The 128,359-nt window shown below is 44.9% G+C and overlaps 4 protein-coding genes and 1 long non-coding RNA gene across 5 annotated transcripts; 2 read left to right on the top strand and 3 right to left on the bottom strand.

The window, feature by feature from the left end:
- Positions 1 to 4,648: 4,648 nt before the first annotated feature.
- Positions 4,649 to 25,871, bottom strand: BNIP5 (BCL2 interacting protein 5). Its single transcript, XM_059937489.1, has 12 exons — positions 25,803 to 25,871; positions 17,432 to 18,060; positions 15,934 to 16,053; positions 13,928 to 13,992; positions 13,453 to 13,693; positions 12,298 to 12,429; positions 11,056 to 11,114; positions 10,489 to 10,729; positions 9,506 to 9,637; positions 8,547 to 8,611; positions 6,891 to 7,133; positions 4,649 to 4,797 (listed from the first exon to the last, which is right to left on the bottom strand). The coding sequence occupies exons 2-12, from the start codon at positions 18,054 to 18,056 to the stop codon at positions 4,762 to 4,764; spliced, it is 1,959 nt and encodes a 652-aa protein (XP_059793472.1). The 5' UTR covers positions 18,057 to 18,060; positions 25,803 to 25,871; the 3' UTR covers positions 4,649 to 4,761.
- A 4,227-nt stretch (positions 25,872 to 30,098) lies between these two features.
- LOC132374013 (large ribosomal subunit protein uL6-like) lies at positions 30,099 to 30,720 on the top strand. The gene has a single exon (XM_059937488.1). It carries the CDS (start codon positions 30,105 to 30,107, stop codon positions 30,678 to 30,680), a length of 576 nt encoding a protein of 191 aa, XP_059793471.1. The 5' UTR covers positions 30,099 to 30,104; the 3' UTR covers positions 30,681 to 30,720.
- Positions 30,721 to 62,326: 31,606 nt separating this feature from the next.
- ETV7 (ETS variant transcription factor 7) lies at positions 62,327 to 69,239 on the bottom strand. Its single transcript, XM_059940570.1, is given in 6 exon segments — positions 62,327 to 62,444; positions 62,562 to 62,662; positions 65,255 to 65,397; positions 67,203 to 67,408; positions 68,779 to 69,001; positions 69,182 to 69,239. Coding segments are annotated over 6 exon segments (849 nt in total).
- Positions 69,240 to 70,058: 819 nt separating this feature from the next.
- LOC132374012 (uncharacterized) lies at positions 70,059 to 113,916 on the top strand. The gene is made up of 3 exons (XR_009505574.1): positions 70,059 to 70,234; positions 75,323 to 75,456; positions 113,642 to 113,916. It is a non-coding gene; the product is annotated as an uncharacterized LOC132374012 (long non-coding RNA).
- On the bottom strand, positions 106,808 to 127,665 carry PXT1 (peroxisomal testis enriched protein 1). The gene is made up of 3 exons (XM_059937486.1): positions 127,497 to 127,665; positions 113,670 to 113,800; positions 106,808 to 106,912 (listed from the first exon to the last, which is right to left on the bottom strand). The coding sequence occupies exons 1-3, from the start codon at positions 127,663 to 127,665 to the stop codon at positions 106,808 to 106,810; spliced, it is 405 nt and encodes a 134-aa protein (XP_059793469.1).
- Positions 127,666 to 128,359: the final 694 nt, after the last annotated feature.

Raw genomic sequence — 128,359 nt, 5'->3', positions numbered from 1 at the left:
TAGAATAAAAGCTCAGGGTAAATCTTCCATACGTTAATGTGCGTGCGTGCATGCATGTGTGTGTGTGTGTGTGTGTGTGTGTATGTTTTAAATTAGAAGTTCAAATCCATACTCTGGTGTGGGTTGTATTAGTCAGTTATTGCTGCTATGATAATGCTGTATAACAAATGACCCTCTTCCCCCAAGATCTCAGTGGATTACAAAACAAACATTTATTTTTTTTCTCTTTCATAGGGCTGTGAGTTGGCTGGGATAGCTCTGCTTAGGCTACAGGTTGGGGTCAAGTCTGCTCCCTGTCCCTTTTATTCCAGGACCAGCAGTAATGCCAGATATGCCCTTCTCCTGGAGCATGGCTAGATATATATATATCAGCCTAGCTTTCCTCTGCTAGTCTTATCTCTTCTCAGTGGTCATCGGACTCAGGTTGTGTAACTGACCTCAAAGTAGAGAGACAGATTGAGAAGTTGAGAGACTGCCTACAGGCTGCAAATGGAAAAGGAGGAGGTCCACCTTGCTGATTGCTACCCACATCCTTCTAATTCCTGCCAAGTCTGTCAGACTCCCCAGATTTCCACCATTAAAGAGCCCCTCCTTTGAGTTACTATGGAATCTCCCCTTATTCAAAGGTGAATTTAATAATGGCTAAAACTTATAGAGTAGTTATTATGTTCCAAGCACTGTGGCACAGAGAGGTTAAGTAACATGCCCAAAGCCACACAGTTGGTAGATGGCAGAGCCAGGATCTGAATCCAGATCGTCTGTCACCAGAATCTTGATGTTGACCAAGTAGTACAGCCTCCTGGGGTAGAAGGAGCACTGGAGTGAGAATCAGAAGTCACAGAGTCTAGTCTAGTTCCTCCATTTGGGCAGGAGAGGCCTGGAGGTGCACTTGGAAACATGGCAGGGGGTAGGTCAGGCTGGCTTGTGTGCCATGCTAACGAGGTTGAACTTCACCTGTGTTACTAAGGAGTCATCATAGGATTTAAACAACAGAATGACAGTCCGATTTGAAAATTATCCAAGAATATGCAAGTCCACATCCCAACATTTCTCCAAGATGAGCTCTGCAGGTGTCTTCCTGCAATTTCCCAGAGAGGGCAAGTGACTTGCCCAGGGTCACACAGCAGGTGGAGGAGGGCTTGGAAATCAGGACTTCCAATTCCCCCTTTTTGTCTCATTTCCCCTCACATGTGCTTAACCTCAACTTCTCGCATCCAGGTCTGCTCCCTGCCCGCTCGACTTCTCTCTGCTCTCCACTTCCGAGACAGTTTGGGTCACCTACAGACCTCATTCCAGCCGGATCAAGGAATACAGCTGCCCTGAGGTGTGGAACGCCCCAGGGTATCCCTGGAGACCAGACGCTGCCTGTTCTGTCCCAGGATACTGTGGTGACCTCTGAGCCCTGTTGCCCCAGCTTCCTTTCTGCCCCCACCTGCTTCTTCCTGGTCACGGTCAGGGCCAACACTAGCCCATATAATGCCTTGTACACTAAGAAAACAGCACCCCTTCTTTGAGAACTTGACTGCCAGCTGCTTGAATGTTGTCATAATACACTGATTTCATTGGAACAATTGACTGCCAACTGCTAGAAAGCTGTATGAATGACATATAAGTGTGTCTGTGAAGTGCCTAACCTTTTGTATTGGCAGTGTATCCTTGGGCAGTGTGCAGTCTGCACAACTGTCCTCCGCACTCTGGAGGGCACTCCACTTCTTCCCTCTTCCTGCAAAACCAAATACCAACCAGACTTTTGCAAGTCGAATAATATTTCAAACACTCTTTTATCAACTCCTGCTCTGCAAATGGAATCCTCCTTTTGCAAAAGACCCTTGTATAATAAAGTGAACCCTCGAACTGGCTTTTGGTATAAATTGAGTTTTCCAATTTCCACGTATTAGCCTGGCTACTTGCTCAGGATGCCCAAGGCATATAAATCTATGAGGAGTGTTCTCAGTGGAAATAAGGGGAGGGAAGTCCTTGATTCGGGACTTAGAAATGATGAATTTGTGTCCTTTTTCTAGGAAACTGTGAGCCGAGAGAGAAAACTTGAGCTGGAACGGGAGAGAACCTGACGGCCGCAAGGCCAAGGCTTCTCCCCGCTGCTCTCAGACGCCCTCCTCTCACCGCAGGCCTTTCGGGGACCTGCGTGCCACCCACTACCGAGCCTGTTGGTGTAGAGGGTCCTGCTTCCCCCAGGCAAGAGCCTTCTTGTCTAAACATCCTCCCAGCTTCCCTGCAGTCCTTCCCCTACTCTGCTCTGGACAGACAGATGGACGTCAGCGCAGACGGGCACTGAAGAGCGAGCAGCACAGCTTCCTCCCAGCTGGCCGGGCTCCGGGCCTTCCTCCCAACCTAGCCTGAGTTCACTTCTTCAAGATGCTAGTCCCCCAGCATCTCATCCACAGGGCAGAACTGTTGGGGGTCAGGCAGAGCTGAGCCATGGACGCTCTTTCCTGTTTCCTGTGGTGTCAAGAGACCACATCTTCTTCTGTTGCTTGTTTTTTGTTCACACAGCACACAAAAGGCTTGACTTGGAACCAGTGGGCTCCACCTCAGCCACTCATGGAAGTCCCCAGGTGGGGCTCACCTGGCATGCAGCCTTTACAAGCTCCCGAGGGATTGTGTGGTGCAGCTGGGTGGAGTGGGCAGCCCTGGCCTTCACGGAGTCCTCCCATGGTTGTAGAGGAAACGGGAAGCTTTATGTCCCCTTCCCTCCCCTTTCCCAGCCCAAATGAGGGCAGACTATGTCGGCTCTTCACACCCAAGTGAAAATGGTCCACAAGAAAGACATCTTTAACCTCAATTTTTCCAGCCTGTCCAGAAAAGAAAAAAACAAAAACAAAAACAAAAAACTCACCGCTTCCCAGAGTGTGGATAACCTCTAGCTCCAGCCGGACCCAGTAAGGAAGCCTGGGCTGCCCACAGGCCTCAGATGCATTTGCTTAACAAATCCTAGAATGCAAACCCCGGGGGACTGGGTGGAAGACAGCCCTGAGCTGTGGCCCTTGAGAAGGACACATGCAAATTTAACCCATGGTGGGTGGGAGGCTATGGCACAGAGGCCTGGGTGGAAGCTACATTTAACAGGACCATGTCAGGGAACAAGAGTCCACACAAGCCCCCTTCAGATGGTTCTACCTGGAGGAACCTAAGTGTACCTCTGAGAAGCCTGAGAAGAATCAAATCTCAGGTGTTCTTGTACCCTCTGCCTTCTCCCATTCTGCGGCCCAGACCAGTCAAGGGAAGCACCCGTGAGTTACGTGGAACAGCCCTGCTGGCTGCAGTCCTCTTCCCCTGGAAGGTCTTGCTGTTTGCAGGTGACTATGTGCCCAGAGGCTCTGAGACATGTGAGCCAGGGGAGGGAGGATTTCAATCTTGTACAACTCAGGAACACTTATTCCCCGGTGTGCAAGGGAGGATTGAATATCATGTTAACTATTGTTTTAACTCAAAGCCTGTATTTAGGCCCCAGATGCTCTGAGGTAATTAGAGAATTGTTCTTGCATTAGTTCCAGGGTTGCCAGAAAAAATACAGGATACCCTGTTAAATTTGAATTTTAGATAAACAGCGAATAGTTACCTAGTGTAAGTGTGCCCCCAGCACTGCAATTATTTGTTGTATATCTGAAATTCAAATTTAACTGGGCCACCCATATTTTTCTTTGCTGAATTTGGCAACCCTAATAGTTCCTTTCTCCTTTTTATGCCTTAAAAACAACAACAATAACAACAGCAACAACACTAATGGGTTGTTTTTTGATGTGCCAGTCACTGTGCTTTGAAATCAGGAGGTGTCCCTGAGGCCAGAACACTTCCTGGTCTTCCAAACAAGCATATGTGAATGACACCTACAGTGCAGCCAACTGAATAAATTTTGTGTTAAACATAGATGCACATCTCTTACATGCATGTGGACGTTCTGGTGAGAGATTAAACAAAAATTTATTTTTAAAACTAAGACATTTAAAACCAACATCTGAAAAAAGTATCAACAGGCCTTCTACATGATGTAGGCATATTTTCAGCCCTGATGGATCAAGAAAACACATGATAAAAAAAATAAGGGCACATAAGTTGGCACTACACACTAGGATTGGCCCCAGAATGCAAAGGCCTTGATTCCCGGTCCAGTGCTCTGGACCAATGCCTGTTGAGGTAGCGCCCCCATTTCCTCCCTAGCTCCCAGTTTAGAGATAGAACCACGGGTTGCACAATTCCAGTTGAGGACCAAGGCCTCCCAGAGAATGCCTGGCAAAATTGCCTAGATCTCAGGAGATCCCCCCATTCATTCATTTGGTCAGTACTTAAAGATTGCCTCCAGCTCTGTGGGGTGGGTATATTTAGCCACAGAGTGAAAGCATTTACTAATTCTCTTTAGAGAGACTTCAGCAAAATAGAGCCAGAAGAGATCTGATGGGTCACTAATCCAGCCCAGAGTCCAAGGTCTGGAGAGGAGAGGGGACATGGGACATGGACAGGGTCTTGCAGCAAGTTTGGGGCAGGGGAGCAGGTGGAGTCCTGGTCTCCTAACTCCCAGTCCAGTGTTATTTCCCCCCATGGCCTCTGCCTCCAGCTTTGCGGAAGAACATTTCTGCATTCTCCACTGAGATAAGCTCACAACGGTGCAAGGATGCAGAATGGCTGCCCACTCTTGTCTTCAGTCATGTCTGTGAAGCACTGGATTGGGACATCTTCAGGGTTTCCTGGCTAAAGCCGCCGATGTTTGGATAATTCAGGGAACTTGAGTGCAAAGCACAGCTTTCAGTCTGGACTCTGGCTCTGAGGATTTGTGTCATTCTGGGAGGAGAAAAAGAACACAGGTCTTAGCCATAGCCCAATTATGTATGGGTCCCACCCTGATAACAACTGACTTCTCATTAACCCACTAGCTCCCACCTCTGGGTCTTTGCTCACACAGTACCTCCTGCCTGCAGTGTCCTCCTGGTCCTTTCTCCCCATCTATAGGCTCTCCATCCTCAAAGGTCAAAATCAATGCCTGCTACTTCCTGGAAGGCTCCCGGAACCAACTTGCTTTATTGATCTCAGTTAATGCTAATTTGGCATTTGATTGATATTTAATTTTGTCATCAGTAAACATTCTATCCTTTTCCACTAGCAGAACCTTCCAGAGGTTCTCATAGCATCTTGCACAGTTAGGCTCATAGGAAGCTCTGAATGTCTATTGGTTGAATAAATAAATGAATGAATGGCTAGTAAAACCAGAAGATGGAGTTAGGGCTACTGAGGATGTCAGAATTGATGTTTCTATAATATCTTTCACAAAGAACTCAGATCACTCCATCAGCTATTACCTAACCCACCTTAGAGGACAAATTATCCCTATTCTCCACGAGAAGACAGTGAGTCTGAGAAAAGAGAGGTCTAAGGTCACGTGGAGTTTCCACTAGGAAAACCATTCGAATGATGAGGTACAAGTATCATGAAATAAGACCAGCTTTCTTGAGCGCCTTATCACATGGCTTCTAAAGGTAATTCCAGGAGGAGAAGACAAAGGCTTTGAGTGATGGTGACATCATTGCAATAAAGGTCTGGTTTCCCAGGGGACAATTTGGATATAGAAGTTCTGGTCCTATGTGTCCAACACCAATAGGACATTTCATTCCTTTAAAATCACAACTTCACTCAGTAGTTTCTGCACTATAGATCTGGTCAAATGTTTGTAAGCAGGTCATCTTAAGAGAATTTGAAAAGAGTGGGGAGATCTCTATCAGAGTCCAACAGAAAATTCAGATTAAAAAAAGAAATCAGTGTTAAGTTTTATCTCTACAGGGACCATCCTACAGCCTCAGGGAAGGGGGGATTATTAGGAAAAGCATGAAACCAGTCAAAAGAGTGAGTGATGGGGAATTCCCTGGCGGTCCAGTGGTTAGGACTCCAAGCTTCCACTGCAGGGGGCATAGGTTTGATCCCTGGTCGGGGAACTAAGATCCCACTATGCCAAAAAAAAAAAAAAAAAAAAAGGCTGAGTGATGGCAGGGGAGAGGCTATTCTTTTTTTTTTTTTTAAACATCTTTATTGGAGTATAATTGCTTTACAATGTTGTGTTCATTTCTGCTGTATAGCAAAGTGAATCAGCTATATGTATACATACATCCCCATATCCCCTCCCTCTTGCGTCTCCCTCCCACCCTCCCTATCCCACCCTTCTAGGTGGTCACAAAGCACCGAGCTCCCTGTGCTATGCAGCTGCTTCCCACTAGCTATCTATTTTACATTTGGTAGTGTAGATATGTCCATGACACTCTCTCACTTGTCCCAGCTTACCCTCCCCCCTCCCCGTGTCCTCAAGTCCATTCTCTACATCTGCGTCTTTACACCTGTCCTGCACTACTGGGCATATACCCTGAGAAAACCATAATTCAGAAAGAGGCTATTCTTAATTAATCAATCAAGGCAAGGTCAGTGAAGAACGGACGCCAGGAAGCCTTCCAGAACCAAACAGCCCCAGGGATTCTTCTCACCTACCTTATTTGGTATGTAATCTTACTTTACTTTGTTCTCTAAATTTTATGACAGTCTCAATTGGAAAGCCAAGCAACACAACCCATGAAATAATAAGAGGGCGAGCTAAGATAGTAGCTGGTCCAATATCCCATACTGATATCAAGAAGTATGAAAATGCACATCCAGTTGGAGACCAGAGTCAAATAAAGAAGATGCTAATTAGCTAATTAGCAGGTAAAGGGGGTGGGAGTTGGAAAAGAAAGAGGCTGCTGTGGTGTAGAATTGTCTCAGAAGGCCTTGGCAAGGTGGCGGCATTTGAGCTGGACCCCAGAAGTCCTGAAGTAAGCAGGGGAGGGGAGAGGACAGTAAGCAGACCCTTGTGATTGTGAGTCTGTCGCCCCTCATGCCATATTGCCCTTTCTCACCTGCTGGTCCTCCCTGTATGGGAACTGGCTAAAACTGGGTCGCCTGTAGTGTAGGCCCGTGAGGCTGTGGACGGCTTGGTAATTGCTGCCAGCACATTTGTTAGCCAAGCCAAAGACAAACGGGGAGGTTCTCTTGGGTTCGGTGGAGTTGGCCTCCTGGGTGCTCAGGGTGGCTACCAGCTTTCTGAGGGAAGAGTCTGAGAGCTTGTAAAAAAACTTCTTAAAGCTGGGGTTTTGCCTGATCTGGAAGCAGAAATGAAGGCAGGCCATCAGTGTTGCCAGCAGGGAGCCCCCTCCCCCCAGCATCTCCCTCCCCCAACTCCACGCAGCCAGGCTGGGTGCCTCATTGTCCCTGGGACAAGCATCCCTTGTTAAATTCATCCACCATCCCCAGCCTCTCAGAATCTGTTCTGCAAGGTACAGCTCCAAGCAGCAGAACAAAGTGGGGGAAAAAAAAAAAAAATGCAGGTCTTTGGATTCAGATAACAGATGCTTAAATAGCATTTACTAGCTGTGTGACCTCTCATGTGTAAAAGGGGGGTTAATAATATGTGCCTCCCCAACACTGTCGTTGGGGGGAGGAGATTAAGTGAGATAGTTTAATGTTTTGTGCAAAGTGGATGTTGGATGAATTTTAGTTCCCACCCTAAGTTAGTTCCTCCTCCTCTTAATACCTAAATGTCTTAGGTTGAGTTCCCCACAGAGGCAGACCCAGAGACCAGGACTCGGATGCAGCTCACTTATGTGGTAAGTGATCCTGGCAAACACAGATGGGGGAATGGAGACCTGGGGCAAGAATGGGAAGGCACCCCACTCAGGCTGGCAGCTGAGCCTGATCCCCTTGGGGCACTTTGGGAACCCTCGAAGAACACACACCCCAGAGTTTTCCCTCCAAGGTATAAGGGAGCTGGGGTATGTGTACACCAGTTCGCATCAGCCAGTGGTTGAGGGCTGCTCCTGGGGAGGTTGCACCTGCTCATTCTGGCCTAACCTACGGGTGGTAAATGGCTCTGGGGGCCAGTCCCCAGGCAAAGGGATGCAGGTACTGGCAGTTGGGAGCTGGGCCAGCTGCTCTGTGGTGGTAAGGAGAGGCACTAACAAGGTCAGCTACACTGATTACTCATCTCTGACTTGTGCTCACACCTAACTCCTCTTCATATGTGATCTGCGTTTGTCTCTCCAAGTAGTCTGTGAGGTTTTCAAAGGCAGGGAACCTTATGTTACACTCTACCTAGCAAGGGAAGGAACTCTAACAAAAGTCTGAAAGAATTGGAGACCTTATAATTACTGAAGTGCGTGCCAAAACAGAGTGAAAGGCAGATAGCAGAGGACGAGATCAGAGGGACTCAGGGAAGGATGCTTCCTGGGAGGTGGCTCATGAGCTGAACTTCAAGGAGGATTTGGACTGGGGGAGGTCCTGGCTGGCAGGCAGAGCCACATAGGTTTATATTATTTTTAAGTTAACATTGATCTCATCTACTATGTGTGTGGCATTTTCTATATATGCACTAACCTTGGCAAGTAGGTATTTATCCCCCATTTTGCAAAAGAGAAAACAGAGGCTCATAGAGGTTAAGGGGCCTACCACGGTCACCCAGATGCAAAGATGGGGACTGAACTTGGGTTCAGTCCTTGTGGAGACTGAGCAGTCCTCACCTGCTCCCCCAACTGGCCATCTGCTTCTTGGAGAAGGGCCACCAGCTTCTGGATGATCAGCTCCTCTAAGGAAAATAAAGAAGGATTGAGGGATTATTGACATGTTCTGTAATAACCCATCCATCGATCGCAGAAGTATTTTGTCTCTAAAACACAGTACACAGATTAGACATGAAGGGCAAAGAAAAATCTTCCCCTAAACTAGGGCTGGAGCATGCGAGCTTTGTTTTGGTTAGCTGTATAGAAATAGAAGGCAATTTGGCCTGCTGAGCCTCACCTGTCACCACATTCAGCTCCATTCTGACAGGTGGGGAAACTGAGACCTTATCCAGGCTACAGAGTAGTCAGGAATGGGAGTTGGGACCAGGAGCAACTAATCAGAATGCAGGGAGGGCAAATACCCTGGCTACTGATGCAACAGGAATGTACCATCAGCCTGGGCTATAAACAGCAACGTGCAGGTGGCTGCTTGCACCAAGAGTTAATTGTAAATACTCAGGACATTTGTGGACCTGTTGTTATAAACTGTCAGCAGCTTGAAATTGGCCATGGTGGGAATTTTATACCACAGAAATCTGCAAATGCTACAAATCAGGGCTTCCCCCATCCCTCCACCCTTACCCAGAGTTTGTTTGCCAGTGCACCACTGGTTATGAGACCCAGAGCAAGATAGGAATTTTATGTGAAACTTTCAGGCAAAGCAATGGCATGTGGTGGGGGTGAAATTACATCCCACAGAACGGACAGGTATTCTCTACCTGAAGAAGGTTGTCCACCTGCAACTCTGCCCCACCAGCGCCTGTTCAAAGGCCAGCCCTGTCTCCTCTCTGCCCTTCTAGAGTCTCCTGGGGTACTTGTCAGCTGCCTTCCCAGTTCGCTACTAGGATTCAGGCTGTGAAATCCATGCAAAAGGGAAGTCCCGGGGCAGCTGTCCCAGGAAAGAGCAGGGTGGCACTAACTAGATTCATTTGCTCCATCCGGCTGAGGTCCTGCTTCTGGATTGTGGCTTCTGGCCTGGGAGGGTACTTCTGAGGATCCAAATGGCCCCCCTTCTGCAGGTGAGGACTCCTGGAACTCGAGATCCTCCGGATCTGAGGGCAAAGAGGAGTTGGTGTGTGTTTGCACCTGTCTCAAATCCACCAGCACATCGCTGAACCCAGGTTCTGACAAGAAGCTGTCCAAAGGCTCGGGCTCAAGAAGGGTCCTGGTTTCCCAGGCTCCTTGGGAACCCCCAGCCCCACTGGACCTGCCTCAGAGGAGTTCACAGTGCTTTTTGCGCCTCCAGAAATCTCATTCTTTCTTCCAACCACCCCCTTTGCCTCCTCATAGTCTGGGAGGAAAACAAGCAGGCCTACCAACAGGTCCCACCAAGTGAGCCCACTTCCCCTTTAACTCTGCGAGCCTTTGCCGAGTCACTTAGCCTGTCTGAACCTCACTTTCTCCATCTGTCAAATGGGAGTAACAGGACTGACCTCACAGGGTTGTGCGTGGGGGTGTTAAATGAGATAATATGTGTGAACGTGGCAGGCAGCGGGCACTCCGTAAATGTCAGGAGAATTGTTGTACGCCAGTGGTCCTCATAGTTCGGTGTAGTGAAAAAACAGAGGCCCAGGCCATATCCTACTTCATCTAACCTGGGTGTCTATTTTTCGATGAGATTTCCAGGTGATTCTGATGCATGTATCTGAGGAACAGATGCACTGCTCTCATACCACATTTGTTTTTAGGTGTTTATGGTTGGGGGGAGGGAAGGTGTGTGTCATAGAGGTGGGTCCTGGCAGCAGCCGGCCCCTTTCTCCCCTCCACACCTCCCCACTCTGCTCAGAGCAGAGAGTGAAAGTCAAGACTGCACAGGACACCAAGCAGCTGGCCAACCCTGCCCTGGAGAAGCCTAGGGGCCAGAGGCCGCCTCTGTTACCATGGCAACCCCAGGCCTGCTCACCAGGGTTGCTGGAGATAGAGGGCCGATGGCCACCAACACACAGGGGCAGAAAGCTGGGCCTCTTTGGCGGCCGGGCGTCTGGGCTGGCAGCACCTGCAGCACCCCCTCTCTTGGGCTCCTTGAAGCCATGTTTCTTATGAGAAAAGGCTTTTCTGAAACTGGACTTTTTCTCTTGTGATTTCTTCCTGCAGGTTGGGGCCAGGTTTCCTACAGCCACTTCTGGCTCCTGGACTTGAAGTTGCTGCGGGGGAGATGAGAGAAACTGAGTCAGGGTCCCTTACTTTGAGGAGGTTACAAGTGAGCGGGGGGAAAGAGGCCATCGCCTGAAACAAACAGAGACCCACTATGGACCAGAGGGTGTGGCCGGGGGAGAAGGGTGATTGGTGCTCAGAGCTGGGGAAACAAGTACAGCCTGCAGCGGTCAGAGGAGGCTCTGGGAAGGAGAGACTGGAACCAGGCTCCGGCAAGATGTAGAATTGGGGGAGGGGCAGCGAAGTTATTGTGCCAGGTAGGGGTAGGGGTGTCCATAGTGAGGGTCAGGGTCTACATGGGGAATGTCTTCCTCACCTTGTCTCCCCCCTGCTCCTCTGCATCTTGGAGTAGGTCAATGATCTTCTGGATAAATTCTAAAAAAGAACAAAGCGGTTGCTCACACTTGAGTGTTGAGAAAAGCTTTTCTATGGTCAGTCTTCATTTCCTAAGGCCCAATGGCTCCCTGGATGATTCTCACAGGTCTCCAGGGTGGGGTGCTAATGAGCTTGCCTTTAAGGTTGTCTCAGGCCCAACCCATGGGGACCACAGATTCCTCAGAGGTAACCTGCGGGCAGAGCTGGCTTCACGGGAACATATTCACTTATTCATTCACCACTGAGGAAGGGCCTAGATGTGCCTTGTTAGGTGCAGGAAACAGCCGAGGTCCCTGCCTCCAGGAGAAGGTGTCTCAAGACCATAAGGAAAGGCCTGGTCCCCACAAGTCCCCTCACCCCGCTCTTTCCTCCTCTTCTAGGTAGAACAGGGGCCCTTCTCAATTCCCCTTCAAGGCACATTTTCTGTGAAAAGCAAACAAGGCAGAATGGGGGAGGTAGGGGAAGCAGATCTTCAGACACACAGAACTGACAGTGATTATATGATCTTAGGCTCGGCTCTGCCAATGATAAAATAATAATAATAGTGATGGCAGCTACCATGGGTTCAGCTTCTCTCCTAAGGCCCCTACCCCCTTTCCTATCCTCTTTACTTCTCCTGAGGCTATGTTCTCAAGCTGGGCTACATGACAACAACACTAATAGTCACAATAAATGGCAGCTGACATTTATTAGCTGCCCATGGGTACTGCTCTAAATGCATTATCATCATTAATTCATCTAGAGCCTCCAACAACTCTAGAGAGTAGGTACTATTACTATCTCCATTTTACAGATGAGGAAACTGAGACCAGAGATGAAGTAGCTTGTCCAAGATCACACAGCTGGAGAGGTCAGAGCCCAAATTTGAATCCAGGCCCAAAGATCGTACCATCTGTCGAGCCCTTGCCATGGGCCGATGCTTTCCTTGTATCGCCTTATGTTGGCCTCACCAAGGAGGATGTTATCACTGTTGTGGTTTTACAGCTGAGGCTCAGACAGGGTAAGAGCAGCCTGGCTCAGGGCCTGTGCTCTGGACCCCGAGCTGCCTCCCCAGCCTGCTTCACTCAGAGGCAGGTAAGGACAGGTCACTGCCTCTCTCTGGTTCAGTTTCTCTTCTGCAAGTAGAGGGGTCAGACCAGACATCTTCCAAGGGGCCTCTGAGAAAAGGAGAGGGGTTACTAACTGAATTCCGAGGCTCTGTCCAGGTGCAGGTCCTCTTCGGGTCCCCGGCTTCCTGCTGGGTTGGAAAGCTCGAAGGGACTTGGATCCCCACCGTCTGTAGACAGAGCCTCTTGGACTTCAGGTTCTTCCACACCTGAGAAGCAAGAGGAAATGGTGGGTGAGCTTCATCAGTCTGAGGGTGTTAACTAATGCACAGAAGTCAGCAGAGACTCCAAAGTGCACTCCGTGGCTAGTGCATGCAAAGGCCTTGCTGGGGTGGCGGGGAGCTGCTGGGCAGGGCCGTGGCTCTGACGTACTGAAGACCAAGCTCACTCATCCCTCTGCACTTCCATACAGCTGCCGTTCCTGGGCTTTGCTCCCCTCTCCTCCCTCCCCTGGAGACCTCATCCCTCCACCATCATGACTTGATCCATGACTTGGAGAGTAAATGCCTGATGCCCTGGCACGAATTAAACTCATCACAGCCAGGATCACCCCCTACATGAAAATATCTCCCCTTGTGGCCTGAAATCCCACTACTGGGGATCCACTCTGGTGTTAAACATTGCCTTCTCCTTTTTAAAGTATACATTCTCCTGGCTAAGATGACCTGCTGGGCCGTTCCTCCCTGACACCCAGGCTGACCCTTTCTCCCTGTAGCTCTGGCTCCATCGCTGATGGGCCATGTGACCACAAACACATTGTTTTACCTCCCTAAGCCTCAGTTCCCTCGTCTGTGAAATGAGGATAATAAGATGTAATTCATAAAATGAGGACTGATTGCATATAGATACACAGCAGGGAAGTGTCTCATTTTACAGACAAGGAGACTGAGGCACAGAGATGGAGCCCAGAACACAGGTCTCCTGCCTCCCAGGCTCCAGTTCCTTCCTGCACATGCTACCCCCTGCCAAGGTGTGGAAGCTGAGGTTGCGGAAAGGTGAGGATAGTTGGGGGAAATCCCTGAACACAATTTCCACCAGGGGCTTAGCTGGGTTGCCTAGAGAGTGAGGCTTTGTGTGTGGAGGTATCCCTTTTGCCCTCCCCACACTGCTCAGGGCAGAGGAAAAGTCAGAACTGGGATGGCAGCTCTGAAAATGGCCAATTCAAGCCTTGGGGAAGGTTCCAGTGCAGTAGGCAGCTGCAGCGTTGCTGTGGTAACTGTGAGCCTGCTCACCTAGGCTGCTGGAGCTGGAGGGCCGATGGCCACCAACACACAGGGGCAGAAAGCTGGGCCTCCTGGGCGGCCGGGACTCTGGGCTGGAAACATCTGCAGCCCGTGCTCTCTTGGGCTCCTCAGAACTGTGTTTTTTATGAGAAAAGGCTTTCTTGAGGCTAGACTTTCTCTCTTGGGATTTCTTCCTGAAGACTGGTGCTGGGTTTTGAGGAGCCACCTCTGGCTGAGGGGCTTGACGCTGCTGTGGGGGAGATGAGAGAAACTGAGTCAGGCCCCTGACCTTGAGGAGAGGGAAAACTCCTCAAGAAGCAACTGAGGAGCAAACAAGGGCTTCAGGGTGGCCCCAGGCAAGGGAGGTGACAGAGCCTGGAGCAGGGGAGCACGGGGGCCCAGAAAGACAGGTGGGGCTTGAGCAAGGAGGAGGAGGAGAAGGCAGCAGCCCCCCGGGCATCTGTGCAGGCAGTTTGATCCTCACCTCTTCTTCCCACTGGTCTCCCACTTTTTGGAGCAATTCCACTATCTTCTGGATGATGGTATCCTCTGGAAGAAAACAAATGCACCCAGTTAATCTTTCTAGATGCACAGAGAATTCTTTCTAATGACTGTCTTGGAGTTCTGAGACCAACTTGGGCCTTCACGGTCCTCTTAAAACAACTCCTCTAGCACGGAAGGTGGGGTGTGGGAGAAGCATCACATTCCAGGGGCTCGTCCTTCTGAGAGAGGGTTGGAAGATCCACAGGCGAAGGGTACTAGGCCAAAGCATGAAATTTTATGCAGGAAGTTTCAAGTCAGTCCTTCAAGCATTCAACTTGTGCCCCATGATTTCCTTTGAACATTGCAGATCTGTACATATCTACTTGGGGTTTGACAAGCTGTGTGACCTTGGGTAAGTCTCTTAATCTCTCTGGGCCTTCATCTCTTCCTCTGTGAAATGTGGATCACAATCCCCGTCCTGGTTCCCTCAGAAGGCTGTCAGGCCATCAAATGAGAGACTGTGCTTGGAAATACTTTGCAAGGCTAATGTTGATCCAACCTACAAAATTCCAGCAGGGGAAATGATGGAGACCAGGCCTAACTAAGCTGGACAGAGGCACTCCAGCAGGCATGACACAGGTAGCCTGCCCCGTTGGTGCCCCAACTACACTGCCAAGGCTTTACAGAGAAGCCCAAACAACATAAATGGTTTTCTTTGATATTCCAGTCGACCTACCCAAAGACAATGTGCCCAAAGGAGCCTCTGCTTAGTTGCCAGCTGATCAGTTTACACAAAAGAAGGTGCAAACAAGATTCCCTCTTCCCAGGCTATCTGCAGGTTTTTTCACCCCTCTCTTCTCTCTCATTTCTAAATCCTGTTAGGCTTTTGTACTTTGACTCAGTCTACCAGCCAACTCCATCTCATGTGAGAAAACAATTATCCTGCAAAATAACCAATTAAATGCCTTTTCACTATTTTTTGACAGATGCATAGCTTCTCCATTTCATATCGTTTAAAATATGCCCATTCTTGGGACTTCACTGGTGGCGCAGTGGTTAAGAATCTGCCTGCCAATGCAGGGGACACAGGTTTGAGCCCTGGTCCGGGAAGATCCCACATGCTGTGGAACAACTAATCCCGTGCGCCACAACTACTGAGCCTGTGTTCTAGAACCTGCGAGCCACAAGTACTGAGCCCACGTGCCACAACTACTGAAGCCCGTGTGCCTAGAGCCCGTGCTCTGCAACAAGAGAAGCCACCGCAATGAGAAGCCCGCAAACCGCAACAAAGAGTAGCCCCCGCTCGCCGCAACTAGAGGAAGCTCATGCACAGCAACGAAGACCCAACACAGCCAAAAATAAGTACATAAATTAATTCATTTAAAAAATAAATAAAAATAAAATATAAAATAAAATAAAATATGCCCATTCTTTGTAGGGAATTAGATTAATACAGCATTATTTCTTTTATTAGGGGCAATAATAAGACTATGGTTGCATATGAGACTGTTCTTATTTCTTGCAGATATGTGCTTAAGATTTAAGGTTGAAGCATCATTTTACTTAAAATGGTTCAGCAACAAAATTATACACACACGAAGCAAATATGGCCAACTGTTAACAACTGTGAGTATATGAGTGTGCATAGAACTACTCTTTCCATTCTTCTCTATATTTAAATATATATGTATATATATGTGTGTGTATATATGTATATATATGTATATATTCCTTCTATAAATTTAAAATAACTAAAAACAAAAAAAGTTCCATGCTCAACACACAAGGCAGGAGTATTTGCCAGCAGCCAGTCTAATTCCTGAGACTCCCTTCTGTGAAACTCTAGTGTAAATGTGACCAGAAGCACCAGAAGGGGCGAGATCAGCACACACATTTTGAGAGGTCTAAGCATCCAAGGTCTAAGCAGGCATCGGGAGCATTCCATCTCGTTTGCTAACAGCTGCCCCAGCTGCAGGCAAAGAGGGCACTGAGAAGATTCTGACTCACTGTCAAGCTTTCCGAGCTCCTCTTCGCACTGGTGACCTGTGGCTTGGGAAGAAACCTTCCGGACTCCAGCACCTCCACCTTCAAGGAACAAGAACTGGTGGAGGTCAGAAACTTTCCGTCCTGTAATAAAGGTGAAACCAAGTGAGTGGGGCAGTGTGTGGGTGTCAGTGACATTCTTCTGACTTTGTTAATCGACACAATAAAACAGCACAGAATTCACAGCAGGACAGGGACTGCTGGAGCAGCTCTAGGCTTAACCAAAAAAAAATCAGAAACCCACCAAGGTTTCCATTTGAAAAGAGGCTGCCTCTGCCCAGACATCCCTCCCCCCACCTCAAAAATATCTTGGATTTTCCTTGCATCCCTTCTCCCCATTAAAAACATGGTGAGTTTTGAGTCCTATAGGGCAAAGCTTCATCTTCCTCCAGCAGCCTGTGGAACATTCAACTCCAGGACACTAAGCGTCAGAAAAGGAAGGCACCTTGGGGAACAGCTCCTTCATTTTACAAACGAGAATCAAAGGTTCCAGAGAGGGACAGCAACTTGCTCAAGGTCACACAGCAAGTTTATTCCTGATGGAGCCAAGTCTAGAACCTGCACCCCAGCAGCCAGCTCCTTCTATTTCCCTGTCACCCACAGCCAGTCCTCACATGTAGACTAGTGTTGGAGGGTAGGGCTTCCCTCCTTGATTCCCCTCTGTCTTCCTATTTCTCCCTGGTCCATGCTCCTCAAACCAGAGTACTTAACAATAACATTTGCCACTTATGAAGCACTTCCCATGTGTCAGCTCTGGGCCATGGCCACCCCCCAAGATGGCAACTGTTATAATCTCCATTGTATCAAGGGGAAAAAAATGGAGGCTCAGAGAGGAAAGTCGCCAGCCCCAGGTCACACAGCCAGCGAGTGGTGGAACTGGGGTTTGACCTCAAGTTCTCAGCCACGGTGCTGCTCTGCCTCAGAGAAGTGGTGCTGGGCTTCCCTGGTGGCGCGGTGGTTAAGAATCCACCTGCCAATGCAGGGGGACACGGGTTCGTGCCCTGGTCCAGGAAGATCCCACATGCCGCAGAGCAACTAAACCTGTGCGCCACAACTACTGAGCCTGCGCTCTAGAGCCCACGAGCCACAACTACTGAGCCCATGTGCCACAACTACTGAAGCCTGCGCGCCTAGAGCCCGTGCTCTGCAACAAGAGAAGCCACCACAATGAGAAGCCCTCGCACCCCAATGAAGAGTAGCCCCCGCTCGCCACAACTGGAGAAAGCTCGCGTGCAGCAACAAAGACCCAATGCAGCCAAAAATAAATGATAATAAATAAAATAAATATTTTTAAAATCTTACAAAAAAAAAAAATAAGAAGTGGTGACGTTCCTGATAGTGGCCCTACCTTCCAAGTTCCCCTCTGTTGAGAGGTTTGAGCAGCCAGCTCAGAGCACCCTAGCCCTTGGGGTGGGGGATGGTGGCTGTGGGGTTACCATAGAAACAGGCATGGTCTGCTCACCCCCAGCTGCTGGGCCCAGATCAGCCTCCTCGCAGCATGAGGCACCAGCCATCTTGGTCTCCTGCCCTTTGGCCTCCTGATCTCGGGTCCCCTTGGTTTCCTCAGCACCATGTTTCTTATGACCGTGTTTCTTGCGGCTGGCCTTCTTGCTGTGGGCTTTCTTCCTGGGAGCTGGCTCGCCCGGTGTCTCGGGGGTTTCTGCGGGCTCGGGGAGGCCCTCCTTCCCCTTGGCCTTCTTGTTGGTCTTTTCCTTGGGCTCCTCGGGGCCCATCCCAAAAAAGAAGTTCATCATGGTCCTCAGCCACCCCTGCTGGGCCCGACACTGGGCCTTGTCCTTCTTGGTGTCCTGCGGAGGCCTCTGCTCACTGGGGAGAAACTCCCTGGTCTCCTCCGGGCTGCGGGCTGCAGTCGTGGTGCCCTGAGCCTCCGCAGACTGAGCTGGGCTCTTGGGACATCTGGCCCCATCGCTGGCCGCCCGGCGCGGCATCCTCCTGGAGGGGCTGGTGGGCCGGGAAATGCACCGGCGGTCGCACGACTCTGAATCCTTCTGGGGGTTCTGCAGCCTGTCCAGAGACCTGGCTCTCCTCCCTGACAGAGGCTTCCTTGGGCCCCGCGGCGGCTCCATTGCACTGCAACCAAAACAGACAACTCCCTTAGAAGAGGCTTCGGAGTCTGCCGGGTGGGCTAGCAGTGCTGACCCAAGTGCCCATCCAACCTGCCCTTAATGTGAGTGCTATCAGCTCTCGAAGCTGTTGTCTCATTTAAATTCCTCAGCATCCCTGGGAGGAAGGGCTACCCTTGTCCCATTTCCCAGAGGAGGAAACTGATCCACAGGGGGTCATGCCCCAGGTCTCACAGCTAGTCCCCCAGAGCCTCCAGGAGGAACACAGCCCTGCCAACACCTTGATTCTAGTCCATTGAGACTGATTTTGGACTTTTTTTTTTGGCTGCACCGCACAGCTTGCAGGATCTTAGTACCCTGACCGGGGATGGAACCCCGGCCCCCTGCAGTGGAAGTGCTGAGTCCTAACTACTGGATCGCCGGGGAATTCCCTGAGTTTGCACTTCTGACCTCCAGAACCGTAAGGTAATTGATTCACGTAATTCCAAAGCCACAGAGTTTGTGGTATTTTGTGACAGCAACAGTAGGAAATGAATACAGCTGGAGCCAGAGGCCACGTCCTGCCCCTTGGGACTGCGGGCAGCTCCTGCAGCTTTTCTGGCCCAGTGTCTTCATCTGAAATGTGCCTGAGACCTATCTGTCTATCACACAGGCTGTTAAGAATATTTCACAAGACAGCTCAGTAAACGGCAATTCTGTTCTTCCAATTGCTCAGGTCCAACATTTGAAGTCATCCCTAACTCCTTTCTCTCTCTTGCTCCCCACGTCTGAGCCATCAGCAGAGACTGTTGGCTCCACTTTCAAAGCACACCCGGGGCTTCCCTGGTGGCACAGTGGTTAAGAATTTGCCTGCCAATGCAGGGGGACACAGGTTAGAGCCCTGGTCCGGGAAGATCCCACATGCCGCGGAGCAACGAAGCCCGTGCGCCACAGCTACTGAGCCTGCGCTCTAGAGCCCACGAGCCACAACTACTGAAGCCCACGTACCTAGAGCCCGTGCTCCGCAACAAGAGAAGCCACTGCAATGAGAAGCCCACGCACCACAACAAAGAGCAGCCCCCGCGAACCACAACTAGAGAAAGCTCATGAGCAGCAACAAAGACCCAACGCAGCCAAAAATAGATAAGTTAATTAAATAAATTTTTAAAAAAGCACACCCGGCCCCGAACCACGTCTCCCCTCCTCCTCCACCACCATCCAGTCTAGGCCCCATCTCTGCTCACCTGGACTATTGTAGTCACCTCCTAACTGATCTCCCTGCTCTACCCTTGTCCTCCTTACAGTAACTTCTCCCCTCAGCAGCCATGGGTGCTTTTACAAATTAAGTTAGAGCCTGTCACTCTCCTGTCTCCAATGGCTCAAAGTCTAAGTCCTTACAATGGCCAGCAAGGCCCCACTGACCCGGCCCCATCACCTCTCCCGTCCCCTCTCACTCACTTACTCACTCCACTCCCCTCATGCAGCCCTGCTTGCTGTCCCTCAGGCCTGCTCCACCTTGGGTCTTCACCCTGGCTGTTCCCTCTGTCTAGACCACCTTACAGTTTGTTCCCTCACTTCCTTCAGGGCTCTGCTCAAATGTCACCTTCCCATAGGGGCCCTCCCATCACACCCCCATTAGCACACCGTCTCCCCCTTTACCTCACCCCCGATGGTAGGCAATGTCATATCTTCCCGTGTTTAGTGGTTTATTGTCTGAGCCTCTCTCCCTCCCCTTTGTCTGTTTTGCTAGGTCTTGTATCCTGAGTACCTAGAACGATGTACTTATTAAACAAAGGAATAAATGTATAACAAACATTTAGTAAAATAAACAATACCTAAGAATGTGTAGTTAACGTACAATAAATGAATTTGCACCAGTTCCATCTTAAAGCAGCCGGGGCCCTTCCGTTTTCCATCCAGAATGAAGCAGCTGCCCATGGAAAAGACAAAAGAACCACCTTCTCCTGGGCAGCTTTTTAAGTAGGCTGGGGTGTGGGCAGCTCACTTGATTTGTGTGTCTTTAATCTGAAACACCTGGGGCTTTCCAATTTTTCCAGAGTTGTTCAGAAACCCTTTGCCCGTTGGTGGAAGTTAAAAGAAAAATAAAATATGGTTTTGAATCTCAATCCTGAGCTCCCAGAGATTCCTATGGAGTTTAGATTTATGGATTGCCTACTCTAATCTGTAATTATAGCCTCATCACGCATTTACTATTATTTAGTGTGTTAAGTATTTATGTATTATGTATTCACATCGTATCTTCTGTGTTTACCAACTGATTCATTACTTTAAAATGTACTCTATTACTATGTCCAGCTTAGAGGCAAAAATAAGAACCTATAATTATGATTTCAGATGTGCAGGGATCCATGTGAATGTGAGGAAGATACATAAATAGAGGGAAGAAAAGGCACAGGGACATAACAGAGAGATTTGAAGGTGACAGTAACAGTCAAGGATGCCTTTCTTCCTTCTAACATGGGTCTCGGGAGGAAGGGTAGGGAGGATGGCTAGAGGCCAGTGGGTACCACCGGCACTGCTGAGTGTCCACACATGGACAGTCTTGGAGGAAATGAGAAAACGAAGAAGCAGGCAATTTGGAAGGCTTTATTTGTTGTTTAATGTTCCTTAAAGGAACATTTGAGTTACATGAAAACTTTTAGCAACACACATCTCTAATTTATCTGGAAATTGACTAATGTTCTTGAAAGCCTCAGAGGCTGCCTTATGGTTGTGCTTCCAAAATGTGGCGTTAAGTGGGTTAAGAAAAGAAATCACAGAAGAAAATATTTTGCTTTCTTCTCATTAAGTTCTTTCAAAAAACCTTTAATAGGCACCCACTATGTACTAGGAAGTTTGCTCTGTGCTAGGGAACAAGATGCAGGTTGTGCCCTCAAAGAGAATGTTCAGTTCTTCACATGGGTGGGAGTGGAGGTGTTAGTAGGTGGTGATGACAGTAATGCTCTATTTCCCTGATAGCTACTCTCTCTCTTTATTATTTTTTATTTCATTATTATTATTATTTTTGGCCGTGCTCTGTGAGGCATGCAGGATCTTAGTTCCCCGACTGGGGATCGAACTCACGCCCCCTGCAGTGGAAGGGTGAAGTCTTAACCACTGGACCGCCAGGGAAGTCCCTCCTCTCTCTCTTTAGTAGCACGTGGTCTTAAGAGAAGATAAGTTTAGGTCGAAGGTCCATTTGATTTTAAGATCCAAGTAAGCTGATCCAGAAATATTCACTAAGGGAATTCCCTGGTGGTCCAGTGGTTAGGGCTCCACATTTCACAGCCAAGGGCACAGGTTTGATCCCTGGTGGGGAAATAAGATCCCGCAAGCCCCACAGCTGAAAAGAAAAGAAAAGAAAAGAAAGAAAGAAAAAGAAAAGAAAGAAAGAAAGGAAGGAAGGAAGGAAGAAAAAGAAAAGAAAAAGAAAGAAATATTCACTGAATGGTGTCAGGGTTCTCTTTGCTTACTCCATATGTTCCTGTGATCAGGGCAAATTGGATGAGGTTGGCAGAGAAGCTGTTCAGTAAGAGAACCACCAAACCAGCCCCTTTTCTTCCTGTGCTAACTTGGCTCGAGGGGCCCACTGCAATGAGGGCACAGCATCCTTCCCCAGCTAATGAGAAAAGAGGTGCAGTAATTTCTTTAAAAACTGTCATTGCTATGGAAACGGTTTTCACCATTGCTGATGGTTGCAGCATCCTCCTACTGCATTCAAAGGACACGTTGCTACTTCTAATCAGAGCATCAGTACAATTCCACCTGGCAATGGTTTTCTTTTGTGATGTTTTTTCAAGAAAACTGCCTTGTTTTGGCCACCCCCTCCCTGGAACAACAGTGCCCTGAGCCCAGGGGAAGGTGAAGGAGGAGCAACTCCCAGCCCAGAGGCAGGGAGAGGCGGGATGGGTGATGTGTGACCTTGGCCATCCAAGAGTGTTTCCCCAGTGAAGAGAAACTTCAGGATCTCCCAAGGTCTCCTACCCTAATCCAGTGAACTCTTCCCATTCCTCATCCTCCCTCAAGGTGCTGCAGTGTTTGATACCTCGTCCTCTTACTTCTTCCTGCAACTCTTTCCTCTCTGGGAAGCTGTGACAGAGCTCAGACCCTCTCTCCTCCTACCCCCTGGCCGCTCCTCCTCTGTAATGTTCCAAAGATTCTGTCTTCCAACACTAAGCACAGGATTGAGAGAGTGTGGCTGACCTAGGAGGGTAAACCTACCCTCCCCCAGGGAGACACCCTGGAAGATCTTCTGTGGGGCGGATGTGTCCTCAGACTTTTAAAGTCTCTAAGCCCAAGAAGATTGTGTTTTAATATTACCCCCCCACACACACACATGCCATACATACACATGCACACAAATTCTATGTGTGCTGGAATTAAATCTTTCCAGACTTTCTGATTGTAAAACTCTGCCTATCCAGAATTCATCAAAGCAAGACTTTCTTTTCCCTTCCTCTGTTTTCTTGTTTTGTGCCCCTGCTTTGCCTGGGACTTCACCCAAGTTCTGCCTGCCTGTCAGGAAATCCCACCCTGTCTGGTCCATGCTTCCAGACAGCAACCCTGAGACAGCAGCAGACCATAGCTGCATGGAAACCCAGCTGCTCTTGTAAACTTGCTGATTGCCTTGGCAGGAAGTGGATTTCAGGGCAAAGTCCGAGTCTGCTCAGAAATACCCAAGTGATCTGCAGATCACAGGACTTCTGATAAGACATGACGTATACCGGTGACGTGTTTAAAAGTAACAACAGCAAAACAACAGAGACAGTTCACAGAGCTGACCTTAAGTTACTGTGGAGCGGAGAGTTTGCAAATTTTTCCCAAGCATGCTGCTATTTTGGGTTTATTTTCTAAATTATACCCTGACCTCATCTGTACACCATTCTCTAATTCATGCACCTGTCATGTTACTTTGTAACTTCTATGGCACCATATCCTAGAGGAATTTAGCCGCTCCCCTTCTTCCCCCCCCCCCCCCGCTGGACTTCACACAATAGATACTCAATAAACAGCTGGTTACTCCGAGGGAGAGTTCGTGTGGACCCAGAGTCACACCCACAGACACTCATTGCTGTAGACTGAATGTTTGTGTCCCTCTCAAATTCATATGTTGAAACCTAATCCCCTGCGTGATGGTAGTAGGAGGTGGAGCCTTTGGGATAATCAAGTCATTTGAGCAGAGCCCTCATGAAAGGGATTAGTGCCCATATAAAAGAGGCCCCAAAGTGCTCTCTTGCCACTTCTACCACGTGAGGACACGGAGAGACCTGGTCTTTGAACCAGGAAGCTCTCACCAGACACCGAATCTGTCGGTGCCTGAGTCTTGGACTTCCAGCCTCCAGAACTGTCAGAAATAAATTTCTGTTGTTTATAAGCCACCCAGTCTATGATAGTTTGTGATCGCAGCCCAAACGGGCTAAGACACTCATGTGACCCAGCAACAAGCTCATGTATACCGTAAACTTACAAGGACTCATAACACCCTGGAATTCCCCTTACTCCAAGTGTAAAGGAAATAATTATCTGAGTATTTATTTGCTGAATGCCCTTCCTGTCTAGATCCACGTTCCACAGAAAGGGCCCAAGCCTGCCTGGTTTCTGGTGTGTCCACACTGCCTAGGAGGCTCTCAGTGTTTGTGGAAAAAACATACACTACACAGACATGTGCAAACACAACCAGCTCACCAGCCACATGGCACCCAGCACCTCCTTCATCTTCATGATCTCAGTTCAACTTGGCCACAGCCCTGGCAACGGGCCAGGCTGGCAGTGGGGGATTAAGGCTCTGCCGATTAAGAGACTTGACCAGGGTCCCACAGCCTGGAAGGGGAGAGAGTTGGGGCTTGAATCCACTCCTCTGGATTCTAAATTCTTTCTCCCACACTGAGAGACCTCCCATAAGCACACACACACACACACACACACTTAGAGGTGAGCAAATCTGCTATTTCACACTGACAGAGATAACCCACGTCCACACACGTGCCTGCCGTGACCTGTCCGCGTGGAGTCAGACATTCACGTGTGCCCAGGTATTGAAATCTGTGTCCCAGAGGCAAAGATTGTAAACACAGGGTGGGGCTCACAGACTCTTGGCTGGAAGCCCAGTCAATGGGCTGGAGGGTCAAGGGCTGACCCTTAGCTCATGTGTACTTTTCATCGACACAGGTGAGCCCATGGACACTTAGAACCCCAAGGGTGAGTGCCTGTTCAAGCTCAAGGCCTTCCATCTGGGCTCCCGAGATGATGTGCCTCCCATCCACAGGCCACACGCTCCTGGGAGGACACCTCCAACCTCCACTGGCAGGACTCGAGTGGGGGACAAGGTGGTCAACTCTTCCCTCAACACCGGACCCATCCTGCTCCCACGCCCAGCTCCCAGGTGTTAGATGGGAACAAGTCAGGTGTTCCTTCTCCTCTGTGGGGTCCCTAGCAGGTTCCTAGAGTTGGAAAGGACCTAAGAAGTATCCAGCCCACCTCCTGTAGGGTAGGACTGCTTTGCAGACTCGCATCCCCTGTTGGAACACTTCCTGCAATGGGAACTCACTACCCTTCAAGGCAAATCATTCCACTGTCAGCCAGCAGGAATTAAGGACAGTCCTCCTTAGACTGAGCTGACTCGGCTGGCAGCAGGCCCTCGCACCCTGAGGAGAGGTCACCTCACCCCCTGAGTCCTCTCTGTTCCAGCCCATCACCCGATGACCTGGGTCTCTCAGTGGTTCCTCAAATCACATTGCTTCTGCACCTATCCCCTGCCTGGGCACCCGTTTCTGGGAACTCCCCAGCTGGTCCTTGCCCACTTCAAAATGTGAGGCCAGGCTGGGACGGAGGGCTCCAGCCACGGGCTGACCACAGCAGGGCCCAGTGGGATTTTGCACAAAGCTTCAGATCACAGAGATATCTGAGCAGCCACGTGGTGCCCCTGTGGGGGTCAGCTCTGCCTGAGCCGACCCACAGCTCAGTGTAAAGGGCTGGACTTGTACCATCTGCCCAATCCGATTGTCACCGTCAAACACACATCACCTGGTACCTGTTTTTCAAAATGTTGGGGATTTGCATCTTTTGAGGATCTTTCGAAACCCAAAAGATTGAACTCCCTAATGGTGGAACTTCAGGCCCCATGATACAGCAGTGGGGCAGACTTGCGGGGACAGTGGGGTCATCACACACAAAGCTGGAGAGCTCCAAAAACGACCGCAGCTCCCCTCCATCCAGCACTAGAGTCTGTGCTCTCCCCCCGTCTTGTCCTCTATGCAAGACCACAGACCATGCAATGTTATAATCCCCCCTCAAATCCCTGTCAGAGCAGCAGGCCACCAGAACTCTTTTCATAAGATCTCCCTGTCCTTGGGCTAGCTTCCAAGAAACTTAAAATGATAAAATCTTCATCCAGCCATAGGAAATAACAACGCCCCCATTTATGTGAAGTTTCCCTTTACTATGTACCTTCACATAAAGCCTATAACTTGACCTCTACAACCTCCATTAGGGAAATGAGCAGGAGAGGTATGTAATGCTGTCCCTGTTCTATAGATGAGGAAACTGAGGCCCAGAGAAGTGAAGTTCCCTGCTCAGGATTGCTAAGCTAGGACTTGAGTTCAGCGCTTCTGTGTCCAAGTTAGTTCAGAGCTCTTTGCATGACACCTGGTTGAGATCACATCATTGAATTCTCTCTTTCTAGAGATGAAGAGACTGAAGGCTAGCAAGCTAGAAGCAGCACTGGGACTAGATTCAGGGTCTACCCTCCTTTCAGGACCCCAAGATACCTACCTACTACTCCAGCCTTCAAAGGGGAGACTATCGTTCAACCAACCTCAGACCATGAAAGTCGCTCCTGTCCCAGGGTACTTTTGGTCCAAACCTCCCAAACGGGCGGCTCTGCATTGGGTACTCCCAGCAACGTGTAGGCACCACTCCCTGTCTGCTGGAAGTTGTATCCAATGAGGGGTAGTAGTCCCAGCTCTCCCAGGGAGAATATGCTGCCAGTTTCCAGACTGTCGCAGAAGATGCTTTGGTCAGAGCCATATATATCACATGTCCCAGGAGATGAGCTCATGGGCAGCCAATCCAGGGGCCACCTGCTACAGCCCCGTCACCCTATCCCAGGGCTGCTCTCCGTTCCTCCACAGATAGGACGCTTACCTCAGCTACCCTAGAAAAAACAATTTTGCTTGACAACTTCCTTATTACACCCGAAAAGAAACCAATGCTCAGAAAACAAACTTAGGCCTGGCTGGAGGAAGGCCAGTCCATGAAACAGAAAGAAAAACTCTTATGGGAAACACGAGTCAGGGGAAAGGAGGAGGAGGAGGTAGTTTTAGCACCTGCATACCTTCCTCGGTTCTCTCCAAAGAACTCTGAAGAGGGAATGATCTAGAGAGAAAGGTCATTGTATATAATATATATTCCTTGACCTGGAGATAAAACCCAGAAGGAAGAGTTGATGAGCATATTTTCCAAATTCTGCTATCCCTGGTAGGGTCACCACGAGTCTTCACAGAACATTCTAAGAAGTCTTAAAAGTTCACATTTTCACTTTATGCAGTGCCTGAATTTTTTTTTTTAATTTTATTTATTTATTTATTTTTGTCTGCGTTGGGTTTTTGTTGCTGTGCGCAGGCTTTCTCTAGTTGCGGCGAGCTGGGGCTACTCTTCGTTGCAGTGTGCAGGCTTCTCATTGCAGTGGCTTCACTTGTTATGAAGCATGGGCTCTAGGCAGGCGGGCTTCAGTAGTTGTGGCACACAGGCTCAGTAGTTGTGGCTCGCGGGCTCTAGAGCGCAGGCTCAGTAGTTGTGGTGCACGGACTTCGTTGCTCTGAGGCATGTGGGATCTTCCCTGACCAGGGCTCAAACCCGTGTCCCCTGCATTGGCAGGCGGATTCTTAACCACTGCGCCACCAGGGAAGCCCCTGAATTTTTTTTTAAAACAGAATTTATCCATGTTTGTAATCAGAAAAGAAAAACTAGTTTTATTCAAACAAAAGTAAAAAAAATGTCAGAAATTCTGCTTTGGTTAATTGAGCCAGGGAGGCATTGTAAAGTAAACACTGAAAGCACTGAGCTTTGGAGTCGCCCAGACTGGAGCCATCTGCCAGCTGCGTGATCTCTGGCAGGGGACACAATGCCTCTGAATTTGTTTCTCACTCGAAAACTGAGTGGCCACCTTAGAAGGTGACCGTAGGGTCAAATGTGATAATGCTCGTAAAGAAAAGAAGAAAATATACTGAGTGTCAAATACTAAGTCCTTTCTGTATATTGAGCCCCTAGTAAGTGCTTAATAAAGAGTCAATATTTTATTATTGGTAGCAGAGTTAATGCCTTATTCATTCTGTCAGCAAAGAGGTTTTGGATCCAGCTTTGTGCTGGGTACTGGCTCAGCACTGAATTTAGAGAATTTATTAGCCCAAGAATCAGCCCAGATTTCAAACAAGGGTTAAATTATATCCCATATTTTTAATTTATTTAACAAAACTATTTTCTTCCCCATGTCCTCCAGGCCCTGTGTACATCATATATACTCCTCCTTATTTGAAGGGGAGTAAGCCCCACTCGGCCCTCACGGAGTTCACAGTGTAACTGGGAAGAGAGACAAACAGGAAAAAAATCGTAAAAGCAGGTGGAAGGGAAGGGGAGTTATTGTTTCATGGGTACAAAGTATCAGTTTGAGAAGATGAAAAAGCTCAAGAGGCAGATGGTGGAGATGGTTGTACAACAATGTGAATGTACTTAATGCCACTGGGCTACAGACTTGAAAATGGTTAAGATGGTCAATTTTATGTTATGTATATTTTACAATCTTTTTCTTAAGGCAGATGGAAGCACAGGGGCAGAGAACCATGAGGGGCATTATGCATGAACCTACCTTATGACCCAGTAATTCCATCCGCAGGTAAATACAATCCCAGGTTCTCGCAGGAGGGAGAACCATCCTGGGGCCAGAATGGGCATTTGGCACCTTCCCTGATCAGGCAGAGCGGCAACCTGGCCCTGTCCTCAGTGCCCATCAGAGACCAAGCCTTAGGTGGGGATCTGTGCAGAGACACTGGCAGCTGCCCATGGCCAGGGGTGGCTACGTGATGTGTGAGGCTCAGCAAGCAAGCAAAAGGCCCCTTGTTCCAAAAGTATTAAGAATTTAAAGACAAAAATGGCAGAGCATGAAACCAATCACAGGTCCTTCTGAGTGCAGAACCTGTGCAACTGTACAGGTTGCAGGGCCATGAAGGGGACTCTGATGGGGACAGTTCCCAGCCAAGTACCATGAGGAAAGATGACAGAGGAAGGGAGAGAGGGAGATTGAGAGAATATTTTTTTGAAATTTTTATTTAAGTATAACAAACAGAAAAGTGAATGAATCCTGACTACATGGCTTGATGAATTTTCACAAAGGGAGTAAAGTGTAACCAGCACCCAGATTAAGAAGCAGAACATCACCAGCACCCTAGAAGCCCCCCTCCTGCTTCTCATAGGTCCCACTATCCTGACTTCTAACACCTTAGATTATTTTTGCCTGTTTGGGGGCTTTATGTAAGTGGGAATTAGGTGGCATGTTTACTTTTATGTCTGGCCTTTTTCACTCTCTTTCATGTTTGTGAGATGCAGCCATGCTCCTGTGTGCAGCTGTAGCTGTAAATTCTCAGACCGGTGATACCAAATGTCAGAGAGGATGTGGGGCCACCTGATCTCTCATGTACTGCTGGTGGTGGGAGTGGACCATGGTACAGCTACTTTGGAAAACTGAGTAGTAACATCTAGTAAAGCTGACCCAGCACCTCTACTCTTAGATACGTGCATAACAGAAATGCAGGCATGTGCTCCCCCAAAACAACATTTATAAGATTGCTTACATCAGCACTATTTGTAATAGCCAAAAACTCAAAAACTTGAAACTACTCAAATGCCCCAGAACAATAAGGTGAGCAAATAAATAAATGGTGGTATAGTCACAAAATGGATATTATTTCCTCCTGAGAGTCTGTATATTTGTTTGTTTAGAAAGACTATTTACCTTCTTGTGTGGCCTGGGTGTGCAACACGGGGACACAGAAGATAAACTTGCTCTTGAGCGAAAATGCAGAGGAGTGGGTAGAAGAGAGGGCTCCAGTCTCAGGAGCCATCGGTAGAGTAGCTCTAAGTGACATCTTTAAGAGAAGAAGAATTTTCACAAGAGACACTCACACCTGTCTATGTTTGGAGCCTCAATTCCCAGAAATCTGCCCGCAACATGGCAAGAGAATTTGCGTTATGGAAATGGAGCACATGTGCCTTTGGTGACTCCCAGGAGCAAAGAGCAAGAGTGTGAACACACCCTCCTTCCCAGGGCCACACCCTCTACCGGGAATCAACCAATGCAAGGTCCACCCCCCATCTGTGTTTGGACTCCAACCCTCCAAGTTTCCTGGAGGGATGTCTTCTTCCTTCTCCTCGGTGAGACATACCTGAAAGATTGTGACCTCACTCTTTCCCAAGCCAGGTAAGGATCAAGGACCAAAGTCCCCCGGCCAGAAGGTAGTCTCAGAATAGTCTTTTGGGGGTATTCCCCGGCAGTCCAGTGGTTAGGACTCAGTGCTTTCACTGCCAAGGGCCCCAGGGTTCAATCCTTGGTCAGGGAACTAAGATCCCATAAGCCGTGTGGCGTGGCCAAAAAGAAGTCTTTTGGTTCCTGTGCAAAATAACTGTATTTAGGTCTTGTGCCTAAAGCACTCAATGAATCTCAGTCTCCATTCACACTCCCCTATCTCAATGACTTTTTGTCTCCCCAGTGTCTCCCAGAATCTCCCCTCCCTCAGTTGTTTCTGGGTCCCCACTGCAAGTGGGTGACTCAGGCGACCATGACGATGGCCTGGCTTTGACATTTGAGCTGCAGCCCCAGCTCCTTAGCCCCAGTGGGCATACTAAGAAATAGTAGGAACAACAACAGCCATTTGTGAAATGTTTATCATATGTCAGGCCCTTTACATGCATTATTTATTTTTACCCCATAATAGTGTTTATAAAGTAGATAGCGTTGTTTTACAGATCTGGAAAGTGATGATCAAAATGATAAAATAGCTTTTTGCTGTATCTACTGTGAGAATGAAGACCATTCTCAGCAATCAGACTGTCGACATTCCAGAAAATGTCAACATTACTCTGAAGGGATGCACAGTTATTGTGAAGGGCCCCAGAGGTACCCTGCAGAGGGACTTCAATCACATCAATGTAGAACTCAGTCTCCTTGGAAAGAAAAAGAGGCTCCGGGTTGACAAATGGTGGGGGATTAGAAAGGAACTGGTGACTGTTTGCACTATCTGTAGCCATGTACAGAGCATGATCAAGGGTGTTACACTGGGCTTCCGTTGCAAGATGAGGTCTGTGCATGCTTACTTCCCCATCAACGTTGTTATTCAGGAGAATGCTTCTCTTGTTGAAATCCGAAATTTTTTGGGTGAAAAATATATCCGCAGGGTTTGGATGAGGCCAGGCGTTGCTTGTTCAGTATCTCAAGCCCAGAAAGATGAGTTGATTCTTGAAGGAAACAGCACTGAACTTGTGTCAAACTTGGCTGCTTTGATTCAGCAAGCCACAACAGTTGAAAACAAGGATATCAGAAAATTTTTGGATGGTATCTATGTTTCTGAAAAAGAAACAGTTCAGCAGGCTGAAGAATAAGATCTGAGTGATCCAGCTACAGAAACCGCAAGAGGCCAGACTCATTTGTGATATTTTAAAAATGAATAAAAGCTCTTTGACTTGGGAAACAAACAAACAAAACAAAACAAAATGATAAACTAAGATGCTTAAGGGACACTGCTAAATGGCCGATTAAAAAAACCTGTTAGTCAATCTCCAAAACATGTCATTAACCATGGGACCCCATTGTTCTGCACCCCAGTTTTCACAGCTGTACAATGGGAATGTCAACGAAAAAATTAACCAGTCTAAGGAAGAAATGGAAACTTTTATTCGAGCCAAATTGAGGATTATAACCCGGGAACAGCCACTCAGAAAGCTCTGGGGACTGTTCTGCCCATTAGAGGTCAAAGCACAGTTATATAAGGTTTTGAGACAGAGGGCTGTACATTAAGTGACGTATTATTGACAGGTGACACAAAGCGAGTAGTGAGTCATGGGTCACTACATGGCCACTACATGGCCCCTTACAAGATTAAGAAGGAATGTTATAGTTTAAGGAGTTGTCTTGTTGATGTTAGGAGAAAGTTGCTCCTTATGGTTGAGCAGGTATTTCTGCCAGTGGGGAGGTTTGGTTGATGCATAATGCAGACACACAATGCACAGCAGAGGGGAGAGAGGCGGCCAAAGGACAGAGAAAATTATTTATGTTTAAATTTTCCTTGACTTGCCTTAGAATGTGAAATTTTATTTCATCAGGAATAAATGATACTGACCATTCAGAATCACTGGGAAATTTCGAGGAAGCGATCCACGTGAGCACTTAGCCTGGGGCACAGAGTAGGCACTTGGGTACAGGCAGGGTTAGGTCTAGAGGAGCCCACAGTGGGGTCTCACCTGAGGGACTGGGGTCCACAACTCTCTCATGGAACTTGCTCCAAGCCTAACAGTGTGAGTGAAGCCAGCTGGAATAATTCCCTGCACTCCTCTTTCCTGTGTCCTAAGGTAGACATTGCCCCTCCTGCTATCTGGCCAGGCTCTCCCACTCCCTGTATCAAAAAAGAAAGCACTTGGTCAATAATGGCTTACACTAGGGCTTCTCATCGTGGCTCTATTGACATTTTGGATAATTATTTGTTGTGTGGACCATCCTATGCATTGTGGAATGTTTAGCACCATCCCTGGCCTTTACTCACTAGATGCCAGAAGATGCCAGAAGTAACCCCCTTGCCATAGTGAAAACCAAAAATGTCTCCAGACATTGCCAAAGGTCCCCTGGATGTCATCACCTCCAGCTGAGAACTTCTGGCTTACACAATAATAACATGCAATTATCTAATTCAACCAGGAGTCCCTGAAGGTAGGTGTAATTCCAGGTTTGGTGCAGCAGCTCGACAAAGCCAACAGGGACCAGCTTTATGCTGGTGCTCATCACCTCATGATCACAAGGTGGCTGCCACAGAACCCACTGTGCCATCATCACAATTCTATTCAAAGGCAGGCAAGAGGGGCAAAGTGGTGGTATCCTTTGTGGCTTCACCTTTAATCTGAAGAGTTTTCCCAGACACTTCTCAGCAGATCTCTCTTACGTTTTATTGGCCAAAACCGGTTATATGCCCACCCCTAGCTGCACAGGAGGCTGGGAAAATGACTAGGTGGCCAGAGAGAAGGGGGTTGGAAATGCGGTGGGCCCTCCATGATACGGCAGTATGGGCAGTCCTCGCACCTGCAGAAATTATTTTTTTGTCTGCTGTCCTCAATAAACTGTGAGCGCCTTTAGGGCGGAGCCCTCCTCAGGTTTTCCTCTGCATCCTCAGGACTTAGCCCAGTGCTCAGCACTAAAAAGGTGCTCAATCAATTCTTATTGAAAGAAAGAATGAATGAATGAATGAATGAGTGAGTGGATGAGTGAATCAATCAATCAGTGATAAGACTTTCTTCCTTCCTTGCTTATATCACTAAGAGCCCTATATAGGCAGTTATTTATTCATATGCAAACTAAACTTGGTTTAACTACAAATAAGCCTATCATGCAAATGATAATGCAAACATCTCCCTGTTCCTCCAGCAACATGGTCTGATCCCTCTGGCCATTGGACTTGCTGTTCTCTTACCCAGAACATTCTTCTTGCCATCTCCCCTCATCCATCTTCACATGGCCAGCTCCTTCTCACTCTGTAAGTCTCTGCTTGGACAGAAATGCCTATGAGAAGCTTTCCCTGAACTCCCCAGTTTGGCTCAGAGGCCTCTGCTCTATCCCCGTGGACCTCTCCTTGCTGTCCCATCCTAGCACTTGTCACCCTGGGTTGTGACTCTCTAGCAGGACAGTAAACACCCATGGGGACCAGAACAGCACGTCCTTCACTAGTAGGTTCGCCATAAACTTTTGTTGATTGAATCATTTATACCAAGGGCTGGCAAAAGTCTTATGTACAGGGACAGATGGTAAATAATTTCGGCTTTGTGGGCCATATTATCTCTGTTGCCACTATGCAACTCTGTGGCTGGAGCAAGAAGGTAGCCGTAGGTAACATGAAAACAAATAAGCCTATCTGTGTTCCAATAAAATTTTATTTATGGGCATTGAATTTGAATTTCATATTAGTTTCACGTCATGAAATATTATTTTTTTAATTTTATTTTATTTAGTTATTTATTTTTATGTAGCAGGTTCTTATTAGTTATCTATTTTATGCATATTAGTGTATACATGTCAATCCCAATCTCCCAATTCATCCCAGCACCACCACCCCCGCTTTCCCCGCTTGGTGTCCATACGTTTGTTCTCTACATCTGCGTCTCTATTTCTGCCTTGCAAACTGGTTCATCTGTACCACTTTTCTAGATTTCACATACATGCGTTAATATATGATATTTGTTTCTCTCTTTCTGACTTACTTCACTCTGTATGACAGTCTCTAGGTCCATCCACGTCTCTACAAATGACCCAATGAAATACTATTCTTAAAAAAGTTTTTTTCAACCATCTGAAAAATGTAACAACCGTTCTCAAAGACTCTCAGGCCATACAAAAACAGGTGACAAAACATAGTTTACTGACCCTGATTAATACTGAGGGTCACATGCTTTGGGTTTTCCAAATCATTCCCAGGATGCAGCAGGATCACTTAGAGCAATAAATGTAACAGTATTAATATCAAGCAGTAAATTAAACTTGAAAGTACACTAAATGACTTCGCCATCCCATACTTAGACTGTATTTAAGAAATCCAAGATGATTTAAGATTAAGGAATTGTTACTATCAAGGAACCATGTCAATAGGTTTAAACAACTGCTTGACAATTTCTATATGCAATCCTAATGGGAATTTTTAAAACTAGGCATGGAAGGGTATTTCTTTTTTTGTGATAAAAATTAATTATTTACCTTAAAAAATATCCAAAATATTATTTCGATAAATGAAAGTAACCACTGGAAAAACTGAAAACAAAAATTGAGACCAGTTGCTTCAGGGATTGGAAGTGAGGGTAGTTTTCCTGCAATGCTAGGTTTCTTCAACTGGGTTTCACGTATTACTATGATGTGTTGAATGGTAGTGAGGCTGTAGGGATACAGGAATTCCATGCTCTGCTGGGGGTGGGGGAGCATGTGGACTGGTGCAGCCATTCTGGACAACAGTCAGGCAGTATTAGTGAAAACTAGAGTCCATATTCCCCAGGGACTAGCAATTCCACTCCTAGCCATTCTCACACAGCTACTTAAGGGCACCTGAATAAGGGTGTCCACGGCAGCACTATTTGTGTTAGCAGGGAGTTGAAAGATCCTGGGAGAAGGACAGATAAAATGTAGTAGATGTACACCCTGGAGAATTATTTACATATTAGAGGCAACTGATTGGATGAACACATAGCAATGCGGAAGTATCCTAGAGATGTAGTGTTTACTGAAAAAAAGTAAGAAACAGAATGAGACGTACCAAATAACATTATGTAAATTAAAAATACAAACAGGCAAAACAACAATGCCAGGTTTGTAAGAACACATGCAAAAAGATACACATTCAACAATAAACAGGGTTCCTTAGGAAGAGAAAGACACACATGGGATAAACACATACAGGCGTCCCAAAGAGAGCGCAAAAGGGATTGCCTTCCCAGGATCCAGAGCCATTCCCAAAGATAACCAAATAAAAGAAAGACTTAGACAATTGCCCTGAGGGCTGGCCATAGACCCTAACTGCAAATGCAGTGGAATCCACATTTCTGTCTAGCCACATCTAGTCATAAATGGGGTGCAACTGACATTTCTGTCTGACCATAGTTTGGGATCCCCAACCTGACGATTGCCAAGCCAAGTTCTAAGGACACAAAATGGGACAAACAAGAAGGTAAAAGCTATCACAGGAGAGAAAGGACCAATAACCAATGGATCTGGGTTTGGAAAGGCAGGGACAATATGAAATTTTATTTTTTTCCCTCGACTGGGTACTATAGACAGAGATTCAGGAGAGCTGACTCTGGTAAGAATTCTCACCCTTCACTTGGCTTCTGCCAGTTTTTCTAGGATCCAATCTGCAGGCTCCAAAGTGAGTGGGGTTTAAAATACAGTGTAGCTCAGGTATTTACCAAAATTTGGCAAGGTTTTCCATTACTTCTAAATTTAGTTTCCCCTTGGCTATTTAAGGGAATAACTGGTAGTGAAACAGGAGGGAAGGGGGCAGGGCACAACCTTTAAAATAATGACATAGCCATAGTACATGACAAAAACTAGTGAGAACCAACTAGGTCCAAGATGGCGGAAGATTCGACTTCCAGTAGACCTTGAGCCTCATTATACGCTCATTGTAATATATTAGCATGCTAAATGGCACACCCACCAGCACCATGACAGTTCTGAGGCTAACCATAAAAGGCCAAAAGTGGGTGGTGGCCGAATTCTGGGAAATCCCCACCCCTTCTCCCAAATAATTGGAATAATCCTCCCACTCATTAGCCTATGAAATTACCAGCCCATAAAAAGTAACCATGCCATATTTTGAGGCTCTCTCTCACCTTCTGAGATGGCCCACACTCTGTCTGTGGAATGTGTTACTCTCTTAAAAACATCCACTTTTTATGTATCACTTGTCTGAATTCTCTCGCGACGAAGAAAGAACCTCAAATTCACCGGGAACAGCAGCAGTTTACCAGAATATCCCTCAGAGTCCTGTCAACTCTGGGACAGACCAATATGGGGGCCATTCTTTTGAGGGTAGATATGAGGATAACTAACTTGGTGAATTTGTGTTTGCAGTCATGCAGTCTCTTCAGAGTAGAAAGGCAATTCAGACAGAGGATTAGTATCAATAGAATGAGTACCAAGTAAAGGAGGATAGAGGGGAGCAGTAGGCGCTACATCAGTCTCATAGTCTTCTGTTATATGTACCTTTTATATCTTTAATTTTTCATTAGCCTTTTGCAATGAATCTTTCAACGAAGTCTTCAAATTTTTGGAATTTTGAAGCTTCTTGGGGGTTTCTGCATGCCAATTAAAATAGCTATCCCATTCTGTTTGTTTGATCTGGGAACCCTTGTCTTCAAGTGCACCTCTTAAATGAATGATCTTGTCTAATTGGAACATTCTTCATAATGGCCATTGTAATTCTAGGTTGTCTTCAGTAAGATTGGTCCATGCACATGTGGAGAAATCATAATTTTTTAAACAGAAAACTGGCGGGGGTCCCTAAAGAGGGGGCCACCCTTAAAGCATTTAAATGACTGGGATCCCATTTTTGGAGTTTTCCCGAGAGTGAAGAAAAAAAGTCCTAGAGAGCCGAAGGGATATGCTTAGGGTTGGAACTTGTGTTTTGTTTCACAGTGTGCCTTTCATGGGATACCTCTTTTTTCTGGCAGATGGCCTTTGCCCTATTTGCCCAACCTTTGACCAGGTGTCCTTTGTTGCACAGAATTTTCTTGTGAGTGGTAAGAGGAAAACTGGAAAACTTGCTCACCTGTGACCATTTTATCCTTACACTCTTGTGCTTGGAGGATGGTTGTCTCTCATATACAGGTGGCGAGCACTCTGGCAGCATTTAGGTGCTCAATCTGTGTTCACCAATTTTAGTTTTTGGTTTGCTCTCAGGAAAATCCACTAGTTTAAATCTAAACCAAGTGTATTCTAATTTAGAAACCAAAAGAGCACTCACCAGAAGGACAATCTGTCCTTATCCAAATCCTGAATAAAGTTGGAGAGCTTGACTAAAAGGAGGGAGGTTGAAAGCCAAGAGGAGACTCACCAAGCCAGAAGAAGAAGGTGACTCTAAGGTGCATTGAGCTTAAGGGGCTCAGTGCAGGTACCTCGCTCAGTTCTGAGAGTCACTGTCCCTCCAGGGGTCATCTCCTTTGGATCTCACTTCTGACACCATTGAATGTCAACCTAAATAAGGAGGTAAACCGAGGCAATCTCAAATTACCAGAAACTTGAGTTTATTTGGGAGTAGCAGAAGAATTGCAATTTGGGAAATGCCTGTTGTAGCAAGCTACAGTCAATTGAGTCAATTGAGGGTTTGAGAAGGACTCTATTTATGGGCAAGGAGTGCAAAGAGTGGGGAAGTCCAGCCAGAGTCCAAGCAGTAAGTTCATTGGCTTAAGGATGGGGAGAGATTCTTGGCAAATGTTCTTTGGTAAGGAGATAAGCCTCAGTCTTCTGTAAATCAGACGTTTAATGGAAATCAGTCTCGCTGTTCTTAAGTACTGTTCTTCTGAGGGCACACATGTGAGATTCTCCATTTCATATTTTCATTCATGTTAGATTGAAATCCTTTATAGATATAGATATGGATTATACAGATATAGAAAGGCAATATCGGGCTTCCCTGGTGGCGCAGTGGTTGAGAATCTGCCTGCCAATGCAGGGGACACGGGTTCGAGCCCTGGTCTGGGAAAATCCCACATGCCGCGGAGCAACTAGGCCCGTGAGCCACGGTTACTGAGCCTGTGCGTCTGGAGCCTGTGCTCCCGAGGCCGCGATAGTGAGAGGCTGGCGCACCGCGATGAAGAGTGGCCCCCACTTGCCACAACTAGAGAAAGCCCGTGCACAGAAACGAAGACCCAACACAGCCAAAAATAAATAAATTAATTAATTTAAAAATATATATATATATGGTATTTAATTTTAAAAAAAGGCAATATTGTTATCACTTGTAAAAATATAATTATACAGCCAGAGAATTGGAACCTACTGAAAACTTTAAGAATAACACAAAAGAGCCTCTGTGCAAAATGAATACACAAAAAAGTCAAATCTTTCTATTTACTGTTATTTACTGTATTTTCTATTTACTATCTACTGTATTTCTATATAACCACTTAGAAGGTATGATGGCAGAAAATATTCCAGCCACAATAAGCAATTTTAAAATATTCTAATTACCCCTAAGAAGAAATGAATGAGATCCATAAATGATATGAAAGATGTGAGAAAATACAGAAACATCCATATTCTTGAATGGAAAGCTGATGAAAAAAAAATGTCAACTCTCTGTTAATTCATAGTTCATCACATTTCCAATTAAAATTCAAAAGAATTTGACACAGTTAGAATTTAGAAATTGAGGACTTCCCTAGTGGCACAGTGGTTAAGAATCTGCCTGCCAATGCAGGGGACACGGGTCCGAGCCCTGGTCTGGGAAGATCCCACATGCGGTGGAGCAACTAAGCCCATGTGCCATAACTACTGAGCCTGCACTGTAGAGCCCGTGAGCCACAACTACTGAGCCTGCGAGCCACATCTACTGAGCCCGTGTGCCACAACTACTGAAGGCCACTCGCCTAGAGCCTGTGCTCTGCAACAACAGAAGCCACCACAGTGAGAAGCCTGTGCACACACACACCTCCTCCCCCACCAACTAGAGAAAGCCCCCACGCAGCTACGAAGACCCATCGCAGCCAAAAATAAAAATAAATAAATTTATTTTAAAAATAAATAGAAATTGACAAAATTTCCCTGGCTATATATTTCACTGGAGAATTACTAGATGAGTTTACTATAAAAATTTTGGAAAAGAAAAATAATTGAAATGAGGAAGGGACATTTTCTCTGCTGGATAGTAAATGTATTATAAACAAAAAAGTAAAACAAGGCTGCATCCACAAGAATTAATGGGCAAATCACTCAGAAAAAAAAAAAAAAAGCTCTGAAGCCACTCAAAATACCATACGAATTTATTGAGAAAGAAAGCTCACAAACCAAAAAGAAGAGGGGATTTATTACGCAGCAAATGGATGTTGGAGAAAGTGGCTGGAAATCAGAGGAGGATCAGTTTAGATCTACACTTTATGCTGTAGTATAAAACACTGTACTTTCCAGACGCATTAAACCATTACATATAACAATAACGTCACTTAAAAAAAACTTTTTTAAAAAAAGGTAGATAACTAAATTTGGATGAAGGGCTTTGTAAGAATAAAAGCAATAATGAGAGGCTCGCCCCGCGCCCGGGACTCAGCTGGCTGGGCTGTGGCGGCGGCAGCGCTGAGGCTGCGCGCGGGAAGAGGGTCCGGATGCGTCCGCGCTTGGGCCCCGCCGCCCTCACCCGAGTCTCTGGCCGCTGAGAAGGGAGCGGTTCGAGCCTCCGGATGCCCAAGCACACCCCTGACTGCTTCCGACACCGCCCTCCTTCGCTTCCCAGCCGCGGGCCTCGCTCGGCGCTAGACGATTCCGAGGGCTGCTGCTCTGTGTAGAGTATCCGTGCCGTCAGCCTCGCTCGCCGCCGGGCCCTGCAGGAGCCGCAGGAGCTCGGCGCTCGCCCTTCCTCGAGAATCTCTTGTCAGCGGGTGGGAGCGGCGTCGGCGCGAGAGGCCCCTGGGCTGAGGCGGCGGTAGCTCCGCCGGCTCCCTCACGTCCGCGGGCGGAGACCTCCGGACTCCGCTGAGGAAATTCCGGTCCCCGTTCTTGGGGGCGCAGAGCAGTGAGTGCGCGGCTCCCCAACACCGCCCCCAGTGCGGCCCTTCAGTCCGCGCCCAGCTCCACCCCCCAGCCCTTGCCCGCGATCGTCGACCCCTCCTGGCCACCGGTTCCTCTTCGCGGCTGTCGAGGGTCAGGTTTTGACCTCCCGTCCCCTACTCCGCCGGCTCCTTTCCCGCAGCCCGGCCCTCTCCCGTCCACCTGCCTCCCCGGTCCTCACCCCGCCCAGCCCCAGACTCCAGTGCAACCCTTTCTTCCCGCCGTCGCGTGGTCTCACCAACCCCAGCTGCCTTCTTGAACCCCACCCTGTTCCCTGCTCTCGTCCCAGTAGGTCAGCTCCGTGAGGCCCACCCGGGAAGCCCCACTCGAGGGACCCGGCCTCTTCCACCTTGAAAGGAGGGTGGGATGTGGCCGTTTTCCCGAGGCCTGGCCCCCAGAAGTGCAGATCTTATGGAGAGTGGGAAGTGGAGGTTCTAGAAGATTCTTGGATTGTTTTCACCTGGATGGGGAATTGGTGTGGGTTATAGAGGATGTCTATTTGGATCGGAGGCGGCTTGAGGATGGAGTGGTTGGGGAGTGAGGGAGTGGCGGGGGCAGGGGCGATTTTTGTCCCTTGGGTTGGGCTGTGGTTTATTGGAAAACCTCGTTTTCTTCTCTTGACTTCCATCACTGACAGTTCTTTTGGCAATGTTGATGCTTTTCCAGTCTCTGCCAGATGCAACGTCATTGATCGATTTACTTGGAAGTTTTCACACCTCACCTCTCCTTTTTCTCGTTTCAGCAGGAAGCAGTGTGTGATTCTCCTCACGGTGGGGCAAACAGGAGTTACTGGGGAAATGCTAATTATTGCATTTCTTCTTAAATATTTTCCAGTTATATATTTTAGATTCCTGTGAGAGAAGGCTTTAGAATAACAAACATCTTTGTTTTGTAGGATTTCCTTTGGGGTTGGGGAGTGATAGAGAAGGAATAGACTTCATCATCTAGTTATCTCAGTTAGATTTAAGTATATAATACCATCTTGGCTAAATGATTCTTCTATGGTTAATATTCCATAGTATCTGATGAGTGAAATTGTTATCTCATTTACCTGATCAGGCTTCTGCTGTGGCTGTACTTTGTATTAGATATAAGGTTCTAATTTTGCGACGGCTGTCTCTAAAATTACTTCTTGTGGTAATTCCAATTTTATGCTGTGTTATGCAAACTTCACACTCTACAATTTAGAGATTATCATCCTCCGTTGTTTTTCTCACACTTTTCCTGACTATCTTTAAAACTGAGACATTGAGAGATTAGTTCCTCCCAAGTCATCAGACATTGAGTTACCTGCTAGGTGTTTTAAGTTAGGCTATAGAAAACATTTATTTCTTTTGATTGGAAAGAAGATAACTGATATAAATTCAGAGCTTTTTTATTACTACCTTGAACTATTTATACTAATTTGTATGGCATTAAAGTAGGTTAGTAATAGTGGCAAAATTGCTTCCAGTTAGACCTGGAAATCATTTTTCTCCTTTCATACATAATCCTTTCTCCCTGTCCCCCTTACCAAGTCTCCTCTTCGCTTATTTTTCTTGAAGTCAGTATAAACTTGTTTCTTGAATTAAGCAACCTAGTAAGACCTATGAGGTTGATCCTTGCCCAGGCATTTTATGACAATTTCAGGACAGCGCCATACATAAAATGTAGCCTATTGGTCATTATTGTTAAATAGCATCTAAAGTGCTTATTGTGCACTCCAGGGATGTTATTGCCTGCTTATGTTGTGATGCAGAGTTATTTAGTTTGCATGAAAAACCCATTGATCTCTGTCCTAGGAAGATTTTAGTATGAATAGAGATCATAACTTAAGTATCTGCAGGTTTTCTTTGAATTTCTTGAGTTATATTTTAATTCACATTGCAGAGTTTTATGGCTTCTCATTTCTTAATTTCTTTAAGTCTTTACTAACTCCCCTCCCTTCCACTGTCATTCCTGAAGTCATCTTATATATATTTTTTTAAAGTATACTTGATATTTTTAGAACAGTTTAAGATTTACAGAAAAATTAAGATTATGCAGATAGCCCCACCCAGTTTCCCGTTATTAACATCTTACATTAGTATGGTACATTTGTTATAATTAATGAACCAATATTGATACATTATTAACTAAAATCTGTAGTTTATTCAGACTTCCTTAGTTTTTGTTTTTTTCTGCTTCAGCATTCCATTCAGGATACCACATTACATTTGGTTGTCCTGTCTCCTTAAGCGCCTCTTAAATTTTTTTTTTTTTTTTTAGTATCATGTTTACGTGCTTTTTAACTCTGTGGAACTGTGAGATTAATTATCTTCTGAGGCTACTATATTGCTAAGTAATACCATCCAATAGCTTTGACAATGAGAGATTGATCTCTGTTTTCACTGGCAGTGTCTGTAGTTTTCTTATACATTAGCAAAGCTCTGTAGAATCTATGTCATCTTTTTTTTTTTTTTTTAATTTTTGGCTGCTTTGGGTCTTTGTTGCTGCACGCTGGCTTTCTCTAGTTGCGGTGAGCGGGGGCTACTCTTCGTTGTGGTGCTCAGGCTTCTCATTGCGGTGGCTTCTCTTGTTGCGGAGCATGGGCTCTAGGCACGCAGGCTTCAGTAATTGTGGCACGCAGGCTCAGTAGTTGTGGCACATGGTCTTTGTTGCTCCGCGGTATGTGGAATCTTCCCAGACCAGGGCTCGAACCCGTGTCCCCTGCATTGGCAGGTGGATTCTTAACCACTGCATCACCAGGGAAGTCCCAGAATCTATGTCATCTTGATGTAACTCTTCATGAATTTTTTATTTTTAGGTTTTAGGATTCCACAATTCAGCTTTCAAAGACTAATCTGTAGCAAAGCCTTGTTTGTCTCCTTAATAGCATTTACCACACTTATAATTCTTATTTTTTGTGTGTTTGTTTTTGTCTGTTTCCCACAGCAGAATGCAAGTCCCATGATGATTAAAAACTATTATTGTTTTTGTTCATTGTATCCCCAGTGCCTAGAAGAGTGCCGGGCTTGTAGTGGGTACTCAGAAAATTTGGTGAATGAATGATGGTTGAATCTAATAGTAACCAAAGCTAGTAGTCATCTTTGCTATAGTGAAGTCTATGTTTTTTCCTTATGCAATTAATAGTTTAACAATAACATTTTATACTTACATTATTTGATTGTATACAGGGATACTCCAGATCCTCAGGGGGCAGGGAACTCAATAATTTATAGCCTTTACCACATCACTAAAAAAAAATACGACTGACCAGAATTTTATACTTTTTTTTTGAGTTAAACAAAATTGTTTTGTTAAAGTTATTGTTAAATTATTTGCTGTTAGTATAGCACCTAAAAGTATGTCAGATGATTATGCAAGACGTGTTCATGGAACAGATTTGAAGTTAGGCAGACTGCTTTATTTAGCTTTTCAAAAATTTAAGGTTCTATGCTCTATAATGAAGATGAATTGTTTTCAGTATATGAAGCCTCATATTGAATTAATGACATCAGTCTTGGTAATCTTCCTGTGAACTCTTATGGTTTCTTTATATTTCACTAGTATACATGGTTCAATAAAGGAATGTTGAAATAAAAACAAAAACCAACAATAATGAGAGGAATCACATAAGAAAAGAATGGTAGACTTTACAAGTCAAAGTTATAAACTTTTGCCCATCAAAAACACCATAAAAGGTTAAAAGACAAATAACAAAACTAGAAAAAATTATTTGCAATGAATAATACAGGCAATACTCTCCTTATTTTATAAAGGATGCAAAAATAAATACAAATTTAAAAGTAATCAATAAGCACATAATAAACATTTAACTGCATTGTCAGTGTTTAACTCCACCTCATAAACACAGTTTACTTTCATTTATATATGTTATGACACAACATTAAGTAGAAAAATCGGGATATAAAACTGCATATGCAGAGTAATCCAAATGATGTTAAAACATACACATGTGTTTTTTAGTTTTTGTTTGTTTGTTTGTTTTTTAAGCCCCATGACAGGGGGCCTCTTAATTTCTTTTTTTTTTTTGACTTGTGGGATCTTAATTCCCTGACCAGGGATTGAACCCAGGGCCATGGCAGTGAAAGCGCCGAGTCCTAACCGCTGGACCATCAGGGAATTCCCTACACGTGTGTTTTTTTAAAATGGAAATACAACCACCTAAATATTTTAGATAACTTTCCTTTGGAATTATAGATGGTTTTATTTTTTTTTATTCTTTGCCACTTTTCTATAGTAAATGTGTATTATTTACGTATCCTGTTATTGACATTTTTTTAATTTATTTTTGGCTGCGCTGGGTCTTCGTCACTGTGCACGGGCTTTCTCTAGTTGCAGCGAGCGGGGGCTACTCTTTGTTGCAGTGTGTGGGTTTCTCATTGCTGTGGCTTCTCTTGTTGCGGAGCACAGGCTCTAGGTGTGCAGGCTTCAGTAGTTGTGGCACGCGGGCTCAGTAGTTGTGGCTCACAGGTTCTAGAGCACAGGCTCAGTAGTTGTGGTGCACAGGCTTAGGTGCTCCGCGACACGTGGGATCTTCCAGGACCAGGGATCGAACGAGTGTCCCCTGCATTGGCAGGCGGATTCCTAACCACTGCACCACCAAGGAAGTCCCCTGTTACTGAAAATTAGTTAACAGTATAGTATTTCCCTGGCTGGTCCCCACCGGGCAAATTATAGAAATGGCTTGCCCCTTTAGCAAAGCGGGTTTGAAGGGAGGATTCCTGGAGTATCTCCCCCAGTGACAGCTTCCAGTTTGCTATGTCTCACAGGAAGCTTCCTTCCTGTCCACATGGGGTCTCAAACATGTCACCCTGGAGAAACTCTGGCTGTGAGCTGGGCCCTGTCTGTCACGACCTCCCTCCCAAAGAGAATGCCAAGCAGTGGCTCTGGCTTTCTGGCTACTGAACAAACCCAAATCAAATCTTCCCATTTGGGAGGGTTCGTGGGGAGGACAAGGCCTGGGAGTGACAAAAAGCAGAGGGGAAGAGAGGAGTTTCAAGAAGGCCCTGTTCCTCAGGAGCTGGCTGCCTGACCCCAGATGCCTGTCTATTTCTCCTTCCATTCAGCATCCCAGTTTCCTTTGCAAATGGGCTTCATTACACCCATCTTCCTGCCAGGTCTAGACTGAAATGATGCAGTTTAGTCCCCAGGAGCTGGGACCTCTTTTACAGATAGGAGGTTATGCAAATTATTAGGCAAAGAGAGATTTGCAACATGCCAGGAATAATTGCGGTAGCTCGAAGGGAAATGAGAGCAGCAACTGTCCTCAGTCCCAGTGGATCCCTCTCTTTAGTGGGTTGAGCAATGACCCCCAAAAGGATATGTCCAAGTCCTAACCCCTGGAATCTGTGAATGTGACCTTATGGGAAAAAGTGTTTGTGGATGTAATTAAGTTAAGGACCTCAAGATGAGAGATCCTGGATTTAGAGTGGGCCCTAAATCCAATGACAGGTGTTCTTACAAGAGAAAAGCAGAAGGCTATTTTAGATACACAGAGGGAAGATGGCCACGTAAAGATGGAGGCAGAGATTGGCGTGAAGCATCTACAAACCAACGGATGCCAAGGATTACCATTAGAATCTAGGAGAAAGGCATGGAATGGATTTTCTCTCAGAGCCTCCAGAGGGAACCAACCCTGTTGAAACCTTGATTTTGGACCTCTGGGCTCCTGTGAGATAATAAATTTGTTATTTTAAGCCCCCAAATTTGTGGCAACTTGTTACGGTAGCTACAGGGAACTAATATACACTCTTTCACAGACGGCCATTCAGCAGTCTCCAGGGTCTCCAGGTGCCAGCACCCCTACCCAGCTAAGTCTGATCCAGGTTCACGATTCAGCTGCCCATCTCCTTTGAGTCAGGAACCCACTGGGACAGTCCTCTTCCTGCTGGAGGAAGCACTTAGGGGCACTCACTTGAATTGTCTGTCCAGCAGAAGGGGTGTGTGACAGACAGATGACAGTGCCATCCTGTTACTTTCAAAGTGTTCCCTTTATGGGCTCTAAAAAATAAGCAAATAAAATGAAATAAAAGAGAAAATAATTCATCTTGAAATAAAAAATGTGAAACGAGTATTGAGGAAACTAAAGCCAAATTTGATCCCTAGAGCGTTACTCACAGCTTTTTTCGGCCCTTAGTGACTTTCATTCTTAGTTAGCGCTGACCTTCCACTTAAGTATGGGGTAGGACCAGGTTTCCACCTGCAGAGGTTGCCCACAAGGTGAGACTTGAGGGCCAGTCTCTTCTGACACTTCTGAAATTCCCTGGGGAACCTTATCAGATGGTGGGATTTCAGGCACTAGGATCCAACCCAGAAGGAACTGTGTTTCAAGGAATACGTGGACCTTCGCATTAGCAGGTGACTGTGGTCTCAATTGATAAGTAAAATCACTCTGCTTCCACCAGGGAACCAGAAAATGAGCTATCCAGGACAGACTTTGAAAGTCTTATCTTATCTAAGCAAGAGCCTTATTGACAGGCAGGCAAGCCTGTTGGGCTAACTTTGCTGAGAGCAGAGCTGTTGCACTGCTATAATAATGCATATCTGTGTATGAGACTTAAAACACCAGGGACCCCAAAACACCCTGACATGTGGGAGAGAGTCGCTGTTTTGAATATGCTCCTCTGGGATACTTTTAATAGAAAATAGCATCGTCTCATTTATTATTATCATCATCTTCTTCACAGATGGGCGCATTCAATATATACTGTTCCACAGCTTGCTTTTTTTTCCCCCTAGATGTTCTTGTGGTGGTGGTTCCACAATAAACATTGTCTTAAGGGAGTTTTTGGCCAAAGAGCAGGGAAGACCCCCTTCTCCCTTCCAAGCCCCAGATAGTTTCTTTTTTTTTTTTTTTTTTTTTTTTAATTTTTATTTATTATTTATTTATTATGTTTATTTCTGGCTGTGTTGGGTCTTCGCCTCCGTGCGAGGGCCCTCTCCAGCTGCGGCGAGTGGGGGCCACTCTTCATCGCGGTGCGCGGGCCTGTCACCATCGCGGCCCCTCCCGTTGCGGAGCAGAGGCTCCAGACGCTCAGGCTCAGCAGTTGTGGCTCACGGGCCCAGCCGCTCCGCAGCATGTGGGATCCTCCCAGACCAGGGCTCGAACCCGCGCCCCCCGCATCGGCAGGCAGACTCCTAACCACTGCGCCACCAGGGAAGCCCTAGTTTCTTTTTTTAACTCAGTGTGTGAAAGGGTTCAGAACTCCAAGAAACAGTCAATACTCAGGAGGGGTGTTCAGCAATGTCCCTGTATTTCCCACGCAAGGTGACATGAAGAAAATAGCATTTTACACACACTGGTTCCTCAGCCTTCTGCAGATAACTTTTCTCCTTGAAATTTTCAAAAGTTGGAGTGGAACTCCCAGCCCCCACTCCCAACTCAACTTAGGCAAGCAGTGGGGAGGGGAGGGGACAAGGGGGTGGGCCCGAATCAGCTTGTCCACAGCTAGGTCACTACCTCCCTCTCCAAGGTAACACCCCTCCCTCTTTTAAACCCAAGGTGGTTGACAATTAGGACATCCAAGTTCAACTTTTCCTTTTTCACTTGAGGCACTGAGAGGTAAGTAAAATTCTCATGACTTAATGGAAGACATGAAGACTAGAGAATATCCCATGCTTTTAGTTTAATTCCTTGATACAGCTTATATAAATTATCTTATATAACAAAACCTAAGCCTCGCTGTGCCCTGTTCTCTGAATCACGGTTTTACCAATTCCAAACATTCGTAGACAAGGATAGCATCAACATTTGGCAAATGACCAAGAGACCCCCAGCCCTGCACCTGGGTTCCACATGTCCATTCCACGTCACTACTTACAGATCTGCTTTTCTTTACATTAGCTGCATAGTATTTCATTGTATTTATTTATCCAAACCCCATCGCTAGCCATTTGGATCTTTCCCAAGCTTTTGTGATTGTAACCCAGTGCTTCGGAGAATCTCTCTTTAAATATATTTTTGTATTATGTGAGAACATTTCTGAAAGGTATATTCTTAGAAATAGAATGGCTGAGTTAAAAGGGAGACACGTTTAAATCTTTGGTAGACTCTACCGAATTCCCTTCCAAAACTTTGCACCTCTTCACACCTCCAGCTGTGGTTTGTGAGTGTGGCTGCTTCTTCCCACTTACACCACCACTGAGCCTGTTCATTGCTGTCAATCCGTGAGTCACTCACTGTTGTTTGAATTATTTGATTATTAGTGAAGCTAAGCATCTTCTCAGATGCTTCTTGGACTCGGAGTTTATTCTTGAGCAGCTGGTTCTTTAATTGAAAAGAAATATTCAACTTATCAAGTTATATTGTTTCCTCCAGGAAGTGCTCATTATTCTCAAGAGAATATAAGGAAGCTCTTGCTTCCCATAACGCACAGGAGTTTCTCACTTCCTGTAGAGAAAGCAATTATTCACTTCAGTGTCAGCCAAATGCAAAGCACTCAAGAGTCAGATATGAGCACTTCTCAAAGGAAAACCACTTCTCCACATTTCAAGGGCTTGTGTCACAGATAGGGCTTCAGGGGTAAATTTATAGACTCCACAGATGGGAAAAAGTCATTTCACACTGCAGATACAAATTTTACACAGATACACAAAGGACCATCAGTTGTTTACCTCAAGTAAGTATTGAGCAAAGTTAAATGTACTTTAATATATTAAATGTTAAATTTATTTAAATTTTATGAAATACTAAAATCTTGATTGTCCTGATGGATTGACCCCATTCACATTCATCCCAACCTCCTCCAAGGGTCTCTTCCTCTACCTCATAGGCTGGAAAACTGAAAAGTACATTTCCCAGATCTTTCTGTGGCTTTAGCTGCTGCTGGAACAAGCAAGATTAAGAGAAGCTGTGTACTTTTTAGCAGCAGGATTCCAGCATGTTGCTGTCTGGTGGTGGTGTTCTGGAACATTGCTGGAGGTCCTACCCGGAACCCACTTCTCCAGCCCTTCCAATGACTTTGTAAACCTCTGATTCATTTTCTGCTAAAATTAGCTGACATAGTTTCTGTTTTCCTCCAACTGAACCCTGACTGATACAGCTCACAAATACTTATCTTGAAGGAGCCATGCGAGATACAAGAAAGAAAAGTCTAGACAAATGGCCATGTGGGCATGAATCACACTTATTATGATTTTCCTAATAACACTTTAATCAGATACCTCATCCCTGTAGGAAATTTGAAAAGTACATAAAGCGTGCAAAGAATGAAATAAAAACCATCTGTTATTCCACAAGACTCAAATATTGATGAGAAGAAAACATTCAGCCCCTCTGAAATGCTGGTCCTAATCATCAGCTGCTGCTGTTTATTTGAATGCAGAATGACCAGCTCAGCCAAGGGGAACCTGGGCTGATTTTGGTGCTCACATCTAATTTGAGAATGCAGAGCAGCTCCCAGCCACTTCCCAATAATAAGGGAGAAAAGTTGTGGCAGCAGAATGTGATAATAATAACGTATCCAATTTGTCTCCTAGTTCTAACCCATGGATCTGGCAGCAGTAGTGGGAGGCTGAGTATCTGTACTCTTTCTCTCTTCAATCATCCTCCCTGGACCCACACTGACCACTCCCCATGCCTGGAGAGGGCCCTTCATATGCCTTTAGCCCAAGCTAACCTGAAGTCTGTTTGTCTACTTATTGAAACTGGGCCTCTTCTTCCCATTTTTCATCCAAGGCCAGAGTTTCCTTCCAGAGACCTCCTTCCTCTGTGTCCAAGAGAAAATAATAATAAAAATAACTATCATTTATTGAATACTCTAAGCTACCATGCAGTTAATCCTTATAAGAACCCTACAAAGTAGAGATTATTTTCATTTTACAGATGAGAGGCTCACAGTCAATTTCCTAACATTTCACAGTTCAGAAGAGGTGGAAGCAGGATTCAAACTCACAACAATCAGGATTCAAAGTCTGGGTTTTAATTTTTATGCTGTGTCCCACTCCTGTATCCCTAGGAAAGTGCCCCTGACCTGCTGCTCTCTTAGAGGAAACTGACACTCTACACAGAGGCTCTATTTGCTCATAAACTCTTTTTCTCTTTAGTAACACCTTTATTGAGCTCTAATTCAGATGCCATAAAGTTCACCATTTTAAAGTGTACAATTCAGCGGTTTTTAGTATATTCATACAGTTGTGTGTCAATTGCCACTGTCTAATTCCAGAACGTTTTCATCACTCTGAAAAGAAATCCCATACCCATTAGCTGTCACTTGCCGTTTCCTCCTCCCTCCTGCCCCTGGCAGGCACCAATCTACTGTCTATTTCTATGAATTTGCCTCTTCTGGACATTTCACATAAATGGAATCATACAATAGGTAGCCTTTTGTATTTGCCTTCTTTCACTTAGCATAATGTTTTCAAGGTCATCCATGTTATAGCATGTATCAGAACTTTATTCCTTTTATAGCCAAATAATATTCCATTGCGTGGATATGCCATGTTTGTTTATCCATTCTTCAGTTGTTTGTTTCTTTGGGTTGGGGTTTTTTTTGGGGGGAGGGGCTTTATGAATAATGCTGCTATGAACATTTGTGTGTGTGTGTATATATATATATATATATATATATATATATATATATATTCATAAATTTTCAATTCTCTTGGTTATATGCTTAGGAATGAGATTCCTGGACCATATGGTAAATCTACCTTAGCTTTTTGAGAAAATGCTAAACTGTTTTTTCATAGCAGCTGCATATCTGCCTTATATGAGGGTTCCAACTTCTCCACATCCTCTCCAACACTTGTTATTGTCCGTCTTTTTTATTACAGCCATCCTAGTATATGTGAAGTAGTATCTCATTGTGGTTTGATTACATTTTCCTTATGATTAATGATGTTGAGCATCTTTTCATGTGCTTACTGGCCATTTTTATATCTTTTTTGGAGAAACATCTATTTAAGTCTTTTACCCAATTTTTAATTGGGCTATTTGTCTTTTTTTTATTAGGTTGTAAGAATTCTTCCTTTATCCTGGATACAAGTCCCTTGTCAGATTCATGTTTTCTCCAATTTTTGTGTTGTCTTTTTAGTTTCTTGGTGGTATCCTTTAAGCACAAAAGTTTTAAATTTTAGTGAAGTCTAATTTGTCAGTTTTTTTCTTTTGTTGCTTGTGCTTTTACTGTCATATTTAAGAAACTCTTACTTAATCCAAGGTAATGAAGATTTACTCGTAATTTTCTTCTGAGTATTATGGTTTTAGCTCTTATATTTATGTCTTTGATACATTCTGAGTTAATTTTTGTATATGGTGTGAAGTAAGGGTACAGCTTCATTCTTTTGCATGTGGATATCCAGTTCTCTCAACACCATTTGTTGAAGAGACTGTTCTTTCCCCACTGAATACTTTTGGCACCCTTATTGAAAATCAGTTGCCATAGATGTATGGGTTTATTTCAGGACTCTCAATTCTTTTATTTTTTTTTTCAGGACTCTCAATTCTATTTCATTGATCTACATGTCTATCAGTATGCCAGTACCACACTGTTTTGATTACTGTAGCTTTGCAGTAGGTTTTGAAATCAGGAAATGTGGGTCCTCCAACTTTGTTTTTCTTTTCAAGATAGTTTTGGCTATCGGGGGGGGGTCACTTGCAATTCCATATGACTCTTAGTATCAGCGTCTCCAATTCTCTAAAAAAAAAGGTTGGAATTTTGATAGGGATTGTACTGGATCTATAGGTCAATTTGAGGAGTTCTGCCATCTTAACAATATTAAATCTTCCCATCCATGAACATGGGATGTTTGCCCATTTTTAAAACTTCATTTTATTTATTTATTTATTTTGGCTGCAAGAGATCTTAGTTGCGGCATGTAGGATCTTTTTTAGTTGTGGCATGTGGACTTCTTAGTTGCAGTATGCAGACTTCTTAGTTGCGGCATGCATGAAGGATCTAGTTCCCCGACCAGGGATACAACCCTGGCCCCTTGCATTTGGAGTGCAGAGTCTTAACTATTGGACACCAGGGAAGTTCCTGCCCATTTATTTTGGTCTTCCTTAATTTCTTTCAACAATGCTTTGTAGTTTTCAGAGTATATCTCTAGCACTTTGTTTAAGTTTATTCCTAAATATTTTATTCTTCTTGATACTACTGTAAATAGAATTGTTTTTAAATTTCATTTTCAGATGTTCATTGTTAGTTTATAAAAATACAGTTAACTTTTGTAGATTGATCTTGTATCCTGCAACCTTGCTGAACTCATTTAATAGTTCTAATAAATTTTTTTCCCTTAAGATTTTTATATACAATATCATGTCATCTGTGAACAGATGTAGTTTTACTTCTTCCTTTTCAATCTGGATGCCTTTTATTTTCTTGCCTAATTCCCCTGGCTAGAACCTCCTGATATTGGGGGAAAGCATCTATGATGGTAGCAGTGGGGTTTTCATAAATGGCCTTTATCAGGTTGAAGGTGTTTTCTTATAGTATTAGTTCCTTGAGTATTTTTATCATAAAAACATTTGGACTTTGTCAACTGCTTCTTTTGTCTATTGAGATGATCATGTGGGTTTTGTTTTTCATTTTACTAATATGGTGTATTACACTGATGATCATAAACTCTTGGTCCATGGGTTTGAGAGAATACTAGGACCATATTCAAATACTAGGCCTCTAATCCCTAGCAGGAGGACACTGTACACAATGGGATCAGTGATTATTACTGAGAATATTCTTGCCACCCAGTTAAATCTCTTGAGCTCCAATGCAATAATTCCCTCTGTGTCATCCCAAAGGACATCACTTTTCTGCTTGAAAACCTCTAATGATGGGGAACTTACCTCCTAAGAAAAAGAAAAGTATCAGGCTTGGGAGTGAACTTGAAAGGTTCCAAGCAATTGTTTGACTGAAAATTATACCTTCTCCTCAAAATATAGTCAGATTCTTCTTATTTGCCTAAGACAGAACCCCAGCTCAAACCATTTTAAATGAGAGATTTATTAAAAAGCTATTGAGTTTGTCAGAGAATTGAAGGGAGATCCACAGGGATTCGTACAGCTCAGAAATCCCACCAATTGGACGTGAGAGACCAACCCCTGTTGGGACCCCACATCACCTTCCTTCTTCCCTGGCGTCCCCTCATGGCAGAGGACATGGCCACCACCAGCTTGGGGATAACTTCCTTGCCAGCTCCAATTAGAAAAATCCCAGGGAAGATCTCTGATTGGCCTGTCCTGGGTAATGTGCCATCTCTGGACCAATCACTGTGGTCAGGGGAATGAGCTTCTCTCAGTGGCCCTGCCTAGGTTACAGGGCCCTCCTCAACTGCCAGGACCAGGAGACTGTGATGGAGTAGGAGAGGAGCTGCTTCCATAGGCAAAATCAATTATTAGCAGGAGGATGGCAAGAGGGGTGCTGAGCTGATACCTGTATTAACTCACTGCCAATCTCTTTTAGGGGTTAGGCATTGAAGATTCATGTTTCAAGCTTAGATATGTTACTGAGGGAAATTTGAGGGACTCCATCACCTCTATTAAAACATCATCACAGGTTAATTTATCAAAGTACTGAACCATAACACAGAGAATCCTCAAAAGGAAGAACGGGTACTAGTTTGCTAGGGCTGCCAGAACAGAGTACCACAGACTGGGTGGCTTAAACAACAGATATTTACTTTATCACGGTTCTGGAGTTTGGAAGTCCAAGATGCAGGTGCCAGCAGGGTTTATTTTTTCTGAGGCCTCTCTCCTTGGCTTGCAGACAGCTACCTTCTGTTTCCTTAAATGGTTTTTACTTTGTGTGCATACATATCCCTGGAATCCCTCTGAGTTCCTATCTCCACTTTTTATAAGACACCAGTCTGATTGAATTAGGGCCCACTGTAATGGCCTTGTTTTAATTTAATTACCTCTTTAGAGACCCTATCTCCAAACATAGTCATATTCTGAAGTATTGTAGGTTAGGGCTTCAACACAGGAATTTGGGGGAATACAATTCAATCTATAAGAGGAAGTTAGAAGATACATGGCAGGCCACGGATTATGCAGGGTTTTGTGTGTGTGTGTGTGTGTGTGTGTATGTGTGTGTGTGTGTGTGTTGTATAGTTATATATAAACTTCATGGTAACCACAAACCAAAAATCTATAATAGATACACACACAAAAAAAGAGAAAGGAATCCAAACATAACACTAAAGATAGTCATCAAATCACAAGGGAAGAGAGCAAAAGAAGAAGAAAGGAACAAAAAAGAACTACAAAAACAACCCAAACGCAATTTTTAAAATGGCAATAAGTAGGTGCCTATCAATAATTACTTTATGTAAATGGACTAAATGTTCCAATCAAAAGACATAGAGTGGGTGAATGGAAACAAAACAAGACCCATATATATGCTGCCTATAACAGACTCACTTCAGATCTAAAGACACACAGACCGAAAGGGATGGAAAAAGATATTGTTTACAGTAGCCAAGATATGGATGCAGCCTAAGTGCCCATCAATAGATGAATGGATAAAGAAGATGTGATACACACACACACACACACACACTCACACACACACACACACCCCAGAATATTACTCAGCCATAAAAAAGAATGAAATCTTGCCATTTGTGACAGCATGGATGGACCTAGAGGGTATTATGCTAAGTGAATTAAGTCAGACAGAAAAAGACAAACACTGTATGATTTCACTTATATGTGGAATCTAAAAAACAAAACAAATGAACAAATATAACTAAGCAGAAACAGAGTCATAGATACAGAGAACAAACAGGTGGTTGCCAGAGGGGAAGGGGATGGGAGGAGGAGAGAAATAGGTGAGTGAGATTAAGAGGTACAAACTTTAAGTTACAAAATAAATGAGTCATGGGTATGAAATGTACAGTGTGGGGAATATAGTCAATAATTACATAATATCTTTGTATGGTGATGGGAAGGTAACTATACTTATCTTGATCATTTTGAAAGGTATAGAAATATCAAATCACTATGTTGTGTATTAGGAGCTAACATAGTGTTGTAGGTCAATTATACTTCAAAAACAAACAAACAAAGCCATAGAAAAAGAGATCAGATTTGTGGTTACCAGAGGTGGAGTGTGTGTCGGGTGGGGGAAGGTAGTAAAAAGGTACCAACTTCCAGTTAAAAGATAAATAAGTATTAGGGATGTAATGTACATGATAAATATAATTAACACTGCTGTATGTTACATGTGAAACTTGTTGAGAGTAAATCCTGAGTCTCATCACAAGGAAGAAAAAAGTTTTTCTCTATTTCTTTAATTTTGTATCTATATGAGATTATGGATGTTTACTAAACTTATTGTGCTAATCATTTCATGGTGTATGTAAGTCAAATCATTATGCTGTACCCCTTAAACTTATACAGTGCTGTATGTCAATTATATCTCAATAAAAGTGGAAGAAAAACAAAACAAAACAAAACAAAATGTCTATCATGCTAATAAGCTGCTGAGATTTCCATTTGTATGCTACAGCTATAGCTGATACAGTAGATACCTTAATTAATACAGTAGATGCAGAATCATCAGGACTGGCTCCCTTTGAAGGGGGGTTGGATTTTGATCTGGGCATGTCTTCCTCACTATAGAGTCAGATGAATTAATTTGTAGTATCAGAAAAGAACTTCATCTTGCTCAAAATAAGATGTGGTTGAGCCACCAAATTTTTTCTGTTATTTCTTTGAGGACCTTCCGCTGTCAGCTCTAGTTCAGATCTCCTGCCTTGTCAAAGTCCCTTTTCTCTTTTTGATGCCGATCAATACCCAAGTTGGTGATTTATTCACTGTTCAGCCAGGGAAACAAAACTTTTTAAAAATTGCAAATCACTTTAGTGTTTGTGGAGGGGTAGAGTTGGCGTGGTCTATTCCAAAGCTTGGAGGGGTCTCTGAGTGAAAGCCAGATCCCAGACCCTCAAGCTCCCCTCGACATCTTCGATCTTCAGTTTCCCCATCCCTAAAACTGGGCCAGATCCTGATGCTTGGGAGGGCTGGTGGGAAGAAAAGTGCCTTTCAGGTGCTTCAGAATCTCTTGGAGATTTGCATACTGTGACCATCTGCTCCCTGAGAACCTGATATGCACCCCCCAACCCCCACCCCATGCCACAGGTTGAGAACCTAAGTGTGTCACTGGCTGGAGTGGGCAATCATCTGACTGAGGGGAAATCCCTTCCTGATCAGAATTACTGGGATTTCAAGGGCCATATTTAGAACCCTGGGGCTTTCCAGCCAGAGCACTGTGAACAATACACAGGGCTTCCTTGAGTTGGGATGTTTAGACTAACTTGGAGCGATGAGGTCTGTTCAGGAGACTTTATGATCTCATTGGTCTTATCTTGTGGCTCCCCCATGGTCAAAGGAGGGGGATAGAGAGGGATAGCTCTGGGCCATGTTGGTCTTCTCCTCCCGGCCTTCCTGTCTGCATTATGCATACCCATTAGGATTGAGTTTGGTTGCACATAACAGAAACTAACAACATTGTCTATATCAGGCGTGACTTTTATGGTGGGAACCATAGGCCAAATAAAAGGGGTCAGGCAGGGACGTCCCTGGTGGTGCAGTGGTTAAGAATCCGCCTGCCAATGCAGGCGACACGGGTTTGAGCCCTGGTCCGGGAGGATACCACATGCCTCAGAGCAACTAAGCCCGTGCGCCACAACTACTTAGCATGCGCACCTAGAGCCCATGCTCTGCAACAAGAGAAGCCACCGCAACAAGAAGCCCGTGCACCACAACGAAGAGTAGCCCCCGCTCGCCACAACTAGAGAAAGCCCATGCACAGCAATGAAGACCCAACACAGCCAAAAATAAATAAATAGCAGACTACAGGGGGAAAGTTGATGTACGTGATGATGACTTGCTTCTACTTTCACAAGCGTTTCACATCTCTGGCAGCTCAATTTAAAACTGGCCCCTTCACTTAACTCTGTCTTATTTTCCTTCATGGTGCTTATCACCACCTGACATCATATGCTGTGTTTATCACTTACTCATCTGTCTTGGTTACCACTGTATTCCCCACTTTCTAGAACAGTGCCTAGTGTATCATAGGTGCTTAATAAATATTTGTGAAGTAAATGAATACATTGTTTCATTTGAAGTTTCTCAAGAAAATGTGGTAGGCAGGGCAGAAGATGCTGTTACTCATTTAACAGCTGTAGAAACTTAGGCCGAGGAGGCTGACTGCACTAAAGCCACCAGGGAACTGAGGGAGCCTCAGTCCTTTTGATTCCTAATCAGTGGCTGAGTGTGTGGGGTGAGGGTAGATAGATTTTTGACACACTCCTGGCCTCTGCTCAGAAAGTTGGTAAACTACTCAGGGAAAAGGTGATAAGAAAAGCAGGTGAGTTATTCCCAACAAAGAGACTGGGAATCTAGGAATTTCAGAAACCATTGCCATGCTGGTTGGGAGAGGGTGGGTGACGTCACTGAACAGGTAGCTTTTTGGTACCTTCAATTCCACCCTCACTCCTGCTACTAACTCTGCCCAGGGAGATGGTGAGCTCCCCATCCCTGTATTCAAGCAGGGGCTGGATGTCTCCTTACAGAGCATGCCTGAGCTGGAGAGTTGTACTCACATCTTAGTAGGAGAGGCATGCTCTGTCACAGAACAGACATTCAGCAGAAAGTGGCCCGAACACCAACACAAGAGGCTTTGCGCCACCTGGTGAACATGGTTTTAAACTGCAGGCCCTTCCATGGAGAGAAGCCTGCAGCCTGAGTGTCCCTAGAATCCTAAGCAGTGAAACCAGAATAGAGTTTCTAAAGGTTTCATGAGGACCACAGGGTTTGTGAGAACTCAGGGGGGCGCCCTGCACCGGGCCAGGCACCAGCACGCATCAGAGAGGTCACTAGTACAGGGAGGACTTATTAACAGGACTCAGGAGTTGCTGAGGCATATCCCTGGATTTGGAGGGAACACATCCTTCCCACACTTTATTCCGGATTCCTGGGATGACAAACTGGGAAGCCACCTGAGGGCGGGGGAAGGGTGCAGGAGGAGGCTCATTTGTTCATTCCACTCATCTTTGTATTTGGGAGTGACCCTGAATTGTCTTTGCCTAGAAGTAAAAAAACAAAACAAAAAAACCTCCATGTTTTTGCTACATGGGTATCAGATGCTGAAAGATTTTGTCTGCCAAAGTGCATATTTTCATTATGTTTGTTACACTATTATTTGTTTATTATCTTACTGTATCATTTATTATCATCAAAGGCCTCTGTAACTGCCGGTAGAAGCCATGATGAGCTTCATGCATTAGCCTTACCACACGGAGTTCATTTAATGTGAACAGACGTGAAAACATCTGAGCGTCAGTGGGCCAGGGCAGCTCCATCTGAGGTGAGTGTTGGATTCGGCTCATCCCTCCTAAAACCCTGAAATGGGCCCCAGCTCCCACCTCAGACTCTGCTCTGGGCGGTGAACCGCAGGGCTCAGCTGCCCCTGCGGGAAACATGCCCCCATCCCAGGCCAGCTGCTCCTCTCACCATTTCTCCTTCCAGTTTCACTTCATTCCTGAGAAAAGAGCACAGTTTTAATCAACTGTCCATCCCAAGCCTAGATCTGGGTGTCAGAGGCCAGTCGGGCTCCTGTGACGTGGTGCACAGGGCCAGCACAGGGCCTGGGACCGCGCTTCCCAGTAAGTCTGTTGGGTGGACAATTGAAGTCTCCCTGTGGACGGGCTTCAAGCAATGTTTTATATCCTCATAGCATCAGCTGCTGCATGAAATAGGTTATGCGCAGGTGGTGCTGTTGGGAGTTTCCCCCTGCATTCCTCATGGGTCAGACACAGGACAGCCCCCTCCCTCTTCCTAAAGGCTCTCTCCTCACCCTCTCAGGGTCTCAGCCCTAATCCTGGTCTGCTTCCCTGTCTGAGTGAGCCAGGCTGACCCCAGCATGAACTTCAGGGACCCCCTCTGCCCTCCGGCAGGGATGGGCCTCTGCAGTCTGCCCTGCTCCCATTTGCCCTGCACCCCGCATTTTCCCTGACCCCTCATGATCAGAAGGCCCTCCTCCACACTGCACCTCCAGACTTCACCCCTCCAAAAGGGAAGGAGAAAAACAGAGCAGAAGCCTGCCTGATCTCCTTAGGACACTCTCCCTGCCCCCGCCCCCCAAGCAGAATTCACCAGAGCCTCTAGTTCTCCACATTCACCTCTCAGTGACCTCCCCCTGGGGACTGCAACAAAGTCACTCATCAGCTACTTCTGCTTCCCCCACTGATGTGTGAACTTCCCAAGGGCAGGGCCCAGCTCTCCTTTGTATACCACCCCCAGCCCTCCCCATAGGAGCAGTTAATTTACAAGGATTAGGGAATTTAAAAAATTAAGATCATGATTAAAATATTTTGAGGACTTCCCCAGCGGTCAGGTGATTAGGACTTCAAGCTTCCACTGCAGAGGGCAGAGGTTCGATCCCTGGTCAGGGAACTAAGGTCCCACATGCTGAGTGGTGCAGCCTAAATAAATAAATAAAATTTTTTAAAATAAAAATATTTTTTAAACATGCACATTCTGATTTCAGGACAACCCACTTTAAAACTCCCCACCCAAATCTTGGGGCTGTCCCAGGAGTGGCTTAGTTCAGAGGTCATCAAACTGAGTGGTCAAGCCAGTGTGGAGGAGGGGACCGAGGGGACCTGACACCAGCATTGCACAGGGCTCCTCCTGAGCCTGGACCACCTTCACATTCACGACCAGACCCTGGATGGCTTGGAGGCATCAAGACCTTGCTCTGTAAGTGTGTGTGTTTTCTGTGTGTCTCTATAAAACTAAGAGAACACTTGACTAGAAAATGTAGATTAACACCATAGGGAGGAATCAGAGGAAGAAGCCAAGAAATGCTATCACAACTAGGATCCTGCATGAGAAAGATGTTGGGTCACTAGCATCAGCCCAGGCCTCCTGCAGTAAGAGCCTGAGACATGGCAGGGCCACTAGGATGGGAGAAAGTGCTGGACGTTGTACACCTTAAACTCACACAACATTATACGTCAATCATGTCTCAGTAAAGCTGGGGGGAAGTGCTAGATCTGGAGCTTCCTTTCAAGAGAAAAAGACTTTGTTGGCAAGAATCCACATAAGGAGGGACTTCCCTGGTGGTCCCTTTGGTTAAGACTTTGCCTTCCAATGCAGGGGGTGCAGATTTGATCCTTGGTTGGGGAGCTAAGATCCCACGTGCCTCGTGGCCTAAAATCCAAAACACAAAACAGAAGCAGTATTGTAACAAATTCAATAAAGACTTTAAAAATGGTCCACATCAAAAAAAAATCTTAAAAAAAAAAAGAGAATCCACATAAGGAGAAGGTGGACATGATGGAGCCCATGCTCCTGGGTTAGTGCTGTAAATGGCTTGACTGGATGGAGACAGTGACTTGTATCATGAACTTCTCAATATACTCACTTTTTTTTCATAAACTCTTTATTTACTATTGACATTAATGTAATATGGCAAAAAAGGACGTGGCTGGCTACTTTTTCAAACCATGGGACTCTATTTCCTGCTTGTTAAGATGATTTGTGAGGAAGTCCATCTTGATATATGTTGTTTTCGGTGACCCACCACTTTTCAGGAATTTAATTGTGTAAAAAATGGATATAAACCCAGAGCTTCCTCTCGTGCCAGGTACACAGGAGGTGCTCAATTAATGTTCATGGAAGGAAGGGCTGAATGAATCCCTTTATTCCTGGCACCCAGGCATCCATCCCAGACCAGGGCCTAATGTTCCTGGAGAAACGGGGTGCAGCTCAGCCCAGAGCTGAGTGGAGAGTCCAGGGATCTGGGGTCTGGGGTGGTGGACTCTGCTCAAGCCCACTGCTCACTCCTGGCCCCAACGGTCCCAGCGTTGGGTGAGATTTAACACTCCCTGCACCACCCCGGCGTGAAGACATAGTCTTTGGGATATGTAGCTGTTGACAACCATTAAGACAACAGCAGGCAGATGCCAACATCATAACTGGAAGAAGTGACTTATGACTCCATCCTCTCATTTAAACATCTACGTCTTGGACCCATGAGATGCGAGACAGTTAGAAATGAGGCACCGTGAGGAGGCAGCACTCTGAGCTGGGCTGTATGTCCTTGGGCATGTCACTCCCCCTCTCTGGCCTCAGCTGCCTTGTCTGTAAGAGGAGAGGCTGGACGAGTTGATTTCGATGGTCCCTCCCAGTCCCCTTATGTAGTTCTGGGCCGGGGATGATGAGAAAAGCTATGGGGCATGGGTTCATCCTGGAGCAAAGTCAAGGAGATGGAACAGTCTCAGGAAGACTAAAGGGGCCTAGGATTTTCCTGCTAAACCTTTTGGCCGAGGCCCCTGCCTGGCCCCTTCTAGTGTGGAATTGTCCAGGGCCCAAGACGGGACTAAGCCAGGATTTTCCCTGCTTATGAGCAGTCACAGCTTTGAGTCCCAAATCAGCTTCTTGGCAACAGTGACCCAAGGCCAGATCAGGCCCAGCCAGATGGGGGTGGGCGGTGGGGGTGTTTTTCTGACCTGCTGGAGGCAAGAGGCAGAGGTGGTTTCTTCCTTCCAGAAAAGAAGATTCGAATCCAGGAAGTTCTGTTTTCAATGAACTGAAAACACTCCCTTTCCTTTCTCCCCCAGCTTCCCCAGGGTTGCAAGGGCAGAGGCTCTGACCCCATCGGGAGGTACCTGGGGGGCTGGGGAACAGCGAGGAGAAGCTGAACCAATAGCAGAGGCATTTTCATGCTTTAGAGCAGCTTTGGGTTTGCCGAGTTTTCTTAACTCCTTATAGGGCAGTCACGTCGTACTTCACAACTACTGTCTTATTCAAGTTTTCTGGGGATCCTGTGAGGTCGGGTTAGGAATAGCATCCCCATTTTGCAGATGAGAAACATGAGGCTCCAAAGACATAGAATAACTTGCCCAAGGTCCATTGGCAGATACGGGTATAGGAGCATAGGAAGCCAGGATGTGGGTGGGGTGGGCGATCTTTACTGGGTCATGATCAGAGTCACCAAGGACTGAAAACTGAGGACAAGGGAGTTGGGCCAGGTGAAATAAACTGTTTATGAAGATGCTGAGGGCAGAGAGGTAGGGCTATGGCCTCTGCTTGAGAAGTGCCCAGTACATTCAGAGGCACTAAAAGAAAACAGGTCACAGCACTGGGTTCGAGGGAAGCATCCCAGCTCTGCAAGCCTCTGCCTCCATTTCCCCATCTTTAAACCTCCGGTGGTTGGTATGTGAATTGAATGAGATAAAATATAGGTAGAACCCTTGGCACAAGGCCTGGCACATGGTAAGCACTTAACTGTCAGGCATCATCTTTGTTATCATTACTAAGGTTGACAAAGCAGTAATTCTTTTTTCCATTTCATGCACCAGCCCCCGGAGGGTGGTTTTCATGAGCATGCCCATTTTGCAGATGAGGAAAACTGAGGCTCAGTGAGGGACTTCTGCTTCCTTCTTCCATAAATTGAAGGAATTAGGCTGGATGTTCTCTCAGCGACTGGCTTCCTCTCCTACGCTGGGCAGGTACTAAGGGGCAGGGTAGGGAGAAAGTTCACTGCCTGTGCTCCCACTTAGCAACCAGGGCTGCCCTACCCAAAGAATGCCCCCACAGTGTCCTGGAGGTGAGGCCTGCCGGTGCTCAGCTGTTCCAGGTCCCCAGGCAGCTTTGAGGTCTGAGACACCAGCTCTGATCTGAGAGTGCAAAACCCAGCTGGGGTTCCCTGCTGCCCTGGGAGGAGGGAGGAGGCCCTGAACAGCTAGCTGCCTTCGTGGGAGACTCAATCTCTGCCCCGTTGGTGCCCGGTGTCTGGAGTCCACGTGTCCTTCACAGAGAGACTTCCAGCATCTCCTCCTTGAAGTCCACCCTGTCCTGCTCCTGGCTCTGCAGAAGCTCCCTGCTGCTGCCCTTGTCCTGATTGATCTTCCTGGGTGTCTTCAGAAATCTGGAATTCAGGCCCCAGCTGCAAATCAGCCCCTGCCCCAGCTGCAGAGGGCTTCCAGGCCACCCCACCCCACCCCAGTTCCACTCCCCCTGGCATCTTGGCCCCTAGGCCACTCACCTGAACAGGAGTTTCTGCCTGGGTTCCTTCTTAATGATGTTCAGATTATGGTAGGGGCACAAGGCATGCGACATCTTCTCATAGGTCACGTTCACCCGCTTCTGGAAGGAAAAGCAGCCCCACTTCACCCCTCAATCCCCACCCTGCTCCTTCCGGGCCTGGGAGGGAGCAGGTTGGACTGGACGGTTTCTTAAGCCCCTCAGCCCAGGGGTCTGTTAGGGAATATGAAAGTTCTCATGTGTTGGGAAGGAGAAAGGCAGGGGAAGGCCAGGGGGAGAAACAATGGGATGGTTCTGTCACCTAGTTGACTGAGACCCATGGGGCAGGAGTGAATTGCATGTTGCTTTTAAATGGCAAATGACACGAGTAGTAACAAATAAATATATAGTTAGTAGGAGAGACAGCATGGTGGGGTAGCATGAGGGCCTTGCCACCTAGCTGTGTGACTTTGACCAAGTCAGTTTTTCCTCTCTCTGGGGGGTGGACTGTGCAGAGTAGGGACAAAGAGGCTTGGCTTTGGTGTCAATTTAAGCCCCAGCTCCACCATTTGGCAGCTGTGTGACCTTGGATAAGTTTCTTTACCTCTCTGTACCTGTTGCCCCAGCTATAAAATGAAGATAAAAACATCAATCTCACAGATTTGTTGTGAGCATTAAATTAGCTAATCCATGAGAGCACTTAGCACAGTGCGTAACATGTGGTCTGTGCTCACTAAATGGAATTGCTGCTCTTGGGGCCTCAGTTTCCCTCCCTCCAGATAAGCACACCCAAACTTTAGTCATTTGCATCCTTCCAGCCACCAGCACTACCCAGAGGCCACAAAACAGGGTGGGGCCCAGAGCTACATGGTCTGGATTCAGTTCTCTGCTCTGCCACCTACTGGCTGCAAACACTGGGACAAGCTGATACGCCTCTCTGTGCCTCAGTTTCCCCATCTGAAAATATCTACCCCATGAGGTTGTTGTGAGGATTAAATGAGTTAATACAGGCAAAGCCCTCTGAGCAGTGCTTGGCAATCAAATGCTGTGCCATTTTAGGAGATACTATATATTGCAGATGATCATTATTGGTTTTTTGTTTGTTTTAATTTATTTAACTTATTTATTTATTTTTGACCGTGTTGGGTCTTTGTTGCTGCGCATGGGCTTTCTCTAATGGCGGCGACCGGGGGCTACTCTTCGCTGTGGTGCGTGGGGCTTCTCATTGTGGTGGCTTCTCTTGTTGCAGAGCACGGGCTCTAGGCACGAGGGCTTCAGTAGTTGCAGCATGCGGACTCAGTAGTTGTGGCTTGCGGGCTGTAGAGCACAGGCTCAGTAGTTGTGGTACATGGGCTTAGTTGCTCCACAGCAGGTGGGATCTTCCCGGACCAGGGCTCGAACCCGTGTCCCCTGCATTGGCAGGCGGATTCTCAACCACTGCGCCACCAGGGAAGCCTGATCATTATTGTTAATTGTTTTCTTTAAAGATTCTTTTTAACCTAAATGAATTTATTTATAGACTAGCACACTGGTTTTATATCACCACTGTCAATCATGAGATTGACAAAGTAGTTAAATTTTGTAATCCTAATGCTTACTAAAATAAATACTTAATTATTAGAATTTGGAGTAAACCACCTAAAATCCCCTGGCAGACACCCATTTAGGTATGGGCACTCCTCACGTTAGGAATGCTGGCCTCGGTCATCCCCAGGCCTTTCCAGCCCTGACAGCTGATGATCCTGCGGGGCCTGAGACCTGGGTTTCTGTCCCAGCTTTCTCCAGGGTACCAGCTTCCTCATCTGGCTTAACAGCAAATGATGCACAATTCATGTAAGCGTGCTTTGAAAGCCTCAAATGCTAAGCAAAGGTGGAATTAAGCAATTAGAAGGCAAGATTCTTGAGTTCCAGGGACAGTCCCCATCCTCAAGAAGTAACTGCCTGTCCCTCGGGATCTCCCAAAATAAAATGATCCCAACAACAGCCACTATGGAGAATATATGGAGGTTCCTTAAAAAACTAAAAATAGAATTACCATATGACCCAGCAATCCCACTACTGGGCATATACCCAGAGAAAACCATAATTCAAAAAGACACATGCACCCCAATGTTCATTGCAGCACAATTTACAATAGCCAGGTCATGGAAGCAACCTAAATGCCCATTGACAGAAGAATGGATAAAAAAGATGTGGTACATATATACAATGGAATATTACTCAGCCATAAAAAGGAACAAAATTGGGTCATTTATAGAAACGTGGATGAACCTAGAGACTGTCATACAGAGTGAAGTAAGTCAGAAAGGGAAAAACAAATATCGTATATTAACGCATATATGTGGAACCTAGAAAAATGGTACAGATGAACCAGTTTGCAAGGCTTCTGAGACACAGATGTAGAGAACAATCGTATGGACGCCAAGGGGGGAAAGCGAGGGTGGGGAGTGGGGGGATGAATTGGGAGATTGGGACTGACATATATACACTAATATGTATAAAACAGATAACTAATAAGAACCTGCTATATAAAAACTAAACTAATAAAATTTAAAAAAAAAAGAAAAAAAATTTTAAAAAAATGATCCCAACACTTCTGGGGCTGCTGGTGAAGCTCCCATCAGTTGAGGCCTGTCCCCTAGTGCTGAGGGGTCCACTGTGACCCCTGCCCTGTCATGTGTGTTGAGACCCTCCTGCCCACTGGCTGAGGTTCACCTTGTGGTTTCCCCAGAATCTGGCAAGCCCATTTGGATCCACAACTCAGAAGATCTTGGCATTATTGTCTTCCCACTTGATGTAGGGCTCGTACCTGGTGTCAGAGAGCAGCTGATACTTGTAATCCCACAGCAGCTGGCAGTCTGCAGTTGAGCACAGAGGGTGCAGACGGGGTGCCTTCATGGAGCTGTGAGGACAAGCATGAGAAAGGTGCTCTGGGGCTCTCGAAGCCGGGGCCCAGGCGTGCAGCGGGATGGTGAAGACGACGGTACTAACAGAAACAGCCACACGTGGGCCTCATTACTCGTCTCATTCAATCATCCTGACTCTAACAGGTGGAGACCTTTACCCCCAGGAAGGGATGAGGAAATGGGCTCAGAGTGGTATGGACATATCCCAGTCACCAGGCTCCTAAGGAGCAGGCAGAATGGGGAGCCTAACCCAGCTCTTCAGACACCAAAGCCAATGCCCTTCGCCCGGGGGCAGGTGGCAGGGGCACTGGCCAGTGGCTGGCGGCTGGAACCCTGTCTCCAGGTCCCTCTCTGCCCCTGGCCCAGTCACTCAACCTCCTGGATCTCTATTAAATGAGGATTGTAACATCCATCCTATCCAGCCAGCACCCTAGCAGGAGGTTCTGGAAAATCGAATGTGCTATCATGAAGGGCAAGTGGCAGAGGGAGCCTGGGCGCAAGCTCTTAAGTCCCACCTGGGCCACCTGGCTCCGGTATGGGCGGCAGGTTACCGGACTTCTTCTGAGCCATAGTTTCCTCGTGTTGGATTAAGTAACATAATCAACCAAAAGACCCTTAGCACAGTGCCTGGTACAGAGTAAATGCTCAAAGAATGTTAAGCATTATAATAAAATTAAATAATTGTGTTTCAGTGACTCCCAGTCACTTTCAACCCAGGAGCTAAGCTTCTGTCCCCTCTGTGGTGTCTTAGGATAAATGTAGTGGCCCCGCCATGACTAGAAAACACACTTTGGGAAGGCAGTCAGCTTATCTGTCAGTCCATCTGTTTACCTGTCTGTTAGTCAGTCCTTTAACAATGAATGTGGAGAAGTATATCACCTGATTAGAGCTCAGGCCCTAGAGCCAGACTGCCTGGATTCACACTTCAATTCTGCCACTTACTGCTGTGTGACCATAGGAAGGTCACTTAACCTCTCTGTGCCTCATTTTCCTTATCTGTAAAATGGGGCTAATAATAACACCAACCTCAGAGGGCTGTTGTGGGGTTAAATAAAAGCCTGAGAACCATGCCTGGCACATAGTAAACACTCAACTATTTAAAAATAAATAAAGTTTTTGGGCTTCCCTGGTGGTGCAGTGGATAAGAATCCACCTGCCAATGCAGGGGACACGGGTTCAATCCCTGGTCCGGGAAGATCCCACATGCCGCAGAGCAACTAAGCCCGTGAGCCACAACTACTGAGCCCGCGCTCTAAAGCCTGCAAGCCACAACTACTGAAGCCCACATGCCTAGAGCCTGTGCTCCACAACAAGAGAAGCCACTGCAATGAGAAGCCCGTGCACCACAACAAAGAGTAGCTCCCGCTCGCCACAACTAGAGAAAGCCTGCAAGCAGCAACAAAGACCCAAAGCAGCCAAAAATAAATTAATTTTAAAAAATTAATTATAAAAATAAATAAAGTTTTAAAGGGGGAGGGGGCATACTCTAGGCCAGTCTGACTGTCTGAACTATGACTGGTAAATCGTCCCTGGCCTGGACATAGGGTGGGCTTGGCGATCCCGGGCAGCACTTTCTGCCTGCTGTGACCAGACTGTGACCAGCACACAGGACAGTCACTCCACACACCACTGCCCAGCACAGACCCTCTCATTCCCCAGATCAAAATAACCCTCCTCCTTGTTACCCACCCCTCTCTGGGACTCAGCCTCAGCACACCTCCCTCCTGTGTGCCAGGGGAGAACAGCCTCCTACTCACCAATGATCCTGCCATCAGTGGGGGCCTGTGGCATCGCGGGGAAGGAGGAGACTCCCTCAGCCCTGCAGCTGAGCTCCACACAGTGAGATAAACTGAGGGACTCCTGCCTGCTGAGGGGCCAGCTGGCCAGGCCAGGGGCATCCACATGGCTCAAGGAGCTGGCAAGCCCCAGGGCTGGTGGCTGCTGCAGGAGGCCCCGATCCCCTCTGCAAGCAGAGGAGCACCATCGATTCTTTGGGCCCAGAGCCTCCCCCCACCCAGACCCCCTCAGTGACATGCCCGGGAGCCCGTGGGGCTGCACTCCTAGTGCTCTCCCCACACCCAGCCCCTGGTTAGAAGGTCAGGGAAGCACTGGAGTGTGTGGGTGAGGGCCAGACAGCCCAGGTGCTAACCCTAGCTCCCAGACAAGTAACTTAGTTTCTCAAACCTGCTCCCTCATCTGTAAAATTGTTCACAATGCCAAGAGGTGACAGAGCCAGGTCCAGAACCCAGGTGCCCTCTTCATCCACCCAATAACTATTGATGGAGAACCTTCAATGAGACAGGCATTGTTCTAAGAATGTTGGAGACACATCACTAAAGTGAAAAGAGCTTCTGCCCTCATGGAGCTTACATTCTAGTGGGGTAGGGAGGGGGAGGAAGACAGATGATTAAAATAAAAAAGGACATAGAAGTAGTATACAATATGGGGGGAAGGGATAAAGCACTACTGTACAAGGCAAATAGGGAATTCTGGGAAAGGCCTCACAGACATGATAACGTTTGAACAGACACCTGAGGAGGTAGACAAGTGAGCTAATGTGGACATGTAGAGAAGAGATTGCAAGGCAGAGGGAACAGTAAGTGCAAAGGCCCTGAGGCAGGAGTGTCTCTGGCTTGTTCAATGAGCAGGGAGGCTGGTGTGGCTGGAGAAGCATGAGCAAGAGGGAGAGCAGTGGGAGAGGACAGCTGAGGGCAGGGAGGTCGTTGTATGGACTGGGGCTTTGACGAGTGAGATGAGAGCCACTGGAAGATTTTGAGCAGAGAAGTGACGTGACCTGACTTATGAATCTCTGGCTGCTCTGTTGAGAATAGATCATAGGAGATCAAGGGCAGAAGCAAGGAGACCAGTGAGGAGGTTCTCCAGAGGAGGCAGGGGCTGGACCCTGGGCAGCACTACAGGTGTGTGAAGTGGTTGGATTCTGGGTAGATCTTGAAGGTAGAGCCAGCGGGAGTTGTTGACAGTTGGGATGAGGATGAGAGAGAAAGAAAGTAATCAAAAATGACATCCAGCGTTTTGGCCCGAGCAATTGGAAGGTTGCAGGAGTGAGTAAGGACTGGGAGTGACATGAACAGCCCTGTGTGCAGGTCCCTGGAGACCCTGAGGAGAGCAATTTCCATGGAGAGATCAGGAGGAGAAGAGAGGGATGCCACATAAACAACCCTCTGCTGGAGAGGAGAGCAGAGAAAGGGGGAGACGAGAGGCAAGGCCCCTCGGCTAGAGGACAGTCCCAGAGGGCAGGGGTGAGAGTTGGGGAGGCAGGGCAGGGGGAGATGGGGAGCTTGGCCCACACTGCTGCCTCTTTCATCATTTTGCCTGGAAGAAGCTCTGCCCTCTGATGAGGCCAATCTGGGGGAGGGTCTCAGAGGTCCAAAGAGAGCCTCCTCACCTTCCAGGCAGCAGGGGAAGGGCTGAGTGGGCACCCTCTGCCTGCAAGCCCTTCCGAAAAAGGGCCCACGTGCTACGGCTTGCCGCTGGGTCTTGATGTACTGGAGCAACTCATACAGAACGTCAGCTGCGGGTGGGGCGGGAGGGCAGGCTGCTGACCAGGTGACAGCTGGCATGTCCCGTCACAAGATTCTTGCTGATGGAGATGCTAGGCAGAGGCCGTAGGATGGAAATGGGGAGGGGAGAGGGAGGGAGCAGGACAGCTCCCCACCCCACCCCCTGCTCCCCCGGGTTTGCATCAGAGAAACCAGTGAGTGAGGCTGATCTGAACCCAGGGAGCGGAGTGGGAAGTCGTCTTTGGTGAGGATGCAAAGGGCTCGGCCGTTCATCTCAAAGTCCTGCTCCCTGGTGTGCTGCAGAGAATACTCCTGCTCAGCCAAGCGCAGCCAGCGCAGCTCGTCCTCGTTGCTCGAGAGCATGGGCTGGATGGGGTTGACGGAACCCCAAGGAGGTGCCCAGAGAGGAGGGCTTGGCTACGGGGTGCCTGTGACTCTCTGGCTCAAATCCCCTCACCTCACAGAGGAGACAGAGTTCAGCCTTCAGCATCCGACGAGGCACTTCCAGTCTGGTCGGGTGGTCCAGTGGCCAGACAGCCTCACAGGCTGTCTGCAGTCTGACTGCCCTTTGTTTCTCCACAGGCAGAACTACCTGGCTTGACTCTTGGGCTTGCAGTTTGCAAGCCGCAGGCCTGCGTGGGTGTTTGGCATCTGGAAAACGGGGCTGGTGGTCGAGAACAGTGGAGCGTGTAAAAGTGGCAGTATTTGGGTGGGCGGGCTGTGTTCATCCCTGCCCTTTCTCTTGAGTTCTCCCCCAACTTCCTTCTTCCCTTTCCATCTGAGCCTCTTCCTCCTGTCCGCACACCCCTCCCCCAAGAGAAGGGTCTCACTTATCCGACTGTTCAACAATCACTGATCTCAGCCTTTCTGCCAAAAGCTATGTTAGGCGCTGGGGTCAACGGGGAAGTTACAACTTTTGAAGTTGCAAGCTGGAGGGGCAAACAGTGACCTGGAGCCCTTTCAGAGACGAGGAGCCGGTTTACATGATTTGAAGGCTGGGCACCTGCCCTAAAGCTAGGGCGCCTGACATAGGACCGGGCACGTGACTGAGGGCCAAGCGGCCCCGCCCCCACCGTCCAGAATGGAGCCCGGGTCTCGCGGAGGTTGAACTCCCGGCTCGGCGTCTCTTCGCTCCACCGTGGCAGAGTGCCCAGAGCCCGAGGGGAGGGCGGCACGAGGCCCGGCCGCGCCCATGGCCAAACTGCCGCCGCGGGCTGGACTGACCCCGCCGGCTAAGCCCCGTCCGCCCCCCCCGGGCCGCGCGCCAGGTAAGTTGGCCCGGCCCCGGCGCCGCGTCCCCGGACCTCCCGGCGAGACCAACTTTTGAGGCACTGGGGTTCGCTTCGAGCCGCCCCTGCTCTTTAGGAAGAGCTGTGCGCAGCATCTTCGTCCAGGGGAACTTCGGTCCGTCACCTCGCCCCTGCCCTCCGCCCGGCTTGCTCGGGCCGGCTGGGGTGAGCAAGGGGCCGACTTGAGCGTCCTGACGGGACTCGGGGAGGGGGAGGCGCAGGGTCCGGGCCTGGAGTCGCAGCGCTCCTCATCCTGACTGCTGGGAATCGAGCGGGGGGCGGGGTTCGTCTGTTCTGGGTCCCGGGGCTGGACCCGCTGCGTTGGGACTCAGCCTCTCAGCCTCCTAACCTCCCCTCCCCGCCCCCCTTACAGTAGGTTCCAATAATATTTAATTGCATCTCGGGCTTAAAACTCATCCATAGTCTCGCAAGTCCCTTGATTCAGCCAAGTCCCTCCGTGCTCCTTCCTCTATTAGATAAAGTACCAGGGAGGAGGGGGCGGGGGAGGGGACTGGAGGGACCCCTGAAGCTCTGGCCTCGGCCGAAAAGGTCGGCTTCTGATGTTTTCATTTCCCTTGCTGAGCTGCTGCTTCTGGGTTAAATTCATTTTATTGCCTGTTCATTTTTTTTTAAACTTTATTTATTTTATTTTATTTTTATTTTTGGCTGCATTGGATCTTCGTTGCTGTGCACGGGTTTTCTCTAGTTGCGGGGAGCAGGGGCTACTCTTCGTTGCGGTGCACGGGCCTCTCATTGCAGTGGCCTCTCGTTGCAGAGCACGGGCTCTAGGTGCACGGGCTTCAGTAGTTGTGGCTCGCGAGCTCTAGAGCGCAGGCTCAGTAGTTGTGGCACACGGGCTTAGTTGCTCCACGGCATGTGGGATCTTCCGGGACCAGGGCTCAAACTCGTGTCCCCTGCATTGGCAGACGGATACTTAACCACTGCGCCACCACGGAAGCCCCGCCTGTTCATTTTTAAAGAAAGGCTGACAGAGTTACTCTAATAGATCAGGGGTCTGAGCTCAGAGTAGGTCAAAGGCACTCACAGGTAGGGAGGTGGATAAAAATAGGAGGGTTGGCAAGTACAGCCAGGACACCTGTGTTCATAGCATACTAATAAAGGCCAGAATCTCCTCATTTATCTCTGGTGGGAAATTCTGATGGTGTCACAGGATCAAACTCAAACCGCATCCAAAACAGGTGATTTACCCTGAGCACTGAGTGAAAGGAAGTATCTGTCCATGGTAGGAGTGGCTGGGCAGTTTTGAATGGTCGGATGAGAGGAGCTTGCCTAGAATGGAGCCAAAGATCTGCTCACGTGTTCCCGTGTGAAGATGCACATGGACATCAAACCTATACCGTTCCTATGAATGCTCAGTCTCATGTTTATTCTTCCAGACACACTCCCAGCATCATTTATTGGGAGCAGGAGCCGATGGGGTCCAGCGAGCTTCCCAGCATGAGACAAGCCCTTTCCTAGAGCTTCCAAATAGTTCTTTAAAAATCGTTACTCTGAGGTTTGTGAGTTGTATTTTCATTGTACTTCAAAGACTTCCTGTTTATCTCCAGGTCTCTGGTAGCAGCGTAGCATTTTGTTTGAACCCTTGGTTTGTCTTAAGGATACCCTGGTTTTGGAGGTTTTGATTAAAAAGTGCCTTGTACTACAGGGTTTCTTGATCTGCAGTTGGACTTCTGATTTTAAAATACCACATTCCAGTTAGTAGGAAGCAAAGATGTTATCTGTTTCTACAGAAGTTTTATGTAGTATTCTAGGAAATAGAGGCTTTGATTCTTCCCATCATCAGATGATTTGAGTCCACCTTCGTGACCAAACACTTTCACATTATACTGACTAGAAGGAATAATCACAGAGGAAAAAAGATGGGTTGGTGGTGGGATCTTTATTCTCATCTGCATTTGAATCTTTTGGAACCCAACTGAATGTATTTGTGTGGTTTGTACCATGCGTTTCTTTGTCTTCTCTTCATGAGTTCCCTCAAAGAGAACACTCTGGACCTCGAAGGCCACCTTTATTCACATAAAGGATTTTTCCATTTGGAGGTAAACATGTTGGGAGGTGAGGAGTTAATATTGTGTAGAATCAATGTCCCACATTTTCAGAAGGGCCTCAATCCAGAACAAAGAATGAGAAGAGGACTCTGATGGTACCAGCTCCACCAACTGGGAGAAAGTCTCTCTGCCAGTTGGGAAAGTCTTTGTATTTTTTAATCAGAGATATAACCAGAGGATCTGTATTTTATGCATTTTGAAGAGAAAAGAGGCTGAATTTGGCTTCTATATTTACTTTTTCCATGTTTCTCATATTAATATTTTTTTTAAAAACCAACAAAAACCCCTTTGGATCCCTGCAATAGCCCAAAGTCATACTGCCTTGGCAACAGTAGCTAGTCCACTGGAGTCTCCAAATATCAAGACAGAAAATTTTAAATGCACTTCCAGGGACTTCCCCGCCGGTCCAGTGGTTAAGACTCTGTGCTTCCACTACAGGGGGCACGGGTTCCATCCCTAGTCGGGAAACTAAGATCCCACATGCTGCATGGCTCGGCCAAAAAACAAAAACATAAAATGCACTTCCAATAAAATGTCACATTTTTAAAGACCATCCTATAGTGCATTAGAACTAACCTTCCGGGCTTCCCTCCTGGCACAGTGGTTAAGAATCCACCTGCTAAGGCAGGGGACACGGGTTCGAGCTCTGGCCTGGGAAGATCCCACATGCCGCGGAGCAGCTAAGCCCATGCACCACAACTACTGAGCCTGCTCTCTAGAGCCCGCGAGCCACAGCTCCTGAGCCCGTGTGCCACAACTACTGAAGCCTGTGCACCTAGAGCCCGTGCTTCACAACAAGAGAAGCCACAGCAATGAGAAGCCCATGCACCGCAACGAAGAGTAGCCCCTGCTCACCGAAACTAGAGAAAGCCTGCGCGCAGGAATGAAGACCCAATGCAACCAAAAATAAATTTAATTATTTAATTAATTAATTTAAAAAAAAAGAAGATCCTGTGGCTTGCCGGATCTTAGTTCTCCGACCAGGGATTGAACCGAGGCCCTTGGTGGTGAAAGCACCTAGTCTTAACCACTGGACCACCAGGGAATTCCCTAGTAACTAGTTTTTTTTTAAATTTTTTTTATTTTTTAAACATCTTTATTGAAGTATAATTGCTTTACAATGGTGTGTTAGTTTGTTAGTTTCTGCTTTATAACAAAGTGAATCAGTTATACATATACATATGTTCCCATATCTCTTCCCTCTTGCATCTCCCTCCCTCCCACCCTCCCCATCCCACCCCCCTAGGTGGTCACAAAGCACGGAGCTGATCTCCCTGTGCTATGCGGCTGCTTCCCACTAGCTATCTATTTTACATTTGGTAGTGTATATATCTCCATGACACTCTCTCACCCTGTCACATCTCACCCCTCTCCCTCCCCATAATTAACTAGTTTTTAAAGCTAATGAATTTCTTCTTTAACCCTACTTATCGCTTATCAGCAGTGTGTATAACGTGCTGCTTTCCCCCCACGCCCTCAGGCCGTGTCTCTCTCAGGGCTGATTGCAATTCCTACAAGATGCGTTCACTTTATTTTATTTTATTTTTTTAACTTTTTATTTTATATTGGGGTATAGCCAGTTAACACTGTTGTGATAATTTCAGATGCACAGCAAAGCGACTCAGCCATACATATACATGTGTCCATTCTCCCCCAAACTCCCCTCCCATCCAGGTTGCCACATAACATTGAGCAGAGTTCTGTGTGCTATACGTTAGGTCCTTGTTGGTTATCCATCTTAAATATAGCAGTGTGTACATGTCGATCCCAAACTCCCTGACTATCCCTTCCCCCCTGGTAACCATAAATTCGTTCTCTAAGTCTATGAGTCTATTTCTGTTTTGTAAATGAGTTCCTTTGTATCATTTCTTTTTAGATTCCACATATAAGGGATATCATGTGATATTTCTCTTTCTCTGTCTGACTTACTTCACTCAGTATGACAATCTCTAGGTCCATCCATGTTGCTGCAAATGGCATTATTTCATTCTTTTTAATGGCTGAGTAATATTTCATTATATGCATGTACTACATCTTCCTTTAACCATTCCTCTGTTGCATGGACATTTAGGTTGCTTCCATGTCTTGGCTATTGTAAACAGTGCTGCAGTGAACATTGGGGTGTATGTATCCTTTCGGACCATGTTTTTCTCTGGATATATGCCCAGGAGCGGGATTGCAGGGTCAGATGGTAGCTCTATTTTTAGTCTTTTAAGGCACCTCCATACTGTTCTCCATAGTGGCTGTACCAATTTACATTCCCACCAACAGTGCAAGAGGGTTCCCTTTTCTCCACACCCTCTCCAGCATTTATTGTTTGTGGAATTTTTGATGATAGCCATTTTGATTGGTGTGAGGTGATATCTCATTGTAGTTTTGATTTGCATTTCTCTAATAACTAGCGATGTTGAACATCTTTTCATGTGCCTCTTGGCCATCTATATATCTTCTTTGGAGAAATGTCTATTTAGGTTTTCTGCCCATTTTTTGATTGGGTTGTTTGTTTTGATGTTATTAAGCCTCATGAGCTGTTTGTAAATTTTGGAGACTAATCCCTTATTGGTCACATCATTTAAAAATATTTTCTCCCAATCTGTGTGTTGTCTTTTCATTTTGTTTATGGTTTCCTTTGCTGTGCAAAAGCTTTTGAGATTAATTAGGTCCCATTTGTTTATTTTTGTTTTTATTTCCATTATTCTCGGAGATGGACCGAAAAAGATATTCCTGTGATTTATGTCAGAGAGTGTTCTGCCTATGTTTTTCTCTAGGACTTTTATAGTGTCCAGTCTCACATTTAGGTCTTTAATCCATTTTGAGCGTATTTTTGTGTATGGTGTTAAAGAATGATCTAATTTCATTTTTTTACATGTAGCTGACCAGTTTCCCCAGCACCGTTTGTTGAAAAGACTGTCTTTCCACCATGGTATAGTCTTGCCTCCTTTGTTTTGTACAGATGCGTTCACTTTAAATCCACCCATTCGCCTGTCTTCTCTTCCAGGTAGCTATAGAGTCCACTGCCTGAAATGGGGACCCCAGGAACAGCTGTTCCCTGCACTACATCTACCCCTAGCAGCCCAGCGAGTACCTGAAGTCCTTGGTGGCCGTGGGGGAGATTTGCCAGGACTGTGACAGGTATGAGACTCCCCATCTCTGTGGGTTCCCGTGGCCCCTGACTGACTCTGGGCAGAAGAATGGAAATTAAGTCATTGCTGAGGCTCATGAGGGGACAGAATAAAGCCTGGCCCCAAACGTGTCATCTTCTCCACACCTAGAGAAACTGAGTTTATACCAAGCTCACACTGGGCACCAAAAAAATCCTTTCTTAACTTTCTTCTCTTATTGGCTGGCAGGACCACTGGATAGCGATTTTGGTTTCCCTTTTGTAAGGTTTCAGTATGTGCTTTGCTACGCAAAGTTTGGTGCATGGACCAGCAGTGTAAGGTTACCTAGGAACTTAGAACATCAGGCCCCACTTGAGAATTGGAATCAGCATCTCCAACGTAACACGATTCCCAGATGATTCGTGTGCACTTTGGAGTTGGAGAAGCACCAGTTTAGTGGGCACTGTTCTATCTGATCCTCACATTAACCCTTCTGTCATGGGTGTTGTTTACCAGCAGAGGAAAACCATGCAGGGAGGTAAAGTGCCCTGTCGCACAGCCAGAAGCAGGATTTAAACCCAGATCCAGCTCATTCCACAGCATAAGCTCGTAATCATGGATTTCACTGACCTTAAAAGCTATTGGTAACTTTAGCAGAGGGTGTGTGTCTGCCCATGTGCATGTGTGTTTGTATGTGTGCATATAGAAAACACGATTTTGAGATCAGATGAGATCAGATCAGTATTATATTTATTTTTACTTGGTGGAAAACATTGACCTTTCCCACCAAGAGAATTCCCTGTAAGAAATGATTTACATAAGTCACATCAAACTGGATTTATTCTGCCTTTCCAGTATTTCCAGACTGAGGTGATATTGTGCACATGTTTGATCCAGAAGGCTCTTTGAGGGAGAACTAGCGTAAATATAAATATGAGTAAATCTCAGTTGACTGCCTGGCATGATGGTAAAAGAGGGCTAGTTAGTAATGAGCAGCAACTAACTGACCTGTTAAACCAGGAAAATAAAGAAAGTGACTCTGTCCTCCGGTTTCAGAGAGATTTCATGGGATAGCCTGATTTCTGTTCTTTCTAGTCTCATAATTGGTGATAATCGTATTAAAAACTTGATACCCCAGCACCATAGGGAGTGACACAACCTAGTGATCAGAAGGTGCAGAGAAGCCAACAGGACAGGTAATAGGAAAGTTTCCATCAGTGTCCTTCCCGCTTGCTAGTCTCTGGATTCGGCTTGGTCATCGCCAGTAACTCAAATGGGTTTGAAGCCAGTCAGGGATGAATGAACAGGTCCAATCAAATCAGACAGCTCTAAACACTAGGCTCCTGCTGACATTTCCCCTCTTACACATTTGGAATAAAGGGCAATAATAACATTTTGTGTGTGTGTGTGTGTGGCCATGCCACGCAGCTTGTGGGATCTTAGTTCTCTGACCAGGGATTGAACCCGTGCCCTCAGCAGTGAAAGCGTGGAGTCCTAACCACTGGACTGCCAGGGAATTCCCAATAATAGCATTTTAAATTATCTTGTTGAAGTAATACTTATACTTGCGATATTGTCTGTGAAGACAATTGGAACCTCAGCTCTGATTTCTTCAGGCCCCAATTCGGGGAGGATTCTTAGAGAGGCTCATGTCATGGAGATTTCTGCCAAGGAGGGAAAAGATGGACAGATTGCATCCCCACTGTCAGAAACTCCTCCAAATGTCCCCAAGACACCAACACAGTAATTCTCTCCTTCTGTCTATAACACACACAATTTATTGAGGGGACAGTCCTTTCCCTGATGTATATCCCTGGCAGCTTTGTCATAAATTAACTGACCTCATATGTGTGGTTTTTTCCTGGGCTCTCTGTTCTATTTCTCTGGCCCATGTGCTTCTTTTTGTGCCATTTCTACACTGTTTGGTTACTGTAGCTTTGTAATATGGTTTCAAGTCAGTGAGTGAGTTTCCTCCAGCTGCTGTTCTCCTTTCTCAGGATCCCCTTGGCTGTTCGGGGTCCTTTGTGGTTCCATACAAATGTCAGGATTGTTTGTTCAGCCTCTGTGAAAAATTCCATTGGAATTTTGATAGGAATTGCATTGAATGTGCACACTGTTTTGGGTAGAATGGACATTTTAGCACTACTAATTCTTTCCATTCATGAGCACAGGATATCTTTCCATTTATTTGCGCCTTCAGTTTCTTCATCGAATGTCTTAAGGTTTTCAGTCTGCAGCTCTTTCATGTCTTGGGTTAAATTTATTCCTAAGTAGTTGATTCTTTTGATGTTATTGTAAATGGGATTGTTTTCCTGATTTCTCTCTCTGATGGTTCATTATTAGTGTAGAAAAACACAACTGATTTTTGTGTATTGATTTTGTATCCTGCAGCTTTACTGAATTCATTTATTGGTTCTAACAGTTTGTTGGTGATTTAATACAGAAAACTGGAATTAGAAATCCCACTGTTTCTACCACATCCAGGTCATCCACAACACCCAAGACATAGTGGCTACTAATATAATCTTCCCACAGTGTCCCTTAAAAACATGTGAAGTCCTACGTGGGTGAATTGCATCATCATTTTGGGTGAGCAGGATCTGGGTAGGGCTTGGCCTCTATAGCAAAGGTTGTTGTCTTCTCTACATTTCTATCCTTTTATTGACATGATTGTTTTGAAAAGTAATTTATTTACCAGTAATTTCAAATGTATAGAAAATTTAAAATAGCAGTACAAAGTACTCACATTTGCCACTGTACACAAAACACTTCAATGTCCCAAAATAGGGACACTATTCCAGGGAACCAGCACGAAACCTCCACATGAGGAAAATATTATGGTTTCCACATTATGATCCAATCCACAGGCCCACTTCAACTTTCACCAGCTGCCCCAACTCTAGGGAAATGTCTCTTTTCATTCTGATCCTGTTTTGTTCTTCTAAAACCATGAGTGATACTTTCCCTCATTATCACAACCTTGATGGATTGAAAGTGCACAGGATGAGTAAGATCTGGGTGACCTTTTCTGTATTGTAACGTGTATCAGTACTTCATTCATTTTTTATTGTGATTAAATGTACATAACATTTACCATTTAAACCATTTTAAGTACACAGTTCTATGGCATTAACCACACTCATATTGTTGTACAAATGTCCTCACCATCCACGTTCAGATCTTTTCCATTTTCACCAGTGAAACTCTGTAGCCGTTAAACACTATTTCCCCTCAGCAACTGCATTCTACTTTCTGCCTTTGAATTTGACTTCTCTGGATACCTAATATAAGTGGAATCATATCATTTTTGTTCTTTTGTGACAGGGTTATTTCACTTATCATAATGGATCAAGGTTAATATATGTTGTAGCACGTGTCAGAATTTCCTTAGTTTGTAAGGCTCAATTTTCAATGCTTTTTGTGTATACCACATTTAGTTTATCCATTCATCCATTGACACTTGGGTCGCTTCCACCTTTTGCTATTGTGATTAATATTGCTATGAAGATGAGTGTACCCGTATCTGTTCCAGTCCCTGCTTTCAATCTTTTGGGTATACCGTGATATGGAATTGATGGATCATATGTTAATCCTATGTTGAAGTTTTTGAGGAACTGCCATACTGTTTTCAACAGAGGCTACATTATTTCACTTGATTCCTTTTAAGGCAGAATAATATGGATCAACCTCCATGTCACTTATCCATTTACCCATTGGTGGACATTAGCATTGTTTCTACCTTTTGGCTATCGTGAACAGTACTGCTGTCAATAGATGTGTACACCTGTTTTCAATTCTTTGGGTTCTATATCTAGGGGTGGAGTTGTTGAACCATAGATAATTGTATATTCATAGAGTAGACAGAGGTTGCACCATTTTCCATTTCCACAATAAGGTTTAAAAGTTCCAGTGTCTCTGCATTGTTGCCAACATTTGTTATTTTTAATTTTCTTGATTATACCCATTTTAGCATGTGTGAAGGCATTATTATTGCATTGTGGTTTTAAGTTGCATTTCCATCATATCTTTTCAGCTGCTTGTTGACCATCTGCATGTCTTGTTTGGGGAAGGGTCTATTTAAGTCCTTTGTCCACATTTAAAATTGGGTTATTTGTCTTTGTTGATGAGTTGTAAATGTTCTTGATACACACTGGATAAAGACTCATCAGATATAAATATAATGTGAAATTATTTTCTTCTGTTCTGTGGGCTGTCATGTCACTTTCTAAATTGCATTTTTTTGATGCACAAAGGTTTTTAATTTAAGGAAATCTAATTTTTTTCTTTTGGTTGCTGGTTATGAAGGTTTATCCCTATGTTTTATTAGAGATTTTACACAGTCGTCCCTCAGTATCCATGAGGGATTGGTTCCAGGACACCCCACAGATACCAAAATCCATGGACGCTCAAATCTCTTATATAAAATGATATAGTATTTGCAAATAACCTAGGTACATCTTCCTGTATACTTCAAATCATTCCTAGATTGTGTATAAGAACTAATGCAATATAAATGCTATATAAATGTTGTAAAAACAATGTGAATGTTATGTAAATAGTTGCTGGAATGTGGTAAATTCAAGTTTTTCCTTTTGAAACTTTTTGGCATTTTTTTCTAATAGTTTTTGATCTGGCATTGGTTGAATCCATTGATGTGGAACCCGTGGATTCAAGGGGCTGAGTAAAATTTTACTTTTTACATTTAAGCCTTTTATGTATTTTGAGATGCTTTGTGTATGTGGTATGAGGTAAGGGTCCAATTTCATTCCTCTGCATGTGGTTAGCCAGTCACCTAGCACCATTTGTTGAAAACACCATTTCCCCCCATTTTAATGCTGTTGACTGTAGTCTGAAATCCGTTCATTGTAGATGAATGCGTTTATTTCTAGGATCTCCATTCAGTTGCATTCATCTGTATGTATATCTTCATGCCAGTATCACAGTGTTTTATTTAATGTTGCTGTGTGCTGTGTTGATTTTCTTTCTAAAAATTGTTTTAGCTCTTTAGGTTCTCTTGAAATTCCACATTTCAGGGTGTCATATTCTGCTCCCTTTCACATGGATGTACCCCAGTTTGCTTATGCATCATCTACTGAAGACATCCTAATTCCTGTAAGGTTTAGACATTATGAGTAAAGGTTCTGTGCGTAATAGCATCCTTGTTTTTGTTTGGATACAGTTTTCCAAAGCAGTTGTGTGAATACTGGAGGCATGATGGATGGATCTCAAGGTGTGAGACCTGTTTGGCTTTGGAAAATACTGCCAGCCTGTATCTCAAGAGGCCGTCTATGTGTTCCATCAGCAATGAGGAAGAGTTGCTGTTGTTCCCCATCCTCCAGTAATCGGTATTGTCATTTTGGGAGGAGGTTAGCAGCTCTAATAGGTGTGTGGTGCTGTCTTCTTGTTTTATTTATTTATTTATTTATTTATTTTTGGCTGTGTTGGGTTTTTGTTGCTGCGCGGGCTTTCTCTCTAGTTGCGGCGAGCAGGGACTACTCTTCGTTGCGGTTCGTGGGCTTCTCATTGCAGTAGCTTCTCTTGTTGAAGAGCACGGGCTCTAGGCACACGGGCTTCAGTAGTTGTGGCACGCGGGCTCTAGAGCGCAGGCTCAGTAGTTGTGGCTCACCGGCTTAGTTGCTCCGCAGCATGTGGGATCTTCCCGGACCAGGGCTCAAACCCATGTCCCCTGCATTGGCAGGTGGGTTCTTAACCACTGCGCCACCTGGGAAGTCCCTGTCTTGTTGTTTTAATTTGTAATTCCCTAATGATATACGACATTGATCATATTTTTGTCCACTTATTTATCATCTGTATATCTTCTTTGGTCAGGTTTCAGATCTTTACCCATCTGTAATGAAGGTGTTTGCTTTATAGTTGTACAAATTCTTTATCAGATATGCATTTTGCAAATATTTTTTCTCCCAATTTGTGGCTTGTCTTTTGGTTTTCTGAGGGTTTAAAGTTTTAAATTTTTAAAGTCCATGTTCAAAATTGTATTTCTTTTGTGGATAGGCTTTTGAGGTTTTGTGTTAAAATTCACCAAGCCCAAGGTGATGTAGATTTCCTTCTATGCTTTCATCTACAATTTTTATAGTTTTGCATTTTAAATTTGTCTATGGACAATTTTGAGTGAATGTTGGTGTAAGTTGTAAAGTTTGTGTCTACAGTCTTTTGATTGCATATGGTTTCCAATTAACTATTCTATAACTGTTTTTGGAGAAGTCATGGGGTATGTGGCTCCATTTCAGTTTGAATTTCCAAATTTAGTGGTTTCTGCAGGCTTGCCAGCTGGGAGCATGGGCTTCACGGAACTGAGAGGTTGCGGCCTGCACTTCCCAGCTGGCCAGGAGGTGGCACCAAGCCTGCCTCTCTGACCCTTGAGGTGCATACGTATTCCCTCCCTCCTGTCACAGCCCAGGGTCTGAGTGTCCCCTCCCTCCTGTCACAGCCCATTGCCTTTCGACAATGTTGAAGGTGACCTGAAAGTCCAGAAATCCCCTTACCCTCTGTGTCTGGGAAACTGCTTCCCTTAAACACCCTTCCCCGCAAAGGCTCTGCTGAGGCTCAGGATCCCCCCTTTCCTGACCAGGCCACACAGACCCAGTCCCTCCCCCGGCTCATCAGCCAGGAAATGACGCGCGCCTTCCCAGGATCAGTCAGAACAACAGCTAGTGACCCACTCATTCCCCTCCTCCCCGGCCCAAACCATAGCCACTGCCCTCCACCTTGGGCAGAAGCCCCACTCAGGGCATCTCCCCAGTCGAGGCCTCTGATCCACGTGCCATCAGACCACTTTTCATGCCAGCCCCACACCCAGGCCTTTATACTTGTGTTTACACCTCTCCATGGAGAAGCCTCCTTTACCCCAACTATCCAGATGTTTACAGACCTTGTCTCTTTTCCTCGAGCTTTTCAGTCTCAGAATTACCTGACTGTCACCACTCACAGTCCCTGCAGAGCCCAGAGATTTCTCCTTGAAGGAAAGGTTCTGGAGAAATCAGAGGGATAAATAAAGATGCCCAAGAGGGTGAAGAGTAAGTGTTTTCTGGTTAGAATTTTAAAGTCCTCCAACTAATAGATCATTTGCTTTCTAATAACATGTTGTTCCTGAATTTTGATGGGGGAAATTCTTTATCTCATAAATATGCCAAGTAGGAAGTCCATTTAAAAAAATGTTATTGAGGTAACTCTGAGGGTTTGCAAAGAATGAGGACACAACGTCCTTTGTTCAGACACTGGCTGAGAGCTTCCCGCCAGGGGCCTCAGCCCCTCGGAGGGCGGGGCGGCCACGACCCTCCTCCCACAGGTGGGCCTCCTCAAGTGCATCCTGCACACGGGCCCAGTGCCATCACAGAATCCTGGATTGGCCAATGGCAGGCAGCTGGCTAGAGATGCGGACAAGAGAAAACTGCCCAACAGCCTGGGACCACCCTGTGGCATGGCCTCAGGACCCTGGTCCAGCCCAACAGCACCTCTGTGGAGCCACACACCAGGCCAAGAGCTCTTCTGGTCTGGGATAAGGCAGGAAACCGTGAGTTGAAAGGAGAAGGAGATCGCCTCATCCACCAGAGGGCAGACAGCAGAAACAAGAAGAACTACAGTTCTGCAGCCTGGGGAAGGAAAACCACATTCACAGAAAGATAGACAAAATGAAAAGGCAGAGGACTTTGTACCAGATGAAGGAACAAGATAAAACCCCAGAAAAATAACTAAATGAAGTGGAGCTAGGCAACCTTACAGAAAAAGAATTCAGAATAACAATAGTGAAGATGATCCAGGACCTTGGAAAAAGAATGGAGGCAAAGATCGACAAGATGCAAGAAATGTTTAACAAAGTCCTAGAAGAATTAAAGAACAAACACCTAGAAGAATTAAAGAACAAACAAACAGAGATGAACAATACAATAACTGAAATGAAAAATACACTAGAAGGAATCAATAGCAGAATAACTGAGGCAGAAGAACGGATAAGTGACCTGGAAGACAGAATGGTGGAATTCACTGCCATGGAACAGAAAGAAAAACGAATGAAAAGAAATGAAAGACAGCCTAAGAGACCTCTGGGACAACATTAAACGCAACAACATTCACATTATAGGGGTCCCAGAAGGAGAAGAGAGAGAGAAAGGACCCAAGAAAATATTTGAAGAGATTATAGTCGAAAAATTCCCTAACATGGGAAAGGAAATAGCCACCCAAGTCCAGGAAGTGCAGAGAGTCCCAGGCAGGAGAAACCCAAGGAGAAACACTCCGAGACACATAGTAATCAAAGTGGCAAAAATTAAAGACAAAGAAAAATTATTGAAAGCAACAAGGGAAAATCGACAAATAACATACAAGGGAACTCCCATAACGTTAATAGCTGATTTCTCAGCAGAAACTCTGCAAGCCAGAAGGGAGTGGCATGATATATTTAAAGTGATGAAAGGGAAGAACCTACAACCAAGATTACTCTACCCAGCAAGGATCTCATTCAGATTCTACAGAGAAATCAAAAGCTTTACAGACAAGCAAAAGCTAAGAGAATTCAGCACCACCAAACCAGCTCTACAACAAATGCTAAAGGAACTTCTGTAAGTGGGAAACACAAGAGAAGAAAAGGACCTACAAAAACAAACCCATAACAATTAAGAAAATGGTAATAGGAACACACATATCAATAATTACCTTAAATGTGAATGGATTAAATGCTCCAACCAAAAGACACAGGCTTGCTGAATGGATACAAAAACAAGACCCATGTATATGCTGTCTACAAGAGACCCACTTCAGACCTAGGGACACATACAGACTGAAAGTGAGGGGATGGAAAAAGATATTCCATGCAAATGGAAATCAGAAGAAAGCTGGAGTAGCAATACTCATATCAGATAAAATAGACTTTAAAATAAAGAATGTTACAAGAGACAAGGAAGGACACTACATAATGATCAAGGGATCAATCCAAGAAGAAGATATAACAATTATAACTATATATGCACCCAACATAGGAGCACCTCAGTACATAAGGCAACTGCTAACAGCTATAAAAGAGGAAATCGACAGTAACACAATAATAGTGGGGGACTTTAACACCTCACTTACACCAATGGACAGATCATCCAGACAGAAAATTAATAAGGAAACACAAGCTTTAAATGACACAATAGACGAGATATATTTTATTGATTTAATTGATTTATAGGACATTCCATCCAAAAATAGCAGATTACACTTTCTTCTCAAGTGTGCACGGAACATTCTCCAGGATAGATCACATCTTGGGTTACAAATCAAGCCTCAGTAAATTTAAGAAGATTGAAATCATATCAAGCATCTTTTCTGACCACAATGCTATGAGATTAGAAATAAATTACAGGGAAAAAAAAGTTAAAAACACAAACACATGGAGGCTAAACTATATGTTACTAAATAACCAAGAGATCACTGAAGAAATCAAAGAGGAAATCAATAAATACCTAGAGACAAATGACAATGAAAACACAACGATTCAAAATCTGTGGGATGCAGCAAAAGCAGTTCTAAGAGGGAAATTTATAGCAATACAAGCCTACCTCAAGAAACAAGAAAAATCTCAAATAAACAATCTAACCTTACACCTAAAGGAACTAGAGAAAGAAGAACAAACAAAACCCAAAGTTAGCAGAAGGAAAGAAATCATAAAGATCAGAGCAGAAATAAATGAAATAGAAACAAAGAAAACAATAGCAAAGATCAATAAAACTGAAAGCTGGTTCTTTGAGAAGATAAACAAAATTGATAAACCTTTAGCCAGACTCATCAAAAAAAAGAGGGAGAGGACTCAAATCAATAAAATTAGAAATGAAAAAGGAGAGGTTACAACAGTCACCGCAGAAATACAAAGCATCATAAGAGACTACTAGAAGCAACTCTATGGCAATAAAATGGACAACCTGGTAGAAATGGACAAATTGTAAGAAAGGTATAACCTTCCAAGACTGAACCAGGAAGAAATAGAAAATATGAACAGACCAATCACAAGTAATGAAATTGAAACTGTGATTAACAATCTTCCAACAAACAAAAGTCCAGGACCAGACGGCGTCACAGGTGAAGTCTATCAAACATTTAGAGAAGAGCTAACACCCATCCTTCTCAAACTCTTCCAAAAAACTGCAGAGGAAGGAACCCTCCCAAACTCATTCTATGAGGCCACCATCACCCTGATACCAAAACCAGACAAAGATACTACAAAAAAAGAAAATTACAGACCAATATCACTGATGAATATAGATGCAAAAATACTCAACAAAATACTAGCAAATAGAATCCAACAACACATTAAAAGGATCATACACCATGATCAAGTGGGATTTATCCCAGGGGTGCAAGGATTCTACAATATATGCAAATCAATCAATGTGATACTCCATGTCAACAAATTGAAGAAGAAAAACCATATGATCATCTCAATAGATGCAGAAAAAGCTTCTGACAAAATTCAACACCCATTTATGATAAAAACTCACCAGAAAGTGGGCATAGAGGGAACCTACCTCAACATAATAAAGACCATATGTGACAAACCCACAGCAAATATCATTCTCAATGGTGAAAAACTGAAAGCATTTCCTCTAAGATCAGGAACAAGACAAGGATGTCCACTTTTGCCACTGTTATTCAACATGGTTTTGGAAGTCCTAGCCATGGCAATCAGAGAAGAAAAAGAAATAAAAGGAATACAAATTGGAAAAGAAGAAGTAAAACTGTCACTGTTTGCAGATGACATGATACTATACATAGAGAATCCTAAAGATGCCAACAGAAGACTTCTAGAGCTAATCAATGAATATGGTAAAGTTGCAGGATACAAAATTAATGCACAGAAATCTCTTGCATTCCCATATACTAACAATGAAAGATCAGAAAGAGAAATTAAGGAAACAATCCCATTCACCATTGCAGCAAAAAGAATAAAATACCTAGGAATAAACCTACCTAGGGAGGTAAAAGACCTGTATGCAGAAAACTATAAGACACTGATGAAAGAAATCAAAGATGACAAAAACAGATGGAGAGATATAACTTGTTCTTGGATTGGAAGAATCAATATTGTGAAAATGACTATACTACCCAAAGCAATCTACAGATTCAATGCAATCCCTATCAAATTACCAGTGGCATTTTTTAACATATTACTTTTATTGATATTAGTATAGTATTTTTTTATAAATTTATTTTTATTTATTATTTTTGGCTGTGTTGGGTCTTCGTTGCTGCACGCAGTCTTTCTCTAGTTGCAGCGAGCAGGGACTACTCTTCATTGCAGTGTGTGGGCTTCTCTTGTTGCTGAGCACAGGCTCTAGAGCGCATGGGCTTCAGTAGATGTGGCGCATGGGCTCAGTAGTTGTGGCTCGTGGGCTCTAGAACACAAGCTCAGTAGTTGTGGTGCACAGGCTTAGGTGCTCCGCGGCATGTGGGATCTTCCCAGAGCAGGGCTCGAACCCATGTCCCCTGCATTGGCCAGCAGATTCTTAACCACTGCGCCACCAGGAAAGCCCACCAGTGGCATTTTTTACAGAACTAGAACAAAAAATCTTAAAATTTGTATGGAGACACAAAAGACCCCGAATAGCCAAAGCAGTCTTGAGGGAAAAAAACGGAGCTGGAGGAATCAGACTCCCTGACTTCAGGCTATACTATAAAACTACAGTAATCAAGACAATATGGTACTGGCACAAAAACAGAAATATAGATCAGTGGAACAGGATAGAAAGTCCAGAGATAAACCCACGCACCTATGGTCAACTAATCTATGACAAAGGAGGCAAGAATATACAGTGGAGAAAAGACAGTTTCTTCAATAAGTTGCTGGGAAAACTGGACAGCTACATGTAAAAGAATGAAATTAGAACACTCCCTAACACCATACACAAAAATAAACTCAAAATAGATTAGAGACCTAAATGTAAGACCAGACTCTATAAAACTCTTAGAGGAAAACATAGGAAGAACTCTTTGACATAAATCACAGCAAGATCTTTTTTGATCCACCTCCTAGAGTAATGGAAATAAAACCAAAAATAAACACATGGGACCTAATGAAACTTAAAAGCTTTTGCAAAGCAAAGGAAACTACAAACAAGAAGAAAAGACAACCCTCAGAATGGGAGGAAATATTTGCAAACGAATCAATGGACAAAGGATTAATCTCCAAAATATATAAACAGCTTATACAGCTCAATATTAAAAAAACAAACAACCCAATCAAAAAATGGGCAGAAGACCTAAATAGACATTTCTCCAAAGAAGACATACAGATGGCCAAGAAGCACATGAAAAGCTGCTCAACATCACTAATTATTAGAGAAATGCAAATCAAAACTACAATGAGGTATCACCTCACACCAGTTAGAATGGGCATCATCAGAAAATCTACAAACAGCAAATGCTGGAGAGGGAGTGGAGAAAAGGGAACCCTCTTGCACTGTTGGTGGGAATGTAAATTGATACAGCCACTATGGAGAACAGTATGGAGGGTCCTTAAAAAACTGAAAATAGAATTACCATATGACCCAGCAATCCCACTACTGGGCATATACCCAGAGAAAACCATAATTCAAAAAGACACATGCACCCCAATGTTCATTGCAGCACTACTTACAATAGCCAGGTCATGGAAGCGACCTAAATGCCCATTGAGAGACGAATGGATAAAGAAGATGTGGTACATATATACAATGGAATATTACTCAGCCATAAAAAGGAATGAAATTGGGTCATTTGTAGAGACGTGGATGGATCTAGAGACTGTCATACACAGTGAAGTAAGTCAGAAAGAGAAAAATATCGTATATTAACGCATATATGTGGAATCTAGAAAAATGGTACAGATGAACCTGTTTGCAGGGCAGAAACAGAGACACAGATGTAGAGAATGAACGTGTGGACACCAAGGGGGGAAAGCGGTGGGGGGTGGGGGGGGATGGTGGGATTAATTTGGAGATTGGGATTGACATATAGACACTAATATGCATAAAATAGATAACTAGTAAGAACCTGCTGTATAAAAAAATAAATAAAATTCAAAAATTCAGAAGTAAATAAATAAAATAAAGAAGAGAGGTGTTTGCGGGGGTGGGGGGAGCTTTCAGCTGAAAATCGTTTCTGTTCCCACCCCTGCCACTGGCTTGGTGTTTGGCCTCTAACAAGCCTCTTCCCTCCTTGACCTAGTTTTTCTCACCTGTGGAGAAATTAGTTGGATGACAGCTTATTGAGTTTCCTCTGAGTTTGTGATGCCTCTGCGAGACCCCAGCCCCACAGGCACCTCCCTCTCACTCAGGCACCTAGTGATTTCGGGTCCTCAGCTGATGCAATTTTAATAGCTTTTCATCATTTCTTGAGGGAAAAGTGGGAAGGAGGGTGGTTTGTTGCAGAGACGGATCTCTCAGCACTTGGGAAGCCGGGACGCTCATTTCCCCTTTAGCTCCGCTGATAACCCTCCACTTTCATCAGCAGGTGAGTGTGTGTGGCTTCTTCTTTCCAACTATGGTGCAAAATGTAGAATTTCTCCAAAAGAAATTTAACTTTAATGAGAGACTAGATCATAGGAGAGAGTAATTATCTAGACGGTATTCACGTGCCAGGTTAATTTTAAATCAGCTTTTAGGTCAGTCTGTCTTAATTATTCCATTAACTGTTTTCAACTAGCAATTTCAATAATTGTATTAGCACAATGCCTGTGTAGTGTAATTGCTTTTTGGATCCTGTTCATTGTGACCTCAGAGTCAGTGCCTGGGCTGTCTCCCTGGGCTGGTGTTAATGTGAGTGTGTGTGTGAGTATGAGTGTGTGCACACGCATGCTGGTGGGGGGGGGCCTTTCTCCTTATTTTATTTCTACTGTAGGACCTTGTGTGTTTATCTATTTTGCATATAGTAGTTTGTACCTGCTAATTCCAAACTCCTAATTTATCCCTCCCCACCTTTCCCCTTTGGTAACCGTAAGCTTGTTCTCTATGTCTCTGAGTCCGTTTCTTTTTATGTAGATAAGTTCTTTTTGTCATATTTTAGATTCCATATATAAGTGATATCATATGGTATTTGTCTTTCTCTTTCTGACTTCTCTTAGTATGATAATCTCTAGGTCCACCCATGTTGCTGCAAATGGTATTATTTCATTCTTTTTTTATGGCTGAGTAATATTCCTTAGTAGATATGTACCACATCTTCTTTATCCACTCATCTGTCGATGGACATTTAGGTTGCTTCCATGTCTTGGCTATTGTTACTAGTGCTGCTGTGAACATTGGAGTACATGTGTCTTTTCGAATTAGAGTTTTCTCTGGATATATGCCCAGGAGTGGGATTGCTGGATCGTATGGCAACTCTATTTTTAGTTTTTTGAGGAACCTCCATATTGTTCTCCATAGTCACTGATTGATTTAAAGCCAGCTCACCTGACTTAAAGGGCAGGGCTGACTGATTTAAAGTAGTGGGGTAGTCTAGGGAGGGGTGATTGCCCTGGGAGACTTTGAGAGAAAAATACCCCCTCTGTAGGGCACTTCATTGCACTTAGAGGGAGAGGAGTTATGAAATCAGGCTGCAGGTGCCCAAGGCGAGTGCAGCCCCCAGGGCTGGGGAGGGAGGTAGGAGAAAGGGCTGAGAGTTGGCATTAGAGAGGATGGCCACTAGAGGGCGCCAGAGCACCGGCAGAGCCACCCGCAGCTCCCCGATTGGACCTCCAGGCTGGGCAATAGGGTTGGAGATGGGGTTGGTGGAACCCCAAGGACGTGCCCAGAGAGGAGGGGTTGGTTACCGGGAGCTTCTGACTCTCCGGCCCAAATTGCCTCACCTCACAGAGGGAAGAGAGGTCTGCCTTCAGCATCCGATGGGGGCACTTCCAGCCTGGTCGGGTCGTCCAGTGGTTGGACAGCCTGAAAGACTGTCTGCAGTCTGACTGCCCTTTGTTTCTCCAGAGGCAGAACTCTGGACCCAGAAATACCTGGCTTGACTCTTAGGCTTGCAGTTTTCAAGCTGCAGGCCTGTGTGGGTGTTGGCATCTGGAAAACGGGGCTGGTGGTTGTGAACATGGAGCATGTAAAAGCGGCATTTGGGTGGGTGGGCTGTGCTCATCCCTGTGCCCTTTCTCTCAAGAGTTCTCCACAAACTTCCTTCTTCCCTTTCCATCTGAGCCTCTTCCTCCTGTCCCCACACCCCTGCTGGGGGGGACCTGACCTAAAGCTGGGTCACGTGACTTAAAGGCGTCTGATTGATTTAAAGCCAAATCATGTGCCTTAAAGGGTGTGACTTTGTTTTCTTCTGATTTTAAAAGAAACTGGACCATTTTCATGGGCCCCTAAAAGTATCAGGGGCCCTGGCACTGTGCCTGCTGCGATGAGTCAACCTGGCATTTCACGTTGTGTGGTGCTTCTCCTCCCCAGAGCTCTTTATCCCTGACAGGCCCCCAGCTGTGTAAGAGTGGAAGGAGCTCAGGGCTCATCAGGTCCAGCCTGACAGGTAAGAAAACTGAAGCAGAGGAGCAAAGCAACTGTCCGAGGCCACACCTTGACAGTGACAAGGACTAAGCCAACCTCTGACTGCCAGGTCCCAAAACAACACAAGAGAGAAAACTAGTTTTCATGTTAAAAAAAAAAAGACATGCATTATCACTCCCTCATTCATTCCACCACTGTCTATTGAGCACCAGCCATGTGCCAGGCACCGTGCCACTGCTGGTGACACGGCACAGAGTGAAGCTGGCAGGAGGGAGGGACCCCAGTAACCAATGACTATCTAATGACCATCCTGATCAGCGACACAGAGGGAAAGTGCACTGTGTTACAAACACAGAAAGCAGAGCAACGTAACCCAGCATGGGAGGAAGGAGAGGCTTCCGTTATTTATTTGGGGACCTAGGAAAGCATAATAAGAAAAAAAATGTCTGAATTGACCCAAAAATTATTAAAGGGGAAAAAAAGGAATAGAAGTGACAATTGGCCTTTGTGATATTACGAAGCTGCATAATCAAGATCTGACGATATTAACCTAAGATTGACAAGTATCACTGGAAAAGAGAAGGGACCCCATGTGTGTGTATGTGACATTAATTCAGTGGGAAAGGATAGCTAATTTAAGATATGATAAAACCACAACTGGCTCTCTACCTGGAAAAATCTCTATTTGGACCCTCACCTCCCACCAGTCACAGAAATCAATTCCAGATGGATTAAGACCTAATGAATTGAACAATAGAAACCCTAATAGAAGTGGAAGTAAGAAACCATATGCACTGAACAAGGGTAGCAGAGACTCAACCATGACAGGAAATGCAGAGACTGTAATAAAAGTGAAGCACACATTTGACTACATTAATTTTTGCATATGTGTCAAAAGATACCATAAAGAAAACTAAAAGAGGATGGATTTCGGGGAGGCACTTGTGATGCAGGTGATAGATAAAATGCCTGTGATAGGTCAAGAGCATCTCTAAATTGATTTTTTTTAAGACAGAAAAACCTTACCAGCAATTCACAGTGCAGCAGAATTTCTCAGCCTCAGCACTATAGACACTTTGGATCTGACAGTCCCTTGCTGTGGGCGCTTTGTAAGATGTTTAGCAGCGTCCCTGGCGTCTACCCACTAGATGCCAGCAGCACCCCTCCCCCACTCACGAGTTGTGACGACCAAAAATGTCTGCAGACATTGCCACATGTCCCTGGGGAAGGAGAGAAAAACCGCTCAGTTGAGAAGCTCTGCAGTAGAGCAAATCCACTAATAAACATGTGGCAGGATGCCTCAATAGTCAGGGACAGGCACAGAGAAGAATGAGATGTAATTTTAATGATAATACCTACACTTGGCACTGATGCAAGGAAAAGGATGCACAGAGGATGGAAATAGGAATTTAGAGCCTCCAAGGGAGATCAGTCTGGTGATACACAAAGCTGTATGGTGTAAAACTCGGAGACTGCTTGATGGTGTCATGCAGGTGTCAGGGGCAGGCCTGCACAGCCAGCCAGGACTTCCAGGGACTCTGAGGACCAACTGCCAATTGCATTTTGTACATGGTTCCCTAATCCATGGTATTTGAGACTATCAGCCTGAAAATTCAAAACTACGATTCCTGAGTCAGAGGAGTCTGTTTTCCTGTGTTTGTGGCCAGAGGATGACGATGGATTCCACACCCCTCTGGCTGTTCTGCCTCCATGAAAACACAAAAACTACACTGAGAGGGAAAAACCTTGAATTTTGAAGACATGATCAACCACAGATGAGGTCCTGCTCCCAGGTCCAGAGAGATGGGCAGGGGACTTCCCAAGCTGTCTCTGAAGGACCCTGAGGTCACACACAGCCCACAGTAGCACCTGAAACTTTGAAGCCTGTCATCTTTCCAGAGTGTAATTTGGTTTTTCTTTCATTTCTTCGTGCTCACTCCTACCCTCACCTTTCATCCCCTTGCAGTCAGCTCCTCCAGTCCAGTGATAAATAAAAGGGACTTTTTTAGTCTGCAAATAATAAATGCTGGAGAGCATGTGGAGAAAAGGGAACCCTCGTACACTGTTGGTGGGAATGTAAATTGGTGCAGCCACTATGGAAAACAGTATGGAGATTCCTCAAAAAACTAAAAATAGAGTTGCCATATGATTCAGCAATCCCACTCGTGGGCATATACCCAGACAAAACTATAATTCAAAAAGATATATGCACCCCAATGTTCATAGCAGCACTAGTTACAATAGCAAAGACATGGAAGCAACCTAAATGTCCATTGACAGATGAATGGATAAAGAAGATGTGGTACATATCTACTAAAGAATATTACTCAGCCATAAAAAAGAATGAAATAATACCATTTGCAGCAACATGGGTGGACCCAGAGATTATCATACTAAGTGAAGTAAGCATTATTTACAATAGCCAAGATATGGAAGCAATCTATTTTGATTTTTAAAAAATTAATTAATTTATTTATTTATTTATTTTTGGCTGTGTTGGGTCTTTGTTTCTGTGCATGGGCTTCCTCTAGTTGTGGCGAGCGGGGGCCACTCCTCATCGCGGTGCGCGGGCCTTTCACTGTTGCGGCCTCTCTTGTTGCGGAGCACGGGCTCCAGACGCGCAGGCTCAGTAGTTGTGGCTCACGGGCCTAGTTGCTCCGCGGCATGTGGGATCTTCCCAGACCAGGGCTCGAACCCGCGTCCCCTGCATTGGCAGGCAGATTCTCAACCACTGCGCCACCAGGGAAGCCCTGGAAGCAATCTAAATGTCCATTGACAGATGAGTGCATAAAGAAGATGTGATACACACACACACACACACACACACCACACACAATGGGATATTACCCAGCCATTAAAAAGAATGAAATTTGCCTAGAGATAATCATACTAAGTGAAGAAGTAAGTCAGAAAGAGAAAGACGAATACCATGTGACATCACTTATATGTGGAGTCTAAAATATGACACAAATGAACATATCTACGAAACAGAGTCACAGACATAGAGAACAGATTTGTGTTTGCAAGGGTGGGAGGTGGGGGAGGGATGGAGTGGGAGTTTGGGATTAGCGGATATAAACTAGTATATATAGGATGGATAAACAACACTGTCCTACTGTAGAGTACAGAGAACTACATTCAATATCCTGTGATAAACCATAATGGAAAAGAATATGAAAAAGAATAGATACATGTATATGTATAACTGAATCACTTTGCTGTACACCTGAAACTAATACAACATTGGTAATCAACTATACTTCAATATAAAATAAAAAGTTTAAAAAAATATGAAAAAGAATATATACATGTACAACTGAGTCACTTTGCTGTACAGCAGAAATTAAACACAACATTGTAAATCAACTATACTTCAATAAAATTTTTTTAAAAAAGAGAGACGTTTTTTGTTCCTTGCATCTTCAAAGAATATTAAGGTGAAAAGGCTTTTCCCATAGGACTTGAACCCCAGGATGGGCCAGGTTCCAAGCACCGGGTCAGCCACCAAAGTCTACATCAAACCCAGCAGTGGGTTGAAGCCCCTCACACCAAATTGCTGTTCACTGGATCAGCCACCTAGCTCGGGGCCAAATCCCCAAGCTGGGGGTCTGGGTTCCAGCTCAGCCCCTTACCAGCCAAGTCACCTCATTTTAGCCACTCATTCTCTCTCAGCCTCAATTTCCCACTCTGGGAAATGGGATAATAACTCTCCCCCGCTGGGCTGTTTGGGGGGCAGTGTGCTGCAGAGGTTAGGCACCCACGCCACATACGGTACAACCCAGCATTCCCACCCCCAAGTAAAGACCTAAGAGACGTGGTGAGTGCGTCCACTGAAAGACATACATGTGAATGTCCACAGTGACTCTGTTCACAATAGAAAAGAACTAGAAACATCCCAACTATCCGTCAGCCAGAGAATGGACAGTCAAATTGTGATGTTTTCATGCAATGGAATGCTGCCTGGCAATGAACCAGAATGTACAAATGACTTCGACTCAGGACACATGAATGAAGCTCAAAGATGCTGCATTGGAGAAAGAAGGCAGATATAGAAATACCATCAAGAATAGATAGTGCTGGTACTTCCCTGGTGGTCCAGTGGTTACGACTCCGTGCTTCCACTGCAGTGGGGGCACGAGTTCAATCCCTGGTCAGGGAACTAAGATCCCGTTAAGCCACATGGCGTGGCCAAAGAAAAAAAAAAAAACCAGAATAATGGTGGCCCTTGCAAGCAGAATTGACTGGAAAGAAGCACAAGGGAACTTTCTGGGGTGTTGGAAATGGTCTAAATCTTGACCTATGTCATGGCCACATGGGTGTATACATACATAAAAATTAGTGGAGCTGTACACTTAAAATCTGTCTACTTGACTGTATGTAAGTTACACGTCAAAAAAAAAAAAGTAAAAGTAAAAACAACAACAACAAAAACTACCAATGATGGTGCCAGGCCAGCTGTAAACATTGAGACCTAAATGAGTCTGTCTCAATTTCCTCATCTCCAAAACGAGGACAATGACAAAAAATAGTACCAGCCACACAGGACCGTCATGAGGAGCCTACGAGTTAGTTTAAAGACCTGCGTCTGGCACGCGGTGTGTGCTTTCTGAGACAGATGGAGCTCTTGTTGTCGGTTGAGGGGAATGCCTGTAAAATGCTTGGCACTGCTCAGCACACCAAGGAGCTCAACCAATGCTGGCAAGTGTTACCTAAGACCCCCCAAGAAGTCTCCCTGACCTAGTGACGGATGAGCCTAACCAGGTCTCCCCTTACCAATCTAACCAAACCTCTGGGACCAGCAGAACAGCCCATGGCTTCTTCTCTTGGCAACAAACCACTGTATTTTCAGTTCCTTCACATCAACCATCTTTGTCTCTCAAGACTCCAGGCAGATATCACCTTACTCTCCCTGCCCCGGGGGCCTGCTCACTGGGGATTTTCAGCTTGACTGGCTCCCAGCTTCTGGACAGATAGAAACAGAGGTCCCGGCTGCTTGCCCAGGACCCAGTGCAGGGGCTCGAGTGTCTCCCTGAAGAGTCAGCACTCCGTCCCCCTGGCTTCCAAAGCAGGGCTGGCTCTGGGGGCTCCCCCTTCCTCCCCTCCCCCCAAATGGCTCATTGCTGGGCTTCGTGCTTCCTTCTGTACTCACTGCATCCACCACTAGGAGGGCAGCTAGCTCCACAAGGCACACACTTTGCCAGTCTCCGTCACTGCTGTTTCTCCAGCACCTAGAGCAATGCCTGCCACATCGTGTAATAGATGCTCAGTAAATATAAATTGTCCAAATGAGTGAGATGAGCAAGTCAGTGTGGGGCTGGAAAGGCCCCTAGGCATCCTGACCAACCCCCTCTGTGGATCCCCAGATGGCCCTGACCAGGCCTCTCTTCCCACAGCATCCCTTTACTCTCTTGCTCAAGAAACTAACGTAACTTCTAACTATCAACTCCATCAAGTCACAACCCCTCTGTCTTGGTTTCAAGACTCCCTCAAGCTGCCCCTCACCCAATCAAAACTACTTCTCACTACTCTTCACCACATCTCTGCAGTTTACTAGGTCGAGTGACCTCCAGGAGCAAAAAATGCTGGACTAATCTTTAGCAACCAAATCAGAACTAACAGCTGGCTTGTACCTACCTATCAGGGTCCCCAGGAGGAATGCAGATAACAATGTAACGTGCTCGGCTGGCCCCCTAAAAATGGGAGCTGTCATCATCTGATGCTGGAGGCTCTTGCTCCGATTGAGTGACAGCTGTAGGGTCTGCGGGACATAGGTTCAAATCCCAGCTCCACTGTTTTACTGGTGGGTGACTATGGACAAGATAATTCACCTCACAGGCCAGTTTTCACATCTGTAAGGTGGGGATAATAAAAGAGCCTACATCCCAGACCTATGGAGGAATTTAATTAGACAGCATATACAATATGCCCAGCACAATACCTGGTCAAGAGTAAAAACTCAACATACGGCCTTTGTTATAATTATCAGCATCCTCTTTGGGGAGCCTACCTGGAAACAGGGACTAGCTTGTTTCTCTGCCATGATGACTGTTTTAACACTACCATTGTCCTCAGTTTCTTGCATGTCACTGTCTATTCAGAGTCCCCTCCAATCTGTCACCTCATTGCTTACCCTGGTTGTCTTGGCTGATACTGCTTTTCTTGGTCTTCACACTCAGTTTTATGGTCGTCACCAGCAGGGCCAGCAAACACAGTTGTGTAGTGACCTGCACAAGGGCACCATCTGTGGGGAGGCCGGGGACAGTGGGGAGGCTTGGCTTGGCTTCTTCCCAAAGGAAAGGTCATTTCCATTTGCACAAAAATGCACACGGTCTAGCCCAGCCCCTGAGTTTAGGGAAGAGGAAGCTCTTTGTCCTCAAATGGTTAGTTTGGGGAATCTTCCTTCTGTTTGTTGCTTGATACGTTCCTTTCATTTTCAGGTGATGACATCACTGTCAATACTCACAGCGTCCAGAACATTCACTTCTAGTCCCCATTCCTCCCCACTCCACCCCGCCTCTCTCACCTCACCTGCATCCATCTAACTTACTGTTTCTAACATGCCATGATGTAGGACAGTGATTCTCAAACCATTCTGACCTCAACCCGCAGTAAAAATGACATTTTATGTCATGACCCACACAGCCATGTATACATAAAGAGCCAAAACAAAGTATTCATGAAATCACTGCTACCTTTACTCTTTATGATGTACTCTGATATATTCTATTTCTTTTCTTTTCTTTCTTTTTTTTTTTTGGCTGTGCCACACAGCTTGCGGGATCTTAGTTCACCCACCAGGGATTGAAACCAGGCCCTCAGCAGTGAGAGTATGGATTCCTAACCACTGAACCCTCATTTATTATTATTATTTTTTTAATGGTATTTTTAAAAATATTTATTTATTTGGCTACATCAGGTCTTAGCTATGGCACACGGGATCTTCATTGCAGCATGAAGGATTTTTCGTTGCGGTGCACGGGCTCTTCATTGCGGCGCGCGGGCTTCTCTCTAGTTCTGGCGTGCGTGGGCTCTAGAGGGCCCACGGGCTCAGTAGTTACAGCATGCAGGCTCTCTAGTTGTGGTGCACGGGCTCCAGAGCATGTGGGCTCAGGAGTTGCGGTGCTCGGGGCTCTCTAGTTGTGGAGCTCAGGCTCTAGAGTGCGCAGGCTTAGTTGCCCTGCAGCATGTGGGATCTTACTTCCCTGACCAGGGATCGAACCCGCGTCCCCTGCATTGGGAGGCAGATTCTTAACCACTGGACCACCAGGGAAGTCCCTCCCTCATTTTTTATTTATTTATTTATTTTTTTAAGGAATTCCTTTATTTTTATTATTTATTTATTTATTTATTTTAAGCTGTGTTGGGTCTTCGTTTCTGTACAAGGGCTTTCTCTAGTTGTGGCAAGCGGGGGCCACTCTTCATCGCGGTGTGCGGACCTCTCACTATCGCGGCCTCTCTTGTTGCGGAGCACAGGCTCCAGACGCGCAGGCTCAGTAATTGTGGCTCACGGGCCTAGTAGCCCCGCGGCATGTGGGATCTTCCCAGACCAGGGCTCGAACCCGCGTCCCCTGCACTGGCAGGCAGACTCTCAACCACTGCGCCACCAGGGAAGCCCCCCCCGTCATTTTTAAAAAATACATATCTTGACCCACCAAATTGATTTCACCTCCACAGAGAGACTGAAAATCGCCGCTGGGACAGCTGCCTAAAGTGAGATCCTTAGATGCATTTCCAGCAGCCACAGCATCACCCAGGAGTTTATTAGAGATGCAGAATCTCAGGCCCCACCCAGACCTACTGAATCAGAATCTGCATTTCCACAGAGCTTCCAGGGCATTCATGTGCACAGGAAAATTTGAGATGCCCTGGTCTAAGATACAGGGAAGCCACGCCTGCCAGAATGGTATCTATTAAAATAAGTACCTGGGGACTCTGTTATCTGTGAAGGGTGTGAACTTGAGCAGGGGCACAAAAAATCTGCTGGAGCTCCCCAAGGGCCCTTTCCCCTATTGTACACCACCAGGGAGTTGCCGAGAGGTGCCTTTCCCCTGCCTGTGACATCTGAAAGTCAGAGGTGGCTCTGTATGTCTTTTCCTGTGGTTTAGTCACAACTAGGAGCTTCAAAAGCCAATTTCAAGACACAAAGATGTCTCAATCCCTCTACATCCAACAGTGGGAAGTTCACAGATTTTTCCAGGAATAAGCTCCTGGAAAATGAAGAGACTCAGGACCAAGAATTAAGAGTCCTCTAAGGTTCTCCTCAGCAGCAACACTCAGGGTCTTCAGGTCTGACCCGAAGTCCTGTTTTCCTCATCACCACAGCTTGAGCCAGGAATGGAGCCCAAATCCTATCCTCTATGTAAGTGTTGCCAAACATCTCCTTAGAGCATTCCTGAGCCCCAAGCTACTGGTCAGTCTTGGCATTTGGACGAAATGAAGTCACAGAGTTTCCTTACAGAGCTCCCTGCCCCTCTCCGCAAATCACACCGCCGCTTCCCTCTGCTGCTCTGAGGTACCAGGGCATTCTTCACTCTCCGGGGTTCTCTCATGTCTGTGAGTCCCCACTTCTCTCTAACCCTGAAGAGATTGGCTCTGTTCCCCATTAAAAGAATGCCAGTCATCTGGGGGCAACAGTGTCATCCCAAGGCCTGTGAAGTCATATACCACATTCTGCTCAGTCCTGTCAGCAGCTCAAAAAGCAGGTTGTGTCCAGGAAATCTGAAGGGTGTGAAAATATAAAGCAGTGTTCCAGCCCCTGGGGCAACCAAGCAGAAAGTGAATTGGATGCTTCATAACCCAGGTCAGACGTGCCTGCCCCTAGACCCCCACCCAGATTAAAGACCCCACTGGTGGTCAGCTAGCTGCCTGTCCTATGATTTCCACAGCTTAGCAAGTGCATGTGAAAATCTCTTAGAAGATTATCTGCAGAACCAAGGTTTGACCTCAGCATGGAAACCTGTGTGATCTTGAGCTTGTCATTTAGCTTTTCCACCTCTCAGCTCTACCACATAAATACATTAATCTACAGCCTGCTCCATAGTTATGAGTTTCCTTGGGCAAGAGCATTACTTAGGAAAATGAAATGAAAGGATATAGCCAATATGTTTCCTGTGGTTATCTTTGAGTGTATTTGATTGTTCTATGTATTCTTATGCTTCTCTGTCATTTCCCTATTTTTGACAATAAGCATGTGCTACTTTTGTAACAACAAAAATTAAATATAGGGCATCCCTGGTGGCGCAGTGGTTAAGAATCCGCCTGCCAATGCAGGGGACACGGGTTCGTGCCCCGGTCTGGGAAGATCCCACATGCCGCAGAGCGGCTAGGCCCGTGAGCCACAACTACTGAGCCTGCGCGTCTGGAGCCTGTGCTCCGCAACGGGAGAGGCCGTGACAGTGAGAGGCCCGCGCACCGCGCCGAAGAGTGGCCCCCGCTTGCCGCAACTGGAGAAAGCCCTCGCACAGAAACAAAGACCCCACACAGTCAAAATAAATAAATTAATTAATTTTTAAAAAAAAAAAGGTTGAGATGAGTCCTTGAGTGAAATACCTCACTTAGTTGCACAAATCTCCACACAAAGCTCAGTGTAACATTTCCTTAATTAAAAAAAAAAAAATTAAATATAATTATTTGGGGATTCCCTGGTGGCGCAGTGGTTAGGAATCCGCCTGCCAGTGCAGGGGACACGAGTTTGTGCCCTGGTCCGGGAAGATCCCACATGCCGCGGAGCAACTAAGCCTGTACGCCACAACTATTGAGCCTGCACTCTAGAGCCTGCAAGCCACAACTACTGAAGTCCACGCGCCTAGAGCCCATGCTCCACAGCAAGAGAAGCCACCACAATGAGAAGCCCACGCACCTCAAGGAAGAGTAGCCCCCGCTCACCGCAACTAGAGAAAGCCCGCGCGCAGCAACAAAGACCCAACTCAGCCAAAAATAAATAAATACATTTTTTAAAAAAAGAATAAATTTATTTTAAAAATAAATAAATAAATATAATTATTTGAAAGAGGGTTCTACGTACATACAACTGTTCACTGGTTAGCCCCGTCTGACTTCCTCACTGGCAACATCCTCAACTCTTTGTCCTTAGGCTGGAAAGGACCTAATAGCTCATCCAGTCCCAGTCTTCATCTTACCAACCAGGAGACTGCCTGTCCTCAAGCTTGGCCATGTCAGCTGTATTCCCTGCAGGAGAATTCACATTGACCTCCTCTGACTTCCTCACCAAGGAAAGGTTAAAGAAAACCTAGCAAAGAGACTTCCCTGGCGGTCCAGTGGTTAGGATTCTGCACTTTCACTGCCATGGCCCCGGGTTCAATCCCTGGTCGAACTAAGATCCCACAAGCTGCCTGGCGCAGCCAAAAAAAAAAACAGCAGAGAAATAGCAAATGGGGAATTCCCTGGTGGCGCGGTGGTTAAGACTCAGAGCTCCCAATGCAGGGGGCCTGGGGTTCGATCCCTGGTCAGGGAACTAGATCCCACATGCATGCCGCAACTAAGGAGCCCACGTGCCGCAACTAAGGAGCTGGCAAGCTGCAACTGAGGAGCCCACCTGCCGCAACTAAGACCCGGCACAACCAAATAAATAAAGATTTTTTAAAAAAGAAAGAAATAGCAAATGGGGGAAGGCAAGTCCTTGGATAAGAAGTTTATGCATCACATTTACATTCTGTAAAAACATCAGCCTTTCTCCTCCCCTCTCTCACGCAGTCTTCCCAGCAGCTTGTAGATTTCCCCCCTCACCCAGCAGATTCACTCAAGCTTCCCATCTGGCTTGGGCCTAGGTGTCTAGGGGTGGTGTGTCTGCCTCGGGATTCACAGGAGAATCAACTCCCCCCTAGAGAGAGGGAAAACCAGGGCAGTCAAAGACAAGCATCTTGGTGAAGGCTCAGTCATCCTTAAATATATTAAGAATTTTTTTCAAAGGGGAGGAGTGTCCATCTCTGTGTCTACCTTACAGGTAGGAACCACATATGTCTTCAGCTTGGTGCCATCAACATTTTGTACACCAGCAGTCCCCAATCTTTTTGGCAACAGGGACAGGTTTCATGGAAGACAATTTTTCCATGGACCAGCAGGGGCAGGGGAGGATGGTTTCGGGATGATTCAAGCACATTACATTTATTGTGCACTTTATTTCTATTATTAATACATTGTAATATGTAATGAAATAATTATACAACTCACCATAATGTAGAATCAGTGGGAGCCCTGAGCTTGTTTTCACTTGCCACTCACTGATAGGGTTTTGATATGAGTCTGCAAGCAATTGATTTATTATGGTCTCTGTGCAGTCAAACCTCTCTGCTAATGATAATCTGTATTTGCAGCCAATCCCCAGCGCTAGCATCACTGCCTCAGCTCCACCTCAGATCATCAGGCATTAGATTCTCATAAGGAGCATGCAACCTAGATCCCTTGCATGCACAGTTCACAGTAGGCTTCACGCTCCTCTGAGAATCTAATGCCGCCGCTGATCTGACAGGAGGAGGAGCTCAGGCGGTAATGTGAGCGATGGGGAGCGGCTGTAAATACAGATGAAGCTTCCCTCACTCGACCGCTGATCACCTCCTGCTGTGCAGCCTGGTTCCTAACGGTCCATGGACCGGTCCTGGTCCATGGCCCGGGGGTTGGGGACTGCTGTTGTACCCAGTGGACACTCAGTAAATTTCATCTTTCCAATTCAAGCTTTTCATGCCTCTGCCTAATCCTACCAGAAGGCTCCCCTGACAATACTTGACTTGTAAGCTGGAAATCTGAGAGCCCAGGAACCTTGGTGAAGACACAGGGAACCTGAGAGACCAGGATAAAAAGACCTTCAACTAGAAACATATAAAAAAGCAAATGCTATTTTCAAAAGAGAGAAAGAAAGGATGAACTTCTGAACCCCAAGGTCCCACCAAGAGAAGTCTTTATCTTTACAGTGTTACAGTCATCTTGGCCCCTAGAGGTGATTTGGCTCAGCCATCAGAATGAGGGGATGAAAAAGTGACAGAATTTTGTAGAAACAGGGGGCTCCTTGGGGCTCATGCCCCGCCACAGGCTGCCACATCGTGAAAAGTAAGAGTGAAACCAGGGACTTCCCTGGTGGCGCAGTGGTTAAGAAGCCTCCTGCCAATGCAGGGGATACGGGTTCGAGCCCTGGCCCGGGAAGATCCCACATGCCGTGGAGCAACTAAGCCCATGCACCACAACTACTGAGCCAGTGCTCTAGAGCCTGCGAGCCACAACTATTGAAGCCCACGCACCTAGAGCCCGCGCTCTGCAACAAGAGAAGCCACTGCAGTGAGAAGCCCATGCACCACAAAGAAGAGTAGCCCCCGCTCACCGCAACTAGAGAAAGCCGACGTGCAGCAATGAAGATCCAATGCCTCCAAAAATTAATTAATTAATTAAAAAAAAAAAAAAAAAACCAATCCCAGCAAGAGTCATTTTCTCACTCTGGGATCTCCAAGAGCATTATGTTCATCTCTTGGTGTCTGAGGAGGAAAATGTGCAGTGAAAGACTGTAATCTGGAGCCAGCAGAGCAAACTCAAGAAGCCGTGGCCACCGCAGAAGAGGATTCGACACCTTTGGGGATACTCCTCACTGCATTTCTTGTCTGCTCCCCCACCCCGCCCCACTTCGTGCTGTACCCAGGTAACCCTGCCTCAGCGGTTGCCACCTGGCAGAGGGGGCTTGCCAAGCTAGAGAAGGGGTTCAAGGCCTAGACTCACCTGGGACTTGCAGGGAGCTCCTTGTCTGCTCCTCTGCCCTCTTCCGAGTGTGAGGAATGGGGAATTCCAGGCTGTGACTGCCTGGGAAATGCCAGCCAGGGAGCTGCAGAGAGATAGAGCTCAAGGTTCCGCACGAAGGCAAGGAAAACGTCTGATTTAAAAAAAAAAAAAAAATGGATGTGGATATGGATCTTGGAGAGAGAGAAGTGGAGAAGGGCCTTGGAGGTGGGAAGGGGGCCCAGCTCTGGGGGCTTCTGAGGCTCCTAGGGAAATATGTCAAATGGAGAGGGGCTGCTAAGGAGAGGAGCCCCTGCGCAGTTGCATCTGCCAGCTGTGAGGGTCTGGCTTGTGCAGGAACTACATCTGATTGGTGTAGAGGTGAGAAGGAGGGAGGAGGAGCAGTATATGACACAGGGGTTTCGAAGGGAGAGAGTGAGAGGCTGGAGGGAGTGAGGTGGAGGAGAGTGAGAGGCGGTGAGGGATGGGTGAGGTTTGGGAGTGTGCTGGAAAGTGAGATTCCAGCCAGGCAGAAGGTCTGATAAAATGGGTATGGAAATTGAGGTGGTGGAGAAGAGGCAGAGGGCAGGTGGCTCTGTGTGCACACTGCGTGGTTCAGCCGCCAGGCTCTTACCTGCATTACAGGTGGAGGTGAGGGAGCCACCCGGCTGTCCATCGTGAGTGCACCGGTGGCCGCAGCTGCTGGACCCTAGGCCAGCGCTCTCAGGCCCTCCTTCCCCAAACCCCTAACTTGGCCCCCAAAACTGGAAGGTCTCATGGGATGGAATCTCAAATAGCGCCGGGTGCTGTGCACTCAGGTTCCCCGGGCGAGCAGGTGTGCAGGGTGCTGTGGTAGTTGCTGTCCTTCCAGGAAATGAAAACGAAAGAGCGGGATCCAGCTTCCACTCCCATCCTGGCCGGCTCGGGGAGCACAGGGGCTGGCCCCTGCGGGACCGGAGACCAGGGCGCCGTGGGCTCACCCACTGGGAGGCATCGGTCCTGCTCGCATCCTTTTGCAGACGGACAGCCCCTCGGGCATCCTGGCACTGGCTCCCAGGGGGACAGAGGTGGGATCCTGGGGGATCTAGAGAGCTGAGGGAACCCCTGGTCCTGGGCTCTTGACAGCGACAGACCAACTTCATGGCACCAACTTCCTTTTCATCTCTGCAGATGGATAGGAGGGGGCCTCTCTTGCTGTCCGCCTGGACCAGGTGCCTCTCCCCTTACGGGTGAGTGACATTCCCAGCTCCGACCTGGCCACGGCCTGCCCTTTGGCCAGGTGGAGGCCCCACCACCCCACGCCCAAATGCCAGCATCAGTGAGGCTATAATGCTCTTCTGACCTAGACCCAAGTACTCAATGGATCCCAGCTGCCACCTTTTCCCAGGCCTCTGGCTGCTCCAAGTGTAATACCCACCCGCCCATCACCTGTGTGTACCTGCCTTAGCTCCCTCTGCCTTGAGGGGAAGCCCAGAAAGGTTATAAGCACTAAAGCAAACCCATACACGTGGAAGAAAAGGAGGTAAGAAGCCTTAATAACCTGCCAAAAATCTGAAGGTGTAGATGCTGTTGGCTTAGCATTGATAAATCATGAGCTCCTAGAAACCAGTAAGAACAAGACCAGAAACCCAATAGAAAAATGAGCAATAGAAATATGTATTTGTACATATCCAAAAGGTACATAGTTATTTATTTCAGCATTGCTTATAATACCGAATGATTAGAAACAACCCAGGCATCCGTTAAGAAGGGGCTGATGAAATAAATGATGCTACATCCACTTAACAGAATTCTGTGCATCCTGTCTGACAGAGCTCTCTATGGACCGTGGCAAGCTCTCCAAGAGGTAGTACAGCACGTGGTTAAGAACCCAGACTCTGAGAACAGCCTGCCTGGCTTGGTAACCCAGCTATGTCGCTTACTGGCTGTGTGCCCTTGAGCAACTTAGTTACCTTCTGTACTGCCTCTCTCTACTAACTTCTGCCTCAGTTTCCTTAACAGTAAAATAGAGCTAATAATATTGATAATACCTGTCTCATAATGTTCTTATGAAGAGTAAATGAGTTAACATTTGTAAGACAAGTAGAATAGTGCCTGACCACCATGCTAAGCAAAATACTCAAGGTACAGAACAGTGTATATTACATGCTACCTTTTGTGTGTATATATATATTTACTGGTATTTGTACAAAGAAACTCTGGAAGGATATGTAACAAATTTATAAACATAATTGGGATTCAGTATAGAAAATAAGAGCAAGGGTTTTCATTGTAAACCTTTTTATACGGTTTTGATTTTTTTAACCATATGAATAAATAAATACCTACTCAAAAGAGTTAAAAAAAATAAATAAGAAAGACGTTTTAGGATCTGTTCCCTGCCAGGAAGCCAAAACCTAGGTGATGATAGGCATTGCCTGAGACAGACCTAAAAAATGAGGGCGTTTCCCTTTGGAAGGACGAAGGCGATGCTATATATGATCAAACTACAAAATTATGAACCCCTATGAGCAGGAACAAGTGGAATCCCTCCTTCACAAAAGAAATACGCACAGGTGTTTCATGCTCAATAAAACAACCATATTTATTTCATGTTTTAAATTATTAAGTTTTTAAACAACACTTTTCCTACAAAGAACTCAAAATGCATATACAGAACTTAAAATTTATAACAACAAATTTTCTTAACACTTGCCATACTTCTCAAAGGGTGGAGGGAGGAATATGAGGTAGACAGAAGGGTAAAAAGAGGACGGGGCACTGCAGGTCTGGACGTGGGCAACGAGAGTGGGGTCAACAGGCTGCTGGAGGGCCTGGTACCCAGGGAGGGGGGCCCAGGAGAAAGCACCCATTCCTGTGACCTCTGGTTTGGGGATGAGGTTCAGTTTCCCTCATAAGAGGAAATGTTCGAGGTTTCCTTACAAGGAGCACTGGGACTATCCACAGCACCGGTGTTTCCTAAGCAGCAAGGCCTCCTGGGTTCCTAAGTTCCTTGGGCTCTACCATGAGGCAGTCATAGACATCTCATTGCTGGTTGACCAGTGAACAGACAAATGGCCAGTGAGTCCGCGGTTCTCCAACAACCAGGCACAAAGCAACGATGGGTGAAAACAGAGGAGGTAGAGACGGGTCTTCTTCCCATCTGCCCCGGTGGGATGCATATTTTCTCAGAGGGTAGCAGGAAAGCAGAACCTGACATTTATGTTCCTTTTACATCACATGGTTATTCCAGAGAAAGCGCAACAGCATGTTAACTCCTCCAAAGAAAACTAAGGCAAAATGAGCCAGGATAGCTCTGCCTTCTTGTTGAAAATCCTGTTTAAAAAGAGAGAGAGCAAGAAAGAGGGGAAAAAAATTTTTTTAAGTGATAAACTAATCCAAAGTTAGAAATTCGGTATTGATATTAATTCAATCAATGCCACAGACAAGCTTCTCGGGCTGCTTCATGAAGTGTATGAGTGGAAGAATATCTTAGTCTGTTCCATAATGTCCATACTCTCCACAACACCTTGGGAAGTTTTCCTCTGGACATTTTCCCATCTTCACCATCAGCAAATTGGGGCACTCTCTTCAGGGTTGATTAACCTCTTTCTCTGGCTTCCCAGAGCACTTTCGTAGTCCTTTCAAAAAGTAAGGGAGTCTGCTTTGGGGTTGGAAGAACAGACTTAGATGGTGAAGAGGAGTGAATATGAGCAAAGTTGGAAGTGACGAAGACCACAGCAGGTTTCTGGAGCTGTAAGTAAATGGCACTGTTTTTATGGGAGTATCAGGAGAAGAAGGCTGGGGGCCAGACAGAAAGGGCTCTCCCTGGCCCTGCCCTCCTCCTCCAGTCTGTTTGCAACCCAGCAGCCTCGGGGACTGTTGCGGCCCCTCTGCTCAGTGCTCTCCAGTGGTTCTGCCGCACTCAAAAGAGCCCTTACAGTGACCTCAAGGCCCTGCCACCCACCTCTCTGACCGTATCTTTACGGCTTTCTGCGTTACTCAGCTTCAGCCACCCTGGCCTCCTTGCTATTCTTCAAATATGCCAGACATGCCCCTGCCTCAGTCTTTGCTATTCACCTGCCTCCACTGCTCTCCCCCCAGGTCCACGGACCCTCCCCTACCTCTGTCAAGGTTTTGCTCAGAAGGCACCTTCAGGGAGGCCTTCCCTTAAAATTGCAAATCCCCCAGCACTCCTCATGACTATCTGATAAACTGTATTCTTTGTTTGTTTGTTTATTGTTTGTCTCCACGAGATCAGGGAAGTTTTCTCTTGATCACTGCCATATCTCCAGCACTTAAATGGAGCCTGACACATAGTAGGTGCTCAATAAATATTAGCTGACTGAATGAATGAATGCATGATAAACCATTAGCAGCAGGCTAAGGAATTTAGACTTTGTCCTATCAGTAACTGGAAGTCATGAAAGAACTTTTTTTCTCCCTTTTATAGTTGATATCAGTTACAAGAATTGAATGAATTTCCTTCCAGCAAGGCAGACAAGAAAATGTATAGAGCACTGAGTCAGATGCTCGTATATTTAAATTCCAGTTTTGCCACTTAGTTGCTGAGTAACCTTGGATAGGATATCTAATCTCTCTGAACCTCAGATGCCTCTCCTGAAATACCTATTCCATTAATTCATAGAGTTATTTGGAAAATTAAACACATAAGAGTATCTCAGAGTACGTGGAAGAAAATGTTTAATAAATGTTCGTTTCCCTCTTGTCTTTCTAACAAACTAAGAAATTCCTTATACATTGCTGTCAGGGTCCCAGAGAAAACATATGGCATACTCAAATTAGGAATAATTCAGGGAAGGTCAGATAAAGACACTGTCTACAAAAGTGGGGGGAGGAGGCATAAGGGTAGGCTGGCAACAGCAGAGTTGTTGCCGCTCCTAGGCCTGTAGGGACAGGGAGGGGGAAGTTTCTAGAACCCAGGAGCGAGTCCTGTGGAGAAAAATTTCAAAGACACATTTAAGATCGTAAAAGCAACAGGAAGACTTTTTTTTATATTATTTATTTGGTTGCACCAGGTTTTTTTTTTTTTTAATAAATTTATTATTTATTTATTTATTTTTGGCTGTGTTGGGTCTTCGTTTCTGTGTGAGGGCTTTCCCTAGTTGCGGCGAGCGGGGGCCACTCTTCATCGCGGTGCGCGGGCCTCTCACTATCGCAGCCTCTCTTGTTGCGGAGCACGGGCTCCAGACGCGCAGGCTCAGTAGTTGTGGCTCACGGGCCCAGTTGCTCCGTGGTATGTGGGATCTTCCCAGACCAGGGCTCGAACCCGTGTCCCCTGCATTGGTAGGCAGATTCTCAACCACTGTGCCACCAGGGAAGCCCTGCACCAGGTCTTAGTTGCGGCTCGCGGGCTGCTTAGTTGCGGCACATGGGCTCCTTAGTTGTGGCTCGTGGGGTCCTTAGTTGCGGCACACGGGCTCCTTAGTTGTGACATGCTAACTCTTAGTTGAGGCATGCGTATGGGATCTAGTTCCCTGACCAGGGATCGAACCCGGGCCCCCTGCATTGGGAGCGCGGAGTCTTAACCACTGCACCACCAGGGAAGTCCCAACACTATTTTTAAACACACTTTAGGAAAATTGCATGCTCCAGATTAAAAAAAAAAAAAAAAAGACCAGGTCCTTGAACCAGAACCCCTCAAAACTAGATGGCAAAATAGAAGATGTTATTTTGAGAATCAAGGCCTATTTGAAAACACAGAACACTTGCTTAAGTGAAAAGAATAAGAAGTCAAGCTATGTGATAGCTCAAGGACAATCGATTTGGTAGACAAAAATACACCTTGGTGAGCTCCTTGCTGGGGAGTTCCAAGAGCAGGAATAAAAGTTTCTTTAAATACATCAAAAGCAGGAAGACATCTGGAGAATCAATGTGACCACTCGATTAAACAAAGTACAAAAGGTGAATAAATGACTATATGAAAGAAATATACCATGCTAGATTTGAAATTCTGTTATAGTTGCTTGAGGTAAGCCTTAAAGTAGCAGAGTAAACCATGCATTTTACTCTTTAGCATTTTAGAGGCAAACTTAGGAGGAATTTTTAAAATTATTTTTAAAATATTCTGTGGTCTATTTAAAGTGTTCTAAAATGCAATTTTTCAGTACAAGACAAGATTACTTTAAAGGTCTAGGTCAAAGCTAGCTTTGTAAAATGTTGCAAGAAAAGCTAGGGCAGGCATACAGATAGACATATAGATCAATGGAATAGAATTGAGAGTCCAGAAATAAACCCCAAAATTTACAGTTAGTTGATTTTCAACAAGGGTGCCAAGGCAATTCAGTAGGAAAAAAGTAGTCTTTTCAAGAGATGGTGCTGTGACAACTGAATACCCACATGCAAAAGAATGAAGGTGAACTTTTAATTCATACCGTATACAAAAAATTAACTCTAAATGGGTCAACGACCTAAATTTAAGAGCTAAAAGTCAATCTCTTGAAAGAAAACATAGGTATAAATCTTCATGACTTTGGATTAGGCAATGGTTTCTTAGATATGACCCCAAAAGCACTAGGAACAAAAGAAAAATAGATAAATTGAAATTCATCAAAGTTTAAAACTTTTGCACTTCCATGAACATCAAGAAGGTGAAAGACATAAAAGGAGGTGAAAGACGAACTTCAGAATGGGAGAAAATATTTGCAAATAATATATCTGATAAGGAACTTACATCTAGAATATATAAAGAACTCCTACAACCCAATTTAAAAATGGGCCGGGCTTCCCTGGTGGCGCAGTGGTTAAGAATCCGCCTGCCAATGCAGGGGACACGGGTTCGAGCCCTGGTCCGGGATGATCCCACATGCCGCAGAGCAACTAAGCTCGTGTGCCACAGCTACTGAGCCTGCGCTCTAGAGCCCGTGAGCCACAACTACTGAGCCCAAGTGCCACAACTACTGAAGCCCATGCACCTAGAGCCCGTGCTCCACAACAAGAGAAGCCACCACAATGAGAAGCCTGCGCACCACAATGAAGAGTAGCCCCCGCTCGCCGCAACTAGAGAAAGCCCGCACACAGCAACGAAGACCCAACACAGCCAAAAATAAATAAATAAAATAAATAAATTTATAAAAAAAAAAAAAAAAAAATGGGCCAAGGATCTGAATAGACATTTCTCCAAAGAGTTACACAGATGACCAATAAGCACATGAAAAGATGCACAACATTAACCATCAGGGAAGTGCAAATCAAACCCACAGTGAGATTCTACTTCACACCCACTAGGCTGACTATAATCAAAAAGACAGTTAACAATAAATTTTGACAAGAATGTGGAGAAACAGGAACCCTTGTACCCTGCTGGTGGGCCACAATGTAAATAGTGCAGCCACTTTGGAAAATGGTCTGGAAGTTCCTCAAAAAGTTAAATATAAAATTGTCATATGACTCAGCAATTCCACTCCTAGGCATGTACTCAAAAGAATTGAAAACATGCCTACACAAAAACTTCTACACAAATGTTCATAGCATCATTATTTATAATAGTCAAAAAGTGGAAACAACTCAAACGTTCATCAAGTGATGAATGGATAAACAAAATGTGATATATACATACAAAAGAATATTATTCAGCAATAAAAAGAGATGAAGTACTGATTCATGCTACAACATGGATGAACCTTGAAAAAAATATTGTGTTAAGTGAAAGAAGCCAAACGTAAAGACAACATATTATATTAGTCGCCTTATGTGAAATTCCAGAATAGGCAAATCCAGAGAGACAGAACATAGATTGGTGGGGCTAGGGGGGAAAATGGGGGGAAATGAGAAGGGACTACTATTGGATTTGAGGTGTATTTCTGGAGTGATGAAAATGTTCTAAAATTGATTGTGATGACTGGCTGTACAACTCTATGAATATACTACAAACCATTTATTATATTGTTGAAATGGGTGAATTGTATGTTATGTGAATTTTATTTTTCAATAAAGTTATTTTTTTAAAAAAGAAAGAAAAGTGTCAATTTATTAAGCTGCAGAGGTAAATTTAAAACATAAGTAAATTACAACTTAAAAGGTAAGCGAAAAAAATCATTACCAAAAAAAAAAAAAAAAAAGGTAAAGGAGAGAAAGAGAAGAAAAATGGAAGAATGGAAGAGGTGGTTACATGGAGAAGTGACTTCCTGATTGGGTTGAGGTAAACTTAGAAAATAGGTGGTTGTGATTTGTCCTACTCTGTTCTCCTCTTCAGAGAAAAAATTAGAAGGAACCAGGAGTATTCAGAGTGTTAGCTAATAAAGAAGCAGAAAAGTTGAACTAAGGACTTGCCCAGAATTCATAAAGCACGGTCATCAGTGAAAACTATAGAGGAAGCTGGAGCATGGAAGGGAGGTGGAGAGTATCATGAGTGCCCTGTAATAAATGATACACAGCAAAGAAGTGTTCAACTCCAAATAGTGAAAGGGCAAAGGCCAAAAACAAATTAATTTTTTGGCTTCAGTAACATCTATTGATCATTTTCTGTGGGTCAGTCTCTATTCCAAGTGATTTACATAGATTATCTCTCTTAATGTTCACAACAGCCTACTCTCTGCACCACGCAGTCAGGCTTCATTCTAAACGTAAGTCAGCACATGGCACTCTCCTGCTCTCCCTCCCCAGAAGCTTCCTTTATACTTGGCGCAAAACCCAACCTTACCCCTGCCTCTAAGACGGAGGCCAACTCCTGGACTTCAGCACCCCCGACTCCAGCCAATCTGGCCTCCTTGTTGTTCCTATCCCAAGGGCTTTGCCCTCCCAGTTTCCTCTGTCTGGAACACTTTCCCCCCAGGTATTCCCATGGCTCACTCCCTCACTTCCAGTCTCTCCTCAAATATCGCCTCCCCAGAGAGGCCTTCCCTGATGGCCCATCCAAAGTCACTCTCCATCACTCAGTATCCCCTAGAGTCTAGTCATCTGCTTTACTGTTTGTCTCTCCTGCATTATGAGTCCTATGACAGCAGGCTCATCTTCCATTCCTGCTCTCTGCCTGGAATTGAGTCTGGCACATAGTAGGAACTCAATAAATGTTTGTGGAGTGAAATCGGTCTATCAGTGCCTGGAACTGAGTCTGGCACATAATAGGCACTCAATAAATATTTGTTTGAGTGAAATTGATCTATCAGTATTTTATTTGTGTTTGTTTCCTTCTTACTTTCAGTAACATTATTGTTGGGACCTTCCATTCTTGTTTTGTCTCAGGGAATGTTTTATTTGAGGGCATGGCTGAGTGCTGCCACATTTGGACCAGAGCATAGAAGAGGGCCTGACACTCGCTGAAGTCAGCATGATGGCGGCAGCAGTGATAAACAAGAAATCACCACAGGCACCTGTCCTGTGATGCGTTTAAGGGGAGGAAGTTGGGCTCTGAGGGGCAGCCAGCCCCCTACCACAGAGCCCCACGTGATCATTCTCTAGCTGCTGCCAACTACAGGTTGTTCTGGAGGAAAACTAAGTGGGCTGTGGATTTCATCACCCCTAAGATTTGAAACAGTAATCATTATTCTTTCCTGTTTCCCTTATATCTCGTGCAATAATCAGGAGAAACAAAGAAATCAGGGGGAGTTGGGCTTAGATCATAACCTGGTTTGGTTCAAGGAGGATAACCACCATCTAAGGCAAAGGTTCTCCTCCCTGACGGAGTGTTAGATTCACCTGGACTAATCTCTCAAGGTGGGGCCCAGCATCTGTAATTCTTAAAACTTCACAGGTGAATCTAATCCTAGTTTGAGGGTATGGAGCAAAGTTTCTCACACTCTAATGTGCACTCAAATCCCCTAGGGTGTGTGTAAAACGGTAAATTCTGATTCCAGAGTTGTGGGCTGGGGCCCGAGATTTTGCACAGCTGACCAGCTGCCAAATGATGCTGACACTGCTGGTCCGTGGACCACACAGTTTGAGTAGCAAGTGTGAGATCTAATACTGGCTTTGACCCAGGTTCACAATTTTCAGATCTAATCCTTGGCAATCCAGTCATCATTAATCTATGTGTTCTGCTAATTCCTGGGCATCCCAGCCACTTGACAGCCATTGTTCTGTTTGTTCTTTCCTCCTCCCTGACAGGCCCTTACTGGGGAAACTGAATTCTCACCTCTTGAACCATTCTATGATCGATGCTGTCCCCGATGTTTCTCAGCTGCCTGGCCAACTTGTGGATTGTTTCCTCCTGGTGATGGTTCTGGCCAATGCTATTCTCCTTGGGCTGAGAAGGTGGGTTGTGATCTGCATAAGAATTCAAAGAGAAAACTCCATTGACTCTGTAAATCACTCACCACTAGTCACTTAAAACTGTCTTAGACAAGGAGAGGGATGAAATCCCAGCATCATAATGACTATTGAAAAGCAAAGCCTTGCCCTGGAATAGATCAACTCTGTCCAGTAGAAATATAATTCAAGCTACATATGAATTTTAAATGTTCTACTATGAATAGATCAACTCTGTCCAGTAGAAATATAATTCAAGCTACATATGAATTTTAAATGTTCTACTGGTAAAATCAGGTAAAAATAATTTTAGTAATATATTTTACTTAGGACAATATATCCAAAGTATTATCACTATAACGCAAAATCAATATAAAATTATTAATGATATGTGTTACACTCTTTTTATTATATTTAAGTTTCCAAAATCCAGTGTTTATTTTATACTTAGAGCACATCTCAATCCAGATATCAACTAATTTCATTGGAAAACCTTGTATTTTATTTCATGAAGTTTACAGTTAAAAAGTAAATTCGTATATCCAAGTTGTTCCAAACATACCTAAAACTTCTCCAACAATTATCAGTTTTTTAAACTTAAATTAATTAAAATTAAATAAAACTTAAAATTCAGTTCCTCAATTGCACTGGCCACATTTCAAGTGCTCTATTATTTTCCAAGTATTGAATTTTTAATATCCAGAAGGAAAAAGTATCTTACTTTATGCTGAAAAGTTCTGAAAATAAAATTGTAGTCTAAATGACCTAGTGGGGAATTTGGAAAAATCTCATGGTTAATCTTTTTGAAAGAATAATTCCTTCATAAAGCAAATAATAAGCCTCAATGTATTGGAACTCTTAAAAATATTGTTGTATGTTGAGAATCCTTCAGTTGCATTTAGGAAAACTTTTAAGCAAATATGCTTCTAAGGTTTTATAAGTGCTTTTCCACTGCCAGCTATAATGTGAATATTTTATTTTCTCAAATGATGGTCATCCTTTTATAATCTTGATTTTGTTCACTAAAACTAGAGGTCTAGGGCCTTCTGTTTCAAGACTGAGCACAAGCACTGACCTCTCCATTTCTCCTAGTCCTAGTCTTCTCCCAAGACCCCACCAAAACGAAAGTATAAAAAAGAGTAAAACCACAACAGTGAAGAGAATGGGAAGCAGGGTCAAGAGCAGATGAGAGATCTGTGTATGTTTCTAGAAGGCAGAAAGCAGAGAAGACAAGATATGGACAAGTGAGCCAGACAGAGAAAGTGCCAAGAACCCACGACAGGAAACCCATTTACTCCACCAAGACCCTGAAGCTGGGAAAGGGAGACATGCCATTGACTATAATTCTGATGAGGATCAACTGTACCACTTGGTACCCTTGACAGCCCCAGCCCACTAGACCCATCAGATTTCTGGTAAAAAATCCAGATCACTCTTCTCTAAAGAGGAGAACAAATCTTGTGGAGAAAGCTAAAACTTCTTTATGAATGTTGGTGCCTTGGGTTAAAGGTCTCCTTGTTCTGGCATTTGAGGGACCTGGGGCCAGAAAGCCAGCTTCCCTAACTCATTACCCTAAAGCTCCCCCAACTCAGAGCCCCCATTTGAGTCCCCACTTAGTGAGGAGCCCTGGAGAAGCAGTTAGGCACAGTGGTAAGATTCTGAATCCAGATCATTTGGGTTCAAATGTAAATCCACTACAGATAAAACTATGTAACCTGGGAAAGTTATTTAATCTCTCTATGCCTCAGTTTCTTCAACTGTAAAATGGGAATGATAATGTATTATTTTATCAATTCTAAGATTTTATAATGCCTCCAAAACAGAATGTGTTTTATAGTCTATGGCATGTCATAGTCCAACAACATTGTTTACCTTCTTAGCAGGAAACAAAATTATAGTACATTTTACAATTGATGGAATATTAAACTTAATGAGATACCACAGTAACTACCTGTAGAGGTGTTATTGAGAGGATTAAATGAATTAATATATTTAACCTGTGCAGGACAGCACCTGGAACATGGCGGCTACTGCTACCACCTGGGGAAACAGTCCCACTCACATAACAGCAGAAAAAACCCAACACCAGCTAACCAGTCAGTATTTCTTTAAAATAACAAAAGATGACCAGGCAACTGAGAAGAACCACAGAATGAAAGAGAAATGCCAGATAAACAACCAAAACAGTAACACTGAAGAAAACAGATATAATTCAAGGAACAGAAGGGAATGTTTGCAAATTCTAATGTATATGTTTAGAGAGAGTTAAGAAAACATTACATTTAGGAAACAAAAGAGAATGCTATGAAAAAAGAATAAACCTACAACAAAATCTTTCAGATTTAATAATATGATTGCTAAAATTAAAAATACAATTGATGGTCTGAAAAAATAAAGTCAAGGACATCACTCAGAAAAAGATCAGAAATTTTAAAATATGAGAGAAAAGATAGGTGATATAGAGAACCAATATGGAAAGACCAGCATCTGATTAATCAGTCACAGAGGGACTTCCCTGGTGGTCCAGTGGTTAAGAATCCGCCTTCCAATGCAGGGGACACGGGTTCAATCCCTGGTCGGGGAACTAAGATCCCACATGCCACGGGGCAACTAAGCCCACGCGCCACAACTACTGAGCCCGTGCGCTCTGGAGCCTGCGCACCACAACTAGAGAGACGCCCGTATGCCACAAAAGAGCCCGCACGCCACAACTAAAGATCCCGTATGCCGCAATGAAGATCCTGTGTGCCGCAACTAAGACCCGACGCAGCCAAATAACTAAATATTTAAAAAAAAAAAAATGAGAGTCACAGAAAGAGAGAAATAGAGGGGGGAAATTGTCATAAGACAACTTCCCAGAGCTAAAGGACACCAAACTTCAGATTAGAAAGTCCCACCAAAAAAAAGAAAACCCCACCAAGTTCTCAGGACAACAAATGGGGAAATAAAATCCTCACCTCGGGAGCATATCAATATTTCAAAATACCAAGCATAAGGAGATGCTAAAATTCTCCAAATAGAAACATGGATTAGTTTGATGACTGATTTCCCATCAATAATGGGTACTAGAATATAGTAGAACAATTAATGCCCTCAAGGATTTTATAAAAAATTACTTTCAACCTAGAAGTCTCTGACTATCTAATTCTCAATAATTTGTGAGAGGTGAAGAAAGACATTTGCAGACATGCAAGGACTCAAGAAGTTGTTCTCCCATGCACAATTTCTTAGGAAGCCTCTTGAGAAAGTTTTCCAGTAAAACAGAGTATGACTAAACCAAGAAAAAGAAGATTTAGCAAAAGGTGGATCCAACAGTGTACCAGACCTAGAGAGTGATGAGATTAGAGCAAGAGAACGGCTCTAAAAGGGAAGTCCCTGAGGAAAGGGAGATTTGGTAGAAGAGATAGCATGGTTGAAAATTTGGGGAAACTTGAAGATATCATAAGTACAAATCATGTGAGGAGGGGCGGAGAGGCAATGAGAAAGTCCAGAAAACAATAAAAGGTCATACAGGAAGTTTATCGTCCAAAGTGAAGCCAATTAAAATGTGGCTTAGTTTAAACTGAAGGAATTGTTTTATAGTTTCTTCCAAAAGGGTATTCCTCTGTGTTAAACTTTACAGTACTTTACCTGCATCACTAGTGATGAAATAAAATTCATATTTTATGGCAGACAAGAAAAATTTAAACATAAAACTTTTCTTTGCCTGTTTCAGCCTCCTTCTTCCCCTTTAGTGTGTATTGTAAATCTGTGGTAACCAGACCTCCCTTGGAGATAACCTTCCTTGTTACTTTTATAAGGGGCCACCATAACCCATGACCCACTACTTGTAGATCTGGATTATGTAAATTGTCAACAATATGTCATTTAATGTACAGCCTCCTGTCTCAAAAACTTATATAACTGTGCTTTGACCATTAACAGGCAGAACAGTTCTCAGAGCTTTCTGAGAGGCTGTTCCCAGGTTATAATCCTCAATTTGGCTCGAATAAAATTTTCCATTTCTTTCTTAGATCGACCAATTAATTTTTTTGTCATCACTAGGCATAATTTTAAGCAATCACAGCTTTAATCCCCTATTTCATTACTGGGAGGTGATTATTCTCAGGGAAAGTCATTTCAGTACATATGGACTTTATTGCTGGTAGTGACCACTCCTGAATCCCAGAGCCTTAAGAGAGTATGAAGAGTATTTGCACAACCTTTTTTTTTTTTCTTGTTTCTTGAGGTAGGCTTGTATTGCTGTAAACTTCCCTCTTGGAACTGCTTTTGCTGCATCCCATACGTTTTGGATCGTCGTGTTTTCATTGTCATTTGTCTCTAGGTATTTTTTGATTTCCTCTTTGATTTCTTCAGTGATCTCTTGGTTATTTAGTAACATATTGTTTAGCCTCCATGTGTTTGTGTTTTTAACATTTTTTTCCCTGTAATTGATTTCTAATCTCATAGCGTTGTGGTCAGAAAAGATGCTTGATATGATTTCAATTTTCTTAAATTTACTGAGGCTTGATTTGTGACCCAGGATGTGATCTATCCTGGAGAATGTTCCGTGTGCATTTGAGAAGAAAGTGTAATCAGCTGTTTTTGGATGGAATGTCCTATAAATATCAATTAAATCTATCTGGTCTGTTGTGTCATTTAAAGCTTGTGTTTCCTTATTAATTTTCTGTCTGGATGATCTGTCCATTGGTGTAAGTGAGGTGTTAGAAGTCCCCCACTATTATTGTGTTACTGTCGATTTCCTCTTTTATAGCTGTTAGCAGTTGCCTTATGTATTGAGGTGCTCCTATGTTGGGTGCATATATAGTTGTAATTGTTATATCTTCTTCTTGGATTGACCCCTTGATCATTATGTAGTGTCCTTCCTTGTCTCTTGTAACATTCTTTATTTTAAAGTCTATTTTATCTGATATGAGTATTGCTACTCCAGCTTTCTTTTGATTTCCATTTGCATGGAATATCTTTTTCCGTCCCCTCACTTTCAGTCTGTATGTGTCCCTAGGTCTGAAGTGGGTCTCTTATAGACAGCACATATATGGGTCTTGTTTTTGTATCCATTCAGCGAGCCTGTGTCTTTTGGTTGGAGCATTTAATCCATTCACGTTTAAGGTAATTATTGATATGTATGTTCCTATTACCATTTTCTTAATTGTTATGGGTTTGTTTTTGTAGGCCCTTTTCTTCTCTTGTGTTTCCCACTTACAGAAGTTCCTTTAGCATTTGTTGTAGAGCTGGTTTGGTGGTGAATTCTCTTAGCTTTTGCTTGTCTGTAAAGCCATCGAATCTGAATGAGATCCTCGCCAGGTAGAGTAATCTTGGTTGTAGGTTCTTCCCTTTCATCACTTTAAATATGTCATGCCACTCCCTTCTGGCTTGTAGAGTTTCTGCTGAGAAATCAGCTGTTAACATTATGGAAGTTCCCTTGTATGTTATTTGTCATTTTTCCCTTGTTGCTTTCAATGATTTTTCTTTGTCTTTAATTTTTGCCAATTTGATTACTATGTGTCTTGGTGTGTTTCTCCTTGGGTTTATCCTGCCTGGAACTCTCTGCGCTTCCTGGACTTGGGTGGCTATTTCCTTTCCCATGTTAGGGAAGTTTTTGACTATAATCTCTTCAAATATTTTCTCAAGAACTTTCTCTCTCTCTTCTCCTTCTGGGACCCCTATAATGCGAATGTTTTTGCATTTTATGTTGTCCCATAGGTCTCTTAGGCTGTGTTCATTTCTTTTCACTCTTTTTTCTTTATTCTGTTCTGCAGCAGTTAATTCCACCATTCTGTCTTCCAGGTCACTTATCCGTTCTTCTGCCTCAGTTATTCTGCTATTGATTCCTTCCAGTGTATTTTTCATTTCAGTTATTGTATTGTTCATCTCTGTTTGTTTGTTCTTTAATTCTTCTAGGTCTTTGTTAAACATTTCTTGCATCTTTTCGATCTTTGCCTCCATTCTTTTTCCGAGGTCCTGGATCATCTTCAGTATCATTTTTCTGAATTCTTTTTCTGGAAGGTTGCCTATCTCCACTTCATTTAGTTGTTTTTCTGGGGTTTTATCTTGTTGCTTCATCTGGTACATAGCCCTCTGCCTTTTCATCTTGTCTATCTTTCTTTGAATGTGGTTTTTGTTCCACAGGCTGCAGGATTGTAGTTCTTCTTTGCACAACCTTTTACCTTTGTAAAATAACAAGTGGGCAAGAGGGTATTGGAAGTCGTGGCCTCTCCACATGCTGGACCATCTGCTTCCAGACTGGAAAACACATGCCTCCCTTTTTCAGAAACATACCACCTCAATGGAACTCAAGGCTTTGTCTCAAACTCAGTGTGACCTCTTCTTCAAGTAAAGGAAAGTGGCTTCTTTTAGGAGAGCGTTAAGCCATTAGCTAGTGCTTAAGAGTCAATCATTTTGAACATTTTAATCTTTCAAGTATAAAATCAACAGTAATTGCCCCATCTCAAAGGACACACCCTCTCAGAATCAATTAAACATACTATAGTTGAATGTCAGATTGTTAACAGTACCTAATCTGAAAAATAATTTCCAAAAAATGTGCTTACATTTAGCAGGACTACTAGTCAGTCTCAGAAAGGCTCAAAGTCTCTTACCAAGGACACGCTGCTCCTTTAAAAAAGGATTACCAGTATCACCCAGGATTGAAGTACAGCAAAAGGGAATTAGTCACGCAATGAGAATGAAAGGAAGTTTGCACAACTGAAGCGTGAATTCGAGCTACCAGACTAGACTTGGCATCAGTAAGTGTAGACTACTCTTCCAAGAGGTGCCCTGATGAAGGAATGAGAGAGAATGGACAGTAGCGAGAGGAAGAGGTGTGTTGAAGGAATTCTCTAAGTTGGGAGTCTTGAGCAGGTTTGTAGGTTGAGGAGAGGAATTAGCGCAGGAGTGATGGAAAATGGAAGGTAGAGTAGGGCAAATTGTTGAGGCAGAGTCCCAGAGGTTTAGGAGAAATGAGAATGAAAACGTGAGGAAGGATAAATTTTGAATGGGGGGGGGGTCTTCCCTTCCTTTGAGATAGGATAGAAAGAAGATGTGATGCTCATGTAAGGAAGACTGCAATAAGGGCTAAGGAGATTAAGGTGTTTACCCCCAGTGACATCAGTTTTGTCCATGAAGCAGAGAACTCAACCATCTGCTGAGAAAGAGAGGAATCCTGAAGTGGCTGAAATTAGTCACCAACAGAAATGGAAAAAAAGAAAACTGACCAGAGCTAAAGACCACCATCACCCCCCAAAAAAAGAGAAAGAAAAAATATGTATATATGACCTTGATGTGCCTTCTCTTTCCAGCTGGCAAGAGTCCTAAACTTGGATCTAAAGAAAAGAAAATTTTATCCTATCCTCACATAGGAGAAAGTCTTGACTCAGTTACTTTCTAATTTCCTGTTCTTAGATTCTCTGTGCCTCAGTTTCCTCATTTGTCAAAAGGGACTTTAAGATTATTCTGAGGGCTTCCCTGGTGGCGCAGCGGTTGAGAATCTGCCTGCTAATGCAGGGGACGCGGGTTCGAGCCCTGGTCTGGGAAGATCCCACATGCCGCGGAGCAGCTGGGCCCGTGAGCCACAACTACTGAGCCTGCGCGTCTGGAGCCTGTGCCCCGCAACGGGAGGGGCCGCGATAGCGAAAGGCCCGCGCACCGCGATGAAGAGCGGTCCCCGCACCGCGATGAAGAGTGGCCCCCGCTTGCAGCAACTAGAGAAAGCCCTCGCACGAACCGGAGACCCAACACAACCAAAAATAAATAAATAAATAAATAAATAAATAAATAAATAAATAAATAAATAAATAAATAAAAAAGAATCACTCCATTTAAAAAAAAAAAAAAAGATTATTCTGAATATTAAACAATAATGTTCATGAAGTGCCTGGTATACAATAAGTCCTATGTCATATGTCTTAGCTACTACCACTGGACTTGGTGTTAGACTATATTTACATAGATACAATAACATAAACCAAGATTGTTGGTTTTTAAATTTTAGAATCAACTGATGGAAAAAGCATGGAAGAGTTGGTTTTGGCTGGAAGACAGAATGTATATGTTAAAACTCCAGCTAAAAAAAAAAAAAAAAAAAAACACTCCAGCTAATAAAAATTTAAAAGTACAGTTGTGCCTTGGTATCGAGGGGCATTGTTTCCAGAACACTCTCCCCTACCCTGGCAGATACCAAAATCCGAGGATGCTCAAGTCCTTTATATGAAGTGATGAACCTGGCTGGGTTCAAAAGTAAAGAGCTCTGAAGGCAAGGGTCCCCAGAGCTCCAGGACGATACACAGTATAGAGTGGGAGGGATGAGATGGGGGCAGGGAGAGCCAGGGTCTCAGTGCATTAATTCACTTCAGCCAAGGGTAAGCTCCTAAGTAGGTGGCTTAAATAGTAGGTGAAATATATGGCCCTTTGATCAGAATTGCAACCATATTTCCTGTCATTTCAGTTTCTACTGTTGTTTCAAGAGTATCTCACCTCAAGCCATTTTGAAATGACACCCTAACAATTAACTGACACCCCAGCAAGGATAATTTGACAATTACCTGAGAAAAGGTGAGGGCACCAGTGAGGGCTGAGAGTTCACGCAAGAGGGAAGGTGCTCAGAGAGAAGAAAGGGCAACTGAGTGGGGACACCCTCCAAATGAATATCATCTACTTCAAAATGGGCTTAGGGCCAGCCCTACCTGTGCCAATCAAAAGCATAATGATTTGCAACTATTATTTTACCTGATTAATTGTCACCTGGGGAATACAAAATCTAGTATCTGCAGTAGAAAGATGGAATACAAGTTGGATAAGTTTCAGTAATGGACGTTGGGAGAAATGAAGGAGCCGTAAGGATGCCAACAAGCCTTGGGTATCCCAATTGGGTAGGCAAAGGGGCAGAGAAGGAAGGACCTAGAGATGGGATGCAACAAAAGATTGTGCCCAAAGCAAGAGGTGTGTTTTGCATTCTGGAACTCAACATAATAACTATTTGTATTTTGTGTATGTCTGACCAACTAAGTGGCAAAACCCTTGAGCACATGTATCTATTTCATAACTGGAACCTAGCTCAGTGCCCTACACAGATATTGTTGATTATGATTATAAAGTTGCATAACGGGGTGGAGAGAATGGGACAGAAAAGGGTTGGAGGGAAAATGTTGGCTACTCTGTAAGTTGATCTAAGGACAGCCCTACCTTTTCCTTTGTCGTGAAGACAGCTCTCCTTTCATTTAAAGTTGCAAAATAGCAATAATAATGCACATTCACATATTTTAAACTCTTGGTATAGAACCTTATCAAAATCCTGGAGACCCTCTCACAGTTGGTGGTGGAAGTGTAAATTGGTACAACCTCTGCGGGGGGCAATGTATCTATTTATCAAATTTTACAAATGCAAATGTGCTTGAGGTTATCTATTGTAGCACTGGTTTCAATATTAAGTGTTTGGAAACAACCCAAATGTACATCAATAGGAAACTACTTAAATAAATGATGGTGCATCCACACTATGGAATATTATGCCACTATAAATAAGAATTAGGAAGCTCTGTAAGTATTAATGCAGAGAGATCTCCAGATCATAATGTTAAGTGAGAAAACAAGTAAAAACAATGTGTTTAATGTGCTACCTTTGTCTAAAAAGGGAGGGGTATATAAATTTATATTCACAATTGTTCATATTCGCAAAAATAACCTCTGGAAGGATACCCAAGAATCTAAGAACAGTGGCTACCTATGATAGGAATTGAGCAGATGGGGGACAAGAATGCAGGAGAGACTTTTCACTATATGCCTTTTCTTATTCTTTAGTTTCCCAACCTTGAAAGTGTATTTTTTTTTAAGAAAACACTTACATAGCACTTACAATGTGTCAGCCACTGTTGCAAGCCATTTAAAATAAGTAATGCATTACTATTATTATTAACATAAATACTTATTCACATTTTAATTTTAAAAGTATCCCAGAATTGTCATCATTGTACTGAGATTATGCCGAAAAATATCTTTGTTCTTAGGAGACAGTATGCAGAATTACTTGGAGATCAAGTTAGTTATGTCTGCAACTTTATCTCAAATGGTTTAGCAAAGAAAAACATCTGTGTATGCATTCATGAGTATGTGCCTCTGTGTGTGTATGTGTGTGGAGAGAGAGAGAGACAGAAAGCAAACGTGGCCAAAGAAATGGTAAATCCATGTGAAGAGTATATGCGTAAACCATAGACTTATCTGTGCAACTTTTTTGTAGATTTTAAATTTTCCAAGGTCAACATTGGAGGGGAAAAGTATCTTAGAAAAGTCCTTAAAACTTAAAACATTTCCATTTAGTTTCTACAGAGTCTTTGGACTGGTTTTCAATGCCCTTAGAATAATCTCAACTTATCTGTCTGTCCTCCTCACTCTTCTTGAACCTTATGCTCTAACTAAACTGTATCTCCATTCGACCAGATCTTACCTGTGAAGCATATCTCAAAAATTACTTTCTCTAAGTTACCTTTTTTGAGTCTTCCAAAATAATGTCATCTCTCACCACTTCGAATATCTATAGCACTTTCAGTTCTATTGAGATACATCGTAGTCTAGATTTTGTTACGATCATTGCATGTTTTCATTACGTAAAATGACAGAGATGATTATGCATATTAGATGTGTATATTAGCATACTTACCTATTGGATACACATTGTCTATAGCAATAATTATGGGTTGCCATTACTCCCTAAGAACTTGGAATTGAAAGAAAAAAATGTCTTCTGACAACTAAAAGGCAAGATCAATGTGTGTTTAGTGGAAATAGGTGAGATGGGCCGTCATTGGAAGGGGAGAGGCTACTAGCTCTTCCTCGAACAAGCCCTTCCCTCTGCCTGCAACTTGCACCCTCCTTAACCCCCTCAGGTCTCAGTCTTGGGTTACATCTCAAGGGAAGCCTTCTCTAACCTCCCTAGTAGGTCAAAGCCCCATTACAGCATCTGGCCCTCTTCTTAGCACCTATCACATTATATTTAACATTGGTGTGTGTAATTGACTGCTATCTGCCTCCTTTGCCAGACTGTCTGCTCCAGGAAGGAAAGGGCTGTTACTGTTTTTGTTCACCATTGTCACCCCAGAACCTAGCACAGTGCCTAGAATATAGTAAGCCCTAGTATTTTTTTTTTTTTTTTTTTTTTTGATGAATAAAAAAAGTCAATGTGTCCATCTAGAGGAGGAAAGGGAGAGGTGGTGAGCCTTAGAAGCACCAAAAAAAAAAAGGCAAAATGAGCATCCAGGCACTCTCAAAGGGAGAAAGAAGCTGAATAACTGGACCCTCTACTGACTTCTACAATTAATATATCCCATTTACACTAGCTATACATATGTGTATGTATACATATATGTGTGTTTATATATATTTATTTTATTTTATTTTAATTTTTTGGCCATGCCATGCAGCTTGTGGGATCTTAGTTCTCCGACCAGGGATTGAACCCGGGCCCCTTGCAGTGGCAGCACAGAGCCCTAACCACTGGACCACCAGGGAATTCCCCTATGTGTGTATATATTTTTAATTCTGCCCTTTCCTATCAATACTTATTACATTTTTAGAGGTGGGCAGGGCCTCTTTCCACTTTTAATCATTTTTGTTTTCCCAAGAATGTCTAATTTATCTTAAATGACGTATCAGGATGGTTGCTCTGGACTTCCCAAAATCCTACCCACCACCTCGACTTTTCTAAGAAGTGTCTTTAATTCCCCATACAAATACTATGGGTTGTTTTTTTTTCCAAAGAGTTATGTTCATACGTGTAGTGTAGCTGTCCCCAAAGTAACAGAGATAAATTTGGGCTTCAGTGAGGACAAAAGCCACTAAGGGGAGAAAGGGACCTTCTCGATCAGCTTCTTCATTAAGAGTTTTACTTTGGGCAGTATTTGCGGTATCTATCTTAAATATCCTATCTATCTAATCTGTCTCTATCATCTGTCTCATCCATCATCCATCCATCCATCCATCCAATCAGGTTCCCAGCAGGAGAGCTTCGCAGGGTCGTCTGCGAGACCTCCCACACCTGGGCGGGCTCCGCGCCCACTGAGCTGCTCAGACCAGCTCTCCGGCTGGAAAAGCGCTTGGGGCGGGGCTGGCGGTAGAAGTCACGTGGGCGGCTGTGACCAATGGGAAGCGCAGACGGCGCGCGTTGGCCGGAGGCGGTCTCTCGCGTCGGAGGTGGTCTCCCGCGCCGGAACTGGTGCGTCTTGCTGGTTCCCTGCCTCAGAGTAGAGTGAGAGGGAGGGAGGCGGGGCACCGGGAATGTACCGCCTGGCACCTCCGATGACCCTGGCGTTAGCGTTCTCGACGCCGGAATAACAGTTCTATGTCCCCCTCACACCGCACCTCTCAGTCTGCACATCCCCCATTCCTTTAGCGATACCGTAAAATATAAGGGGAGAAAAGCACTGCTTCTTCCTGAGTCTGTCAGGGAAGGAAATTGGGCGGGGGGGAGGTGGATTGTGTCTGCTACCACCTCTAATCGGGGCTTCCCTTGTTCCTGTCTGGCGGTCGTTGAATGCACACTGGTGATGCACCAGTCGAAAATGCCAGGCGCAATTAAGATTTTACATACATAGTAAAACGAGAGCTCTAGGCGAGAAAACGAACAGATCAGATTGTTGGCTGTTACTCCCTAACTCGAAGGTAGTAGCATTATTAATTCTTCACCCTGCTTCTGCTTTTGAGGTGAAACTGTAATTAGGAAAGCTTTTGGGGTAAATGTGGCAACCGCGCACAGTGCACCTCAGTTTCATGAGGGTTCTGTGAGGCTTAAGTGGTATAGTGGGTGTGAAAACATTGGAAAAGGTTTACAATAAAATACAAGCTCTAGAATACTGCACAACTTTATGAATATACTAAAACCCACTGAATTGTGTGCTTTAAAAGTTTGAACTTTATGGTGTATGAATTACATCTCAATTTTAAAAAGCAAAATATACGTTCTAGAGGGTATTCATAGATGATACAGGCTCAGGCTTTGATAAATCATTGTTGACACCTGCCCAGATGAAAATTCGAAATTTTAGTCGATTGAGTTCTTTCTAGAAAATGGATACCATATTTGATATGGTGGCAAGCGTCTATCAGGATGCTTGAAATTTCCACTTTCTCAGTGGCATGTAATTCTTTTAAATTGGAGAATAGTTTGAGATTAATTTTAGTAATTCCTTTCAGGTGTCTAGCATATTTTTAATCTAAAGTCTTTTTTAAAAGTCTAAAACCTCATACATATAACCCTAACACTCTTTAATGCTTTCCAAAACATAACACTTTAATTTTCCGACATTTTGGGACATTTAGGAATCACACTTTTTTGAAAAACAAAATTTCACATTTATCTTTCCCTCATGTTCCTTCCTATATTGACAAAATCAAGAAGGAACCTAAACTGAATTTTCCCTACCTTAACAATGCAGACATTTTCAGGTCAAGTTTAAACATAAATTTTTATTAAAAGATAAATTTGATCTATTTCAGTCAATTTGGGATCATCTTAATTAGTTGTCACACCAGTGATTCAGGGCTAATAGAAACTAAGAGATTTATACCATGAAGCAAAGTCAGTTTTAGATTTTTCTATGTAAGAACTTTGATGAATAGATTTATGACTCACTACTTATAGTTAATGTTTAATTTTATATCCTCAATATCAAGAAAAATACAAGCTAAGTAGAATATTTAACTTAGTTTAATACAAATAATATCTTACCTGGGTTCCTTGACATGGCTGAAACTGGCTGGGAGCTGACAAGTCGGGTCATGTAAGCCTTCTGAAAACTGTATTTCAACCACAGTGATTTGCAACAATTTGTTACTTTGGGAGAGAGATTCAGAAGTTGTTTAGGTTCACAAACACTGGCATGTTTTTTCTTCTTCATGTTTTTTCCCTGTTGAAAAAATATATTTTCAGAGGATTTCCCCCATTTCTCAGTATATATTTGGTATGTTAGATGAATACTGATGTTGTAACACAGGCAGCCTTTGTTCCGTATATAAAAAGGTTTTGGATTTGGGTGGAAAATGGAACAGGGTGATCTCTAAGTTCTTTTTCAACTTAAGTAAACATCTTTCCATGTTGTTTGGTCTTTAGATCTGCTACACCACCCTGCATCCTCATCTCCCAGCAGTTTTCATCATCTTTTTAATAGCTACATTCCATCAAGGGAACAGTCTAAATTAGTACACATAGAAGAAAAGAGACAAATTATAAGCCAAAAGAAAAATAGATTAAAAAAAAAAAAAAAAAAAAACACACCTAGGGAATTCCCTGGTGGCGCAGTGGTTAAGAATCTGCCTGCCAATGCAGGGGACACGGGTTCAAGCCCTGGTCCAGAAAGATCCCACATGCTGCGGAGCAACTGGGCCCGTGCACCACAGCTACTGAGCCTGCTCTCTAGAGCCCGCAAGCCACAACTACTTAGCCTATGCTCCACAACTACTGAAGCTTGTGTGCCCTAGGGCCTGCGAGCCACAACTACTGAGCCCGCATGCCACAACTACTGAAGCCTGCGCGCCTAGAGCCTATGCTTTGCAACAAGAGAAGCCACCGCAATAAGAAGCCCGCACACCACA

The sequence above is a fragment of the Balaenoptera ricei genome, chromosome 11 (assembly GCF_028023285.1).
Source record: "Balaenoptera ricei isolate mBalRic1 chromosome 11, mBalRic1.hap2, whole genome shotgun sequence".
In the NCBI taxonomy this organism is placed as follows: domain Eukaryota; kingdom Metazoa; phylum Chordata; class Mammalia; order Artiodactyla; family Balaenopteridae; genus Balaenoptera; species Balaenoptera ricei.
This window is presented reverse-complemented; position numbering and strand designations above follow the sequence as displayed.

What these genes read in the sequence shown, in the direction of transcription:
- BNIP5 (XM_059937489.1), bottom strand. Translation starts at nt 18,056, where the DNA reads ATGGAGCCGCCGCGGGGCCCAAGGAAGCCTCTGTCAGGGAGGAGAGCC. An exon ending in GGAGCTCGGAAAGCTTGACA is followed by an intron (nt 13,993 to 15,933) that starts GTGAGTCAGAAT and finishes GTTTTCTTCCAG; the next exon opens with AGGATACCATCATCCAGAAG. An exon ending in ATGGCCAGTTGGGGGAGCAG is followed by an intron (nt 7,134 to 8,546) that starts GTGAGGACTGCT and finishes TTCTGCTTCCAG; the next exon opens with ATCAGGCAAAACCCCAGCTT.
- LOC132374013 (XM_059937488.1), top strand. Translation starts at nt 30,105, where the DNA reads ATGAAGACCATTCTCAGCAATCAGACTGTCGACATTCCAGAAAATGTC.
- PXT1 (XM_059937486.1), bottom strand. Translation starts at nt 127,665, where the DNA reads ATGAAGAAGAAAAAACATGCCAGTGTTTGTGAACCTAAACAACTTCTG. An exon ending in AGCCATGTCAAGGAACCCAG is followed by an intron (nt 113,801 to 127,496) that starts GTAAGATATTAT and finishes ATTCTTATGCAG; the next exon opens with ATCACAACCCACCTTCTCAG. An exon ending in ATCATAGAATGGTTCAAGAG is followed by an intron (nt 106,913 to 113,669) that starts GTGAGAATTCAG and finishes CTTTTTAAACAG; the next exon opens with GATTTTCAACAAGAAGGCAG.